Source organism: Chlorocebus sabaeus, chromosome X (genome assembly GCF_047675955.1).
Source record: "Chlorocebus sabaeus isolate Y175 chromosome X, mChlSab1.0.hap1, whole genome shotgun sequence".
Classification (NCBI taxonomy): Eukaryota; Metazoa; Chordata; class Mammalia; order Primates; family Cercopithecidae; genus Chlorocebus; species Chlorocebus sabaeus.
The window spans coordinates 46667761-46811939 of record NC_132933.1 but is presented as its reverse complement, the minus strand read 5'-3'; the positions used below and the strand labels follow the sequence as shown (position 1 = coordinate 46811939).

The 144179-nt window shown below is 35.9% G+C and overlaps 2 protein-coding genes across 3 annotated transcripts in view; both read left to right on the top strand.

Moving 5' to 3' along the window:
- The first annotated feature begins 56010 nt into the window (after positions 1 to 56010).
- RADX (RPA1 related single stranded DNA binding protein, X-linked) lies at positions 56011 to 129845 on the top strand. Of its 2 annotated transcripts, XM_007992466.3 has the most exons (14): positions 56011 to 56786; positions 66812 to 66954; positions 69678 to 69870; positions 77827 to 77935; positions 78137 to 78228; positions 78335 to 78457; positions 81728 to 81832; positions 82949 to 83113; positions 84413 to 84573; positions 85443 to 85612; positions 93434 to 93507; positions 112595 to 112885; positions 119723 to 119890; positions 128596 to 129845. In XM_007992466.3, the coding sequence occupies exons 1-14, from the start codon at positions 56144 to 56146 to the stop codon at positions 128724 to 128726; spliced, it is 2568 nt and encodes an 855-aa protein (XP_007990657.1). In that variant the 5' UTR covers positions 56011 to 56143; the 3' UTR covers positions 128727 to 129845. The 2 variants fall into 2 exon arrangements, with proteins under 2 accessions (XP_007990657.1, XP_007990658.1); XM_007992467.3 differs by lacking the exon at positions 84413 to 84573 and having other exon boundaries at positions 82949 to 82983.
- A 13280-nt stretch (positions 129846 to 143125) lies between these two features.
- Positions 143126 to 144179, top strand: part of RNF128 (ring finger protein 128) — a 97434-nt gene continuing 96380 nt past the window's right edge. The window contains exon 1 of the mRNA XM_037988989.1: positions 143126 to 143531. Coding sequence (XP_037844917.1) covers positions 143126 to 143531 — 406 coding nt within the window. The remainder of the gene's footprint in view (positions 143532 to 144179) is intronic.

The following is a 144179-nucleotide window of genomic DNA, read 5'->3' as shown; positions in this document are numbered from 1 at the left end:
ATGTTCACTCCATTGTAACACCTTTGTAACACTCATTAACATAGTCAATGAGTGACTATGTTCATTCATTGTAACATCTTTTGTCAAAGATCAACTGACTATATTCCTGTGGTATCTTCTTCACTTTTGAAGTATAATTTCATTGTGTATAACATTCTAGGTTGGTGGACTTTTCTTTCAAAACTTTGTACATTTCACTCTACTATCATAGAGCTTGCATGGCATCTGGTGAGAAGTCTGCTATGATTTGTGTACTTTTTCCTCTATAAGTAAGGTATTTTTTCCTGCTGTTTCTTTCAAGATTTTTACTTTGTCTTTTCTGCAGTTTATGTTATCATATTTATCCGGATTGGTTTTTCTCTGGGATTCCTGGGTCTCTGGTTTGATGTCTAGCACAAATTGTGTAAATTTGATCATTGTTATTTCTGTTATGTCTTCCTCTCCATTATCTCTTCTGGTATTCCAATTACATATATGTTACACCTTTTGAAATTATCCCATGGTACTTGGATACTCTGGGTTTTTTTTTTTTTTTTTTTTTTTCTCTTAAAATTTCAATTTCGGAAGTTTCTATTAATCTATCTTCAGGCTCACTGACTTTCCTTGTCCTCATAATCTATTGATGAGCCCATCAAAGGCATTCTTCATTTCTATAACACTGTTTTTTTTAAATTTCTAGCATTTTTTTTAAATTTTGCTTAGAGATTCCATCTATGCTTACATTACCCTTCTGTTTTTGCATGGAATCTACATATTTCCCCCTAACATATTAATGATATTTATTTTATTTTTCCTGACTGATTCATTAACACCATCCAAGAAAATGTAACATCACCAAATAAACTATATAAAGCACCAGGGACCAATCCTGGAGAAACAGAGATATGTGACCTTTGAGACAGAGAATTCAAAATAGCTGTGTTGAGGAAAATCAAAAAAAATCAAGATAACACAGGGAATGAAGTCAGAATTCTATTAGATAAATTTAACAAAAGACTGAACTAATTTAAAAGAATAAATCAGAAATTCTGGAGCTGAAAAAAATGCAAATGACTTATTGAAGAATGCATCAATCTTTTAATAGCAGAATGGATGAAGCAGAAGAAAGAATTAATAATCTTGAAGACAGGTTATTTGAAAATACACAATCAGAGGAGATAAAAAGAAAAAGAATAAAAAACAATGAAGCACACCTACTAGATTGAGAAAATAACCTCAAAAGGGCAAATCTATGAGCTATTGGCCTTAACGAGTAGGTAGAGAAATAGATGACGTAGAAAGTTTATTCAAAGAGATAATAACAGACAACTTTCCAAACCTAAAGGAAAGAAAGATATCAATATCCAAGTATAAGAAGGTATAGAACACCAAGCAGATTTGGCCCAAAGAAGACTACCTCAAGGCATTTAATATTCATACTCCCAAAGATCAAGGATAAAGAAAGGATCCTAAAAGCAACAAGAGAAAATAAACAAATAATATTCAATGGAGCTCCAATATCTCTGGCAACAGACCCTTCAGTGGAAAATGTGTGGGCCAGGAGAGAGTGGCATGACACCTTTAAAGTATGGAAGAAAAAAAAATTTTACCCTATAATAATATAGCTGGTGAAAATAATCTTCAAACGTGAAAGAGAAATAAAGACTTTCCCAGACAAAAACGGAGGGATTTCATCAACAAAAAACTTGTCCTATAAGAAATGTTAAAGGGAGTTCTTCAGTCACAGAAAAGAGAACATTAGTGAGCAATAAGGTCACAGAAAAGAGAACATTAGTGAGCAATAAGTGATCACCTGAAAGTATAAAACTCACCAGTAATAGTAAGTACACAGAAAAACACAAAATATCATAACAAACCACACTGTAACTGTGGTGTGTAAACTACTCTTATCCTAAGTAGAACGACTAAATGATGAACCAATCAGAAATAATAACAACAACTTTTCAAGACATAGACAGTACAATAAGATATAAATAGAAACTACAAAAAGTTGAAAAGCAGGGAGACAAAGTTAAGTTATAGAATTTTATATTTCCTTTTTGCTTGTTTGTTTTTTGTTGCTGTTGTTTATGTGAACAGTGTCAAGTTGTTATCAGTGGGCTACCCTCTTTGGGTCCTCTCCCTTTGTATAGGAGCTCTGTTTTCACTCTATTAAATCTTGCAACTGCACTCTCTTCTGGTCTGTGTTTGTTATGGATGGAGCTGAGCTTTCGCTGGCCATCCACCACTGCTGTTTGCTGCCTTCGCAGACCCTCCGCTGACTTCCATCTCTCTGGATCTGGCAGAGTGTCCGCTTTGCTCCTGAACCAGCGAGGCGCCCATTGTCGCTCCCGATCAGGCTAAAGGCTTGCCATTGTTCCTGCACGGCTAAGTGCCCAGGTTCGTCCTAATCGAGCTGAACACTAGTCGCTGCGTTGCACAGTTGTCTTCTGTGACCCACGGCTTCTAATAGAGCTATAACAATCACTGCATGGCCCAAGACTCCATTCCTTGGAATCTGTGAGGCCAAGAACCCCAGGTGAGAGAACATGAGGCTTGTCACCATCTTAGAAGTGGCCCACCACCATCTTGGGAACTCTGGGAGCAAGGACCCCCCAGTAACATTTGGTGACCACGAAGGGACCTTCAAAGTGGTGGGTAATATTGGACCACTTTCTCTTGCTTTTCTGTCCTATCCTTCCTTAGAATTGGAGGAAAATACCGGGTACCTGTCGGCCAGTTAAAAACTACTAGTGTGGCCGCCGGACTTAAGACTCAGGTGTGAGGCTGTCTGGGGAAGGGCTTTCTAAAAACCCCCAACCCTTTTGGGTTGGGAATGTTGGCCTGCCCAGAACAAGCTTCCACTTTCAATTTTCTTGGGGAAGCCAAGAGCCAACTAGAGATGGAAAGCTGTTGTCCGGAACTCTGGGCATTAGCTGGTTGAGATCATGGCACAGCCAGAAGTCTCTATTCAACAGTCGCCCATGCGTGCACCCCTACATTTCCTTCTGACCCATACCTCCTGGGTCCCGACCATGACTTCTTGAAAGTGTTGCCCCAAAATTCTCCTTACGTCTGAATCTACTTCCTCTGATCCCTGCCTTATAGGTACTAATGGTTCAGACTTTCATTTCCTCTAGCAAGCTGTATCTCCAAAGGGATCTAAGGAATGTCTACGCTGCATCCTTAGGCATCTAGGCTATAAACCCAGTGAGTCTTGTCCCTGGTGTCTCTCCCGATTTAGGTATACAGCTCTTGACATGGGCTGTTATGTGGGACCTGTTCCCCACCACCCTTGCCAGGACCCCAAGTTTGTAAATGGCTAAGAGAGGAAAGAGAGAGAGAGAGACAGAAGAGAGAGAGACAGAGACAAAGAGAGAGAGACAGAAAGAGACAGAGAGAGAGACAGAAAGAGACAGAGAGAAGAGAGACAGAGAGGAGAAAGAGACAGAAAGACAAAGAGGGAGTCAAAGAGAGAAATAAAGAGAAAGATAGAAATAGTAAAAAAAAAAAAAAAAAAAAAAAAAAAAAAAAAAAAAAAAACAGTGTGTCCTATTCCTTTAAAAGCCAGGGTAAATTAAAAACCTATAATTGATAATTGAAGGTCTTCTCTGTGACCCTATAACACTCCAATACTACCTTGTTGTCAGTCTAAACGAGGGTGTAGCCTGAAAACACTGAGACCACTGACAACCTGTAGCTTTCCTATCAAAAATCCTTAACCCAGTAACCCGTAGATGGCCCAAATGCAATCTGTAGCAGTAACTGCTTTGCTACCAGAAAAAAGTAGAAAAGTAACTTTTAGAGGAAACCTCATTGTGAGCACACTGCAATAGTTCAGAATTATTCTAAGTTACTATCAGCTTAAAATAATGGGTCATAATGATTGTATTTGCAAGCCTCATGGTAACCTCAAACCAAAAAACATACAATGCATACACACACAAAATAAATATCAAGAAACTAAACCATATCATCAGAGAAAAACACCTTCACTACAAGAAGACAGGAAGGAGAGAAAGAAGGAAAAGAAGACCACAAAACAACCAGAAAACAAATAACAAAATGGCAGGAGTAACTCCTTACTTATCAATAATAATGTTAAATATAAATGGACTAAACTCTCCAATCAAAAGACAGGCAGTGGCTGGATGGATGGAAAAAATAAGACACATTGATCTGTTGCCTACAAGAAACATACTTCATCTATAAAGACACACATAGACCGAAAATAAAGGGATGGAAAAAGATATTCCATACCAATGGAAACCAAAAAAGAGCAAGAGTAGGCCAGGCACGGTGGCTCACTCCTGTAATCCCAGCACTTTGGGAGGCTGAGGCAGGTGGATCACCTGAGGTTAGGAGTTCGAGACCAGCCTGACCAATATGGAGAAACCTCATCTTTACTAAAAATACAAAATCATCCAGGCATAGTGGTGCATGCCTATATTCCCAGCTACTCAGGAGGCTGAGGCAGGAGAATCACTTGAACCCCAGAGGCAGAGGTTGCAGTGAGCCAAGATTGCACCATTGCACTCCAGTCTGGACAACAAGGGCAAAACTCCATCTCAAAAGAAAATAAAAGAGCAAGAGTAGCTATCCATGTTTCAGAAAAAAAATAGATTTCAAGACAAAAATTGCAAGAAGAGACAAAGAAGGTCACTATATAATAATAAAGGAGTTGATGCAGCCAGAGAATAGAACATCACTGCTGTTATTCAACATAATACTAGAAGTCCCACCTAGAGCAATTAGGCAAGGAAAGAAATAAAGGGCATTCAAGTTGGAATGGAAGAAATCAAATTTTCCTTGTTGGCTGATGATATAATCTTATATTTGGAAAAACCTAAAGATTCCACCAAAAATATGATTATAATGGATAAACAAATTCATTGTGTTAAGTGAAATTAGCCAGGCACAGGAAGACAAACATTACATGTTCTCACTTGCTTGTGGGATCTAAAAATCAAAACAATTGAATTCATGGAGGTACAGAGTAGAATGATGGCTACTAGAGGCTGGGAATAGTACAGGGGAAATCAGGGGGAGGTAGGGGTGGTTAATAGGTACAGAAAATAGTTAGAAGGAATGAATGTGACCTAGTATTTGAGAACACAACAGGGTGATCATAGTCAATGATAATTTAATTGTACACTGTAAAATAACTAAAAGAGTACAATTGGGTTGTTTGTAACAAAAATGATACATGCTTGAAAGGGTTGATACCCCATTCTCCATCCTGTGATAATTAGTCATTGCATGCCTGTATCAAAACATCTCATGTACTCCATAAATACATACACCTACTATGTACACACAAAAATTAAAAATGTAAAGACAGTTCAAGTGGCCAAGAACATAGTTTGGTGTAGTTGTAGGAGAATAAAGCAACAATTTCGTTTTTACCTTCATAAACTACTTCAGGGAAATATCTCCAAATCCACCATAATAAAGTAAAGGGAATTTCAAAGAACTATGTGTGGAGAGTATTTGGCTCCAGAAAATACTCCGTTTATTTTGTATGACATAGTTCAGTCAATGATCAGTGGACCTCTGATAAGGCTGGACCTTTCAAAGATGTGATCTCTCGAAACAAGGAGCAAAGTTATGACTTACATGATCTTCCACATGGGCTTGCTGCTGTCATCAGGTCCGTAATTTCTAGTAACTTACATTTTTCTCTTCAGCAGTCTTATGAAATAGATGAACCCAAGTTGATATTAACAGGAGTATCACAGGTGCTGTTCCAGGATGACAGAAAACAAACTAGCAGCTTTATACTGTTAGACACAAAAGGTGAAAAGGGAGATCCAGTCTCTACCCTTCAAGAATACCTCCACCCTTCAAGAATACCTGCTCTCATGGAGCTCTAATCTTAAGCAGTGGTTCTTGCCCCTGGCTACACATTAGAGTCACCTGAAGTTCTTAAAAAATGCTCATGCCTGGACTCCACCTCCAGGTACTCTGATGTAGTTAAACTTTTTAATTACTTACCAGAGTACGAGTTGGTTCCTTATATAGTTTTTCATATGGAGGTAGCAACGTGAGCAAATAGATCATTCAAATAGATTGTGATTAATATTTTTCTCCCTGACATCTACAACAGTAGATGTCAGTAGAGAGAAAAAATCTGTGGGCATAGGGAGAAGAGAACTGATAAATCTGCTTGAGGGAATCAGGGAATGCTTCACCAGAGAGGTTATATTTGAACTAAGTTTTCTTTTGTAACATTTTAAAATTTCAAAACCTATAAAGGAGCTAGACACAGTGGTTCATTTCTGTAATCACAGCACTTTGGGAGGCTTAGGCAGGAGGATCGCTTGAGCCCAGGAGTTTGAGACTAGTTTGGGAAACACAGTGAAACAGCATCTCTACAAAAAAAATTTAAAAATTAGCCAGGAGTGGTGGCACACACCTGTAGTCCCAGCTACTTATGAGGCTAAGGCAAGAGGATCACTTGAGCCCAGGAGGCCAAGGCTGCAGTGAGCTGTGTTCATGCCATTGCACGCCAGCCTGGGTGACAGAGTGAAACCCTGTGTCAAAAACAACAACAACAACAACAACAACAACAACAACAACAACAAAAAACCTACAAGGAAGTGCTGAGAATAACATAACAGCACCTAGATCCAAGTTGCACAGTTCTAAAAAATGTTTATGTTTTCTTTTTGTCATATTCCCTGAGAAAGAAATAAAAATGAAACAAACAATTGTAGACATGATTGAATTATTTATTCTCCTTCTGAAGCCCATTACCACTCTTCTTCCCTCAGAAGTAAGTGTTATCATAAATATTCCCGGTCTATATTTTTATACTTTTATTTCATATATATGTGTCCATTAATTATTTAGTGTTGTTTTGTGTGGCTTACAGTGATGTAAACAGTGTCATACTTTATTTCATTCTTCAACTTGGCCTTTATCAGGTAACATTTTTTGAGATATATTCATGTTTAGGCATGTAGCTATAGTTCCTTAATTTTGGTGCTCAAACAATATTCACAAAACTTTTGGTGCTCAAAAATTCCAAAGAAGGTAGAATCTTTCCAAGATGTACTGAGGAGCTGCAATTTCTTTTTTCCATGAAGATTTTGCCAATTCTTGTAGCTCATGGGGAATGAACAAGCCAGATGAGATTTTGGTGGCCACAGAAAGACAGAGTGACAAATTTGAAAACTTGAGAGAACTCACACACATAACCAGAACCCCTCTGAAGACATTTGCTAAATTCCAAAACTGAAAAAAAGAGGGAGGCTAAAAAGCTAAGTTGAAATCCCTCTGGAAAGTAGAATGGAATTTCCAATACTTTCTCAAGACCTAGCAGACAAAAACTCCCCAAGTGGAGTGATGCTAAGAATACTTCACTATATTCAAGGGGCAGGAGTTGGAGACAGAAAAGAATTGACTTTGATGACATGCAACAGCTTTCCCTGGGGAAATCTGTCAATGTGAATGCGGAAATATCCTGACAATCAAGATTCTGGCCTAGGCAGAAGGATGTCTCTGGAAGCTGATTGTATGTACATCCTATGTCCCAGCAATTCCACTCCTCATTTTCTATACAACAGAAAGGTATATACTTACTCACCAAAAAACCTGTACGATAATGTACAGAGAGGCCCTATTCAGAATAGCTCAAAACTAAAAATTACCCAAATGTCAATCAACAGTAGAATGGATCAATAAAATGTGGTATTATCATACAACAAAATACCATACAACAATGAGACTGAACAATCTATAACTGCATACAAAAAATAAATGAATATCATAAACATAGTGCTGATTGGGGAAAAAAAGTCAGACACCAAAGAATATAAATTATATGATTCTATTTATATTTAAATAAGTTTTAAAACATCACAGATAAAGCTAATTTGTAGTGTTAGGAGTAAAGATAATGGTTTATTTGGGGGAGGCGGTTATAACAGAAAAGGGGCATAAATGTGGCTTCAAGGGTGTAGATAATATCCTCTTGGTGCTGGTTACATCAGTATGTTCACTTCATTACAATTTATTGAGCTAAATCTTTATGATTTTTGTACTTTTAATATGTGTGTTTTACTTCAATTAAAAAAATCAAAACTTTAAGATAAGAATAGCAAAAAAAAAAAAAAAAAAAAAAAAAATGTGCACAGACCCCACCTCAAGGGATCTGGTTTTTATAAAGCTGTGATAGGTCCTGGAACAGCATTTTTCATACAAAGGTTTACTGGACAATCTTTTCTCTTTATCTGAGAATTAATTTTTTTAAAATTTTGCCCCCTTTATGGATTGTATGTCATTGTTTTATAACTTTGTAGGCATTTATTATGTCATTGTGTCTGGTATACTTATTGCAAACAACTTATTCTTATCTATTATTTTGTTTTCACTTTGCTCAAGATGTACTTTTTCAATCATAAGGCTTTATTCTTGAGGTCAGATTTTCTAACATATTCCTGTATGTGTTTAACTCTGTTATTATTTCAAGAATCCTGGCCATTCGCTGTAGTATATAATATCCTATGTTTTTAATGCTTTCAAGGTTTTTACACTTTAATCTTTACTCTATCTGAAATTCATTTAGTATTGCAAAATGTAGAGTTCTTGTATTTTTTCCATATGTTAAGTGTATTGTCCCACCTCCAGTACTGATGCAATCATCATTTCTCCTTGTATTTGTTATTCCACCTGTCAAATACCAAATTCCCATTTATGGTTCGTCTGTTTCTGAGGTTTCTACTTGACTACACTGATGCATATGTATACTAACATGCCACTTCTCTAATTTCTATAACTTTATCATAAGTTCCTATCTTTTACCTTGCTTTTTTTCCCAAATTTTCTTGCTTACCCATGCATTTTTATTTTATCTATGTGGATTTTAGAATCATTTTATTTGCTCTATAAGAATTCCTACTGGGAGTTTGATTGAAATTACACTACATTTATGGATGGATTTGGAGATAAATAACACATTATAATATCAATCTTCTAATCCAAAAAACATGGTGTATCGCTATTTATTTTAGGTTTATTTTAATTATCTCAATTTTTAAATTCCCTCCATAAATGTCTTGACATCTGTTTTAGGTACTTTATATATTTACTGCTATTGTAAATTAATGTATGGTGTAAGAACAGTATTAGTTTTTGTATGTTTATTTGTATCTAACAATTTTACCAAACTCTCATTTTAATTCTATTAATGTATCTATAGATTTACTGGATTTTCAATGTAGTCAATGATTTTGAACATGGACATACCTCAGAGATATTGTGGTTCAGTTCCAGACCACCAAAATAAAGCAAATATTGTGATAAAGCAAATCACATTATTTTGGGCGGTTCCCAGTGCATATACAAGTTATGTTTATGACTGGGCGTGGTGGCTCACACCTGTAATTCCAGCACTTTGGGAGGCCGAGGCAGGTGGATCACCTGAGGTCAGGAGTTCAAGATCAGCCTGGCCAACGTGGCAAAACTTCATCTCTACTAAAAATACAAAAATTATCCTGGCATGGTGGTAGGCACCTGTAATCCCAGCTACTCGGGAGGCTGAAAGAGGAGAATCGCTTGAACCCAAGAGGTGGAGGTTACAGTGAGCCAAGACTGTGCTATTGCACTCCAGCCTGAGCAACAGAGTGAGACTCCATCTCAAAAAAAAAAAAAAAAAAAAAAAAAGAAGGTTATGTTTACACTATACTGTAGTCCATTAAGTGTACAATACCATTATATCTTTAAAAAGTATAAACCTTAATTTAAAATATTTCACTTAAAATGTTAACAATCATCTGAGCCTTCAGTCAGTTGTAATATTTTTGCCAGTAGAAGGTTTTGTCTTGATGTTGATGGCTGCTAACTGATCAGGGTGATGGTTGCTAAAGCTTGGAGTGGCTGTGGCAATTTCTTAAAATAACACAACAATGAAGTTGTTTACTGTATAGATTGTCTCTTCCTTTCATGAAAAACCTCTCTGTAGCATGAAATGCTGTTTGATATTATAGCATTTTACTCACAGCAGAACTTCTTTCAAAATTGGAGACAATCCTCTCAAACCCTGCTGCTGCTTTATTAACTAAATTTATGTAATATTCTAAATCCTTTGTTGTCATTTCAACACTGTTCACAGCATCTTTACAAGGAATAGATTCCATCTCAAGAAACCACTTTCTTTCCTCATTCATAAGAAGCAACTCCTCATTTGTTCAAGTTTTATCATGATATGGTAGCAATTTATTCACATCTTCAGGCTCCACTTCTAATTCTAGTTCTCTCACTATTCCCACTACATCTGAAATTACTTCCTCTCCTGAAGTTTTGAACCCCTTAAAGTCACCCATGATGACTGGAATCAACTTCTTCCAAACTCCTGTTACTGTTAATATTTTGGCCTCCTCCCATGAGTCACAAATGTTCTTAGTGGTATCTAGGATGGTGAATCCTTTCCAGAAAGTATTCAGTTTGCCTTGCCCAGGTGGATCAGTAGAATCACGATCTATGATAGCTATAGCCTTATGAAATGTATTTCATAAGAAATAAGACTTGAAAGTAGAAATTACTCCTTAATAAATGGGCTGCAGAATGGATGTTGTGTTAGCAGGCATGAAAAAAACATGGCACAATTCCTTGAAGAGAATAGTGATTTTTCTCTGACATGAATAGATATGTCTTTTGTCTTTTGTGCATGTAGAGCCTTATCTAGTTCTACTATCCAAAGGCTATTGGAGCATAGGAACTCACACATTACTGTGTCAAAACATGGGACCTATTTTACATCAAAAGTACTACAAAAGTGGGCCCATGACCATGAAATTCACGAATCACAAAACATATAATAGCACTTGGAAGCTACTGTCATGAAAGAGCATTAGAAAAGCCTGTTTCAGGCTTACTGAAGTGCCAGTTCAAAGGTGAAACTTTAAAAACTGTGTTGCTTCCTCCAAGACAGTATACACTTGACCCTTTATATCCATGAGTCTTGCATCCATGGCATCAACCAGCCATGGATTGAAAATATTCAGGAAAAAACTCATATTTGCTGAACATGTACAGACGTTTTTCTTGACATTATTCCCTAAACAATACAGTATAACAACTATTTACACAGAATTTTATTGTATCAGGTATTATAAGTAATCTAGAGATGATTTAAAGTATCCAACATGGTGAAACCCCATCTCTACTAAAAATAAAAATATTAGCTGGATGTGGTGGCAGGCAACTGTAATCCCAGCTACTCGGGAGGCTGAGGCAGGAGAATCACTTGAACCCAGGAGGCAGGGGTTACAGTGAGCCAGTATCACACACCTGCACTCCAGCCTCAGTGACAGTACGAGACCCTGTCTCAAAAAAAAAAAAAAAAGTATACAGAAGGATGTATATAGGTTTTATGCAAATACTATGCCATTTTATATAAAGGACTGGACCATCCACGGATTTTGGTATCTGCAGTTGGTTGTGGAATCAATCTTCCATGGATACCAAGGGAAGACTACACTAACTTGAATCAGAGACCTCTGTATAGTGGTGTATCCCTAAATAGGATGAAATAATGGGTCAAGGAAACAATGGGTGGAATTAGGAGTAGCCCCAATCATATTATTCCCAATGACCCACTGGAGGACTTTTCATTTCCTGTCTCTCTGGGAACAGTGGAGTTGTGGGTTAGGATCCCCAAAGGGCAAACACTTCTGCCATGAAAGTCAGAAAGAATCACATTCAACTATAAATTATGGAAGCTGCCTGGAAACTTCATGATCTTCGCATTCAGGGCATAAGAGGCAAGAAGAGCAGTTACCATCTGTTTTGGACTTCCTGAAGACATTGGATGGACCTCACCCAAAATTTGATTCAGACAACAAAACTAGATGACATCACATACACACTAAGATGGTTACTTACATAACGAGGCTTTCTAGAGCAGGGCTGGCCTGCCAAACTGATCCAAAAATAGCTTGAGAGAACAGGTGAAGATTGGCTTGGGGTTCTTGCAATGGCTAGGGGGTGGGGCTAGGGTGCAGCAAAAGCTGTAGTACATTCCACAAATTTTCTTTCTCTGTTCCCCCGGCCAAAGAAAGATACACCAGAACCCTGGAGGAGGTATTTCCCAGACTTATACGAAGAAGTAAATTTGATCAGCAAAAGGGTTGAACAGCGCTGGACATGGAGGTGCCCCATACAGATTCCCTCTAAGAAAGGATGTATTGTCTGAGATGTCGGGAGTCTTGTCAGCAGGCAGTCTTCAGCTTTTAGCCCATCAAAGACAGCCTCAGTCGCAGGAGATATCTCGCTGTGATACAGTGAGTGATCAAGGTGTGTGTGTGTGGAGGCCCAGACATTTTGACCCGATGCAAGACAACTCGGGCCATTTTTACTACAGATCTCTTCATACAGTCATCCAAGAGACTGTTGCTGTTTGGGCCTGCATTTCACCTTGACTTCTGCCCCTGCCCAATTCTGCTTTTTTCCTTTTTTTCCCCCACAGGTATCTATCCCGAGAGCACTCCCATATAAACATCCAGTACAATAAATACTGTTTCAGAATCTGCTTTCAGAAGAATCTAATCTGAAACATGTCTACTACTGCTACCAATTTCTGTATTACTTGGAGTAAGGTTAGGCTGCTTAGTAAATGGGCCCGGCAATAAATCAGATTCTTAAAGAAGACAGAAGTTTATGTCTGCTCACTTAATCATCTGTCATAAATACTTTTGGTCAGCGGGAAGCTCTCCTCTATGTGTGTATTTAGATATAAAGGTACTTTCCTAAGGTGGAGATTTTAACCTAGGGTCTACAAACCCTTTAAAAAGGTCTAAGAGTAAAATTCAAAGGATGCATGAATTTGAATAAGAAAAAATCTTCTTTCATTTCACCAACCTCCAAATGAAATTTACACCAGCCCCACTGTCTGATGTTGATCAACATGATTGAAACAACTTACGTTAACAGGGCTCTTATCAAGTGTCAGGCTCTATGATAAGCACATTAAATGCTTTGCTGCAGTGAGTGTTTACAAAAACCTGATGACATGAATATTATTACACTCCCATTTGACAAATGAGGAAAATAAGTTATGCAAGTTTTAAGCATCTGCCCCAATGTCACAAAACTGTGTAAGTAGCAAAGCCAAAATTGTAATATAACATCAGTGAAACCAAACTCAACGTTATCAATTAATTTTCTGAGTCACAAGTTACTTTTCCTCTCTGGGATTCCAATTTTTTATCTATACCACCAAAGTGTGAACTAGACCTAGAGTAAGCAAACCTACATGCAAGTGGGTCTGATGAGAAAAAATTTTAAATGGTTATGGGACACATATTTTTAAATAGCATATATTTATTACAAATGAAAAGTACAGTATCTGCAACAGCACTTTCACACTTCTGCTAAAAGGTTTCACCTTATGGCTAGAATTTCAGCCACTATGTCATTAATACTTATGCTCTTTTATGTACCAAATTATAACACTGGGGCTTTGAATACATATTTTCTGAGACAAAATCTAGTTTGGTGGATGGAGGGGATGGCATATACAGGCAAAATGTAGTTGTCAAAGGATATGCAGATAGGGAGGTAACAAACTTCAGTAACAGTACAGACAAAAATACAGACTAACCAGGCGATTCCTATTTGAGCAAGTGGAACACGGATACAACATTTAGAATGGAGTCTTATTAGAATACAGAAAAAATATATACAAGATATTATGTGAATAAATTACACTAACAATCTGAAAAGGAAATTAAGAAAATAATTGTATTTACAACAGCATCATAAAAAGTAAAATACTTACTATAGAACTAAGAAGGAGAAATATTTATACATTGGAAACTATGAAGTGTTGCTGAAAAATTAACATTGATCTTAACATTGATCTTAAAATTGACACTTAGGGCTTTACCTTTAAAGCAAATCGAGTTCACTAAGAAGACCATGATGAAGCTCAGCTTGAGGGTGTGGATAAGGCTTACAACTTTTCCTTTGGCTTTCCTTTCCATATTACCTTTTATCTCCTACTGGAATCCAGAAACATTGGGGAAGTAGATCTCAGAGAGGATTTTGACATGTTTTCACATCATCCAATAACTTTGAAAGTGGTTCCAACCACTTTCCAACGAAGAGAGTGTTTCCCATTTGCACTTCTAGCTTCTGCTTTGGAAAATTCAGTGAATAGATCATGTGCTGGAAGCCATGCAAGATCTCTATCATTGATGTGTCTGTGAGGTTGAATCCCAAACACCCCAGGATCTGAGTTTGAGTCCTGGAGTATGCCTCAAAGGAGGGAAAGCCATGCAAGATCTCTATCATTGAGGTGCCTGTGAGGTTGAATCACAAACACCCCAGGATCTGAGTTTGGGTTCTGGAGCAGGCCTCAAGGGAAAGCATGGCCAAAACTGCAAAAATGCTCACAAGAGAAAAGAAAGTGTTTCTATGTGGGTTATCTGCAATGAACCCCAATACAGGTTGAATGCAAAGTCAGAATTAATTAATGACATTTTATACAGAGTAGCATTTTGTTGGGACAAGTGGTAGGTGATTACTTTGCCTTCAGAGTTGTTAGGTGATGCACAGTGAGTTGTAGCATGAAGCTCAAGTACCAAGAGAACCAGATAGAGGAATGGTGACATTTTAGAAGAAAGGTACTCTATAAGAGATGAGGTAAGAGAACCATTAGGGGAACTTTGTTGAATGAAATACTCCTAGCCAGAGAAACATAATAATCTCCTACCTTGAGTTTAAAAACAATAGCAAATTTTGATGATGCATTCACCAGTGGCTGGGTGGTGGATGTCTCTTTCCCTTGAAAAACTGATGATTCATCTCACGTGGGCAGGGAGTAGGAGAAGTGGCTTGCTGGGGCACGGAAATAATGCCATGGCCTCTCATTTAGATGTAATAGCAAAATTATGAAATTGCTGAGAGTAAATTAAATTCATGGAAATTGAAGCACTTTTTATTTTAATCAGAGGCAGCCTTTTGAAGAAGGAGGAATCCTTAGGTAAAACTAGTATTCCCTTGGCATACACTATTATCTGTAGATTAGAATTTTGGATTGTGTTTTTCTTTAATTTGGCTTTTTCTTAAGATAAAATCTATAAGAGATGAGATGAGAAAAGATTCATACTTTCTTCAACTGAAAGAAAAAGGAGAACAATTTTCACAATATGTGTTTTGTTGGGAAGGAAGGGTGGGAGTTTGTGGAGCCATGTGCAAGATCACATGTTGGAATCCATGCATTTGTGCAATGCATTGAAGCCACAGAAGTAGTTTTGAACAAGAAGAAGATAAAGATGTAACTCTACATTTTAGATTTCTCTTATCATCGTTATCATCTAAAGAGTCATTTTAAGTTGCAAGGCATTTAACACTATTACTCTTAATATCCATGTGCGTTAATTCTAAATTGCTAGTGAGGAAGCCAGAAAGATACGGTGTTACATGCTCTGAACTTGGAAGAGTACAAGGCAATGGAGTAAGGGGGTCAGTTGTGAAATCACCAACAACCATGGACATGAATGGTCAGAGTGAAGAGATCCATGGAGTCAGGACAGGGCTCCTTCCTTAGACCTCTATCCTCTTACTGGGTGATATAATCCACTCCCAGAAACTCAACTTCTACTTCACAAAACTACATATCTCTAACTCAGATTGCTCTCCTGTGTTCCTAGACATTTATCCAGCTGCCTATTAGATATATCCACCAGGATGGTCCACACATATCTCAATCTCAAAGTTTCCAAAAGTAAACTCATCATACCCTCAAGCCTTCTCCTTCTCCTTTGTTCCACATTTTCAGGCAATCATATCACTGTCTGCTGAAACCCTCATGCCAAAAACCTAGGCATTGTGTTAGGGGTTTTCTTCATTCTTATTGCCCACATTTAATGAGTCATGATGCCCTGTGAATATTACTTTCTAAATACCTTAAAACTCCCTTCTTTCCATTCCTGCTGCCACTGCATCAAGTCCAAGGCCTGAACTACTGCATCAGCTCCAAACAGGCCACATTGTCTTCTATTTCCTCCTTCTCATCTTCATTTCTTTCACACTTTATCCAGTCTCCGTATTGTAACCATAGTTCTCTTTCTGTAAAAGTTGCTGAGACAGGTAGGAAGCCAATGATCAGATGGTTACACTTAAGCCTTGGATCCTGGAGCTAGCAGTTCAGACCTCATAGTGATTTGGAACTCTTGACTTGCTGATAGAGATGTTAAAAGTTCCCAAAAAGAAAAAGAAAAAAAAATGTACTTATAAAGCATGTCCAAGAAGCCATTTGCATGTCTCAGAAAGAAAAACCTTTTCATCTCTATAACATATTCTGTATTGTAAAACTAGCTACTCTTAGTTACTCATTAATCCCAGCATTAATGGCAAAATGATATTTTCAAAGCCAATACCCAAAACCAAAGCCAAAAGGAACAGAGTGAAAAGTGATAAGCATGGAAATTTGGGTGATTGCTTTGGCTGCCAGATCCCTCATGTAAAACAAGAGAGAAAGAGGATTGTCAGAGCTGGAATGCTCCCTGTCCCTGCTAGAAAAACTGTCTTTTCATCAGGAAGAATAAGGCAAAAGTACCAAAAGGCATCAGAAGAAAGTTCTCACTACTGGGCTAAACAGTGCTGGGACTGGCAGCTTTTTGAAGAAGGGTGTAGACAGGCAGAGCTGGGTGAACCTCCTAATGGTGCTGTAGAAATCATTTGCAGAGGAAATGATGTTAAAGGTAGCTTCCAACACTAGACTTCTGGTGCTGCACACATATATGTCTGCTCAGGGGGAAAAACCAGTCCTGTCTTTTGCTCACTAAAATCCCCTATGCCCTCCCCTGGCCACATGACTCCAAAAGAGGATGCAGAAGGAGGAAAAGAAAGTGGAATCAAATATTCCACTGTCCACTGTTAATTGTGTTCTTATTATATGCAAAGCAGCAATGGAAACAAAAAGAACTGAGCTCAGTCAGGAGACATGAGTTCAACCTTGCCTCCAGCAGTTTCTAGCTCTAGTAGTAGTAGTAGCAGTAGTAGTAGTAGGAGTAGCAGTAGGAGCAGCAGTAGTAGAAGTAGTAACAGCAATTCCTGCATTTGAATATTTACCATGTGCATGGCATTTTGTGAAGCATTTGATTTCAAACACTGCCAGCTTCAGTACTACATTAAGAATATATAGGGGTTTCTCACTGCAGCCAGAGCTCCAGGTCTCATCTTCACTACTCTGTGTCTTCTGCTCCTAGAGGTCTAGCCTCTGTGACCCTGTGACCTGCAGGGACTGTAGACATTCAGGGATGTGGCCATAGAATTCTCTCTGGAGGAGTGGCAATGCCTCGATGCTGCTCAACAGAATTTGTATAGGGATGCCATGTTAGAGAACTACAGAAACCTTATCTCTCTGAGTCTCTCCAAAATGGTTGACTAGACACAGCAAGGAGGAACATTGGCCACCAAGAGACTGGGACATCAGGAAAACTGGCACACTCCTAGCAGATTTTCAGAGGGAAGACATTATGAGCAAATGGTGGGAAGACACAAATGCTGGACTGAAGTGGGAGAAAGCTGGGAACTCTGCAAGGGGCTGCTGTACACAGGGCCTCATTCCTGGTCCCAAACGACTCTTGCAGAAGGGGAGAGTTGAACAGGCAAGGAGAAATCTACTCTTGCCACAGGCCTCGAGAATCCTGGCAGAACCATTGACCACCACAGACACTTGAGTTGGCAGGGAGAGATGGTTAGAGAAATGGTAGGGGCAGAACTCCAGCCAGTGCAAAAGTCCAGAGTGTTTGATGCCAGAGTGTCTGTAGTACAGCACATCCAGAGATGCCCATCTGACTAGGCTCAACTTTCTCCCATGGCAGACTTCAATCCTAGGGGAACTATTGGTCCTGAATTCTGCAGGGCATTCTTGCCCTTGAGATGGTGCCAGTCTAACCTGAGCACACCTCAGACTGCTGGCCTCTGTTGGGGCACAAGCCTGGCCATATTTGCCTACAGTAAAGCCCCCAAGATCCCGTTGGGATCCTAGATTATAGCTCTTCCACTGGAAGACTATGCCTGGCTGGCAGAGTGCTCCAGCAAAGTGGCCTCTGCAGATATGCACCAGTCCACCCCTGCCCTCCCCCTACTTCAGCCTCCCCTGTGCTACCTTACCTGAATGCGCTTACCCACAGCCACCCCCCACATCACTTTGCCAGCAAGTGTGTGCACAGTTGGACCTTGCCTTCCCTTCCCTGATAGTGCTCATGTGCATATGCACCTTGCCTTGCCACTGTAACCAGAGTGATTGCACCCTGTACCTCCTTCCTGACTACACCATCATTGTCATCTGGAGCCTGTCAGTCTCGCCCCTGCCAGAGCCCAGCCCTGTGCCAACACTGCCTCCACTGAGAAACATGACACAGAGAACAATGGATCCTCCCTCCTCCTAAGTGGCCACTGCTGCCTGCATGAATGAGCATAGAGGGTGCACACAGTCCTATGCCCACAAGCACCCTGTTCCCATGCTGACACCACCACCAATGTGAATGCATGCACAATCACCAGCGAAAGCCACCTGCCTCCCCAAGCTGTGTTACCACTGCTACTGCTACAAATGCCCACATGGAGGTCAGCAACCAAGCACCCACTAGCACCCTGCAACAGTCAAGGAGCATGCACCCCATCACGTTGCTGCTGCTGCTGACACATACAAACGAGGATGAATTCCACTGCCACTGCCCTACAGATTGCTTTGACTGGCACCACCCATTGGAGTGTTGTGACCAACAGTCTAGGAGCAACTTGGCCCCTACAGTGCAGCAGGTTCCTACTCTCGAGGAGTGAGAAAACAAAGCTGGGGTCTGGTACCAGTCTAACAGAGTTAGAACATGCAGTCTGGGAGTTCCGAGCTGAGCACTGGCCTCTTAAAATCTTCCAGAAAAGAAGTCAGTCGACTGAGTCCATGAAATACTGCAATCAAACCCCCAAGGTCTTCAAATATAATACAAGAAAAAATACACATCCAAAGGAGAGCAACTTCAATGACTGAAGCACCATTAGCTCACAAAGATGACAAAGAACCAGTGCAAGAACTCTGACAACTCAAAAAGCCAGAGTGATTTCTTTCCTCTAAACAATCACACTAATTCTCCAGCAGGGGTTCTCAACTAGGCCAAAGGTTCTTAACCAGGCTGAGATAGCTGAAATGGCAGAAGTAGAATTAAGAATATGGGTAGGAATGAAGATCATTCAGACGCAGGAGAACATTGCAACTCAATCCAAGGAAGCTAAGAATGACAATAAAATGATATAGGAACTAACACACAAAATAGCCAGTATAGAAAACAATGTAACTGACCTGATAGAGCTTAAAAACACACTACAAAAATTTGATAATGCAATTGCAAGCATTAACAGCAGAATAGACCAAACTGAGGAAAAAATCTCAGAGTTTGAAGTCTGGCTTTCTGAAGTAAAACAGTTAAACAAGAATAAAGAATAAAGATTAAAAAGGAATGAGCAAAACTGCCAAGAATTATGGGATTATGTAAAGAGACCAAACCTGTGACTCACTGAAGGCTCTGAAAGAGATGGGGAGAAAGGAAGCAACTTGGAAAACATATTTCAGGATATCATCCATGAGAACATCACCAGCCTAGCTAGCCAGGGCAACACTCAAATAAGAAAATACAGAGAACACCTACAAGATATTTCCCAAGAAGATCATCCACAAGACATATAATCATCAGATTTTCCAAGGTCAGAATAAAAAAATAAAGGCAGCTAGAGAGAAAGGACAGGTGACCTACAAAGGGAAATCAATCAGACTAACACAGATCTCTCAGCAGAAACCCTATAAGCCAGAAGAGACCGGGGGCTAATATTCAACATTCTTAACGAAAAGAAATTCCAACCAAGAATTTCATGTCTGGCCAAACAAAGCTTCATAAGTGAGGGAGAAATAAGATCCTTTTCAGACAAGTAAATGCTGAGGGAATTCATTATCATCAGACCTGCCTTACAAAAGCTCCTGCAAGAAGCACTAACTGTGGAAAGAAAAGGGTATTATCAGCCACTACAAAAACATACTTAAGTACACAGACCAGTAATACTATAAAGCAACCACACAAACAAGTCTTCAAAATAATCAACTAATGACAGGATGACAGGATCAAATCCACACATATCACTACTAACCTTGAAGGTAAACCGGCTATATGCCCCAATTTAAAAGGCACAGAGTTCCAAGTTGGGTAAACAATTGAGACCCAATGGTATACTGTCTTCAAGAGAACCATCTCACATGCAATGACACATATTGGCTCAAAATGAAAGGATGGAGAAAAATCTACCAAGCAAATGGAAAACAGAAAAAAGCAGGGATTGCAATCCTAACTTCAGACAAAACAGACTTTAAACCAACAAAGTTCAAAAAAGACAAAAAAGGTCATTACATAACAGTAAAGGGTTCAATTCAACAAGAAGACATAACTATCCTATATATATATATGCAGCCAACACAGGAGTGCCCAGATTCAAAAGACAAGTTCTTAGAGACCTTCAAAGAGACTTAGACTCCCACACAATCATAGTAGGAAACTTCATCACCCACTGAGAGTACTAGACAGATCATTGAAGCAGAAAATTGACAAAGATATTCAGTACCTGAACTCCACATTGGACCAAATGGATCTGATAGACATTTATAGAACTCTGTACCCCCAAAAGAACAGAATACACATTTTTCTCATTGCCACATGGCATATAAAATTGACTGTACAATTGGATATAAAACAATCCTCAGCAAATGCGAAAGAGCCGAAATCGTATCAACTACACTCTCAGATCACAGCACAGTAAAAATAGAATTCAGGACTAAGAAAATCATTCAAAACATGGAAATGAAACAGTCTGTTTCTGAATGACTTTTGGGTAAATAATGAAATTGAGGCAGAAATCAAGAAGTTCTTTGAAATTAATGAGAACAAAGAAAGTAACATACCAGAATGTCTGGGACACAGGTAAAGCAGTGTTAAGAGGGAAATTTAAAGCATTAAATGCCCACATCAAAAAGTTAGAAAGATCCCAAATTAACAACCTAATATTACAATTAAAAGAACTAGAGAAGCAAGAGAAGACCAACCCCAAAGCTAGCAGAAGACAAGAAATAACCCAAATCAGGGCTAAACTGAAGGAGACTGAGACACAGGGAAACATCCAAAAGATCAACAAATCCAGGAGTTTATTTTTTGAAAAGAAATTAAGATAGACCATTAGCTAGGCTGGTAAAGAAGAAAAGAGAGAAGATCCAAATAAAGATAATTGGAAACAGCAGAGGGGACATTAGCACTCACCTCACAGAAATACAAATAATCATCAGAGAATGTTATGAACCCCTCTATGCACACAAACTAGAAGATGTAGAATAAATGGATAAATTCCTGGACACATGCACCCTCTGAAGATTGAAACTTAGGAAGAAAATTAATCCCTGAACAGACCAATAATGAGCTCTGAAGCTGAATCAGTAATAAATAGCTCACCAACCAAAAAAGTTCAGGACCAGAAGGATTCACATCCGAATTCTACCAGATGTACAAAGAAGAACTTGTACCACTTCTACTGAAACTCTTCCAAGAAATTGAGGAGGAGGGACCCCTCTCCATCTCATTCTATGAGGCCAGCATCATCCTGATAACAAAATCTGGCAGAGACACAACAAAAAAAGAAAACCTCAGGCCAATATCCTTGATGAACATTGATGCACAAATCCTCAACACAAACTGAATCCAGGAGGACATCAAAAAGCTTACCCACCATAATCAAGCAGGCTTTATTCCTGGGGTGCAGGGTCAGTTCAACATATACAAATCAATAGATGTGATTCATCACATAAACAGAACTAGAGACAAAAACCAGATGATTATCTCAATAGATGCAGAAAAGGCTTTTGATAAAATTCAACATCACTTCACGTTAAAAAAAAAAAAACTCTCAATAAACTAGGTATTGAAGGAAGATACCTCAAAATAATAAGAGCTTTCTATGGCAAGCCCATAGCCAACATCATATCGAATGGGAAAAAGCTGGAAGAATTCCCCTTGAAACCTGGCACAAGGCAAGGATGCCGTCTCTCACTACTCCTGTTAAACACAGTATTGGAAGTCCTGGCCAGAGAAATCAGGCAAGAGAAAGAAATAAAGAGCATCCAAATAAAAAGAGAGGAACTCAAACTCTCCCTGTTTGTAGGTGACATGATCCTATATATAGAAAACCCCATTGTCTTGGCTCTAAAGCTCCTTAAGCTGATAAAGAACTGCAGCAAAGTTTCAGGATACAAAATAAACATACAAAAATCACTAGCATTCCTGTATATCAACAACAGTCAAGCCAAGAGCCATATCAGAAATGCAATCCCATTCACAAAAGAATCTCATGCTAAAAACAGAATAAAATACCAAGGAATTCAGCTAACCAGGGAGGTGAAAGATCTCTGCAAGGAGAACTACAAAACACCGCATGAAGAAATCAGAGGTAACACAAGAACATGGAAAAATATCCCATGCTCAGGGATAAGAAGAATCAATATTAAAATGGCCATACTGCCCAAAGCAATTTATAGATTCAGTGCTATTCCTATTTAACTACCTATGACATTCTTCACAGAACTAGAAAAGCTATTTTAAAATTCATATGGAACCAAAAAAGACCCTGAATAGCCAAGGCAATCCTAAGCAAAAAATAATAATAATAATAAAATAAATAAACAAAAGAAAACAAACAAACAAAAAAACCAACGCTGGAGGCATCACGCTACCTGACTTTGAACTATACCACAGGGATACAGTAACCAAAACAGTATGATACTGATACAAAAACAGACACGTAGACTAATGGAACAGAATAAAGAGACCAGAACCCAGAAATAAGGCCACACACCTACAACCATCTGATCTTCAACAAAAACAAGCAACAAAAACAAGCAATGGGGAATGGAAAAAAAATGTGGTACATATACACTATGGAATACTGTGTGGACATTAAAAGAACAAGATCATGTTCTTTGCAGGAACGTGAATGGAGCTGGAGGCCATTATCCTTAGCAAACTAACACAGGAACAAAAAATCAAATACTACATGTTCTCACTTATAAGTGGGAGCTAAAAGATGAGAACACGTAGACACAAAGAGGGAAACAACAGACATTGGGGCCTACCTGAGGGTAGAGGGTAGGAGAAGGGAGAGGAGCAGTAAAAATAACTATTGGGTACTAGGTTTAATACCTGGGTGATGAAATCGTCTGTATAACAAACCCCTATGACGTGTGTTTATCTATATAACAAACCTGCACATGTACCTCTGAACCTAAAATATAAGAGTTTTAAAAAGAAAGAAGTAGACCAAGAAATAAGACACTTGTAGACTGTATGTATTCTACAAGAAACTGATTTTTAATATAAAAATACATATAGATTTAAAGTACATAGATAGAGAAAGATATACCATGCCAATACTAATCAAAAGAAAACAAAAGAACCTATATTAGAGCTGACTTTACACCAAAGAAAATTATGAGGGATAAAGATGGGCATAACATAATGATAAATAGGTCAAATTTCATAACAGATGAAGTGGGTCAATTCCTTGAAAGACATAATCTGCCAAAACTCACACAAGAATAAATCGACAATATGAATAGGCTTATATCTATTAAAGAAATTGAATCAATAATAATCATCTAAAACAGAAAGCACCAGGCCCAGATGGGTTCACTAGAGAATTCTACGAAACATTTAAGGAACAATTATACCAATTCTTTACAATCTCCTTTAAAAGATAAAAGCAGGGGACATACTTCTTAACTCATTCTACAAAGCCAATATCATCCTAACACCAAGGCAGACACAGACAATCTAAGAAAATGACTTCACACCAACATCTCTCTTAGACACTGTTGCAAAATCCTCAACAAAATATTAGTCAATTAAATCCGATAATGTGTAAAAAGAAGTATACACCACCACCAAGTAGAATTTATCCCAGGTATGCAAGGCTGGTTCAACATTTGAAAATCACTTCAATATAATCTATCACATCAATAAGACAAAGAAGAAAAATCACATATCATATCAATAGACACAGTAAAAGCATTTGACAAATGTTTTTCATGATAAAAACTCTCACTAAACTAGGAACAGAGAGGAACTTTCTCAACTTGATAAAGAATATCTACAGAAACCTACAGCTAACATCATACTTAATGGTAAAAAAAAACTAGAAGGTTTCCCACTAAGTTCAGGAACAAGGCAAGGGTAGCTCCTTTCACCATTCCTTGTCAACATCATACTGGAAGCTCTGGCCAATGGAATAAGACAAGAAAAGGACATTAAGATATGCTGATTGGGAAGTAAGAAATAAAACTATATTTATTAATAGATGACATTATTGTCTACGATTAAAACCTAAAATGCTCAACAAAAAACTCCTGGAACTAACAAGTAATTATAGTGAAGTTCCAAGGCACAGGGTTAATATATAATACAAAAGTAAATCAGTTTCCTATATACCAGCAATAAGCAAGTGGAATTTGAAATTAAAAATACACTACTACTTACATTAGCAACCCCAAAATGAAATACTTAGGTATAAAACTAACAAAATATGTGTAACTTCTGTATGAGGAAAACTACTAAAATAATTTAAAGAACTAAATAAATGAAGTGATATTCTATGTTCATGGATAGGAACACTCAATATTGTTATATTGTTATGATGTCGGGTTTTCCCAACTTGATCTACAGATTTAATGCAATCACAGTCAAGATTCTAGGAAGTTATTTTGTACATTTTGACAGACTGATTCTAATATTTATAGAGAGAAGCAAAAGATCCAGGGTAGCCAACACAATATTAAAAGAGAAGAACAAAGTTGGAGAACTGACACTAACCAACTTCAAGACTCATTATAAAGCTGCAGCAATCAACAAAGTGTGGTATTGGTGGAAGAATAAACAAACAGACCAATGGAGCAGAATAGAGAGCCCAGAAATAGATAGACATAGATATATTAATAGTAAACTGATCTTTCACAAAGGAGCAAAGGCACTATAAATACAGGGGAAAAGATAGGGTTTTCAACAAATAATGCTGGAAGAACTGGATACTCAAATACTAAATAAATAAATAAATAAATAAATAAATAAATAAATTCAGACACAGACTTTAAGCCTTCACAAAAACTAACTCAAAATGGATCACAGAGCTAAATACAAAATCAAAACTATAAAATTCCTAAAAACATATAGGAAAAAATCAAGATAACCTTAGGTTTGGCAATGGCTTTTTGGATTTGGAGAGCTCTAATGCAAAGTATGGACTCTGGGCAATAATTATGCATTAATGTAAGTTTGTCAGTTTAACAAATGTACCACTCTGGTGAAAGATGTTGATAATAAGGGAGGTTATGCATGTATGGGGAAGGGAGTATTTGGGAATCTTCTGTACCTTCCACTCAGTTTTTCTGTTAATCTTTAGCTGCTCTTAAAAATAGTTTAATTTTAAAAAATTTAAACACCACTGTTCCATAACCAAAGATACAATCCATGAAAGAAAGAATTGATAAGCTAGAATGTATTAAAATTAAAAATTTCTGCTCTGTGAATGATACTGTCAAGAGAATGAAAAGCAAGCCAGATGCTGGGAAAAAATATTTGCAAAAGACATCTGGGAAAAGACTGTTCTCCAAAATATTCAAAGAACCCTTAAAACTCAACAATAAGAAAATGAACAGCCCAATTTAAAAACTGGCTAAAGACTTACACAGACACCTTACCAAAGAAGCTATACAAATAGAAATAAGTATATGAAAAGCCGCTCCCCATGACATGTCATCCCAAGTAAAAAAATCCCAATTAAAACAACAGTGCAATATTACCATATATGTAATAGTATAGCCAAAATCCAGAACACTGAAACACTAAATGCTGGTGAGGATGTGGAGCAACAGAAAGTTTCATATATATACTGCTGGCAGGAATGCAAAATGGTATAGCCACTTTTGAAAATAGTTTAGCAGTTTCTTATAAAATTCAACATACTCTTAGCATAAAATTCAACAATCATGCTCCTTGGTATTTATCCAAAGGAGTTGAAATCTTATGTCCACACAAAAACCTGCCCATGGATGTTCATAGCCAGTTTATTCATAGTTGCCAAAACTTGAAAGCAACCAAGGTGGTTTTCAATAGGTGAAAAGACAAATTGTGACACATCCAGACAAGGGATTATTAGTCAGTGTTAAAAGGAAATGAGCTATGAAGCCATGAAAAGACATGGAAGAAGCTTAAATTCATATGCAAGTGAAATAAGCCAATATGAAAAGGCTACATAGTATATGATTTCACTTATATGATGTTCTACATAAGGCAGAACTATGGAGACAGTAAAAAAATCAGTGGTTGCCAGGTTAAGCTACAGAAAGGGGTGTATAGGTGGAGTACATAAGAATTTTATGGCAGTAAAAATACTCTGTATGATATTATAATGATAAATATGTCATACATTTGTCCAAGCCCATAGAATGTATGGAGAGAGCCCTGATGTAAACTATGGGCTCTAGACAATAATGATGCATTAATGTAGATTTGTCAATTTAACAGATGTACCACTCTGGTGGAGGATATTGATAATGGGGGAGGTTAAACATGTGTGGAGAACTTCTGCAACTTCCACTAAATTTTTCTGTAAATCTTAAATTGCTCTTAAAAATAAAGTCTAGTTTTAAAATATTTAAAAATCACTATTCTATAACCCAAGCTTAATACCCAGTGATTGAGTGGAATATATGAGGCTGCCACGAACCAATTGTATCAACTGGCAGCAAAGTTGCTCCAGTTACTGCAACTGATATTTGCCTACCTAGGCAATATTTAGTTAGGCTCAACATGAACTACCACTTTTAACCACCTAGATATTTACTGATCAAAGGTGTCTACTAAGGAGTACTAGCAGTAGCAGGCACCACAGTACATAGTTGGTCATACATTTTTTAAAAAAATATGGCATTGGCTAAAACTATGATGAAGAGCACAATGGAGTAAAATGAATGCATAAAATACTGTTAGATAAATTTGAATCTCACATTAAAAAATCAAGATTCCAATTAGCAGCAATTAATTCTTCCCACAAGTCATTATTTATGGTTTCCAGAGGTTCATTTTAAAATCAACTACCTATATCTATATATCTATATATTTGTCTAGCAATATACACATATTGGCATGGGTGGCTGTCTGTAAAGTGTTCTGAAGAGTAAACTGGTTTCATAGTTATGGACAAACAATGTTCTAATGATGAAATATGAAAATAAATTAATATGACAAAATTAATAAAACAAAATAAACCACCCCATGCCTTGCACTTCAGTGGAATCTTAATGTGTGTGTATTTTTCTGTGTATGTGACAAATGTATTTGAATGATACCCATGCAGTTGAAACTAGGAGTAAAATGGGATATATGTAGAAAGCTATGGAGTGAGAAATTATGAAATGCTGTATTATAAACAATACATTGAAAGTGTTTTACTTCAAGCAATGGGAAAAGGACTCCCTATTCAATAAATTGGATGGGGATAACTGGCTAGCCATATGCAGAAGAATGAAACTGGACCCCAGCATAAATAAAAATTAACTCAAAATGGATTAAAGATTTAAATGTAAGAACTCACACTATAAAAATCCTAGTAAAAAACCTAGAAAGTACCCTTCTTAACATAGGCTTTGGCAAAGAATTTGTAGCTAAGTCCCCAGAATCAATTGCAACAAAAATAAAAATTGACAAGTGGGGCCTAATTAGACTAAAGAGCTTCTGCACAGCAAAAGAAATTACCAACAGAGTAAACAGCCCACACAATGGGAGAAAATATTTGCAAACTATGCACCTGACAGAAGTCTAAAATCCAGAATCTACTAAGAGGTTAAACAAATCAACAAGCAAAACCCCCCAAAAATGGGCAAAGGACATGAACAGATACTTCTCAAAAGAAGACATACAAGTGGTCAACAATCATATAAAAAAGCTCAACATCACTAATCATCAGAGAAATGCAAATCAAAACCACAACGAGACACCATCTCACACCAGTCAGAATTGCTATTATCAAAAATTCAAAAAACAACAGATCCTGGCAAGGCTATAGACAAAAAGGAACACTATTATGCTGTTGGTAGGAATACAAACTAGTTCAGCCATTGTGGAAAGCAGTTTGGAGATTTCTCAAAGAACTTAAAATAGAACTATCATTCAACACAGCAATCCCACTACTGGGTACATACCCAAAGGAAAATAATTCGTTCTGTCAAAAAGACACATGCACCCATATGTTCATTGCAGCACTATTCACAATAACAAAGACATGGAATCAACCCAGGTTCCCATCAACAGTGGACTGGATAAAGAAAATGTGGTACATATACACCATAGAATACTACACAGCCATAAAAAAGAATAAAATCATGTCCTCTGAAGCAACATAGATGGAACTGTAGGCCATTATCCTAAGTGAACTAACACAATAACAGAAAACCAAGTACTGTATATTTTCACTTATAAGTGGGAACTAAACATTGAATACACACGAGCGTAAAGACAGGAACAATATAGTAGCAATATATAATCGTATACCTATGTAACAACCCTGCACATTGTGCACATGTACCCTAGAATTTAAAGTATAATAAAAAATAAGAAAATGTCCATTATTACAGCTATCAAGGCAAAAGTTTAACGCCATAGTTATTTCCAAATTAGAGACTACTTATAAACACACAAGATATTAATCTTGAAAATGTTACTATCATTAGTAAAGATTAACACTATTTCATTTGGCTATGTTTAGATTCCAGGTTTCTCTCAATTTTCTGAAGGAAGTCCAAGTGGGTTACTAAGGTCCAACTGTATCAACAAGTAGCAAAGTTGCTCCAGTTACCATAAATCATCATTTTGCTATTTGACAACTTCAAGTGGAGCCTCATAAGCAGGGCTAGCTCAGTACCTAGAACAAGCTCAAAATAGTGAACTCATAAGAAACATTAGTGATAACATCCAACAAAATATTTACAATCTACAATACCATTATTAAAACTATGAGAGTTTGGCTACGGGATATTAGCAAGTTTTTCAGCTTCTAGAAACCCCGTATAATCCTATAGTGAAGGACTTAATGGAAGAATTTAGAAAGATTGTCAATGTCACCCATTTATGCTCACCATGATGCATCCCCTGAGGCTTAGAGCTTGAATTGAACATAAACAAATGCATATTTATTTTGGCATGGATGCTCATGAAGTGATCTTGAAAGTAAATATGTACATATTGATAAGCTGCATATGTTCCATATTTTTATATGAAAAAATAAACCAACCCTTACACCACAGATATTTCAGTATCACATGGATTTTGTCCTGACAAATGTTGAAAGATATCCACCAGGAATATCACTGGTTAAAAACGGAATGGTATGTGGAAGCAATATGTAGTTATGTAGTGGGAGATTATTAAATATCTAATTATAAATTATTTTCTTATTTCAATGGTTATGTTAAAATTACTATTTTCTCTGCAACACAACTTTTCTACACATTTGTTGTGACCCTTGCCTTCATTATGTAGCAGCAACCCTAATCCTAATGATAATCAGAGACAATTATCTCTACTAGCAGAGTAACTCCTTTCTTTGCCTCCTGGTCTACCAAAATCAGGAGCAGAAACTGCTCAAGAGGTCATTGTAGCTTCAGGTTTGGTAGAACTCTTAAAGTGCCCCCTGATGGAAGCATTTCTCCTTGAAAAGCAGAACCTCTAATTTAGCAGAGCCTGAGTATGTAGAAACAAAAAGCACAAATTGTATAAGTAGGTTATTGGATCAATTCCCAGACCTATGGAGTCTAGTTATTAGAAACACAGCACTGCATATCCGTTATTAGTATATGAGTACATATACCTCATCCTGGAGGACAGTATTCCAACTCTGCAAGGTGTTATCCTCTATCTGGTGCCTTAGCTGAGCCATTAACAGGCCATTCAGTTGATTTATTTGATCACCTGGTGTTAAGTTATATGTTAAATTATAGGACTAGTAGATCCTATGATTAGGTGCACATCGCCACACTTCCTTCAGTGTAAAATGGGTCCTTTCATTACAATGTTATGCAGGATCCCCTGTCACAAATCAGGCATTTTGTAAGCTTCAAATTATGATGCCAACAGAAATATTGAGGGCAGGGAAAGGAAACTAAACCCATATATGGAGAAAGTATCAATGCTGTTGAGGACAAATCATTGCATTTTTCGTGGTAGGAAGGTCTGAAGTAATCAACCTGCCATCAAGATGCTGGATGGCCATGGTTCCAGCCCATGTATAGCCTCAATTCTTACCATTGTGGCTTTTCCATTCCTAGGCCCATTGTGCAAACACTGGAGTAGCCAAAGACAGAGGCTGGCTGACATGCATAGGACAAGTCAGAGATAAGGTTGTGCAATTCTGATTTGGAGTGCTGAATGCGCCTGCCACACCCGTACTCAAAGGTGTACACCACTAAATTCCTTGATACAATGTAGAGGAAGTAAGCCAAAGAATTAGAAAGGTAAGAATGGCAAAATGGGTTTATCATGTATAACCCACTAACTTGCCAACTATGTCCCCCAAAAGGACCCAAATGACACTTTCTTCACCAAAAATTGAGAAATTATTTGGAGAGGAGAGTACTATAATATCACTATAGTGGCTGCCCTCTGGGAGACTAGGTAACTGCTGCCACAGAAATAGGCTTCTGAATTTCAATGGGTATCATAGGATCCTGAACCAGTAGAGAACAAGTGACAGAACGTTTGCTGACCTTTTGCAATGGCTAATTGATTATGGTAACCCTAAGATTAAAATAGATGGGCAGCATACTAAGGTTCTGTTTGGTCTGCATACAAAAAAAAAAAAAAAAAAAATTAACTCAAGTCTGGTGAACAGAGGCATGACTTAGGTCACCAAAATAGAAAGTCAGGCCCTTTCACAGTTCCCAAACCTAGGCCATTTTAAAACCCAGAGCCCACTGAATGAAGGGAAGGCCAAGTACCCTGGAAGTAGGATCCTGTAATACTGCCATAAATATATACAATAAATATTTCCCCTAGCCTATCAATCTGTAACCATTTAATGGGCCAAGTGTACACAGGAGAAGGGAAATAGCCAAACATTAAGAGTATCACTGGACACTGATTCTGAGCTGATGCAAATCTCTGCAGTTCAAGAACACATACTACCAAATCAAAGTAGAAATAGAGGTCACTCTACATACTTCAAGAAGAAAGAAACTTAATAAAGGAATTTAGGTGCTTATAAAATTATTGTAATAGCTAGAGGGTGGAAATCAGAGCGCTGCCACTGCATCATTAAATTCAAGCCACTACTGTTGCCACCCACAACTACTTCCAATGCCCATGAAGCTAGGAACTAAACAATAGGATGCTAAACTGGCCTCTGTAATTGCCTTTACATACTCATAAAACTGGTGACCAGACTCTGGAATACTGGGTCCAGCCACAGCTGTCATTCTCTATCCATGACCTTGCCAGCAGCAATAGTTGCAGAAAGATGTCTTCCATCTCACTTCCACCTCACAAATATAAGACAAGTCTATCTAATTGACAGAAACTAATTTGCTATCAGAGCCCTAACTATAATTAGAAGGGTAGAATGGAGGGTTAGGTTGGTCAATTCACAATATTTGCTACATTTATTAAGGGTTTATGTACCTCTATTCATAAATGCAATTAGTCTGTTTTTCTGAGTTATCTTTGTCAGGTTTGTGTTAAGGTTATACTACTTTATAAGAATAATTGAATATCTGTATACATTTCTGTGTGCCTGGGTTAGTTTGTAGAGCATAGGAGATACCTATTCTTAGAAATTGTTTAGGAAATATTTAACAATCTTTTCCATTTGTTTTTATACTTAATTTTTTATTTTTTAAAGAAACAATTGTTTCATATCTGTTGAGAAAAATAATAAAACAAATCGTGGTAACAAACAACCCAATATTCTCAGCATGTTCAATTGGCTCTGTAGGGCAGTTCTCCTCCAAATGGTGACTCACAAGCTAAGCTGCTTCGGGTTTTGGCACTGCTATCTCAATCCAAGACCTCATCTTTTTGCCACAAAAAAGGAAGAGAGAACACAAAAGCAATTAAATCCTCCTGCCAAGTAGTGAATGTCACACTGGTCACATGGCTCTTAAAAGAGATGGTAAATGTGATGTTCTATATACTCAGGAAGTAAAGGAGAAATAGATATTGGTAAACACAGTTATCTCTATCATAGTCCACAAAATATTTGCTTCATTCTTCCCACAGGGAAAACTCACTCACCTTTTCTACAAGGAAGATACCACAAACTCCATTCAGTCACAATTTAAAAGTCCAGAATCCCCAGGTGATTAACGGTACTCTCCATCAGGTCAAATTGTGATTCCCGTTGGTCCTGAGACCTATAAACTAAAAAGATAGGTCATCTGTCCCCCACTCACCCAATATGCAATGGTGAAACAAGGATGGAGTAACCACAATGAACACTCTCATTCACAGAGGCAAATTGTAGCAGGCATTGTGAATATCTCTTATCCAGGGAGGTTAGAGATATTCATTTATTAGGTCTTGATTCTTTTCTCTGTAATAGTTCTCTTGTTCATCGTTCTCTGTGGACCCATGATTCACCCTCTCGGTAAGTTCTTCCTTTTCCATTATCTTCCTCAGCTGTAACTAAATTGAGCATTATGGAATATATGTCCTCTTCTGGGATATCTATTTCTCTCAGCCTGCTTCTTGCCTACAGAATTTTGATGGACTAAGGATTGTTTTAAGTCTGATGGCCTACTTTGTGTCTGATGGCCTAAATTGTTTTAATCCTGGTAACCCAAAGATTATTTTAAGTCTTTGTCACAGGCTTTCTTAGTTTAGGCTCATGATTTAACAGTTCAATTGTCTCAAAAACTTAATAGGCTTGGTTTCAGTCAGCTCCATGTGCGAATAACCACACCAAGAATTCTTTTGCAGGCAAAACTCTCAGATTTGTAGCCCGTTTTTTCATTTGTTTGCTTTCTTGCCCCTCCATATCTTCCTGTAACTTCAATGTGGATTAACCTGAGACTGTTAGTCTTCTATGGGAAGACTATACCCTTAAGATAATCTTTGCCTGGAGTAATTTTATTTAACTAAAAGGTTTTACAGGGTGTCACACCATTAGTCTAATTTTTTCCTGAAAGCGCTCTAAATCTTTTTTTTTTTTTTTTTTTTTTTTTTTTGCAGTCTGAAGTTGAAATTCAGTTGGTTTTCTCAAACACACAAGGTCTGAAATTTCTGTATTCTCTATTCCCCTTTATTTATGTATGCAAATCAGCTAATTCTTTCTGATCTCACCTCATTCTTGTACTGTCTTGCCAATCAAAGCCAGCAACAATCAACAAGAACTACTATCACTCCTATTAACACTACTAACATTTTGTTTTCCAGGCTCTTTTCTACTAACACTTTTTTCACAATTTTTTCTTCTAGAGTTAGAAGTTCTTAATTTTATGTGTTGAGTTCATTGCAGGTGACTGTTATACCAAATTTTTGCCACTGCAAAATCCTGCCACAAAACCACTTAGCCAATGTCACATTTCAGGGTTTTGTTAAAATACTCCACTTTCAGTATCAATTTCTGAATTCATCAGAATAGGCTAAGCTACCCTATGGTAACAAACAGTCCTGTAATCTCAGTGGTTTAACACAACAAAAGCATGTTTCTGACTCATACGAATTACACTGTGGATTCAGGCAACTCTCCTGAGTGTCTGCCCCCTAGATGGTGACTAAGTAATAAGGCTACTTCAAATTTAAAGCTCCAGCATCTCAACACAGGGCCTCCTCGGCAGCTGCAACTAGGAAAGAGAGATGCTAAGAGAGTTTCACATTATCAATTAAATGTTGCAACCTGGAAACTAAATACATCATTTCTGTTCACAGACCTTTGGCCAGAACCAGTTATATGACTCTGACTAATTACAAAAGGCCTAGGAATTATAGCTTTCCAGTACCCGTTAAATGGAGGAGAACCAGATACTTGTTGAACTCCAGTGTTTATACCTCAGATACTACTGGATGTAGTATAGCTTGTAGTTAAAGAGTACACCTGGAGTCACAAACTAAATTTTAGCCCTAGCTCTTCCATTTGCTACCTGACAAATGGTTTAAACCCTGAGCATGGTTTAAAGTGTGAGTAATAATATGTTTGTAAAATGCTTAACACAGTTCCTGGCACACAAGAAGCACTTAATTATTTGAAATGATGTGTGGTACAGAAAAACATTGCGACTCGCTAAGCTGTGATCATGACCAGTGAGAAAGCTACTTCAGACAATCTTATGGACATCATGGCAGCACCACTTGTAACATATACATTATGACAGTTCTCAATCATTTACTAAGTCTTTAACAGACTGGAAAAATATTGACACTGTTATAGTCTCCATGGTAAATTAAAGTGAAGACTGTGATGATAGCAATGTGTTGACAGGAAGAAAATTACTGTGACAGAGGCTATTTTATTTGCTAAAATGTCATAAATTTTGTGGAACAATGACCATTTTCTATAATCAGGACTTACTTCAAAATTACATGCTGAAATAGAAATCTGAAAAGGAAACACACAGGAAGAACAAGTAAATGACCCTGAAGAGCCACTCAAAAGAGCTCTGTGTAACATCCTTTTGTTTGGTTTCTGCAAATGCTATTACAAAATCTCCTGATAAGTAATTGTACCCTAAGCTATTACAAAACCTCCTGATAAGTAATTTTACCCTATCTTTATCTGTCTTCAATGAGGATTTTTGAATAAATAAAATTTTATAATTTATGTTATTGAATGATGATTAGGCCCTTTTGATGAAGGAAGAGTGTGTTAGAAGTAAGTTTTTGTAAGAGAACTCCTAAATTAAATGTATTTATTATGTTTATGACCCTAAATACCAAGGGCTTATGCAATGTGTTATTTTTTCTACTTTTATGTAATGTGTTTAAGTGTAAAACGTAACAAATGATAATGTTTGAAATGTATTCTTCAACTGATATATCCGTATTAAACAAAAAGTTTTCAAATTTGTACATTTTTTCATTCTGTAATCGAATGTTCTTACAGAATTATAAAATTAATATGCATTCACTGCAAGCAATGGAATGGAATAATATAATGATCTTCTCAAAAAAGAAATAAAATTTCACATACACATAAACCTTGTCCTTCCTCAGCTCCAAACTCCAGATAACCTACTCTGTGTTATCGTACACTTTTCTCAATATTCATTGAGTGTGTGTACATTTCACTTACCAATACATCATGAATATCCTTCTAGTAATTAATATAGCTGTAACTCATTCTTTCTCTAATTGCTGAATAAAATAGTATATTATGAATGTAGCACAAGTTATTCAAGCATCCAGCTATTGGTGTACATACCATTAGTTTCCAGTATTTTGCCATTATAGACAATTCTTCAGATAAGCATTCTTATGCTAATAGAGTACATCAATAAAACATATGCAGTTCTCATTGAGAGAGTAAGGGAAAGTAAAAGACAGTTCCATTTCTCTTGGTACCAAATCTGGAATAACGTAATTTAGAAACCTGCTTATAGAGAATATCTTGGAAAGGAGCCTAGGTATGAGGTCATAGGGCAATTAAATCTTACTTTACAGATTTTCCCTACCATTTGTTTATCTGAAACATATGCTATCCTTGTAGTCAGAAAAGTAAAAGTAGTAAACGATTTTGAAGCTATGAAGAAATTATTCCTTCTGCAAGTGATTCACAAAGTAATGATGTAGATAGTATGGACAATGAAGGTTGTCAAACATGCTGTTGTTTTTTGTTAAATGATTTTCAAATAGTTATTTAAATTGTATGAATAGGGGACCCTTAGGAATCAGTTTCCTAGGGGTGCCATAACAAAATAACACAAACTAAGTAGCTTAAAACAAGATAAATTTATTTTCTCACAATTATGAAAGCTAGAAGTCAAAAATCAAGGTTTTGGCACGTCCATGCTCTCTCTGAAGGCTCTAGGGAGAGAATTCTTGCCTCTTCTGGCTTCTAGTGGTTGCTGGTCCTTGGCTGGCAGATACATGACTCCAAATCCTGCCTCAGTCTTCACATGGCCATCTCCTCATACATCTGTGTCTTCCCATGGCATTCTTCTGTTTCTCTCTGTCTCTTCTTCCAGTATTGGATTAGGGCCCACCCTAATTCAGTGTGATCTCATCTTAAGTTTGATTACATCTGCACATAAGAATGTGCAGATCTTTTCACATAAGATCACATTCATAGGTAACAGAGATTAGGATTTCAACATATCATTTGTGGGGACACATTCAACTCACAACAAGCAGGATAAAAGTCTGAAAGTTTACAGACCTAAATGTTAATAATAAATATTTCTGGGTGAAGAAATTACTGATAATATATAGGTCCTCCTTTATAATTTTCAGCATCTTATTCGATTTTTAAAGGACATTTATAAAATCAGAATAAAAATTGAAGTGGAAACTGACCTATCCTATTTTGTTAAATACGCACACGTGACTTATCTTTCAGTGAGAATGGAATTCTCCATGGAGCTGGAGAGTAGAGTCCTGCATATGTACTTGATGTAGAGAGTTGCCTGACTTGCTTAGAGTGTGTTTCTCTTTTCATCTCACTCTTTGAGTAACAGTATTATAATCAGAGAAAAAATAAGCTTAAAATGACATATCTCATTGTGTTACACATCACAACCTGTCACATATGAACACATACACATACATCCTTATCTTTAGTTAAGAATGGAATTTTCCCTGGCTAAACAGTGCAACTCATAAATCCACTATCTCTACTTGCCCAAATACCCTGGGTGTATTTTCCTTGTCATCTACCTGTATAGATGACTAACTAGTCAGCAGCTGATACTGGTATGTCTATGCTTTCCAACGAGAGAGCTATGGATATAGACAGTCCTGCGTTCTGATTTAAGCTTTCTCACTTCCCAGATGTGTGACTTGGGGCCCAAAAATGCCCTTTTCCTTTCCCTACTGTCAACATGGTGTTTGGTCTTTTTCTAATTTTTATATGCAAATGGGCAAAAAATCAATTCTCAGTACTATTTATATTTGAATTTACTTAATTGTTTTGTTTATTGTTTGTTTACCTAGTCATTGGTCATTTCTATTTTGTTTGTGGATATGTCACTTCCACTCAAATTTTATTGGCCAAAGCTAGTCCATGGCAATACCCAAATCCAAGGGAGCTGGGAAGAGCTAGCCTACCACACACCTAGAGTAGAAACCAGAAATATTATGCAAACAATATTGACTACCACAGATAGATTCCCAGAAGTGGAATTGTTTGGTAAATGACAAGTATATTTTAATTTTTCATAAGTACAATTTTCAATATTCCAAAGGAATATAGTCAAATTTTAGTAAAAAATGTGCAAGAGTATCTATTTCCAACAGCTTGATGGCATTTTTTTTCCTACAAAATGAGCACACCTATGGAACCAACATCCAGATCTAGATCTATAACATCATCCCCATCCCAGAAGCCTCCTCCATACTGCTCAGTCATCGGCATCATGATATAAACCACTATTCTGACTTTTATTACCATAGATGAGTTTTGACTATTTTTAAATGTTGTATAAATGGAATAATATGTGCATATTCTTTGTATCTAGCATCTTTTGCTCAATATTGTTTTTGTGAAATGTATCCTTGTTATTTGTAATTGTGATTTACTCTTTTCCATTGTTGCTAAAATCCCATTGTATGAATATAACACAATTTATTCATTCTGTTGTTGATGGACATTTGGGTTATTTACTGTTTTTTTTCTATTACAATAATGTTGCTATCAATATTCTCATGCATTTCTCTTGGTACACATGTATAGGCATTTCTATTGTACTTATATGCTTAGAATTGCTGGGTAACACCATAAGCTCTAAGATATACAGCCCACAATTTTCCAAAGTAGTTGTAACAATTAACATGCCCTCCAACAATGTATTAGAATTCTTACATTCCACATCATTGATGACACCTGTCTGCTTGCTTTTTTTAAAATTAGCATTTGTGATGAATATATAGTATTACCAGATACTGATTTTAATTTATATTTACTCAACTAATAAAATTGAGCACCTTTTTATTGTTGCATTGACCATTTGGATATCCTGTTTTTGATCTGGCTATTCAAGACTTGTCATTTTAAAACAACAATTGGGTTTTTATTTATTGATTTATAGTTCTTCGTGTATTCTGAATACAAGTCATTTCTCAGATATAGGTATTGCAAATATTTTCTCCCACTCTGTGACTTGTCTTTTAACTCCCTTAGTAGTGTATTAATTTTAATGAAGTCGAATTTATTTTATTTTTGTTTAGAGTTAGTGCTTTTTGTGTCTTTTTAAAAGAATGCTTGACTACATCAAGACCATTAAGGCATTTTCCTATGTTATCTCCAGTAACTTTTATTTGTTTCACCTTTGACATTTACTCTACAATTCATTTGGAATTAAATGTCGTATGCAGTTTTAAATAGGTGCAAAGGTTCATTTGGATCCATTTGGATACCCACTTGATCAAGATCTACTTATTAAAATGACCGTTCTTTTCCCCACTGCATTGTTACAAATTCTTTGTCATAAAGAGAATATGTATAGTTCTCTTTTTAGACTATTCTAGTCCATCCTGTCATTTTTCTATATTCATAACAACAATATATTGGTTTAACTATTGTGGCTTTGTAAAATATCTTGATTTCTGTAAATCATTAAACTTTGTTTTTCTTCAATATTTTCAATGCTACTCTTGACATTTGCAATTCTATTTAAGATTTAGAATTCATTTGCCAATTTCCTTGAAAAATAAGCCTACTGGAATTATTATTTTGAGTCAGAGATCAAATTAGGAAAAAATAATATCTTTAAAATATGAAGTCTTCCAATTCACAATCAATGTATAATTCTCTATTTAAGTCTGTGTTAATTACTTTTGATGTTTTGAAGTTTTCTGTGTAAAGATCTTGGACATATTTTGCTAATTTTAATCATCAATATTTGATTATTCTGAAACTAATGCAAATGGTATTGCTTTTTATTGTACTTTCTGCTTTCTACTAATATATAGAAATACAATTAATTTTTGTATACTGACCTTATATCTGGCAAACTTGAAAAATTTACTTATTATTTCTAAGTTATTTGTAAATACTTTTGAAATTTCTAAACGTAATTATGTCATCTGTGAATAATGAAAGATTTACTTCTTTTCCAGTCTTTGTAAAGTTGATTCATCTTTCTTACCTTATTTTACCGGCTAAAATATGCAGTGATTAGAAATGGTGATGCAGACAAAGCAGGTCTATTTCTGATCTCAGGAGGAAAGCTTTCAGTATTTCACCATTAATATGCCATGTATTGATGTATTGTAGTTTTTGAAGATTCTCTTTATCAAATTAAGAAACTTTCCTTCTATTCCTAGTTTTCTAAAATTGTTTCATATGAATGAGTGTTGAGTTTTATCAAAGGCTTTTTTGCCTCTATTGTAATAATGATATATTCTTTTTTCTGTTAATGTGATGAATTATATTATTGCTTTATAAATGTTAAACCGTTCTTTCATTCCTGGAATAAATTCAACATGGTTGTGATGTATTAACCTTATAAATCCCTGGATTAAATTTGTTAATATTTTATGTAAGATTTTTGCATCTATATTCACAAGAGATATTGGTCTACGGTTTTCCTTTCTTATAAGGTGCTTCATAGATTTTTAGTATCAAAGTTATAATAGCATCACAAAACAAGTATGGAAATGTGTCGCTCCCTCTTTTTCTAGTTTCTGGAAGAGTTCATGTAAGATTGGTATTATTTTTTTTCCTGTAAATATTAGGGAGATTCACTATGAAAGCACTTGGATTCAGTATTTTCTTTGCAGAATGATATTTACTATGGAATCTATTTCATTAATGTTTATGAGATTATTTGGATTTTGTATATCTTCTTGAAATCAGTTTTGGTAAAATGTATTTCAAGTAATGTGTGCATTTTATGCAAACTATCAGATTTGTTGTTCATTATATCTTCTCATCTTTTCAATATTTATAGATTCTGTACTGATGTCCCTTTTCCATTATTGATACTTACAATTTATGCCTTCGGTTTTTCTTCATTGATATTAATACAGATTTATCAATTTAATTATTCTTCTCCAAAAAACAACTTTTGGCTTTGTTGATCTTCTTTATTGTCTCTGTTGTACTTCTTTGGTTTCAGCTCTTACTATTTCTCTTCTTTCTTGGAATTTAACTGGTTGTCTGTTTAACCCTTTTGGTGTGAGTGTTTACATAATTTTGCATTTCTTCTTTTCTAATGTATGCATATAAGGTTTAAAGCTCTAAACACAAGTTGTGATGTCATACTTTTATTGTAATTCAGCACAAAATATTTTATAATTTCCATTTTGAGTCCTTCTTTGACTTGGTTTATTTAGAAATATATTGCTTAATTTTCCAATATTTGGGGATTTCTATCTTTTTGGTATTATTTCTGACTTAATTCCATTGTAGTCAAAGAACATATTCTGTGAATTCAGCCAATCAAAATTTATTGAGACTTGCTTTGTGGCCCAACACATGGTCAGTTTTGATAAATAACTTGCGTACACTTGAATGTGCATTCTACATTTATTGCATGCAGTGTTCTAAATATGTTAGCTAGGACCTACCTGTTAGTCTTCTTATTCATTCTTCCACATTCACACTTTTCTTTATCTGATTCTTTTACCAGTTACTGGAGGAGATGTGCCAAAATTTTCTACCATACTTGTAGGTTTATCTATTTATATTTAGAGTTCTGTTAGTTTTCACTTATTGTATTTTTGATCTACTTCATATATGCATACCAATTAAGTTTTTTTTAAAAAAAAACTTGTTAAATTGATCCTTTAATCATTGTGAAATGTCTCGCTAATATGTCTCACAATGCTTCCTGTCTTGAAGTCTGATTTGTCTGATATCACTATAACTACAGCAGCTTTACTTTGGTTCATGTTTGTATGGTATATCTTTTTTTATTATGTTTACTTTCAAATATTCTGTTTTATTTAAAGTATGTCTCTTATAAGCAACACATAGTTGTAATTAGTGTTTTTATCTAGTCTGACAATCTTCATTTTTTAGTTAGAGTACTTAATCTATTCATATTTAATGTGATTCCTTGAATTGCTTTGCTTCCATCTACAATTTTACTATTTGCTTTCTATTTGCTCTCTCTTCTTTATTCCTTTTTTAACTTTACTGCCTTCTTTTTAATTAATCAAGTTGTTTTTCATTTCATTTTAACACTCCTATACCTTGTCTGTGATATATTGTTTATTAATAGTTTAGTTACCACGATTACACCATTCCTTCTTGGCTTATGAAAATCTATGTTGAGGCTACAGAGAAAAGGGAACACTTATGTACCATTAGTAGGAATGTAAATTAGTTTAGTCACTGCGGACAGCAGTCTGGCGATTTCTCAAAGAACCTAAAACAGAACTACCATTCGACTCAGCAGTCCTACTTGGTATATACCCAAAGGAAAATAAATAATTCTATCAAAAATACATACGCACTCATATGTTCATCATTGCAGTATTCACAAGAGCAAAGACATAGAAACAACCCAGGTCCCCATCAATGGTAGACTGGATAAAGAAAATGTGGTACATATACACCATGGAATACTACACAGCCATAAAAGAATGAAAGCATGTCCTTGGCAGCAACATGGTTGGAGCTGGAAGCCATAATCCTAAGTGAATTAATGCAGGAACAGAAAACAAAAATGGGAGTTAAATATCAAACACACATGGACATAAATATGGGAACAACAGACACCGGATTATTAGGGGGCAGAGTGGGGATGGGCTGAAAAACTACCTACCAGTTACTATGCTCACTATCTGGGTGATGGGATCCATACCTCAAACCTCAGCATCACACAGTATTCCCATGTAACAAACTATGTACCCCATGTATCTAAACTAAAAGTTAAAATTTTTAAAAATCAAAAATAAATGTTCACATTTCAACTAAAAAATAAATAAAAATAAAACCTACCTTAAGATAGTGCTTTTACTACTTCCCATATTGGGTAAGAACCTTAAAACACTTCAACTCCATTTATAGTCTCCTACCTTTTGTGCCGTAATCATGTATTTTAATTGCACATATATTTTAAATCCCAAAAGATATTATTGCTGTTGTTTTAAATAGCTAATATTAATATAGATTTACTCATATTAATCCTTTCTAGTGTTCTTTATTCCTTCTTGAATTGCTTTGCTTCCATCTACAATCACTTCCCTTTTGCCTAAATAACTCCCTTTAGTATTTCTTTTAGTGCACATCTTATAAATTCTCTTAATTTTTGTTTATCTTAAAATTGATTCACTTTCATTTTGAAAGAATGCTTACCAGGTTGGCATTAATTTTTTTCCAGCACTTGAAGATGTCACAACTTTGACTTCTTTCACTATTTCTGTTGAAAAATTTATTTGTCAAGCTTACTGTTGCCCCTTTAAGGATAATAGACCTATGTTGTCTACTTACTCTTAAGATTTTATCTTTGTTTCTGATATGCATCATCTTCACTTTGATGTACCCAAGTCTGGTTTTCTTTCTCACTACATTAGTTTTCTATTGTCATAACAAGTTTCTACAAATTTAGTGACTTAAAACAATGCAAATGTGTTGTCTTACTATTTCATAGGCCAGAAGTCCAGAAAATGTCCTACTGGGCTAAAATTAAGGTATCAGCAGGGATAAGTTCCTTTCCGTAGGCTCTAAGGGAAAATTCATTTCCTTGCTTTTTCAGATTGCTAACAGAACTCAGTTCTTTGCACTTGTATGACTGAATTCCCAGTTTTCTTGCTGAGTATAAGTATCAGCATTTCCTTCTTCCAGAGGTCACCTGCATTCCCTGACTCATGGCCCCCTTCTTCCTTCTTTAAAGCCAGCAATGGTTGATCAAATTCTTCTCATGCGATGTCTTTCCCTAACCAATACTTCTACCTTCCTTGTCCATGTTTAAGGGCACATCTTAACTAATCCAGGATAATCTCCTTATCTGAAAGTCATCTAATTAACAACCTTAATTCCATCTGAAACCTTAAATCCCCTTTGCTATGTAACATAACATATTCACAAATTCGTCGAATTAGGGTCATTACGCTCCTTCATAGTTACATAGCCTTTTGAACATGTAGCTTGATACCTTTCTTCAATTTGTGGAAAATCCTCAGCAAGTATTTGTTTAAATATTGCTTTTGCCATTATCCTCAGCAAACTAATGCAAGAACAGAAAACCAAACACCGCATGTTTTCACTTATGAGTGTGATCTGAACAATGAGAACACATGGACACAGGGAGGGGAACAACACTCATTGGAGCCTGTCGGGGGAGGACAGTAGGGGGAGAGCATTAGGGAAAAGAGCTAATGCATGCTGGGCTTAATACCTAAGTGAAGAGTTTACCTGTGTAACAAACCTGCACATCCTGCACATGTACCCCGGAACTTACAAAACAAATAAAAATAAAAAATAAAATAATGTTTTAAAAAATTCAAAAATATATATATATATATATATATTGCTTTTGCCCTCTTTTCTCTCTGTTCTCTTACCAGATTCCAATTCCACATATGTCATACCTTTTTATCATGTTGTCTATGTTTCTTATTCTCTTTTCTTTATCATTTTCATCATGTTATCTATGTTTCTTATTCTCTTTTCTGTATCCTTCCATTTTTTTCTCTACTGATCTAGTCAAGAAGAAATTTCATGCAGAATGTTGATCACACTTCTCTGTAGCTGTGTCTTAATCTGCTCAGACTGCTATGACAAATTATTATAGGCTGGATGACTTTAAAAAGAAATTTATTTCTCAAAGAGCTAGAGGCTGGGAAGTAGAAAATCAAGGTGCCAGTATGGTCAGGTCCTAGTGGAGGCCCTCTTTCTGGTTTACAGGCAGCCATCTTCTTAGATCTCCACATAGTGGAGAGAGAGAGTATCTCTCTTATGTCTCTTACAAATCCACTATTTCCATTCGTGAGGGTTCCACCTTCATGAACTAATGACCTGCCAAACACTCTGTCTTCTAATATTATCTTTTTAGGGGTTAGGATTTCAATATATGAATTTTGGAGCAACATAAACATTCAGTCCATAACAGCCTCTCTTTTTCCCCTGGGGACCTTGGACATTCAAGTCCCAGCCACTTGGTAGGTGTGACCTTCGGTTTTGGTCTTCCTGGCCCAATAAGAGTGCTATAATCTCTAATTGCTGCTTTCTGTTTGGCCTTTATATCAAACACTCTGTGAATTGGACAATTCTTTCAGGGGAGAAAGCAGCAGCAAATACAAAACTCATCTCAATGTTTTTCCCTTCACTATAACCTATCCTGTCATGTCCTATCTGCCTTGGTTGGTCTCTAGTGTCTTCAAACAGCTTTGTAAAATATTTGTCAAGCATCTGTAATTATTGTCAATAGTTGAGCTAGTTTGATATTAGCTGCTCCATCCTAGCTGAAAGTAAAAGCCCAATGCATAATTTTCAAGCTATAATTTTTATATTCTAAAATATATCTCTGCCTTAGAGGCACCTCTAAGAGGCAGGGAAGAAAAGAGATGGCTTCTGGCCTTAACGTGATGTCTAGAGTTTGGATCAGTCCATAGTATGAAAGGAGAAAAAGCATGAAAGATCCATAAGCAGCCCAAGTGCCTTTCCTACAGTTTGGTTAACAAGTCCTTCTTCTCCTTGTTACTCCCACCTCACTAAGGTCCAACCACTTGGAGATGGCTACTTCACAATGACCCATTATCACTCTTCTAAAATTTTCTGGCAATTTGGTATATAATTTTGTTTTTATTATTTTATTTTAATTTATTTTATTTTATTTTTGAGACGGAGTCTCATTCTGTCGCCCAGGCTGGAGTGCAGTGGCGCGATCTCAGCTCACTGCAAGCTCTACCTCCCAGGTTCACGGGTTCACGCCATTCTCCTGCCTCAGCCTTCCAAGTAGCTGGAACTACAGGTGCCCACCACCACGCCCGCCTAATTTTTTGTTTTCGTATTTTTAGTAGAGACAGGGTTCACCATGTTAGCCAGGATGGTCTCGATCTCCTGACCTCGAGATCTGCCCACCTTGGCCTCCCAAAATGCTGGGATTACAGGCGTGAGCCACCGCACCTGGCCAATTTGGTATACAATTTTAAATGGCATTTACCTGACTACTAAAAAGGTTAGGATACTTTTCCTATGTTTATTGGCCATTTGGATTTCATACACACACAAAATTCAAAGTCATGTATTTCTTACCACGTCTCTGACTTATATACTATACCTTACATTATGAAACATCTTTTTACTGACTGCTGCTCTTTAGGAATTGCTATTTTAACCCTGTAAATAGTGTTAACTTTCAAACAGGCCAGGTTCTAGACCTTCTAGTTACAGCATAATTCAAATCTCATAACAACCTTGTGAGGTAGGTGATCCACTCCACTTTTAAAAGGAGGAAACAGGCCTAGAGAGTTTAGGTAACTTACACAAGGTCAAACAACTAGTACGTGGAATAATAAGAATTCATATTTGTACTAGTTGAATTAAAAGTTAGGCTATCCAGTTCTCGTAGTGAAAATAGAAGCAAACTGTGGATAAAACACGCAAATATGTTGTTGCCAATGCCTGTCTCCTGTGATCCAGTGAGGAATAAAGTGGAAGATTCTCAACTAAAGAGAAATTATGAGTTAAAATGTCTCAACATTCTTCAGAGTATAAAGTACATTGATAGAGGAGAAGTATGGAAAAAATTATTTCAAGAGCCTAAGGGTACCCCCAAAGAAACCTAGCCATCCAGAAAATTGTGTCTAGTCAAAGAAGGAATAGTACATTTTAAAGTATGTGTCAGAGGTTATAATAACACCAACACAAACTAGTGATATGAATTGTTTCCAGGCTGTTTAAAAAATTAAAACCTTAGGCCTTCTATCTTATGAAGCCATCTAAGTACTGACTTTTATGAAAATTAGCGAACATTCAAGATTTAAGCTATCCAATCACATGGAGGACCACCAGATATCCAGAGTCTGATGAACCTTAATTACATCAAAGGTGGTCAGACATTCAGAGACTGGGTTGCTTAGGCATAGTAGTCGGCCTTAAAAATCATATAGCTAAAAGCCAACCACATGCTTTCATTTCAAAACTATCGGTGCCTCAATTCAGAATGTTGTATCATAATCAACTTGCATCAACCAGCATTATATCTAAGCCCTATGGGCTTCACACATTTTAGGGGATAATCTGGTGTGGTGATTAAAGGGGCAAAATCTCATTACAATACCACATTTTTTTTTGGCAGGGTCCCTACTAAAGGACAGAGCTCATTTCCAAATCACAGTAATTTTAAAACTAGTATTTTTTTTTTTTTTTACAGGCTGGAAAAGTAGCTAAATAAGACAGATTATTTTGCTCTTACATTATAAAGACTGACCATAGGCAAGTGAGGGCTGGTATGCTGATACCATGAAGGCATCAAGTTATTCCATTGTGTGACTACATCACAGTTTACTTATTCAGTCTTCCATTATGGATATTTGGGCTATTTCCACTTAAGAGCTATTGTGAACATTCTTTTACACATCTATTAGTGCAGCTATTTGGATTTCTTTAGGCCAATAGGTCTCACCTGGGAAGGGTTGATTTTTCACAGTGATTGGGGAGTAAAACTGCCATTCAAAGGGTTAGGACCACGGATGTTAAACACCCTAAAATGTCTGGTACTTTCCAGCACAAGGAAAAATCATTTCCCCATGAAATGTTAGTATCACCCTCCATTTTGAAAAACACTATTCTTGGAGATACACACACACATGCACACACAAAATTTGTGGATCATAGTGTATGCATGTGTTCCATTTAACAATTAGTTGAAACAATTTACATTCCCACTAGCTGTTTATTGGTTCATGCCCTTTTTATTGCCAATCTAACAGGTATATAATGATTCTTTATTCAATTGCTTTTGTCCCCTTGAAGTTCTTGGGGGATGATCTCTAGATGATGCTGCTGAAACAATCCTTGCTGCAGATAAAGTGGAATACTTTTTCCATGACTCCCAGGATCAATATGACATCACCCAAGAGGTGTCACAGAAGATAATGATGCCTCTGATGAAGAGGTTCAAGATCCTAATGAAGATGGCAAAGAACCAGATGAGTCAAATTAAGAAGTAAGAAGAGGAGAAGTAGGAGGAGGATAACCAAACAGGATCCAAACCAAGAGAATGCAATCCACAGTAATCAGAGTGTATGCATCCTTAAGGCTAATCTATATTGAAAATAGTCTAAATACCTCTACTATTTTACTTAGAACATTTTTTTCTTGCTAGAGTTATGGTTTTTTAATTTTAAAAATGGACTTAAAATAATTTTGTTTTTTAAAGAAATGTAATAATATCCTTTTCTGTTACATGTCGGTTGCAGAAAATTCTCTAAAGTATGTTCACTCATTGTAAGACATTTTGGTTCTGACATCTTGATATCATGTAGCTATTTGGGGAGTATCTCATCTTTCTCTTAAATTAATATTTTCGACTGAAGACCCCCCCCCCCCCCGCATTAGATTAACACTCCCGACCTCTCCTCCCATCCCTTAATTGCTCCTCCCCACAGGAGGAATAATGAAACGGATGACTTTGGGGTAATGATCTCAGAACATACAGCTTAGCCTCATCCTCTGGTTTCTGTGATCTCTGCCTGCTGCCAATGGTACATTCTGCTCTATTCTTTCAACTACATGCTGAAACTGGTGGGACAAACTCTGCTCTTGTGAGGTAAAATGTAAGTTAGGAGGTACATTGGGCTCAATTCATGTATACCAACTACACTATTTGCCTATTAAATCTACTGAGAAAGTTGAATTTCTAATTTTTAAAAGGTCCTGAAAGAGAAATCTCCAGGCTCCAACAGTTTCACTGGAGACCTCTACCAATTTTTTTTTTAGATAACAATTCTACACAATCTCTTCCAGAAAATAAAAGAGTGAGATTGCTTAATTCGGTTCATGAAGGCACTGTCACTCTAATGCCAACACCAGACAGACAGTACAAAAAAAGAAAATTGGCCAGGCATGGTGGCTCAAGCCTGTAATCCCAGCTTACAATGAGGCCGAGGCGGGCGGATCACCTGTGGTCAGGAGTTTAAGACCAGTCTGGCCAACATGGTGAAACCCTGTCTCTACCAAAACTACAAAAAATTAGCTGGACGTTGTGGCAGGCACCTGTAATCCCAGCTACTTGGGAGGCTGAAGCAGGAGAATCCCTTGAACCTGAGAGGTGGAGGTTGCAGTGAGCTGAGATCGCGCCATTGCACTCCAGCCTGAGCAACAAGAGCGAAACTCTGTCAAAAAAAAAAAAAAAAAAAAAAAAAAAAAAGGAAAGAAAGAAAAAGAAAAGAAAGAAAGAAAGAAAATTACAGACCAATTTTCTTCATAAATGTAGACATAAATCTTCTCAACAAAGTATTAGCCAAGCAAGTTCAGCAATGTATAAAAATAATTATACATCATGACCAAGCAAAATTTGTTCTAGGTATGCAAGACTTGTTCAATATTCAGAAGTCACCCAATGTTATCCACCATATCAATGAGCTAAATAAGAAAAATCACATGACCATACCAATTGATGCAGAAAATGCATTTGGTGAAATCTAAAATCCATTCATGATGCTTTATAAAATTACAGCAAAATAAAAATAGAAGGTAACTATCTCGATTCGATAATGGGTATCTACAAAAACCGTAAAGTTAACATCATGCTTAATGGTGAAAGACTGAATGCTTTCTTCCCAAGATTGGGAACAAGGTAAATATGTCCACTCTCAGTACTGCTATTCAACATTATATTGGAGATCCTAACTATCACAACAAGAAAATAAATAAGAGTTATACAACTCAGAAAGGAATAAATAAAATTTTTCCTATTTGCATATTACATGGTGGTCTACGTAAAATATGCCAAAGAAGGTACCAAAAATTCTAGAACTAATACATGAGTTCAGCAAGTTTGCAAGATACAATTTCGACATACAAAAATCAATTTATTTCTACATATTAACAATGAAGACACGGACACTGAAATTTAAAACACAGTATCATTTACAATTGCTCAAAAACTGAAATAGGTGTAAATCTCACAATACACGCACAAAACTTACATGTTAAAAACTATGAAATGCTGATAAGAAAATCAAAGTAAGCAGAGTTCATACATTGAAAGGCTCAATGTAGTAAAATTGTCAATCTCCCCAAATTTATATACAGGTTTAAAGCCATTACTATCAAAATCCTACCAACATTTTTGTGGATATGGACAAAATATGTCTATAATTTCTACGGAAAGGTAAATAAATTTGAATAGATAAAATAAATCTGATAAAAGGAGGAAGGAGAAATCTAATTTCAAGACTTGACCACCTACAATAATAAAGACTGTGTGGTATTTCTGGAGGAATATACACATACATCAATGGAATAAAATTGAGAACCTGGAAATACCCTCACACAAGAACTGGCCACTGATTTTTTGACCAAGGTGCAATTCAATGGTGGAAGGTTGGTCTTCAACAAATGGTGCTGGAATAATTGGATATCCATGGGTAAGAAAATGAATCTTGACATAAGTCTCCCATCTTATACAAAAACAAACTCAAAATGGACCATGGACTTAAATATAAAATGTAAAAGGATACAACTTCTAGGGAAAAAAAAAAAAAAAAAGATTATTTTTGAAATCTAGTGCAAGGCAAAGGGTTCCCAGACTTGATACTAAAAGGAAATATTAGATCCCCTAATAACGGGTTAGGAGGAATTGGTGATGATTAATGCATACCAAAAATATAGTTAGAAAGAATGGGCCAGGCACGGTGGCTCACGCCTGTAATCCTAGCTCTTTGGGAGGCCAAGGTGGGCAGATCACTTGAGCCCAGGAGTTCAAGACCAGCCTGGGCAACATGGCAAAACCCAGGTTCTACTAAAAATACAAAATTAGCTAGGCACAGCAGCATGAACCTTTAATCCCAGCTACTCAGGAGGCTGAGGCAGGCGGAGAGATTGAGCCTCGGAGGTGGAGGTTGCAGTGAGCCCAGATCACTCCACTGCATTCCAGACTAGGCGACACAGTGAGAACTTGTCCCAAAAAAAGAAAAAAATAAATAATAATAATAATAAGAGCTAGTATTTGATAGCACAACAGAGTGAATATAGTCAATAATAATTTAATTGTATATCTTAAAACAACTAAAAGAGCATAATTGGATTATTTGTAATACAAAGGAAAAATGATTGAGGTGATGGACACCACATTTACCCTGATGTGATTATTATGTATTCCATACCTGTATCAAAACATCTTATGTACCGCATAAATATATACACCTACTATGTACCCACAAAAATTAAAAATTAAGAAATATATATTAATAAATTGGACTTCATCAAAATTAAAAACTGAAAAACTTTTGCTCTGTGAAAGACACTGTTAAGAGGATAAAAAGACAAGCTACAGACTAGGAGAATATATTTGCAATATTTTACAAACTATTCCACTTCACACACATAATAATAAAAAATAATAAAAAAGGAAAAATAACAAGTGTTGGCAAGAATGTGGGAAAGTAGAAATTATACATTGCCAGTAGGAATGTAAAATGATGCAACCCTTTGTCATACAGTTTGGCAGTCCCTCAAAAAGTTAAACATAGGCTTGTCGTATGAGCCAGCAATTTCACTCTTAGGTAACTATCAAAGAGATTAGAAAACATATGTTCACACAAAATCTTATACACTAATATTCATAGCAGCTTTATTCATAATAGTCAAAAGTGGAAACAACCCAAATGTCCATCAGCTGACGAATGGATAAACATAATGTGGTGTATCCATACAATGAAATATTATTCAATCATAAAAAGGAATGAAGTATACTACAACACAGATGAACCTTAAAATTATTACGCTAAGTGAAAGAAGTCAAGTACAATGTATGTTTCCATTGATATGAAATGTCTGAAATAGGCAGATCCATAGTGACAGAAATTGGATTAGCAATTGCCAGTGGCCAGTTGGAGTTGGAAATGGCTGCTAATGTGTATAGGGTTCTTTTATAGGATAATAAAATATTCTAAAATTAGATCGTGGTGATAGTTGCACAAGTCTTTATACTACAAACAACTGAATTTTCCACTTCAAATGGGTAAATTGTATGGTCTGTGAATTGTATTTTAATAAGGCTGTTGTATAAAAACAAAACAAAACAAAAAACTAACAAAGACATCTTCAGAGAAATAGCCTATTTTGAACCAACTACCAGTCCAGTTCTATTTCAAGTACAGCAACCCAGGGTAGACACTGGAGTTCAGATTTCCAAAATGTTATCAAATTTTAGCCACACATTTTAACAAACAAAATCTTGAAAGCAACAATATAAGCACTGAAGGGTGTTAGACACATCATGACAAAGGAAAATGATAAGTGAGTATAAGAAGGACTAAGTTAATCTGTAGAATCCCAGGAGTTCACTGGCAATCCCACTTTCTGTAATAGTCAGAGAAAAGAAAGACTTAATAAATTGAAAACAGCAAATCTACACTCTAAAATCCAAGTCTCTTACGGAGATATAATATTAAGACTCAGAAGAAAATCTAACATGCTTAGGTCTTTACTAAAAATAGAAACAGAATTTGGATGGAAGAAAGGAAGGGGGAACAACATCAATCACCATTCATAGTATGTTTAATATGTGCTCAGGTTGAGCAACGGCAGGGAAAACATATGAACATTTGCTTGAGATACTGAAGGGCAAAAGAGTCCAGAACCACTTTAATGGTAAATCTGTGTTAAAGACTTCTGTTTACGTGCTTCAAATATATCAATCAAACCTCATTCAACATCTGATAGAAAGATAACATAGGAGCAACCCTGATTCCGATGAGCTATGGGGTATTACAGGCTATACAGATCTATCCTTGTATATAGCGGCAATTTAGTTAATAAAATCATCAAGAGCAGCCTTAAAAGGGAAAGATGTTGGAAAAGGGCAGCACTGCGCTGGAGGTTGTAGTGCTCTGGTTGCCAGGCAGCCACCCTCAGGCCCTCTCTTGTTACCGTGGTGATGTTTGGAGAGCTTACCTACTCTTTGAGATAGCAGCCGAACTCTCCACATCCTTTTAGCACCAACTAGTCATGCCACTTCTTTTTCTTCCTCCCCCACAACTCCACCCACACTCTCATAATCTTATGAATTTGATGAACCTATATGTGCACCTCCAATGTCCAAGGCTGGAGAATGATGCTAATTTGCCTATCCAGGCAAATGAATGAAAGGATTGTTAAATGAATGTGAGGATAGAAAAAAACAAGGTTCTTCACACAAAAAAAATTGATTATGTTTGGAAGATAATGCAGGATCTGTCCTACCTAGCATCATGGAAAGCCTTTTTTTAAGGGTTGGTGATCAGAAGTCTTGGCTAGCAGTTCTTATGCTCTGCCACTTATCACACTGTTATCTTGTTCATGTTTGTCCCCCTTTCTAGGCCTGAGTTCTTCATTTATAATAAAATATAGTTGAACTATAGAAGTTGTTTTTAAACATTTTGGCCAAAACTATAGTAAGAAATACATTTTACATCACAACCCAGTATACACATATACATACATCAAATCTAACACAAAAATTTTACAAAGCAATTCTTACCCTTACTATGTGTGATGTACCCTGATATTTTCTGTGCCGTTATTTTCATATATTTTTAATTGCTGTTTGCGACCCAATAAATTGACTTCATAGCCTCATTAATGTTTCACAATCCACAGTCTGAAGAACACTGAACTGTGGGCATCTAATGGCTCACTATAGTTCTAGAATTCTATGATTTTATGTTATGCCTTTATCTTCCTTTTAGAATAATAGTAAAAATATATAGCAATTATTGAGCTCTTACTATGTGCCAGGCATTGTTTTAAGCACTTTGCCCATATGAACTAACTTAATTTTTCAACAACTATGACTACTTTTATTGGTTCAATTTTAAAGATGAAGAAAATCAATGTGGCTTTTAGCTGCACCAAATTTAGTGGACAACCAAAATAAATTTCATAACATATTTAAGGTGTTTTGAATACCTTAGAACATTCCATTTTATAAAATTTTGTCTTGCCTATTTTTACCATTTTAAACCCTGGAAGGTACTGTAATAAACCTTCCAGATCTGGGAGGAGAAAAAGATCAATAACCTTAATAATACTCATTACTGGCTTTGAAGGTCATATCCTTTACTTTTTCTATTATTGTGAAATCGATCCTAAAACAGGTACTTAGTAATGCCAAATCAGAGAGCATTCATGCTTTCATAGGTGTGACTACTACTCAAGTAGGCACGTTAATTATTGGGGAGATGCACACTATCAGCAGATTGTCAGTAGAGCAATATAAGTCTCCAAATGTGTGCCCACAGTCACCATACATCTTTGTTAGTAGTAGTGTAAAATTAAACATTAGTGCTATTTCTTCCCAATTCCAGTGATTATCCAAATACTAAGCACCACTGCCAATATCCATCTTTCATGAATTAGCTGGAAGGACCCAGAATGTGATGAGACAATACTATTATTCATAAATTTCACTGAGGATATATAGTTTAGGGGCTGCTGATGGAATAGATTTGAAATATTTCAAACACATTCTCCTTTGATAAACAACAGAGATAGTTGACATTTAATGACCCCTACAGTAAATGCAATACAAATCCACAATTTCATTTATTCATTCAACAATACTATTGAGTACCTACTATATGCTAGATACTGATTTTGCCACTGGAGATTCTGCAGTTAACATAACAAAGTACCTACACTCAGGCAACTTATTTTATGTTTGGTAAGTTTGGATTTTTGTATATTGTATTTGTTTGTTTATGGAAAGCCACACTTGTATATTCCCTTCGGTAGAGAGGCACTGGGAATTATATGTTTTACTTATTTAAAATATTTGAGTGTCTTTTATGCATAACAGTAGTGAAAGAACTACAGGAAGCAGAAAAGAACAAATCAGTTTCTGTTTTCGAAAAGTTTAAGATCTAGTTAATGCAGACTACAATCGGATGTTCCAACTTGGAGCGACTCTGCCACCCCAGGGGACATTTGGCAATGTCTGGAGATATTTCTGATTCTCACAACTGGAGAGGGAGGTGCTACAGGCATCTAACGGGTAGAGGCCAGAGTTGCTGCTAAGCATCCTACAGTGCACAAGACAGCCCGCAACAAAAAACTTTCTGGCCCAAAGAATCAAGAGTGCCCATGCTGAGAAACTCAGTTATGCATACATTAAGTTTCTTTTTTAACTGCAAGTATTAGATGATAAATATCAAATGAGTGATACAAGATGATACAGAGAAGAGAAAGGTTATCCTAGACTGAATTGGTTAGGGGAGGCATCATGAAGGAAGTGAGATTCAAGACTAAGTAACAGAAGAAATTCTGCTACCTCTCCGATCTCACCTCCTACCACTCTCCCCCTCGCCCTTCCCCTGCAGCTGACTGGCTTAGGCATTTCCTTGAAAATATCAAGTATACTTCTGTCTCATGGAATTTAGTCTTCTTGTTTTCTCTGATTCAAGTGCCATTCCCCTAGATATCCACATAGCTCACTTCCTCACTTCCTGTACATCTCTGTTTTGTTCAGTCTCTTACTAGCGAGTCTTTCTGTAATCATACTTTTTATAAAATATTAACTCCTGTTCCCTCCACTTCTTTCCCCTTACTATATTTTCTGGTCTCCCTAGCAAGGCTATAACTGGCCGAGACCAGACACTCAAGAAATCTGTATAGAATGAGTAAATTAGTTAAGTATTAATAACGGCAGGGTTCTTTAGCCCAAGCAACGAGAAGAAACCTGAGGGAAGGACCCTGACTACAGTTATCCCCAGTGGCCTAAAACAGTGCCTACCTCATATAGAGACTTCAAAAATAGTGAATAAAGAATGATAAAATAGAGAGTCAAAGGAAATTAATATAAACAAAATTAGCTCATAACCATCTTAAAAAGTATTCTTAGAACAATTACTACCTCTGTGTATACTGGTACATCTAAGTACATCTGATAAATATTTTATCCTTAATTTTTACTATTCTTATCAGCTTTTTCACTTGACATTCATTCCTGATATATGCCTTGCATTAAACAAACGAAGTTTCTGAAATCTCTACCCTAGATGTATATTCGGTCACGTATTATATTAAAACTACGTGCATTTTAAGAAGTCTAATCTAAAGGCAGCCCTTTACAAGCCAGTTCTAGTTTTCTATTTTCATTTGCACTTAAACTAATTCACCCACCCTACACTCAGGGAGCCACTACAGATAATTATGCTAATGCTAATCGCAATAGCTGCTAATGTTTATTGAGGACTTTTTGTGCTACGGTCTGTCCTGGAGGCTGTGCATAAATTATCTGGTTTTGTTCATACTACAGGAAACCCATGTTATTACATTAATGTATATTAACCAACTCTAAATTACTTTCTGTTCCTGGCCCAAAGCCCAAACCCCTAAAACCCTGAGCTTTGACTCTGCACCCTGATTCTTGCCACTTTCTCTTTTCCCTTGCCTCTAGGCATCCTCCTTTCCAGGGTAGCCACAAGCGCTCCTCCCCTTCCCTCTTTAAGCACCATGACAACCACCGATTCCCCCTCCCCGTCCCCTGTCATCCCTCCCCCAGACGGCAACCCGGCGGGCACAAGGTCCGACGACCTGCTACGTAACTCGCGCGTGTGACTGCCTAGTAACAGTGTCGGAAGCGCACTGAGCGAGGGGCGGGGTGGGAGAGCTGGCGCGCGCAAGCGTAAAGTCTTTGCAGCCTCGCTACGGGGCGGAGCCTTGCCTGTCAGCAGGGGCAGAGTAGCGATCGTCGCCAAAGCGCGCGGTTTTATTTCTCTCCGCTTTGGAAGGGGCAAACTAGCTTTTGGGAGTGAAGCGGGTACGCAGTTATCCAACAATGTCTGGTGAGTCAGGACAGCCTGAGGCTGGTCCCTCACATGCAGGGCTAGATTGGCCGAACCCTGAGAGGAATCGGGCTGGGGTCCCTGGAGGGGTGATCCGAAGAGCTGGTGCCCAAGGGCCCAGGTCCTGGATCCAAAAGGTTCTTGAGCAGATTATGGACTCACCTCGCCAGTGTGTCACCCCCTCGGAGGTGGTGCCTGTAACTGTGTTGGCCGTCCAAAGGTACCTGTTAGAGGATGAGCCACGGGACACGGTGCCCAAGCCTCCCCTTTATTGCTATGATGTGACGATCTCAGACGGGGTGTACCAGGAGAAGTGCTACCTGGACCCCAGCTTGAACTCTCTCGTATATCAAAATATTCTTAAAGTTGGCATACAAATGAGAATTTCCAGAGTCTCATGTCTTTACAATGAGAAAAGGATAGGCCAGGGGATCCTGTGCATAGATAACGTCCACTGTGGGGAGACTTCAGACAGTATTTCTTTAGAAACTCCCTTCAGAAATAGAGCGCACCAGGAGAAACCAGAGAGGCCTTTAAGAGGCGGGAAGAGTCATTACCTGGCGCTGTGGAATAACGAAGATCCCTATGGTGATATCTGGTTAACAGACAAGCAACCTGAGGAACACAACTTTAGCGGTAAGTGTGTGGAAAGAATGGCAGAGGGTTTTAAAAAATAGTTTTCAGGAGCTTGCGTGAACGGGAAAGGAAATGAAAATGCTTTTGTGTTGTTAATTGCAAGCCAGGAGTGGTAGGTAGACAAATTTTCTTAAATGACCAAGGGATGCTCAATGAAATTTGCACAGCCCGTGGTTTTTGTTGGTGTTTTTTGTTTGTTTGTTTGATTGATTGCAAAAGTGGCCAATTCAGGAAGTGTGTCTGACTACATCTTAAAATTCAGTCTGGCAAATGTACTGATGTGGGAGTCAGTATTCCTCATACGTTCGTTACATGTTTGATTGTGGTGGAATTAATCTTAGTTTTACCCCCAATCCAGTTGTGGAAATAGTACGTTGTGGTTGAAGAGCTTATAGATTTGAAGTTAGCGTAAAGGTTGTAAAAATTTGCGGGTTTGCATGTTTTAATCTTCATTCAAAAAGGATGTTTCGTGATGTATGCCTTAATACTTTACATTGATTGAAACGCCGTGTAACAGTTATGTAAATACCACCTTTTAACTGTGTGATTTTTATGGAAGGCTTGACATTCTCATTTTCTTGTTTCTTATTACTCACCACAAAGAGTACTGATCTGGGAACTTCAATTTTTCTGTATCAGAATTAGGAAGTTAGCTTGAAAACACTAGCTTGCCATCAGCAACCGCTCTAAAATACGTTTTTTTTCTGTAACAGATGAAATTAAGGGGAATGATAGTACGTAGGCATGAACACGCTTGAAATGGAGAAAGAAATAAAATGCAAAAAACAAAATAAGAGAAAGTACTGGAAGGAGAAAGACTATAATTTTCTACATTACTGCTTTTCAGTCCCTTTTGCAATGTTGTTGTCACAATGCTAAATCACGGATAATCTTACTGTGACGTGTAAGAGCAACAAACTTGAAAGTAAAAGGATAACTAGCTCAAAAACCATGCAATTATAGTCACATCCAGTTGTAAGGAAAAAATATGTTATAGAAATGTGTAGGCAAGGAAGTTTTAAATAACTAAATTTTAAAAAGCAAGATAGCTATTTATTTCTGGTATGAAAAAATTGAGTTATTTTATCTCAAGCGTGAAATAAGGCAGTAGTGCATTACTACTCTAAATGTTGATCACTTTGATTTTTAGAATTGAATATGTAAATGAAAAACTGGTGCCCTACAAGAAAAGTTGAGGGGATTAATATTTTGTAAAATGTATTTTGTCATAATATCTATTCATTCATTAAAACCATATTTATAATACAAAAGGCAATGTATGTGTGCCAAAATAAAACCCAATCTGTATATTTAAAAGTATATTGTGTTAGAAATATACCACCCAAGTATAGTAAAATGTTAGTGATAAAATCTAGGAAGTGGGCATATTGATGTTCATTGTAAAATTTGTTCAGTTTTGCTGTATGTTTCAAATTGTTAATGATAAAATATTAGGGAGAAGTGAAAGACCTCTTTCACCTTCCCTGGTGCCTTCACCTTTCTTCTAAAAATCCCAAACTACTGTCAGCAGTTTGTTGTGTATCTCTCTCTCTTTTTTTTTTTTAAGAAATCAATGTCACATTGTGTGATTTGCTATTTCCACTAAACATATTTCAGGCATCTTTCATGTACATCTGTACATACAATATACCATAGCATGAGTGTGCTGTAATTTCTATAATCATGCCCATGTGAATAGGTAATTTGTAGTTTTAGGCACTTATTACTGTTTTAGTATTAAATACAATGCTAAGCATCATTAGAATGCACACATATTTTTGTTTACTATGTTCAAGTATTGCTGTTGAACGGCTTCCTCTGGCGAAACTGCTGGCTTAAAAGGTATTTAATTTTTTAAAAAATTTTGTGGATATAGACAGATCATCTTCTGAAAAGGCTGTACTAATTTACATTCACCAACATACATATGAGAATGCCCATTTCCCCATATCTTACTATTTTCAAATATATCTTTTGATATTTTTCTAATTAATTTATAAGATTCCTTTGCTAATGGGTATTACAATTTTGTCTGCTATATACTGCAAATTATTTTTTTGCATTCTGTTCTTTTTCTCTTAACTTTGTTTGTGGCACACGTTTGTGCTTTTGAAACTTTTCATTACAGTTTACCTTGTACACAGTAAAAAAAAAAAAAGTTTTAAAAATACAGCTTGATAAATTTTCATATATATGTACCTGTGTAACCATCACCTCCCTTCCTTCAAGATATAGAACATTTCTGTATCTTGTTACCCCAAAAGTCTCCCTCATGCCTCCTCCTGGTCAGTAGCCTATCTGAAAGGTAGCACATATTGTGACCTCAAAGATAGCTTTTAAAAATAGAAGTTAGCCTGTGCCACACCCTCCTGCCTAAATCTCTCAGATGGCTCCCCACTGCATTTAGGCAGCAACCCAAACTCTACCAGGGTCTGGAAGGCAGGCCGTACTCCAGAGGATGGCGAACTTTCCGTAAAGAGCCAAACAGTAAACCTTTTTGTCTTTCCGAGACATGATCTCTGTCACAACCATTCACTTTTGCCATTGTATATGGAAAGCAGTCACAAGCAGTATGTAAATAAATGGGTCTGGCCGTGTTGCAATAGAACTTCATTTACAAAAACAAGCAACAGGCAGGATTTGGCTTGTGGGCTGTATAGTTTGCTGACTCCTGCCCTACAGAATCCCTTACTCACCTCTCTAATCTCTAACCCCTCTCCTCCACCATTTTGTTCTAGCAACCAGCCTTCTTTTTGATCCTCAAACCTCCAGTCTTTTTCCTGCACCTGCTTTTTCCTCTTTCTGGAAAGTTTCTTCCCACCTTCCAGTTTCAACTCAAATAAAAACATATTAAAAGAGCTTTTTAAATAAATATTTCCTTCTCCATTTATTCTTATTATACCACCCTGCAAATGATCTTCCTAGAATCATAGCATTCTGAAATTATTTTCTTTAGCTGTTTTTCTTTCCCCCCTTACATTTTTATAAGATCCACGACTCCTTTTTTTTTTTTTTTTTTCCATTTCTGTGGGCCGTATCTTATAGCTAGAACAATGTCTGGCACATAGTAGGCATTTCAGTATTTGTTGAATAAAGGAATGAATGAAATAAATTGATGGTTTTACTAATGTTGAGCCACTTTTGATTTCCCACTTGGTCATGATTATTTTTACATCTGCTTATTTAAGTGAATTTGGTCTATAGGTTTGGTTTTTTGTTTTTTTTGTTTTTTTTTTTGTTTTTTTTTTGTTTTTTTTTGCAGGGAGAGTACTTTTTCAATGCAATTTTTATATGGAGTTAATATTAGCCTAGTAGAATGAGCTGGAAAGCTTGTCCGTCTTTCTGTACTTACAGAAATTATATGTTCCTTAAAGGTTTAGTAAAATTCCTCTCTAAAACTATCTGAACCTGTTGTCTTGGGCCAGGATTGGGGGTTGTGGGGGGGATGCCTCTTTTTCCATTTCTTTTAGATAAAATGATTAAACCAATAATGGTTTTTCAAGAGCCCATTTTTTAGAGTTGATAATTCACTAGGAAATCTCATTTCACCTAGATCTGAAAGTTGTACGTAGTAATCTATGTTTTTTGACCTATCTTGTCAATTACGACTCTTTTCACAATCCTCATGTTTGTGTGTTCACCTTTTCTTATGGTGAGTCTTGCCAGAAGTTTATCAGTCTTATTGTTGGTCTTTCTTTTAAGACACTTGGTTTTACTAATAACAAAATCTATAGTGAGGAGGTATTTTCTACTTAATTTCTGCTATCATCTTTAATTTCTTTTACATACTTCCTTTGTTCATATTTTTCTTGTACTACTTTCTTGAGTTAAATGCTTGGTTCATATATTTGCTTGTTTATTTCTTCCAAAAGCATTTAAAATTCTGAAATTTCCCATGGATATTGCTTAGGCTGCATCCCCCAGATTTGGAAGTATAGAGATTTTATTGTTACTCGTTATTTATATTTTCTTATTTTATCTTGTTTTATTTTTGTATTTTTGAATTATTGAATTATTGTAGTCATTTCTGAAATAATTACACTCCAGCCCAATGGTTTTTCTTTAGTGTTTTCCATCTTTCAAATCCATTAAAAAAATGACAAAACTGATTTAAACAATGTTGGAAACTAGATGCTGTGATAACTTAATGTGCATCAATTCATTTTGATTATATACTTTCATTACCTTCCTGTATTCTGTTTAGCCTTTTGGAGTCTAAATTTCACTGATATTTTCCAATTTTGGGGGTCTTCTCTGCAATTTCAAGTGATAATTTTACAGAGACAGTAATATCTTTAAACCCCTCTCTTTTATTTTCTTGGCATGCAATTGGCATTTCTGGTTTTCTTTTTTCTTTTCTTTCTTTCTTTTTTTTTTTGTTGTTATTGTTTGTTTTTTGGTTTTTTTTTTTTTTTTTTTTTTGACAGTCTCATTGTGTTGCCCAGGCTGGATCACTGGCGTGATCTCGGCTCACTGCAACCTTCGCCTCCCGGGTTCTCCAGCAGCGATTCTCCTGCTTCAGCCACCTGAGTAGCTGGGACTACAGGCACACACCACCACACCCGGCTAATTTTTGTATTTTCAGTGGAGACGGGGGTTTCACCATGTTGACCAGGCTGGTCTCGAACTCCTGACCTCAGTTGATCCACCCACCTCAGCTTTCCAAAGTGCTGGGATTACAGCCGTGAGCAACTGTGCCCGGCTCTTTTTTGCTTCTTTAATCTCTGAAAGTTCAGAAAAAGCTTGTTTATTAGGTTTAAAGTTTATTATTATACCAGGTTTTTAAAAACGTAATTCACATATTCCATATCCTTATTTTTAATCTACTTTATTTGCCCGTTTCTCAGAGGAATATTGGCTTCTCTCTATGAGGATAGTTGCATTTATTTCTCCTTATATTTCTAAAAGGTTTTGCTTTAGATGTTACTATAACGTGTGCAATTTCGTAACTGATTAATATATTATTGTTGAGTTTTACACTTTATCAATGTGGAATTTGCCTCTTTTTCCCTTTTGCCTTGAGTTCTATTTTTCCTAATAGTAATGTTTGCCACTTCCACAGTCTTTTTGGTAGCATATTAGGACATTGATACCCAAATGTGAGTAGGCATGCATATCACCTCAAGAGTGCCAGTCAGAAAAATAACTTAAGTGATTCTTAACTCTACAAATTCACAAATAATATCAAGAAACACTGCAAAAAGTGGATGGGGCAAAAATGCAAAAATTAGCAATGGGAATTGGAGACAAATAAGCATCCAGGTACTGACAAGTTCAAATTACACTTACAAAAATCAGAGAAAAAACATTTAAGCAGAAAAAAAGATTTGGAAAAGGTTGCAAAGATAAAGAATACACCAAAACTTAAAGAAATTATTAAGGCAGTATGTTTCAAATGTCGAAGCAAAAAAGAAATGCCAAGTGCATGCCATGAAAATAAAAGAGAAGGGTTTAAAGATATTACCGTTCAGCAAAATTCTCACTTGAAATGGCAGAGAAGACCCCAAAAAGCTAAACAGAATACATGAAATTATATAATCAAAATGAATTTATGCACAATAAGTTATCACAACATCTAGTTTCCAACATGATTTTTTAAATCAGTTTTGTTGTATTTTTAATGGATTTGAAAGATGGAAAACACTAAAGAAAGACCGTTATGCTGAAGTGTAATTATTTCAAAAATGACTACAGTAATTCAGTAATGTAAAAATACAAAAATAAAACAAGATAAAATACAGATTGCTGACCACCGTTCCCAGTGTATGATTCATTAGGTCTGGGGTAGGGCCCTAGAATTTACATTTCTAACATGTTCACTGCTGGTAACAATGCTGTTGGTACAGAGACCACACTTTGAGAACCACTGGCAAGCGGGTCACGGTGGCTCATGCCTGTAATCCTAGCATTTTGGGAGATCCAGGCGAGTGGACTGCTTGAGTTCAGAGTCCATGCTGAGACCAGCCTAGGTCCAGACCAGCCTAGACCAGCCGAGGCAACACGGCGAAACCCGTCTTTAATAAAAATACCTTAGCCCGGGCGTGGTGGTTTGTGTCTGTAATCCCATCTACTTGGTGCGGGGGTGTCGTGGGGGGAGCCTGAGTCCAGGAAGTTGAGACTGCAGTGAGCCTTGATTGTGCCACTGCACTCCAGCCTGGACCAAAAGAGTGAGACACTGTCTCAAAAAATAAAGAAAGAGACCCACTGGCCTTAGTGTATGCTTCTCCATCCCTTTATTTCCATTTCGTTTTAGGGTTGTCTTTTTTAAAAAGTATATAGCTAAGACTGCCTTTTGACCCAAACCAATTATTTTTCTTTTAAGAGATCAATTTAATTTATCTAAATTTAATGTGAATAATGATGTTTGTACCTGTTCTTGAAATTCTACTTTATGTTTACCATATGCCACCTTATTTTTTTTTACTTTTGCAGGATTAAAATTTTCTTCTGGTAGTTTGGAAATTATACATTATATTTGTATTCTCCTAGTCTCCTAGCTGTTACTCAATGTTTTTAAAAAAATTTTATGGGTACATAGTAGGTATGTGTGTGTATAAATATATATATATATTACATGTATTAATGTTTTAACAAAATTATTTAAACTTACATCTCTGTTTCAGTCTCCAGAATTATTCAAAATATATAATATACCCCTACTGAATAAGAGAAGATATTTAGAACTCCACTTGATCATGGCACAGTTGTCTTTGTGCATGCTTCTAAATAAGTATTGTATTTAGGATTTTTGCCATCATAACTGATTTTTGATTTATAATTTTCTTTCTTGTACTATTTCTGTTGGAATTTTTCAGGATTATTCTAAGTTTATAACGTGAAGTGGTACAATTTCTATATTTTATTAGGCTCTGGGACAATTTATAGCTCAAGGAAAGAGCTGTTCTTTGAAATTTGTTAGAATTTTCTTGTAAAACCATGTGAACCTGCTGCCGGTTTTGGAAGCCATCATTCATAAACTTTTTTCATTTTATTCCATGGGTAAAGACCTAATTTGGTTTTCTTTTACTTCTTATGGCAATAGTGGTAATTCATATTTTTCTAAGAAATTACCCACTTCACTGATCTTTTCAAATTTATTGATATAAAATCATACATAATAATCTTTTAACAATTTTTCTTTGTGTGTATAGTTGTTTACATTCTGAGTATTACATTTTTGTTTTCTTTTTCATGATTAGACTTGCCAAAGATTTACATTTTCATTAATTTTTCTAGAGAATTGAATTTATCAATTCTATTTTTTATTGTGGTATAGTGTTTTCCGATTCATTATTTTTAGCTTTAATTTTTATTTCTTCTACATTCCTTAGATTTATTCTTCTGCTATGATTTTTACAGTATGGTCCAGGGACCTCTAGTGGTGCCCCAAGACATTTTCAGAGGATTCATGAGGTCAAAGCTATTTTCACAATACTAAGGCTTTACTTACCTTTTTTCACTCTGATGCTCTCGCAAGTGTACAGTGTAGTTTTCCAGAGGCTAAATGACATGTGACATAAAAGCAAACTGAATATCAAAGAAGATATGAATATCCACCTGTCATTTATTAAGCTAGATTCTAACAAGATTTGCAGAAATGCAAAACAATGCCACACTTCTCACTACATTGTTTTTTGGTTTTGGAAAATACAGTCATTTTTCAAAAAAAATATGTTATTTGTAATTATACATATTAGCTTATTATTTTTAATAAATTGATCATTTAAAAATTCTTAGTCTACTTTATAGTACAGTAAAAATCTCTTCAGGATGGGCACAGTGGCTCACGCCTATAATCTCAGCACTTTGGGAGGCTGAGGTGGGCAAATCATTTGAGGTCGGGAGTTGGAGACCAGCCTGGCCAATATGGTAAAATCTCGTCTCTACTAAAAAATGCAAAAGTTAGCTGGGCATTGTGGTGCACACTTGTAGTCCCAGCTACTCAGGAGGCTGAGGCAGGAGAATCGCTTGAACCCGGGAGGTGGAGTTTGCAGTGAGCCAAGATCACACTACAGCACTCCAGCCTGGGCAACAGAGTGAGACTGCATCTCAACAAAAGAAAAAAGATAGCTATTCAAGATCTTCAATATTTTTTAAGAATGTATAGGGATCCTGAGACCAAAACCTTTTGAGAATCACTGTTCTATTTCATATTGAATAACCAGTTTATTTTCATCATTTTTTGATAATGAACACATTTATTGCTATGAATTTACACAAATTCTTCATTGTCTGTAAACAACCTCTAATTCTTTTTTAGATTTGAGAGATAAAATGTGTATTCTATGAAGTTTGTGAGTTAAAAACCCAAACTGGGAAAAATGTTAACCAGAAAGATGTCTGATTACAGCTAACTCTCTGGACCTAATTATAACAGAAACAGAGGCTCTTAAAACTCTGGTTTTATGCAACTAGGTGGCTCTTGAATTTATTCCAGACAGTAAAGGAGCTATATGTGCCTTCATTGATCAAGAGTATTCCACGTACATCCCAGAGAATTCAAAACTGATCCGAGATTCATCTGACGTTAAAATGAAATCACTTAATTATATCAGATCAAATGTTAGGACCTGTGATCCTAGGATAGTAATCTATTGGGAGAATCTGGACGGAAAATTACAGAGTATCCTAATACTAAAAATTGTGTGTGTATTTTATAGTATAGGCGTAATTATATAATACCACTTAATCCCTTATTAAAAAGAAATTACAAGTGTGATTTTTGTGTCAAAAACGTTGACTAGGTAAAACATTATGTAAACAAAGCTAGAAATGAAGGGAGCCTTAGCAAAAGAAATACTGGTACTAATGCAAATTCAGGTCTTAATAGTTGGGACTGTGGGCTGTGAGAGAGAAAAATGTGGAGACAATTGCAGATGGAACCTCTCTTAATCCAAGGAAGAATACATCAGTATGACAAATTAATTCTTTAAGATGATGAATAGCTTTTAAGCAGTTTTTGAACTTGCCAGCAAGCTTGCAGATAAAAACGTTTCTAAGTAAATTGTATGGCATATGAGAAGATAGTAAGTGCAATGTAGAAAAATAAAGTGGAATGAAGGATAAGTAAAACAGTCAGTTTTTAATAGGATGGTTAGGGATAATATCACTGAGAAGGTGATATTTGAGCAAAGCTTGAAGAGAGGAGGGAGAAAGACACTTGGATATCTAAAGGAAAGACAGCAATTGCTAAGGTTCTGATACAGGGCCACGTCTGTCATGTTTGGGGGAGATAGAATTTATACATATGAAACTGAGATGAAGGCAATACAAAAATATGTAATAAAACTTTTTTTTTTTTTTTTTTTTGAGATGGGCTCTCAATTGCTCAGGCTGGAATGCAGTGGTATGATCATGGTTCACTGCAGCCTGGCTGCAGTGAGCTCAGCTGCCTGGGCTCAGGTGATCCTCCCACTTCAGCCTCTTGAGTAGCTAGAGCTTTAGGCATGCCACCATGCCCAGCAAATTTTTCTCTTTTTGGAGAGACATGGGGGATTTCGTCATGTTGCTCAGGCTGGTCTCGAACTCCTGGGCTCAAGCAAGCTGCTGGTCTCAGCCTCCCAAAGTGCTGAGATTATAGGCATTAGCCACTGCACCTGGCCCATTTCTATATATTAAATATATAAGTGCTTACTAATGGGAAACATATTCCATGACATTGAGTTTTTTTTTTTTTTCCCCACAAAATATCTTCAGAGAGGTGAATTTAGATCCAGGTTTTCCAGGAAGTTATTAAATGGTTTGGTAACATGGAGGGCATTCTAGGTGGAACAATGTGTTGGTTAATATAGGTGTTTACCTATGTTCTAGGCACATAGTAAGCCCTATATATATTTCAACTGTTAATATTAGGGATCAAATTTAGTTTATGTGGGAGAGGTATATAGACTTAGCTGGCAAGGTTTAGCTGGCAAGAAGGAGTCACTTTAGGTATGATCAACCTATTATTTTTAACCATTAAAATAGATCTTTGAAGTTACCATTACATGTTAAACAGGATTTCTTTCCTCTTTTTTATATTCTAGATACCAAAATAATTTCCCTTTCTCACCTTGAAATGACCTGGACTAACAGAAGAAATTTTCCTGCATTGCTTGTGAGGATCTTACATAAATCAAAACTGCGATACTATGGAAAACCTGATAAAAAGATGATTGAACCATATCAGGTACAAGTAATAAGATATCATATGCTAATTTAAAGTTATAAATTATAACTTACACACCTAACTCCATAGTATGATAACCTGCTCATTTAAATAACATTTCATAAGTTCAACATAATAATTTTTAATTATACATAAATGTATATTATAAAGTGTTTTTCTGCGTAGTTTATTGTGCAAAAAGAAATTATTTCTGTAATGGTGCCCTTTATTTCCCTGATCCAGGTGGTCTCCTTCCCACCTTTTTATTTTCCTTCAACTTTTTCTTCTCACCTATAATTTCTGCACCAACATATAAACATACTCTAGTCTCCCATTTAAAAAAGAAAAGAAAATAGTCTCCCTTGGCCTTATGACTCTTCTATTCCCTATCTTTCTCTTCAGGTAAGCTTCTTGAAGAAGTAGTCTACGCTAGATGTTTTTACTGTCTTGCCTCCCATTTCTCAACACAATTATCTTGGCTTTTTTCCTTAGCTTATCATTCACTAGTAACTCTAATTGTCAAATCTGTGTGATACTTCTTTATCGTCTTTACTCTCTGTGCCGTATAATGCTCATGAGCTCTACTTTCTTGATATGTTCGTGTTCTATATTTGTCTTACTTAATATTATATTGTATTTTCCTATGATATCAAGAACTATTTTAGATGTTTCATTTAACTTTTATTATAAAAGTTATACATGCTTATTGTAGGGAATTTGGAAAATGTAGAAAGTTGTTTGAAGATCTTACCACTCAGAGAGAGCCACTGTTAACATGATGTGTTTTATTCTCTTTCTTGTGTGTGTGTAAATCACATATATACACATATATAAGCATATCATATATATACATACACGTATCTATTATATTCTATTTAATCATATATATCACATATATGTGCATATGTGTATATATTATATATTTCATGTGACTGTCATATATCACATTAAATTATCTTACAAAATGAGTACGATATTGTGCATACAATTTTGTATTATTTAACATTTTCTTAAATATTTTCTCATATCACTAAAAATTCTTCATTCATATTTTACAGTTATATATTTTTAGCACATTATATCATAAATTATTCAGTAATTCCCTGATAGTTTTTTGCCTTCTCATTGTTGCAATACTTTCCTCCTTTATTTGTTGCCTTCCTACCTCCTTGTGTCTCCATCATTTCGTCCTTGCTTGCCTCTCCAGTCTCATCTCTTCCTGAGCTCTCTATGCCTCATACTAACCAAATTGCCCTACCTGGAATTTTCTAACGGTAGCCAATTGTTTTCTACCTTTCATACCTCTGCTCATGTTGTTTCTTCTGCCTAGAATCCTCTTCCTCTCAATTCTCGTCAGATTGGCAAAGCCATCTTTAAGATTCAGTTCAGTGCTTACCTCTGATTTAAGTCTTTCCATGTATACCCATATGCCTAGTCACTGGGAGAATCAACTACATGCTACTCAAGACCCCACTATATGCCCTTACATAGGTCTATCAGAGCATGCATAACCCAGTTACACATACCTGTTTGCTAATCTTACTCTACTGTGACCTCCCTGACTGTAGGGAAGAAGTATCTAATAGTGCTTAAGAGTGCATGCCCTGTAGTCATATGAACTGAATTCAAGTTTCAGCCCTGTTTACCACTTCTTACCTTTATAATGTAGGGGAAATTATTTATCCTTTTAAAGCCTCAGTTTACTCATCTGTAAAATAGGGATACTAATTGTACTTACCTTACAGGGTTGATGTGAGGATTGAATTAGTTAATATAAGTAAAGGATTTACCTATGCTCCAGGCACATAGAAAGTCCTATATATATATTTTAGCTATTATTATTAGGGGCAGTGTTTGATTCATCTCTTCATTCCAGGGTCTAACATAATGTCTGGAATATGGATTCAGTAAATGTTTAATGAATAAAGGAATGAATTACCCAAAATGTATATTCATCATTTAGAGAAAGGGTCTGAGAATATAACATCATTATTTAAGAAGAAATTAAGAATTAGAAAACACTTTACAGACTGCCGTTTAGGCAGAACTGAAGTTGTCTGTCACTGTATTTTAATACTGAGAAATACTCCATCAAATACTTCCTACCTCAATAGATTTCTCTATTTTAACTATACTCAGAGTCAGCAAGAATGCATACTTGTTTTAACATTCCCCTTTCTGCTAGCATAATTTCTCAAGTAGTATCTCAGAAATGATTTCCATGTCTTATGTTCCAGTCTCAGATATTGCTATAAATAAATTAATGTAACCAGGGCATTGATGGCATCGTGCCCACTCAATTATATGTCTATCTAAAGTTCTCAAATATAAATATCAAGGCCGTCCAACAGTTCAGATAACCAAGAATGATGTCAAAATTTTCATGTAAAACTTCTAATATGTGATTTGTCTCATTCATTTGTCAAATGTATTGTGGGATCACTCTGTATAAGGCACCATGCTAAATATTATGGAAGAATCAAATATAAATAAGGTTTGGCCTGTGCCCTCAGAGTTTACAGTCTCACAGTAAGTTAGTAGTATATTTAGTACTTCCATTGGTCTGGTGGCACTCTCTTTAGATTATCAATATTAACAGAATTGACAACTGAATCATTATTAATAAACAATTAAAATTTAAATGTTTTTTGCATCACTCTAAATGATCACAAATAATATGTTATGTAGTATCTGTATAGATAAAAGTGACAAATATGTATGTGCTTTAATCATTTTCTTTCTAGACCTTTTTGGAAGTTGCTGACAGTTCAGGCACAGTGTCAGTGATTATGTGGAATGCCCTGTGTCCTGAGTGGTATAAAAGTTTGCGGGTTGGTTTAGTTCTTCTGCTTCAAGACTATTCTGTTAAAAAGAGTTATCCATTCAGAATACAGCCTGTCCCCGTGGATCCACAGATCAAACTAATTTCTACAATGGGTTAAGTATTCAATGAATTTGTTGTCTTATCACTGTTTTGTTTATATAAATTGGCAACGTACCGTATTAGGAAAAAAGATCATAAAAATTACTGAAGCTGTTAGAACCTATGAAACCTTTACATTTCTTTGTCCATAAAATTTTCAAGCAATCACATAACCTAATAAATATACCTATTTATTATTTCATTTATTAAGAGAAATTATCTGAGATATTTATTGTTGATTGAAGAATGAACTCCACTTGGGTTGTACTTATTTTGTTTTATTTTAATTTTGGTCATAAAATATTAAGTTAATGTTGAATATATTTTGCAGTTACTAGTAGGTGCTATCTAAAAAGGACTTCTGTTAACTTTTTGAAATAATTTCAGACTTACGTAACAGTTGAAAGAATGGTATAGAGAACTCCCATATACCCTTTATCCATATTCAACAATTACCAACATTTACCTTTGCCTTATCATTATATATCTCTTTTCATACATATACATATCTTTACACACACACACACACACACACGTATGTATGTATACATATTCCTTGTGATCCAGTAAGACAAAGTGGCAGTCATCATATATATCCCTTTAAGCCTAAACACTTCACTAGTATTTCAGCATGTATTTTCTAATAACAAGTGCATTCTATTACATAATCTGAGTATAATTACCAAAATCAGGAAATTTAAAATTGATACAATACTAATATCTAACCTATAGTCAGTATTCAAATTTTGCCAATTGCTGCAATCTTGAAAGGGCTTTTCCTAACTAGTATTGATATATTGACATCACAAATATTTTTGGACCATTAAAATTAATGTATTAAATAATTGTTTTTAGATATGACTGTGATTTTTTTCACTTTCATTTGTAAGAATTGTAGATTAACTATTGTTTTTGGTTTATAATACCTTTATTCTGAACCTGAGTTTCTGTGTATTCTAAATTCCCCAACTAATCCATTAAGCTTAATTACTTAGAGAATATTCAGGTAAAGGTAGCAGTTGTTAATTGTTTTCTTAAACTTGTGTTTATTTGCAAAAACCTTATATGATTATTTATTAAAATCTTAAGCATCTTGCAGACATTGGTCAGATCTTGCTAGATGAAGAAGTTATTACCTAGGTAGTCTGGTACACATAGTCTATTACCTCATTAATTTTTGCTATAGAAAGGTGAGGAACTAAACTGAGAGAGATATTGTGACTTACTAAGAAAACACAATAAAAGTTGGCAAGAGGACGCTGATTTACAGCATGCTACCTCTGCTATATAGAATTATAGGACCAGATTTTCATAATGGAAACTCTCTAAGGTATGAGAAACTATGCTTTCAAGTAAGTGATTGCAGATACAGAAATTATTTTTTAAATGATAGCCTTGGTGATAATATATTTAAAATGTACCTTTTGGTCTTTAAAACAGTTTTACTTCTAATTAATGTTAGCCTTGGTGATAATATATTTAAAATGTACCTTTTGGTCTTTAAAACAGTTTTACTTCTTATTAATGTTAGCAGCAGTCTCTATTTTCTCCCTTATATTTTTGATAAGTAACAGGACTTTTGCCCTCTTTTTTTAGGAAGCAATAGACTATTTCTGTAAAGCGCCAAGTAGTAAATATTTTAGGCTTTGCAGGCCATATGGTCTCTGTTTCAGCTTCTCAGCTCTGCCTTTGTAGACTGAAGGCAGCCATATGTATGTAAAGGAATGGATATGGCAATATTCCAATAAATATTTATTTACAAAAGCTTGCAGCCATCTGCAGCCTGTAGTTTGCCTAGCCTACATGTATAAGTAGATTACAACTCTGGCTGTATATTGGAATCACTTGGTGAGCTTTAAAGAGCCACTGGTCCCCATCCTCAGAGATTCTGATTTAATTACTCTGAGAATGGGACCATGGCATTGCTCTGGGTTTAAATCTCCTCAGCTGATCCCAAAGGTACAGTCAAGGTTGGGAACTACGGCTTTACAATCTTTAAAAATTACCTGCATGAAACTAACTAATGATCTTTTTATCCTAGCATTTTCTTTATTTTTAATTGACAAATAATAATTAAATATATTTAGGGGGTATAGTGTGATGTTTTGATCTGTGTATATACATTGTAGAAAGACTCAATCAACATATCCGTCACCTTACCAAATTATCACTGTTTTGTGGTGAGAACATTAAAAATCTATTAGCAATTTTGAAATATATAATACATTATTATTAACTGTAGTCACTATCCAATGCGATAGATCCCTAAGACATTCCTGCAGTCTGACTGAAATTTTGTACCCTGTGATCAACATCTCGCTTTTCCCTATCCCTCCCCACTTGCTCCCCAGCGTCTGGTAGCCATCTTTCTACTCTCTGTTTCTACGAGATTGACTTTTTTAGATTCTTGGAGAACATTATGCTAATTGAAATAAGCCAGGCATAGGCTGGGCGCAGTGGCTCACGCCTATAATCCCAGAACTTTGGGAGGTCGAGGCGGGCAGATCACAAGGTCAGGAGATCGAGACCATCCTGGCTAACATGGTGAAACCCCGTCTCTACAAAAAATACAAAAAATAAGCCAGGCATGGTGGCGGGCGCCTGTAGTCCCAGCTACTCAGGAGGCTGAGGCAGGAGAATGGCGTGAACCCGGGAGGCGGAGTTTGCAGTGAGCCAAGATCGCGCCACTGCACTCTAGCCTGGGCGACAGAGCGAGACTGTCGTCTCAAAAAAAAAAAAAAAAAAACCAGGCACAGAAAGACAAATACTATAAGATCTAACTCATAAGTGGAATCTGCAAAGCTGATCCCATAGAAACAGAGTAGAAAGGTGACTATCTTTTTTATTGTTTTTTGTTTGTTTGTTTGTTTGTTTGTTTGTTTTGAAACAGAGTCTCACTTTGTCACCCAGGCTGGAGTGCAGTGGCACAATCTCGGCTCACTGCAACCTCCACCTCCTGAGTTCCAGCGATTCTCCTGTCTCAGCCTCTCAGGTAGCTGGGATTACAGGCACACGCCATCAAGCCCAGCTAGTTTTTGTATTTTTGGTAGAGATGGGGTTTCACCATGTTGGCCAGACTGGACTTGAACTCCTGACCTCAAGTGATCTACCTACCTCGGCCTCTCAAAATGCTAGGATTACACGTGTGAGCCACCACGCCTGGTCGGGAGGTGGTTAATTATCTTTTAAAGAGAAAAAAAAAGCAGTTCTGTAAATCATGTTAGGCACAGGAGAAGCAAAAGTAAGTAATATACAGTTATACCCTTAAAAATTAGTCTAATGGGGTGATAGCTATGTAAGATAAACAAATTATAGTAAAACGAAAGACTAATGATATAAACGACATTAAAAATGTAATAGACAAAAAGGATAAGGAAATGAATAAAAATGTAATTGAAGAAAGAATGGACAGTAAAGTAGGAGAATGTGTTGCATGGGAAAAGTGTTAAGCAGAGGTTAGGAAAAATACCCGTGTAGTTTAAATGTTCTGAGCATTATAAATGAGAAACAGTATATAGTGGGAGGAGAGTTGGTCAGTAAAGGTGGTACCGTCACTGTCTTCTAGGTGTTCATGTTGGAAGAAAACTACTAGGATCATTTATCTTGGTTTATTTTTCATATTTCCCACACATAGTTCCAAGTTAGAAGAACTAAGATGTGGTTTTTTTGTTTGTTTGTTTGTTTTTGTTTTTTGAGACAGAGTCTCACTATGTCACCCAGGCTGGAGTGCCATGGCACAATCTCGGCTCACTGCAACCTCCACCTCCTGGGTTCAAGTGATTCTCGTGCCCAAGTAGCTGGGATTACAGGCGCCCACCACCATGCCAGGCTAATTTTTGTATTTTTAGTAAAGACAGGGTTTTGCCATATTGGCCAGACAGGTCTTGAACTCCTGACCTCAAGTGATGCACCTGCCTCGGTCTCCCAAAGTGCTGGTAATATAGGCATAAGCCACTGCACCTGGCCAATGTAATTTTTTTAAAAGACTGAATAAATGGAAATCTATAAAGATGGAAATTCTATTGCAAAACAAAGAATATATTATTTGCTGGATATGTATGGCTTTGTATATTGATATTTTGTGTATTATTCTGTATACCGTTTACCAAATAGTATGTAGCTGGCATACACAAATAATACACTCTTTAAAATCTTGAAATTTTCAGACTCTATTACACAATGCATATTGATTGGATGATAGCAACAAGCATTTTTTATTTTGGCGGGCAGGGGCTATTTCTTTAATTAGGAACCCTAGCATTTTAGAGCTGGAAGGGACCTTGAATATAATTAAGTGATACTATGACAATGAAAGTACTTTGGAATATGCAAACTATGATGCAAGGTAATATTACATAATACAAACTTTGCTTGCTTATATATGAATAGACTGAAACTCATAAAGGTAAAGTGAATATTTCCTTTCACATGACTAGTAATAGGCAGAAATAGAAATCAAATATCTTTATCCTGGTTTAAGCTTTGTTTGCTACACAGAAAGTTCTTAGAAAAATGTAACTAACCAAGAAGAGAAAAGCCCAAATAGCTTTATAACTATTAAAGGAATTGAATCAGAGGTTTAAAATTTTCCCACAAAGAAAATATCAGGCACACATCATATTATAGAGAAATTCTACCAAACATTTAGGGAATATATCATTCTAAACATATTCCAGAGACTAGACTAGAAAGTATATTCTCAAACTCATTTTTTGCTGCCAATATAACCGTGATAATCAAAACCAAACAAAAATAGTATGAAGGAGAAAAATTATATGTCAGCTTCAGCCACTAACATATAAACATATATAGAGATATTCTGAATGGAATATTGGCAAACTGCATCATGTGTTAAAAAAATTAAGTTCACATACTGTGACTAGGTTGCATTTTTCCTCAGCAATGCAAAATTGGTTTTACATATAAAAATCTGTGTCACCCACTACTTTTACAAATTAGATAATGAGCATTGTAATAGATACACAAAAAACTTTTATTAAAATTTTACAACCATTCATTAATTTAAAAAAGAAAATAGCAAGAGAAGCAACCTTCCTTAAACTAAGTAAGGGCGCTGAGCATGGTGGCTCATGCCTGTAATTCCAGCACTTTGGGAGGCCAAGGCAGGAAGATCACTTGAAGCCAGGAGTTTGAGACCAGCCTGTGCAACATAGTGAGACCCTGTCTCTACAAATAAAAATAAAAAATTAGCCGGGTGTGCTGGCATGCACCTGTAGTCCTGGCTACTCAGGAGGCTGAGGAGAGAGGATTGCTTGAGCCCAGGATTGAGGCTTCAATGAGCCATGATTATACCACTGCATTCCAGCCTGGGCGACAGAGCAATACTATCTAAAAAAAAAAAAAAAAATCTAATAATGGGTATTTACAAAATCAAAAACCAAACGGCAAACACAATTCTTAATGGGGAAAAGTTAGATACATTCCTTTATAAAATGGGGAAAATGGATGTCTCCTATTATTACTATTTCTATTTATTGTTGTACTGGCTGTTCTAGCCAGTGTGAGAAGACAAAATGAATTAAAAGTATAAAGGTTTTAAAGAAAAACACAAGATTCTTATTACTCGCAAATTAAATTTTCTACAGAGAAAACTAAAGTAACACAAAGTATTAAAAATAATAGAATTTATTATCCTTACCAAACTAATGCAGGAACAGAAAACCAAATACCACATGTTCTCACTTACAAGTGGGAGCTAAATGATAACACAAAGAGGGGAACAGCACACACTGTGGCCTACTTGAAAGTGGAGGGTGGGAGGAGGGAGAGGATCAGAAAAAATAACTATCAAGTACTAGGCTTAGTACCTGGGTGACAAAATAATCTGTACACCAAACCCCTGCGACATGAGTTTAACTATATAATAAACCTGCACATATGCCCCTGAACCTAAAATAATAGTTTTTAAAAATAATGAAATATTGGCAAAGCTACAAAAGAAGTCAACTGATTTTGTATACTCCAATAATAAAGAGTTAGAAATTGTAATTTGAAAATACAATTGACATTGTCAACAATAACTATAAGATGTCTAGAAATAAATATAAGAGAAGATGTGTAAGACCTGTGTGAAGATGATTATGACACATTATTGGAAGACATTAAGAAAGCCTTAAATAAATAAGTAGAGATAAATAAACTGGGTAAAGATTGTATTTGCCACTACATAATCAATGAAGAATTAATATCCAACATATAAACAACTCTTGCAAATAAATTTTTAAAAGACAATTCAACAATTCAGTAGAACAATGGGCAAAAGACCAAGGCATTTCACAGAAGAGAATGCATATATGAACCGTAAGTACATGAAATGTTGTTCAATATGATTAGTAATAAGGGAAGTACAAAATAAGATCACAACAAATTGTCATATCACTAGATTGACCAAAAGTACTAAATTTGACCATGTGCAGTGGCTCACACCTGAGACCCAAGTGCTCTGGGAGACTGATTCTGGAGGATGCCTTGAGGCCAGGAGTTCAAGATCAGCCTGGGCAACACAATGAGACCCCCCCATCTCTACCAAAAATTTAAAAAAAAATTAGCTGGACATGATGATTCTAGCTACTCAGGAGGCTAAGGCAGGAGGATTGCTTGAGCCCAGGAGTTCAAGGCTGCAGTGAGCCATGATTGTATGATTGTGCCACTACACTCCAGCCTGGGCAACAGAGTAAGACCCTGTCAAAAAAGAAAAAAAAGAAAAAGAAAGAAGGAAAGAAAGGAAAGCAAGAAAGCAAGAAGGCAAGAAAGCAAGCAAGCAAGCAAGAAAGACAGACAGACAGACAGACAGACAGACAGACAGACAGAAAGAAAGAAAGAAAGAAAGAAAGAAAGAAAGAAAGAAAGAAAGAAAGAAAGAAAGAAAAGGGGAGGGGAAGGGAGGAGAGGGGAGGGGAGGAGGGATGGAGTAAAGGAGGGAGGGAGGGAAGGAAGGAGAGAGAAAGAAAGAGAGAGATGGAAGGAAGGAAGGTAGGAAGGGAAGGAAGGAGAGAGAAAGAAAGAGAGAGATGGAAGGAAGGAAGGAAAAGAAAGAAAGAAAGAGAAAGAGAGAGAAGGAAGGAAGGAAGGAGTGAGAGAAAGAAAGAAAAAGAAAGAAAGAAAGAAAGAAAGAAAGAAAGAAAGAAAGAAAGAAAGAAAGAAAGAAAGAGAGAGAGAGAGAGAAAGACAAGAAAGAAAGAAAAAAGAAAGAAAAAAGAAAGAGAAAGAAAGCTGACAATACCAAGGTTTGGAGAGGATGTGTATCAATAGGAATTTTTACACATTGCTGGTAGAAACACAAATAGGCTCATTACTTAAAATGATTAGGGATTATGCTATAAAGCTGAACATTTACATATCATATAATCCAGCATTTCTACACCTACATATAATACCTTAGAAAAATACTTGCCTGTGTGCACAGGGAGGCATATACAAAAATTTTTTAACAACCCTATGTATAATAGTAAAAACCTGGAAATAATCCAGATGTCCATTAACACAATAATGGATAAATAAATTTTAGTTAATAGATTGTAGTATATTAACACACTGGAACATTATTCAGCTGTGGAAATGACAAGAAAACTGCTATGAATTTTATTAATATAATGCTGAGTGAAAAAAGTAGTCATAAAATACCAAATATAATTTCACTCATATAAAGTTCAAAAACAAAGCCAAATAGCATTTTGTCTGGGCAAAAACACGTAAGTGATAAAACCCTTTTTAAGTTAAAGAAATGATAGAACACAAAGTTCTCAAAGTGTGATTCAACTTTTTAAACTGTGGTGGAGAGATAAGTGGATGTGATAATGGAAGTAGAAGAACATTGATAATAATCTAGTTCTTGAGTTTAGTGGTCAGTTCAAAATGTTCAGTCTACTATTTTGCTGTTTAATATATATACATGTATATTCTTTGGTGTGTATTAAATAGCATATTAAAGTAATATATTTGTTTTTCAGAAATCTGCCTGAATCTTCGAGATCCCCCAACAAATATAATTATCATTCCAGAAAAGCAGGTGAAACCAGAATGGAGACTGCCAAAGTTAAATCACCGATTCACCACAAGGTAAAATAGTTTCTTGCAAAATGTCTTAAATATTAATCTTCAGTCTTGGTTACTGAAAAACAATGCATTATAATGTGCTCAAAATGGACCCAGAATTAGGCTATAGCAATTATGTAGATATACATTTTCAAAATAATAATTGTAGAATGCTTTTTCACTGTTTAAAAATAAAATATTAATTTAGTGATTTTACTTTTTTAGGTCAGAACTGGATGATATGCCAGAAAATTGCATCTGTGATGTTATTGGCCTTTTAGTTTTTGTAGGAAGGGTCCAGCGGTCAAAAAAGAAAGGTAAGCTTTTAAAATTGAAAATCATAAAAAGTATTTCAGTGAATAATTTTGTGTTCATATGTATATAACAGTTACCTTCATTTATTTTAATATTCTATCCATATAGAAAACCGTGAAGATTTTTGGTCATATCGCTGGATTCACATTGCTGATGGTACTTCAGAGCAACCATTTATAGTGGAACTGTTTTCAACATCACAACCAGAAATCTTTGAAAATATTTACCCAAGTAAGCAATTTTTAATATTTTTATTCTATGTTTGGAAGTAGGAGAATTAACTTTAAAAAAAATAGAGTAAACTGACTTACAGAAGTAGCGTGACATTCGGTTGGCAAATTCAAGCAGTCTGACAGCATGTTTAAATCTTTTCTATATTAATATCGTATTTGGTATTAGAGACATTAACCACCCGTTGGTTGTCTATTCAGAATTAACTTGGGATTGAAACCAGTTTTTCAGAAAACAGGTCCTCTTATCAATTCTCATTGTAAAAATTCCACACATTAAAAAATCCTTAAATTTCAGTGAGACTAAAACACAGGCAGTCAATTCCCTTTGTATACATTTGGAAATTGATTATGTAGACCCCGTTAAAGACATTGAAGACTTATATAGCATTAATTGGTAGATGATTGGTGGACTATGTAATTACATAATGACAATTGTAAGTATGATTCCAGTTGAATATTAAGTTAATATTAAGTTGGTGGTGTTATTTATACTGGCTGGTCAATATTTTACTTTGGCTTACTTTGGCATTGACTTTCTTCCCTGGATTCATTCAGATATAAAAGTATTTTTTCCACTAGTTTTATTTATTTGAAATTATTTTAAGTTTGTCCTATTACATATTACATATAACAGTCTAGTCTTCCTATTATGATAAGGAAAAAAGTATAATACTTTTCAATAGTTTCAGTGAATATTTCCTTATTTAAATTTAGAATATAAAGCTATTTTAGATAGGGTATGACATTTTATTATTTTCCAAATGATTACATGAATAAACACTAATTGCTACCTGTGTTAAATGCTTGGCCAACATTTAAGAAACTCCCAGTATTTACTACATATATATATACACACATATATATATATATTTTTTAATTTTTTGAGATGGAATCTCACTCTGTCGCCCAGGCTAGAGTGCAGTGGCACGATCTTGGCTCACTGCAACCTCCACCTCCCAGGTTCAAATGATTCTCTTGCCTCAGCCTCCTGAGTTCCTGGGACTGCTAGAGCACACCACCATGCCTGGCTAATTTTTACATTTTCAGTAGAGACGGGATTTCACCACTTTGGGCTGGTCTCAAACTCTACCTCAGATGATCTGCCCACCTCGGCCTCCCAAAGTGCTGGGATTACAGGCATGAGCCACCGCACCTGGCCTACATCTATTATTATTACTACTTTTTTTAACCAGCAATAAGATAGACATTGTGGAACACCAAGAGACCTAGACATTGTATATAGGGCTGTTCTGTTGCCCCTTTACTCTCTATACAAAACAGTATTATACACCTCTGCTTTGTTAGATTCCACCCTAGGCTTGTGAGATTAAATTTTAAAAATATATCTGAATAGAACCAAACCTCACCCCAATTTATGGGGGATGAAACAGAAAGAGAGCTTTGGCCAAACCAAGGCATGGACTTCCAAAGTGAGTGGGCTATAAACTCTGATATAACTTCTTTTAGGGCATAAGTAATTGGCAGTGATGACTTCTGGTGATAATCCTATTGCCTCAATTTAGGTGGGTTTTATTGCCAGCTTCCTTTTTGTTTGTTTGTGACTTTAAACAACAAGCTAACAAGAATTTTGGATATAGATTTCTCACAGAAACTTTGCCAAGCACACATATTCTATTTCTTGTGATAATGTGAAATGTATCCTTCTAAGAAACATATATACGGATCTTGGTGAGATTTATTCTAGTATAATAGTTGACAAGAGTCACAATTTATTTTTATCTTTTGACCAAGAGTGAAAGAAAAAATCATTAAATTAATGGTGAGTATTAGGGGGGCTTCAGGCCTATGAAGAAGAGCATGGCTAAGAGTCTTCTGGAATAATACCAAAATTCTTTGGTAGTATGACTGTTTTGTTTTTTTTTTTTTCCATAAGAAAAGTGAAGAACTAAGGGGAAGTAATATTGTGTGTTTACCGTGTACCAGATGCTTATAGATATTATCTCATTTTGTGCTCTCAGTTACCTTTTGAAGAGTTGTTGTTATAAATTTTCAGGTGAGAAAGCAAACATCCCGAGGGGTTAAGTAATTTCCTGGATTTCGTATAGCTAGAAAGCATTAGATCTGACTCTCAGATTTTCAGTGGCCATGAATTTAGAATTAGAGGTTTCTTTATTTTTTTCTAAATTTATTTTATTGCTGTAAGAACACGTAACATGAGATCTACTGGCTTGACATATTTTAGAGGTTTCTTTAATATTTCTATATCAACACCTTTAGCCATTAATATTCATATGTTTGTAGTTTTTGAAATAAAGGAAAAATTAAGATAATTCTTAATATAAATTAAGATACTTCTTAGCATTTGAACAGATTTTCTTCCTTTTCATTGCTACAGAATAAAGAACTTAGTAAATATGAGATGTAGCAAATGAATTTACAGTTGTGTTCTGGAGAAATTTTTATTCTCACATGAGAACTTACTTTTGTGTGATTATAAGAATTTACGTTTATTTCTTCATTTCCTAGTTTGTAAAACCATAAGTGTTTCGACATATAATGAGTTAAAATGAAAAATAATGTTGGATTAATGAAACTATAATAATTAAATAGCCTGTTAGATAAAAACAATTGATAACTGTTGAAAGTAGTTGAAATCTGAAGATATTATACTCTCATTTTTAGATATTCTTTTTAGCCTATAATCATAGCAAGGTGATAGGAAAATAAACAGATGATGTAAGCCCTGCCATTGGCCTTAAAATCTAATTAAGATAAATACGTAAAAGATAAAAAACACTTGCATAAGCAAATATGAATCAATAATATGTAAACCCTATCTGGTGGAAGGAGTTAGAGTAATTCAGAGTTTAGTGTTAGATAGGGTTAATCATGGAGAGACTAAGCTTTTTTTTTTCTCTGTTGGAAATCGCTGTTCACACTCAGTTGTGTGCCCAGTTAAAATGACTTGCACTCTTTATCTGTGCAACAAACAAATGACTTTAGTTACTTGCAGCTGTTGTACTTTCCGAAAAAAAGGGGCTTCTCACAAAAAGCAGACTAGTGTTAAATCCTTGTTGTTCCTAGTGTGGTCCCAGGACTGGGAGCACTAATAATTGCCTAGGAGATGATTAGAAATACAGAATCTCAGGCCCCACCCTAGACCTACTGAATCTGAATTTGCATTTTAACAATGGTACCATGTGATTTCTTTGTGCATTAAAGTTTGAGAAGCATTGTGTTAGATCCTGATCTTGTTATGTCCTATTTGAAATGGAAAAGTAATTTCATAAATATTTTTGTTTTCTAGTGGCATATTTTGTGTGTACACAGTTGAAAGTTGTCAGAAATGACAATCAAGTACCTAAACTGCTTTACCTCACCACGACAAATGAGAGTGGAGTGTTTATTACTGGTGAGTAATTTCTTTGTGTATATTATTAGAAATATATTTTCTCTTCCCTAGAATTCTTCAGTACATATTAACTTTTACATAATAACATTCAACTACAAGATAGTTTTATTTTGACTTCCTTTATTACTATAAGAGTGTTTTAGCAAAGAATTTTTGGCCTGTGAAATACATTGCTTATGGATTACTTACGAATGAGGCAATGATTTTGTGACTCAGTGGAAAATTGCATTTATATCCTTCAGTCAACTTTAATTACCGCTTGGCATAGAATGTAGATAATCATAAATTGCTTGATAGATTGAAGACCTGGTTAGGCCTGGTTTCATAATATGGATTCTGTTAACAATATTTTAAAATTCTAAATGAAAACAAAAATGAGTGTCGATTTTCAGCCCCAAGATCTTGTTTTATTTGTATAACAAGAGAGGTCTCATTACTTGTCTGCAAGTATATTATTTTTTCCCTATTTCCTCCAATAATAGGATCAAAACATTAAAGAAAAACGTTTCCAAATGAGAGAGTGAGGAAATAGTGTGGAATGGGGTATTTACCAGATTGTTACCATGTTGGTAATTAAGAAATGTGTTAAAAGAAGAATCCTAGGAAAGGTGTAGCATACATCTTTGTCAATGCATATCTTATTTTATAAATACTATCAGATGTGAATATGGCACTTTTAAGTATGCTCTAAGAACATAAATTTAAATGCTGAGCCGTATTCATAGGACGTTTGATTCATACATGATGCCATAATTTCAGGTTAATTCGTAGTTTAAAAATTGATTATTTCAGAAGATGTCAACGATTTGGATAGTTAGAAAAATTCAAATTGTTAGTTTTTCTTCTTCCTGTGATTTTTAGCATCCTATAGCTAGCTGCAGTTTAGTCCACTTAAACTCGAATGCACAGTGTGTCTGATTTTCTTCCTAGGATTTATTTACTGTCTTTGGATAATTATCTGCTACATAGCGAATAAGTGAACTTGACTGTTTTTTCTTGGTAATAAAAGAGGAATTGTTTTAATAGTAAACTGTTTTTATACAAAAATATTCATGCAGATTGTTACAGTGACATTTTTATTTCTCATTTTTTATGATTTACCCTTCCCGCGAGGAGGTCATAGAGGCCAGCCGTATACGTATGATGCCAAGGTAAAAAACTTTATTCAATGGATTAGAACAAAGTCCGATTCCGGGGAACAGAAGAATATGGTTATTGGTGGATATTACCCCTATCCACCAGTGCCAGAGACATTTTCCAAGTATAGTAGTTCTATTAAAGGTACTAATGTAATTGCCAGTCCTTCTAAATGTGTTTACATTTTATACATATGGCTTATGCTATTTCAATTAGTCATCTTTATTCTTTTCTTTTATGGGAGTGAACTAAAGTTTAACAACATTCACCGATAATAGCTTTGTCTTAATGCAGATCTAAAAATACATGTCACGTATTTTCTATATAGTTTTCCCTATATCTTGCATAGTAGTTTAAAGATTAATATTTTGATTTTATCAGACTGGAAGAAAAGAGAAAACATAGAAGATAACCAACTGGAGATATAGGTTGAGTATTCCTAATCCAAAAGTCCGAAATCTGAAATGTTCTGAAACCTGAACCTTTTTGAGTACTGAAGTGACACTCAAAGAACTACTCATTGGAGCAGTTCAGATTTTGGAATTTTGCATTAGGGAAGCTGAATTGATAAGTATAATACAAATATTCCAAAATTTAAAAAAATCAAAATCTGAAGTATTCTGGTCCTGTATATCAGAATATAGGGATGATCAGCCTATAAATATCTTGATTTAATGTCATTGAGAACACATCTGACCTTGGTGTAGATCTCAATTACTATGATGTTCTACAGAAAGACTAAACATATCTAAAGGAGACACTGGGTAATTTGATATTCAGATACTGACAACTGTATTGTGCTACTGTGGAATGATATATATTGTGTTTAACAAAATTGAGTGCTACCTTTAAATATAAAATGATGCCAAAATAAATGAGATGCTGAATTTGGAATTGAAGTACTGATGAGAAGCCTACTATTAATATACTTTTTAGTCGAATTAATATATGACAGTTGAAAAGTTTAACACAAGCATGTTCTTTTTAAAAAAGCTATGAGATAATTGCACGATTTTGGAAAAAAAGAGAAACTTTAAAATGCCGACCTATCATCATCTAAATATTGGCATCCTCTTATACATCATAATGCTAACAATATGTAATAGTGTTTGAAATAATTAAGATGTGTTTTTCTATGCAGTGACTAGGCAACACTTTATAGTTTGAAATATAATATGTAAATTGCATTTAATATGCAAAATTTATTTTGCAAATGAAGGGTACAGAGAGGAAGCCTGTATTCAAATTTAACTGATAAAAGTATTTTGCCTATTTCACAAAATTATATAAAAGGATGCCAGATATAAACACAGTGTCTCACAGTTAAGTTAATGTAGTAAGTTTATAATTTTGTGTTGTGAAATTACATTGCAAATCTAATTCTTATTTTTATCATTTCAGTTCTTTAAAACTTACAATTTTCTTGGACTTACTCTTTTGCAGTTGAGTCGCTCTTGACAGCTATAAGTGAAGTCAGGAAGGAGATTGAAGACTTGCAGTATAGGGAACAAAAGCGCATTGCAATTCAGGGGATAATTACTGCTATAAAGTATATCCCCCATAGCAGTGCGACTGAAAGTGCCTCAGCATCAGAAACACTTCGGGTATGGTGCCAGAGAATTAATAGTATTTCTCTGAAAGCACTGTGATCATGATTGCAATTGGTACCTTTTACATTTTATTCAGAACTCACGTGTATTGACTCTTAATAATGTAAGCCTAAGAGAAAACATTAGGTTGGTGCAAAAGGATTTGTGGTTTTTGCCTGTAAAAGTAATGGCAAAAACCGCAATTCCTTTTGCACCAACCTAATATTTTTAGTTTTTTGTTTGTTTCCTTTTTGTGTCATTTATTTGGGGGCAGACTAGGCCAATAATGATTACAGACTCTGACATTTCCCAAGGCCCTCAAAACTTGGTATCCTGTTTTTGCATTCAGTGTAATTTGAGGCTATCATGGGTGTTTTAAATTTCTAGGTGGTATCTATGACTATATTAATTTCCTACCTTTTGTCCAGGCCAGTACTACAGGAAAGCTTTCATGGGAAGTTTTCTCTATATCTGGCATAGTAGTCTTACCCAGGTTCTATAACTCTTCTAGAATAAATAGTTGAGTATTATAGAAGACGCCAGTTCTGGAATCTCGGCGCAATCAAGACAAACAAGTTAACTTTTCCCATGAGTTTATCTTTTTAAAAACTATGTCTAGAACTATTCCTATTTATATAGAAATAAGTATTTAATCCAGCTTTTCAGATAGTAGTATAAGAAGGACTTATGTTTGTCTTCCTTTTAAAAAATATTTTATTAGCAGATGGATTAGATTTAATCATTTTTATAAAAGCACTGTTATGATTGAAAAGTTTTGCCAGAACTCTTGATTATGAAAAATGAATAAACTAAAATTGTAGTCTTTTATGAGATTAATGCTTGTGAATTAGCATAAAATGTTTTCTTTAAATTATTGGTTTTAGAATGCTAACAGACCCTCGACATCTCAAGCAGCTAGAGTAGAAATTCAAGAAAGAAATGGTAAACGGCATCAAGATGATGAGCCTGTGAATTCTCAGTATTTCCAAACTACATCTACAAATTTGAGTCTCAGCAATAAAATAAGAATTCTTCAAGGCCCACATGCTAATCCGTAAGTCATTTGTATTAATTATATGTAAAGTATATTTTTTCTTTTGGTTTATCTCTACCCTGTAAAATAAGCAATTATCGTAGAAGCTGTATTAATTTGTTAGGGCCCCCATAACAAAATACCACAACTGAGTGGCTTAAACACAGAAATTTGTTGTCTCAAAGTTCTGGAGGCGCCGGGCGCGGTGGCTCACGCCTGTAATCCCAGCACTTTGGAAGGCCAAGGCGGGCGGATCACGAGGTCAGAAGATCAAGACCATCCTGGCTAACACGGTGAAACCCCATCCCTACTAAAAATACAAAAAATTAGCCGGGCGTGGTGGCAGGCGCCTGTAGTCCCAGCTACTCGGAAGGCTGAGGCAGGAGAATGGCGTGAACCCGGGAGGCGGAGCTTGCGGTGAGCCGAGATCGCGCCACTGCACTCCAGCGTGGGCGACAGAGAGAGACACCGTCTCAAAGAAAAAAAAAAAAAATTTCTGGAGGATAGAGTTCAAGATCAAGATGTCAACAGCATTGCTGCTCTCACGGATGCGAGAGAGAATCTGTTCAATGCCTCTCTCCTAGCCTCTTAGTGTGCTGACAATCTTTGACATTCCTTGACTTGTAGAAGCATCACCCCAATCTCTGCCTTCATATTCACATGGAGTTCTCTCTGTGTAGTGTCTGTGTCCAAATTTCGCCTTTTTCTTAAGGATACCAGTCATATTGGATTAGGGGACCACCCTAATCCAGTATGACCTCATCTTTATCAGTAACATCTGCTATGACCCTATTTCCAAATAAGGTCATATTCAGAAGACCTGAGGGTTAGGACTTCATCATATGAATTTTGTGGGGACGCGACTCAACCCATAATTCTGCCCTCTGGTCCCACAAAATTCCTGTCCTTCTCATATGCAAAATAGGTTCACCCCATCACGACATTCCCAAAAGTCTTATCCCATAGCAGCATCAATTCTAATCCAAAATCTCATTTAAATCTCATATGGATGTAATTCATCCATCCATGATCAGGCTGATTTATCCTGGGGCAAAAATTCTTCCTCATCTGTATACCTATAAAATCAAACAAGTTATCTGTCCAGAATACAATGATGAGATAGGTATAGGATAGACACTCCCATTCTGAAAGGGAGAAATTGGAAGGAAAAGGGGGATCATGGGTCACAAGCAACTCCAAAATCTAACAAGGCAAATAAATTGCATTCGTTTTTAAGGCTTCAGAATTATTCTCTTTGTCACAGTCTTATGTCCTCTGGGCCCACTTGGGTAACATCCCCACTCCTACAACCCTGGGTGATGGCCCTACACTCTAGAACCAAGGAAATGAACCCACCATTTGGAATTGAAAAGGGAGCCCTTGTCCTCTGAAACCAAGGAGGTAGTGTCACTCTCAAGGTCATTCTTCCATTTTCTTGAACAACAAGAACATTATAGCTTATATTTGCTCACCAGTTTTTTAAGCATGGGTCTTTACTACAAAACATCCATACATTATGAATTGTACATGATTGGAAGTTTTTGTTTCTTTAAAGTGTCAGGAAAGCCCAAACACTCCTAAAGCAGAGTGCAGAATCACTTTGGATTTTAAGATTTTAAAAATTCCAATCTTTTAGTGTGTGCCCAGGTGCACAGCAGTTTTTGGTTGTGAATAAGTAATAGGTAAATTTTTTAATTTATTTTTTAAAATTTTTTAACTTTTAATTTTTGTGGGTACATAGTAAGTATATATATATTTATGGGGTACATGAGATGTTTTGATACGGGCATACAATGTGAAATAAGAATGTCATGGACAATGGGGTATCCATCCCATCAAGCATTTATCCTTTGTATTACAATCAAACTACACTCTTTTAGTTACATTTAAATGTACAATTAAGTTATTATGGACTATAGTCACTCTGATGTGCTATCAAGTAGTAGGTTTTATTCATTCTTTCTAACTGTTTATTTGTACCTATTAAACATCTTCATTTCCCCGCACCCCCCTACTACCCTTCCCAGACTCTGGTAACAGTCCTTCTAAACTCTACCTTTATGAGTTCAATTGTTTGATTTTTAGATCCCATAAATAGGTGAGAACATGGAATGTTCATATTTCTATGCTTGGCTTATTTCACTTAACATAATGATCTCCAGTTCCATCCATGTTGTTGCAAATCACTGGATCTCATTTGTTATGGCTAAATAGTACTCCATTGGGTATATGTATCACATTTTCTTTATCCATTCATCTGTTGATGGACATGTATGTTGCTTCCAAATCTTAGCTATTATAAACAGTGCTGCAACAACATAGGAGTGCAAATATCTCTTTGGTATACTGATTTCCTTTCTCCTGGGTATATACCCAACAGTGGGATTGCTGGATCACATTGTATTTCAATTTTCAGTTTCTTTGAGGAACCTCCAAACTGTTCTCCATAGTGGTTGTACTAATTTACATTCCCACCAACAGTGTACAGAGTTCCTTTTCTCCACGTCATCACCAGCATTTGTTATTCCCTGTATTTTGGATTTAAACCATTTTAACTGAGGTAAAATGGTATCTATCTACAGCTTTTTGAGGGTTTTTGTCATGAAGGAATGTTGAATTTTATCAAACGTCTTTTTCAGCATCAAATGAAATGCTTGTGTGATTTTCATTTGCATTTCTCTGGTGATCTGTGATGTTGAGCACCTTTTCATGTGCCTGTTTGCCATTTGTATATCTTCTTTTGAGAAACGTCTATTCAAATCTTTTGTCCATTTTTGATTGGATTATTCGATTTATTCCTATAAAGTTGTTTGAGCTCCTTATATATTCTGGTTACTAATAATCCCTTGTCAGATGGGTAGTTTGCAAGTATTTCCACCCATTCTGTGGGTTGTCTCTTCACTTTGTTGATTGTTTCCTTTGCTGTGCAGAAGCTTTTTACCTTGATATCATTCTATTTGTCCATTTTTGCTTTGGTTGCCCGTTCTTGTGGGGTATTACTCAAGAAATATTTGCCCAGACCAATGTCCTGTAGATTTTCCCCAATGTTTTCTTGTAGCAGTTTCATATCTTGATGTATTAGATTTAGGTCTTTAATCCATTTTGAGTCGATTTTTGTAGATGGCGAGAGATAGGGGTATAGTTTCATTCTTCTGAATATGGATATCCAGTTTTCCCAGCACCATTTATTGGAAAGACTGTCTTTACCCCAGTGTATGTTCTTGACACCTTTGTTAAAAATTAGTTCACTTTAGGTGTGTGGATTTGTGTGTTGATCAATTGAAATGATTGTATGGTTTTGATCCTTTATTCTGTTGATATGATATATCACATTGATTTGCATATGTTGATTAGGACAGCTTTGGCTATTCTGGGTCTTTTGTGGTTCCATCTAAATTTTAGGATGGTATTTTCTATTTCTGTGAAGAATGTCATTGGTATTTTGACAGGGATTGCATTGAATATGTAGATTGCTTTCAGCAGTATAGACATTGTAATAAATTGATTCTTCTAATACATGATCATACAGTATTTTTCCATTTTTGAATGTCCTCTTCAATTTCTTTCATCAGTGTTTTATAGTTTTCATTATAGACATCTTTCACTTGTTTGGTTATGTTCATTCCTAGGTATTTAATTTTATGTGTGGCTGTTGTAAATGGGATTACTTTTTTATTTCTTTTTCACATTTTTCACTTTTGGCATAGAGAAATGCTACTGATTTTTGTATGTTGATTTTGTATCCTGCAACTTTAGTTAGTTTACGAGTTCTAATAGTTTTCTTGTGGAGTCTTTAAGTTTTTCCAAATATAAAATCATATCTTCTGCAAACAAGGATTATTTGACTTCTTCCTTTCCAAGTTGGATGCCCTTTATTTCTTTCTCTTGTCTGATTGCTTTAGCTAGGACTTCCAGTACTGTGTTTAATAACATGGGTGAAAGTGTGCATCCTTGTTGTCTTCCAGATCTGAGGAAAGGCTATCAGTTTTTCCCCATTCAGTATGATGCTAGTTGTGGGTCTTTCATATATGGTTTTTATTATGTTGAAGTACATTCCTTCTATCCACAGCTTTTTGAGGGTTTTTATCATGAAAGGATATTGAATTTTATCAAATGTTTTTTCAGCATCAATTGAAATGATTGTATGGTTTTGATCCTTTATTCTGTTGATATGTTGAACCATCTTGGCATCCCAGGGATAAATCTCACTTGGTCATGATGAGAGATCATTCTAATATATTGTTGAATTTGGTTTGCTAGTATTTTGTTGAGAATTTTTGCATCAAAATTCATCAGAGATATTGACCTGTAGTTTTCTTTTATGGATGTGTCTTTGTCTGGTTTTGTTATAAGGGTAATATTGGCCTTGCAGAATGAGTTTGGAAGTATTCCTTCCTCCTCCATTTTTTTGAATAGTTTGAGTAGGATTGATATTAGCTCTTCCTTAAATGTTTGGTAGAATTCATCAGTGTAGCCATTGGATCCCAGGCTTTTCTTTACTGGGAGACTTTTTATTACAACTTCCATCTCATTACTTGTTATTGGTCTGTTCATGTTTTGGATTTCTTCCTGGTTCAATCTTGGTAGGTTGTATGTGTCTAGGAATTTGTCCATTTCTTCTAAATTTTCCATTTCATTGGCATATAGTTGTACATAGTAGCCACTAATGAACCTCTGAATTTCTGCAGTATCAGTTGTAAAAGCTCCTTTTGCATTTCTAATTTTATTTATTTGGATCTTCTCTCTTTTTTTCATAGTCTGGTGAAATGTAAGTTTTGTTTAACTTTTCAAGAAAGCAACTTTTTGCTTCATTGATCTTTTGTATTGATTTTCTCATTTCAATTTTATTTATTTATGCTCTGATCTTGTTTTCTTCCACTAATTTGGGTTTGTTTTGCTCTTGCCTTTCTAATTCTTTAAGATGCATCATTAGGTTGCTTATTTGACTTTTTTCTTCTTTTTTGTTAGAGGCACTTATAGCTGTAAACGTCCCTCTTACCCCTGCTTTTTGCTGTATCCCTTAGGTTTTGTTATGTTTTGTTTCTATTTTGATTTGCTTTGAGAAATTTTTCAATTTTCTTCTTAATTTCTTCATTGACACATTGGTAATTGAAGAACATGCTGTTTAATTTCTATGTATTTGTATAGTTTCCAAAAATCATTCTTGTTATTAATTTCTAGTTTTCTTCCATTGTGAACACAAAAGATGCTGGATATTATTTGTTTATTTGAATGTTTTAAGACTTGTTTTGTGACCTAACGTATGATCTATCCTTGAGAATGATCCACGTGCTGAGGAAAAGAATGTGTATTCTGCAGCTGTTGGATTACATGTTCTGTAAATATCTATTAGATCCATTTGATCTACAGTGCAGATTAAGTCCAATATTTCTTTGTTGATTTTCTATCTAGATTTGTCCAGTGCTGAAAGTGGGGTGTTGAAGTCTCTAGCTATTATTGTACTGCAGCCTATCTGTCCCTTTAGCTCTAATAATATTTGGTTTATATATCTGGGTGCTCTAGTGTTGAGTGCATACGTATTTAAAATTGTTATATTGTCTTGCTGGATTGACTGTTTTATCATTATATAGTGACCTTCTTTGTCTCTTCTTATTGTTTTTGTCTCGAAATTGATTTTGTCTGATATAAAGATAGCTACTCCTATGGTTTTTTTGGTTTCCCTTGACATGGAATATCTTTTCCCATCCTTTTATTTTCAGTTTACATATATCTTTATAGGTAAAGTATGTTTCTTATAAACAACAGATCAATGGATTTTGCTGCTATGGGATAAGACTTTTGGGGATGTTGTGATGGGGTGAACCTATTTTGCATATGAGAAGGACAGGAATTTTGTGGGACCAGAGGGCAGACTTATGGGTGTAATTGTGTCCCCACAAAATTCATATGATGAAGTCCTAACCCTCAGGTCTTCTGAATATGACCTTATTTGGAAATAGGGTCATAGCAGATGTAACTGATAAGGATGAATTCATACTTTCATAGAGAGCTAAGTCTGGTGAAAGAAACAGACTTTTAAACCTGTAATTTCAGTATGATATGGTGAATGCCATGATAGAAGCTTATTCACAGTACTATAATAGCATATACAAGGGGCAGTTAGCCTTGGCAAGAGATCAGGGGAAGCTTCTTGTAGGAAATTATGCTGGAGCTAAATCATGAAGGATGAGTAAGAGTTAACCAGGTAAATGAAAGGGACATAGGATTGTTCCAGGCAGAAAGAAAAGCAGGAAGGTTTAAAGCACCATGGGGCTAATAAAAAACTATTGAACCGAAATTGGAAAGGCAGGCCAGATTGTTTTCCATAATTTTTGAACAAAGAAAACAAAAAACTAGGCCGTTGCATTTATTTTATTTTTACTTATTTATTTTTAATTTTTGTAAGTATATGTTAGGTACACATACTCATGAAGTACATGAGATGTTTTGATACAGGCATACAATGCATAATAATCACATCATGGAGAATGGGGTATCCGTCCCCTCAAGCATTTATCCTTTGTGTTACAAACAAATTACACAGTCTTTTAGTTATTTTAAAATGTACAGTGAAGTTATTATGGACTATAGTCACCCAGTTGTGCTATCAAATAGTAGGACTTATTCAATCTTTCTATATTTTTGTACCTATTAACCATCCATACCTCTCCCAAACTCCCCCACTCCCTTTCCCAGCCTCTGGTAACCATTCTTCTTCTACTCTCTATCTCCATGAGTTGGGCTGTTTTAATTTTTAGCTCTCACAAATAAGTGAGAACATGCAATGTTTATGTTTCTGTGCCTATCTTATTTCCACTTAACACAATGATCTCCAGTTCCATCCATGTCATTGCAAATGACAGGATCTTATTCATTTTATGCCTAATAGTACTCCGTTGTGTATATGTGCCACATTTTCTTTGTCCATTCATCTGTTGATGGACTCTTAGGTTGCTTCCAAACCTTAGCTATTGTAAAAGCTGCTGCAACAAATATGGAAGTACAGCTATCTCTTTGATATACTGATTTTCTTTATTTTGGGTATCTATGCTCAATTATATGGTAGCTCAATTTTTAATTTTTGTAGGAATCTCCAAACTTTTCTCCATAGTGGATATACTAACTTACATTCCTACCAACATTATACAGGGTTTTCCCTTTCTCCACATTCTTGTCAGCATTTGTTATTTGCCTGTCTTTTGGATTTAAGCCATTTTTACTGGGATGAGATGATATCTCATTATAGTTTTGATTTGGATTTCTCTGATGATCAGTGATGTTGAGCACCTTTTCATATACCTGTTTGCCATTTGTTTGTCTTTTTTGAGAAATGTCTATTAGAGAAATTTCATTTCTCATAAAAATGTCAAATCTTTTCCCCATTTTTCATCAAATTATTAGCTTTTTTCCTTTACAGTTTTGTTTGAGCTCCTTATATATTCTGGTTATTAATCCCTTGTCAGATGAGTAGTTTGCAAATATTTTCTCCCATTCTGTGGGTTGTCTCTTCACTTTGATTATTTCATTTGCCGTGCATGCAGTAAATTTTAAATTTCTGTCATAAAGAATAAAAATATTATCTTCAGTTAATATTTAATAAAATTAATGCTCCATTTTATGGAATAATCCTTAAAATTTCAATCTATTGCGGTATTTGAGTTGTTTTATATATGGATATTTTTCATAATTATTAGTGTATTTAAATGTATTATTCAACAAACTTTACCTGTGTATTTTCTAAATTTATTGAATTAGAATAAATTCTGAATAGAGCCAATTGATTTGTTTTTCATTTGAGGCTCTTTTTATAACGATTGGTTACACTCTTCTTATCCTTCATAGAGTTGCTGTACCTCAACCAGGAGCTTCTGTACAAACAAAGGGAATTAAACCAGGCATGCCAAGCATCTTCAACCGTATGTTACTGTTTGTTATCATTATTTATGAAAACTTTATGAAACATTATTCTATGAAGATTACTATTTAATTACTAAGCACAAGTAATACGAGCTTAGAATGTATGCTTTGCATATAGTAATATCAGCTTAGGTCACTGTCAAAAATGTACTGATCAATTTGGTATCATCCCAAAAGTGAAAGTAATTATAAACAAACTTATCAGTTTGTTTCATTAGTAATAGCATATCTCTTCAAATGTACTATTTTTAACAGAAGAATAAGTAGGAAGTTTAATTTTTAATTGACAACAAATATGGATATCTCTTAAAAAGTAAATTGTATCTTCTTTCTTTGCTATTGGGTTGACTGGTTTGAACTTCGGCCTCATTTCCGAGGTGATTTCGTAATACAATTTTTTTCTGGTGGGGTGTCCATAGGGTGGTTTGGTTTAAGTCAGATCTTAGGTATCATCTCTCTGGATTAGACTTTTTAGCACCTTATTTCCTTGCTTTGCTTTTGGTGTTATTTTGTTTTCATCCTCCACCTACACAAAAGTGATACTGTCGTTTTATTGAATACTACCTTGTTAAATTTGATGTCTCAATGAACTTTTCCAAAGTATTTAAATATGACTTTTGTTGATTGTTACATGATATAAAATTGGGGCATTGTGAATAAGTCCATTCTAAATATTTTAAGTCTTTTTAGAAACATAATACCCATCTGTGCTTACCTATTAGATTTATGTGGGTTAGTTAATAATAGATTTTTATTCATTTCTCATGTCATATTCTAGATTGATTATTCTCTATAAGGCTGAATACTTTGTCCAAAAGTTTCAATGAGCACTTTAGATGATTTCAGTAAAAAATGTAATTTGGGGACTTAGGGAGAAAAATATTATTTTTTCCCAGCTAAGCATAATTTGAAATAAAAAAATGTTCCTCAGACAATGGATCTTGCCTGGACTCTAAATTGTAAAAATGAAGGAGAAAACCATAATTGTTCCCAGGTTTTGTGATTCTCTGTTTAATATTCAAGAAAGCAATTAAATTCTATTCTTCCGCTTGTCAACTTGGTGATTAAACTTCATAAAGATTTCTATATTAGCATCTGCTAAGATTATCCCCTCTCTTTTACCTGTAGAAGATAATATGGTACTTCTCACAATTATATAATAATAGTACCAGCCATTTATTGAGCATTTATGTGTCAGGCACTGTGCTAGGCTTTATGGACACATTTTGTTTATCCCACAGGGAGTGGTTATTTGAAATTAATCTCATGTTTTCCTTCCTATTCCATGCTGTTTTGGAGAAAGCTCTTGTTTAGATGTAGTTAATCATTCACTTGCTAACTAAAATGGAAAGATATAATTGACTGAGTCTTAGGCTAGAGAAAGAAATAAATCCAAGACTAGCCTGACAGACCAGTAGCAAAAAGAGGGGTTGCCTTGTGGTAAATCTGGCCAATTGAAAACCCAAAACAAAAGAAAAACATTATAATATAAGTGTATAATCAAGCTCTAAACAAGAATGAAAAATCATCAGGTGCCAGAAACAAAAAAGGAATTTAAATTTAATAGTGAGTAGGATCCAAAACTAAAAATGTTCAAGGACATCTCAGAACTAGATAGAGGCCTTAATTTTCATGGGCTGGGGTATAATAACCACATGGGAAGGAGAGTCCAGACCACAGACCTCCTACTTGTGAAGAAGTAAAACTAATGTAAAGTTGGAAGTTTGCAGAAGGGCAGAAAAATTGTGACCATCAATGTGGAGAGGTATCAAAGAGCTTTCTGTATCTCCTGGGCAATGGGTGAGAAAAAGTCATCTGAGAGAAAGTGGAATCCCAGACCTGTGCAGCATGGAAGTGTGGTTGCAGTTCACATGATTAAAATGGTGAGGCTACTGAACTAAGGAGTTAACACTAATATCTGGTCCAAAATCAGTGAAATCAAGACCCTAAGGTCTAGACAAAGGCAGTTGTGAAACTTCCTAAAAGAGAGATTTCTTGTAACCTAGGGTGCTTGGGATTCCCTTGGAAAACAATGTCTACAGAAAATGGATTCATGGTTAAAAATTACAAACTTCCAAAGGAAATGAGCTACTACTGAAAGGCAATGTGATCAGATGTAACACATGGAAGAATTTATACCCCAGGAAGTAGAAATACTAGCCCAATCAGAAAGAGGCTTTTAAACCTATTTTTATTATTTTTATAATTTTTTTTTTATAGAGATAGTGTCTCACTATGTTTCCCAGGTTGATCTCAAACTCCTGGCCTCAAGTGATCCTCCAGCCTCAGCTTCCCAAAGTGCTAGGATTACAGGTTTGAGCCACTATATCCAGCTCTAAAATAAACACATTTAAAAAGTTAAAGGATTAAATAAAAATCGGTAAGTCGGAAACAGATCAATATGAAGAAAAAACTGACATATATGAAAAAGGTATCCATGCACACACTTATCAGTAGACGATGAGTAGAATAATAGATAAATGCAGATGAAGAAATAATTTAGTGTGTTTGGAGATACTTAGGAAATCATACCAGAGAGTGGTAAAGAGTTTAGAAAGGTAAAATATAAGTTGAGAGACATGGTGGATAGGATGAGAAAGTTCCATTTTTATCAATAAAGATTCAGGAGGACAGAACAGAGATAGAAAGAAGCAGTATTTGAAGAGGGTATTTTTTTCAAAATTATATATATAATATATATATATATTTATATATATGCACATACATGAATTTTTTAAATTGAAAGATCACAGTGAATTCTGAGTAGAATAAAAATAATCTGTATCTAGACATATAATATGTGATAAATGATACAGACCATGATAATGAACCGTAGAGCATCAAAGATAAACATCCTTAAAACTAGCAGAGATAAAAGACAGATTCATTAACAAAGAAAACAAAATTAGATGGAAAAATTTCCCAAAAACAATAATGCTTTAGACAGTGAAATGTCTTCAAAGTGTTAAGATAATTCCTAACCTGGAATTTTATGTCTACCTAAACAATCAAGCAAGAGTGAGGGTGAAATACAGATATTTTCAGATAGTCAGAGACTAAAAGAGTTATTACTTGTAGAGTCTCAATGAATGAATTACTAAAGAATTCTGAGAGATGGAAAAGCAAACCAAAAGGAAATATCAGAATGTAAGAAGCAATGGTAAGCAAAGGAGTTAGTAAAATATTGGTAAATATAAATAAATATGTTCAGTAGAAATTAATAACGATGATAATGCATTATTTCATGGGATTTGAAACAAAGTAGAATGAAAATACTATTTAAGGTCAAATGGATGGAAAGATGAGAATTAAAGCATTCTAAGATCATTGTATCTTTATGGAAAATAGTAGAGATTATATACTGCAGACTTTGTAAATTTAAACATGTGAGTTAAAACATTTAAGATCGAACCGAAAGAATAGGATAGAATGTATAACTTCTGCAGCAGCACAGAAAAAAAGAGGAGGAATTATGAAAAATTTTTCAGGGCAGTAAAATAGAAAAAAGGAGAAAAAGCAAAAAAAAAAGGCTTGATTGAGATAAAACATGGGCTGGGAATGGTGGCTTATGTCTGTGATTCCTGCACTTGGGGAGTCTGAGACAGGAAGATTACTTGAGGTCAGGAGTTCAAGACCAGTCTGAGAAACATAATGGGACTCCATCTCTCTCTTCTTTTTAAGATAATACACAAAATAATATAGCTGAGATAATTCTGAATTATCAATAATTTCAATAAATGTAAATGTATTAAACTTTCATATTTCAATCTTAAAAATTAATCCAGTTACATCCTACATATAAGAGACACACTTCAGCCTGGTGCAGTGGCATGCACCTATAGTCCTAGCTACTCAGGAAGCTGAGGCAGAAGGATCACTTGAGCCCAGGAGTTTGAGACTGTAGTGTGCCATGATCATGTCTGTGAATAGCCACTGCACTTCAGCCTGGGCAACAGAGTGAGAACCCATCTCAAAAAAAGTTTTTTAAGAAAGAGACATACTTAAGCAAAATTATATGAAAGGTTAAAAATAAAGGAATGGCAAAATATATACCTGATATATACTAACCAAGAGAAAAGTGGTATAGCAATATTCATATGAAGTAAATAGAATTTAAGGTAAAAACTATAAGTAAAGGTAAATAGGGACAATATAGAATATATAGGATGATAAGTGGACATTCCACTAAGAATACAGTAACAATCATGAATGTATATAACATATAATATAATATAATATTAAAAAGGTAAATAACCTGGTAGATTTTAAAAGAGCAGTTGATGCACATAACAGTCATGGTGCACTCCTCTTAAAATAATAGAACAAGAAGACAAAAACATCATTAAATGCACACACACACGCACACATACACCACTGATAACCAGGATAAACGAAATCTTAAAAGAAGCGGAAGAGAAAAGAAAAAAATACACATAAGTCACAAAGGAGCAAAGACAAGCATTACAGCAGATGTCTCTTAAGAAATTATATAATCATGGAGCATGCCTGTATTACCAGTGACTTGGGAGGCTGAGACAGGAGAATTGCTTGAACTCAGGAGGTGGAGGTTGCAGTGGTCCAAAATTACACCACTGCACTCCAGCCTGGGTGAGAGTGAGATTCTGTCAAAAAAAAAAAAAAACCTGTAAACTTAGAATTCTATACACAGTGAATATAACTTTTAAAAATAAAGGCGAAATAAAGACAAAAGCTGAGCGATTTCATCACCACCAGACCTACACAATGAAAAATACTAAAGGAAGTTCTTCAGGCAGAAAACGTATAACACCTGATAGAAATTTTGATCTAAATAAAGGAAGATAAAGCACTAGAAATAGTAAATAGGTGGGTAAAATAAAATATATTTTCTCATTTTTCTTTTAGATCAGAAATAGTGAAAATATATTGTGGAGTTTATAGTTTATATAGAAGTAAAGTGTTATGAAAAAATAGCATGATGACTGAAGGGGATATGGAAATACACTGTTCTAAAATTCTTACACTACATACATGAAGATGCATAGCATTATTTGAAGGTAGATTGTAGTAAGTTAATGTTGTATATTATAGACCTTAGAGAAAACACTAAAAAAAAAAAAGTGTAGCTAATCAATAGCAGGGCTTAATGGGATTATTTTTTATTTTATTTTATTTCATTATATTATACGTTTAAGTTCTGGGATACATTTGCAGAACGTGCAGGTTTGTTACATAGGTATATACGTGCCATGGTGGTTTACTGCACCCATCAACCCATCATCTACATTAGGTATTTCTCCTAATGCTATCCCTCTCCTAGCCCCCAACTTGCTGACAGGCACCCAGTGTGTGATGTTCCCCTCCCTGTGTCCATGTGTGCTCATTATTCAGCTCCCACTTATTAGTGAGAACATGCGGTGTTTGGTTTTCTGTTGTTGTGTTAATTTGTTGAGAATGATGGTTTCCACCTTCATCCATATCCCTGCAAAGGACATGAACTCATCCGTTTTTATGGCTGCATAGTATTCCATGGTGTATATGTGCCACATTTTCTTTATTCAGTGTATCATTGTTGGGCATTTGGGATGGTTCCAAGTCTTTGCTATTGTGAACAGTGCCTCAATAAATATACATGTGCATGTGTCTTTATAGCAGAATAATTTACAATCCTTTAGTATATACCCAGTAATGGGATTCTGGGTCAAATGGTATTTCTGGTTCTAGATCCTTGAGGAATCACCACACTGTCTTCCACAATGGTTGAACTAATTTACACTCCCACCAACAGTGTAAATGCATTCCTCTTTCTCCACATCCTCTCCCGCATCTGTTGTTTCCTGACTTTATAATGATCACCATTCTAACTGGCGTGATACGGTATCTCATTGTGGTTTTGATTTGCATTTCTCTAATGACCAGTGATGATGAGCTTTTTTTCATATGTTTGTTGGATGCATAAATGTCTTCTTTAGAGAAGTGTCTGTTCATATCCTTCACCCACTTCTTGATGGGGTTGTTTATTTTTTTTCTTGTAAATTTGTTTAAGTGACCAATGGAACAGAACAGAAGCCTCAGAAATAATACCACACATCAACAACAATCTGATCTTTGACAAACCTGACAAAAACAAGCAATAGGGAAAGGATTCCCCATTTAATAAATGGTGTTGGGAAAACTGACTAGCCACATGCAGAAAACTGACACTGGACCCCTACCTTATACAAAAATTAATTCAAGATGGATTAAAGACTTAAATGTAAGACCTAAATCCATAACAACCCTAGAAAAAAACCTAGGCAATATCACTCAGGACATAGGCATGGGCAAAGACTTTATGACTAAAACACCAGAAGCAATGACAACAAAAGCCAAAATTGACAAACGGGATCTAATTAAACTAAAGAGCTTCTGCACAGCAAAAGAAACTATCACCAGAATGAACAGGCAACCTACAGAATGGGAGAAAATTTTTGCAATCTGTCCATCTGACGAAAGGCTAGTGTCCAGAATCTACAAAGGGATATTTTTTAAAACATTCAATCCAAGAGAAGGCAGGAAAAGAGAAAATCGATCTAAGGAATAGATGACTCAAGGAGAAACAATAGAAAAGTAGCAAATTTAAGCCCTTCCATGGTTAATTGCATGCATACCTCAGAGATACTGTGGGTTTAGTGCCAAACCAATAGAATAAAGTGAAAATTGCAGTAGAGCGAATCACACAAATTTTTAGGTTTTTCAGGACATGTAAAATTATGTTTACATTCTAATAAGTATGCAATATCATTAAATCCAAAAACGTACATATCTTAATTTAAAAATACTGTATTGCTAATAAATGTTAACCATCATCTGAGCCTTCAGTGAGTCATAGTCTTTCTGCTGGTGGAGGGTCTTGCCTTATGTTAACGGCTGTGGCAGTTTCTTTTTTTTTTTTTTTAAGTTGTTACTAGTTTCATTTTTTTCAGATTTTCTTTTTTTTTATTATTATACTTTAAGATCTAGGATACATGTGCACAATGTGCAGGTTTGTTACAAATGTATAGATGTGCCATGTTGGTGTGCTGCACCTGTTAACTCATCATTTACATTAGGTATATCTCCTAATGCTATCCCTCCCCCACTCCCCAGCCTATGACAGGCCCCGGTGTGTGATGTTCCCCACCCTGTGTCCAAGTGTTCTCATTGTTCAATTCCCAGCTATGAGTGAGAACATGCGGTGTTTGATTTTCTGTCCTTGAGTTAGTTTGCTCAGAATGATGGTTTCCAGCTTCATCCATGTCCCTATAAAGGACATGAGCTCATCCTTTTTTTTTATTATTATTATACTTTAAGTTCTATGGTACATGTGCACAACATGCAGGTTTGTTACATATATATACATGTGTCATGTTGGTGTGCTGCACCCATTAACTCATCATTTACATTAGGTATTTCTCCTAGTGCTATCCCTCCCCTCTACCCTCTCCCCACAATAGGACCTGGTCTGTAATGTTCCCCTGCCTGTGTCCAAGTGATCTCATTGTTCAATTCCCACCTATGAGTGAGAACATGTGGTATTTGGTTTTCTGTTCTTGCGATAGTTTGCTGAGAATGATGGTTTCCAGCTGCATCCATGTCCCTACAAAGGACACGAACTCATCCTTTCTTATGGCTGCATAGTATTCCATGGTGTATATGTGCCACATTTTCTTAATCCAGTCTGTCGCTGATGGACATTTGGGTTGATTCCAAATCTTTGCTATTGCAAATAGTGCTGCAATAAACATACGTGTGCATGTGTCTTTATAGCTGCATAATTTATAATCCTTTGGGTACATGCCCAGTAATTGGATGGCTGGGTCAAATGGTATTTCCAGTTCTAGATCCTTGAGGAATTGCCTCACTGTTTTCCACAATGGTTGAACTAGTTTACAGTCCCACCAACAGTGTAAAAGTGTTCCTATTTCTCCACATCCTCTCCAGCACCTGTTGTTTCCTGATTTTTTAATGATTGCCATTCTAACTGGTGTGAGATGGTATCTCATTGTGGTTGTGACTTGCATTTCTCTAATGGCGAGTGATGATGAGCATTTTTTCATGTGTCTGTTGTCTGTATGCATGTCTTCTTTTGAGAAATGCCTATTCATATCCTTTGCCCACTTTTTGATGGGGTTGTTTGTTTTTTTCTTGTAAATTTGATTGAGTTCCTTGTAGGTTCTGAATATTAGCCCTTTGTCAGATGAGTAGATTGCAAAAATGTTCTCCCATTCTGTAGGTTGCCTGTTCACTCTGATGGTAGTTTCTTTTGCTGTGCAGAAGCTCTTTAGTTTAATTAGATCCCATTTGTCAATTTTGGCTTTTGTTGCCATTGCTTTTGGTGTTTTAGACATGAAGTCCTTGCCAATGTCTATGTCCTGAATGGTATTACCTAGGTTTTCTTCTAGGGTTTTTATGATTTTAGGTCTAACATTTAAGTCTCTAATCCATCTTGAATTAATTTTCGTATGAGGAAGGAAAGAATCCAGTTTCAGCTTTCTACTTATGGCTAGCCAATTTTCCCAGCACCATTTATTAAATAGGGAATCCTTTCCCCATTTCTTGTTTTTCTCATGTTTGTCAAAGATCAGATGGCTGTAGATGTGTGGTATTATTTCTGAGGACTCTGTTCTGTTCCATTGGTCTATATCTCTGTTTTGGTACCAGTACCATGCTGTTTTGGTTACTGTAGCCTTGTAGTATAGTTTGAAGTCAGGTAGTGTGATGCCTCCAGCTTTGTTCTTTTGGCTTAGGATTGTCTTGGGAATGTGGGCTCTTTTTTGGTTCCATATGAACTTTAAAGCAGTTTTTTCCAATTGTGTGAAGAAAGTCATTGGTAGCTTGATGGAGATGGCATTGAATCTATAAATTACCTTGGGCAGTATGGCCATTTTCACAATATTGATTCTTCCTATCCATGAGCATGGAATGTTCTTCCATTTGTTTGTGTCCTCTTTTATTTCACTGAGCAGTGGTTTGTAGTTCTCCTTGAAGAGGTCTTTTACATCCCTTGTAAGTTGGATTCCTAGGTATTTTATTCTCTTTGAAGCTATTGTGAATGGGAGTTCATTCATGATTTGGCTCTCTGTTTGTCTGTTACTGGTGTATAAGAATGCTTGTGATTTTTGCACATTGATTTTGTATCCTGAGACTTTGCTGAAGTTGCTTATCAGCTTAAGGAGATTTTGGGCTGAGACAGTGGGATTTTCTAAACATACAATCATGTCATCTGCAAACAGGGACAATTTGACTTCTTCTTTTCCTAACTGAATCCCCTTGATTTCTTTCTCTTGCCTGATTGCCCTAGCCAGAACTTCCAACACTATGTTGAATAGGAGTGGTGATAGAGGGCATCCCTGTCTTGTGCCAGTTTTCAAAGGGAATGCTTCCAGTTTTTGCACATTCAGTATGATATTGGTTGTGGGTTTCTCATAAATAGCTCTTATTATTTTGAGATACGTTCCATCAATACTGAATTTATTGAGAGTTTTTAGCATGAAGGGCTGTTGAATTTTATCGAAGGCCTTTTCTGCATCTACTGAGATAATCATGTGGTTTTTGTATTTGGTTCTGTTTATATGCTGGATTACGTTTATTGATTTGCATATGTTGAACCAGTCTTGCCTCCCAGGGATGAAGCCCACTTGATCATGGTGGATAAGCTTTTCGATGTGCTGCTGGATTCAGTTTGCCAGTATTTTATTGAGGATTTTTGCATCGATGTTCATCAGGGATATTGGTGTAAAATTCTCATTTTTTTGTTGTTGTATCTCTGCCAGGCTTTAGTATTAGGATGATGTTGGCCTTGTAAAATGAGTTAGGGAAGATTCCCTCTTTTTCTGTTGATTGGAATACTTTCAGAAGGAATGGTACCAACTCCTCCTTGTACCTCTGGTAGAATTCGTCTGTGAATCCATCTGGTCCTGGACTTTTTTGGGTTGGTAGGCTATTAATTATTGCCTCAATTTCAGAGCCTACTATTGGTCTATTCGGGGATTCAGCTTCTTCCTGGTTTAGTCTTGAGAGAGTGTAAGTGTCCAGGAAATTATTCATTTTTTCTAGATTTTCTAGTTTATTTGCGTAGAGGTGTTTATAGTATTCTCTGATGGTAATTTGTATTTCTGTGAGGTCGGTGGTGATATCCCCTTTATCATTTTTTATTGCATCTATTTGATTCTTCTCTCTTTTCTTCTTTATTAGTCTTGCTAGCGGTCTATCAATTTTGTTGATCTTTTCAGAAAACCAGCTCCTGGATTCATTGATGTTTTGGAGGGTTTTCTGTGTCTCTATCTCCTTCAGTTCTGCTCTGATCTTAGTTATTTCTTGCCTTCTGCTAGCTTTTGAATGTGTTTGCTCTTGCTTTCTAGTTTTTTAATTGTGATGTTAGGGTGTCAATTTTAGATCTTTCCAGCTTTCTCTTGTGGGCATTTAGTGCTATAAATTTTCCTCTACACACTGCTTTAAATGTGTCCCAGAGATTCTGGTATGTTGTGTCTTTGTTCTCATTGGTTTCAAAGAACATCTTTATTTCTGCCTTCATTTCATTACATACCCAGTAGTCATTCAGGAGCAGGTTGTTCAGTTTCCATGTAGTTGAGCGGTTTTGATTGAGTTTCTTAGTCCTGAGTTCTAGTTTGATTGCACTGTGGTCTTAGAGACAGTTTGTTATAATTTCTGTTCTTGTACATTTGCTGAGGAGTGCTTTACTTCCAACTATGTGGTCAATTTTGGAATAAGTGCAATGTGATGCTGAGAAGAATTTATATTCTGTTGCTTTGGGGTGGAGAGTTCTGTAGATGTCTATTAGGTCCGCTTGGTGCAGAGTTGAGTTCAATTCCTGGTTATCCTTGTTAACTTTCTGTCTCGTTGATCTGTCTAATGTTGACAGTGGGGTGTTAAAGTCTCCCATTATTATTGTGTGGGAGTCTAAGTCCCTTTGTAAGTCTCTAAGGACATGCTTTATGAGTCTGGGTGCTCCTGTATTGGGCGCATATATATTTAGGATAGTTAGCTCTTTCTGATGAATTGATCCCTTTACCATTATGTAATAGCTTTCTTTGTCTCTTTTGATCTTTGATGGTTTAAAGTCTGTTTTGTCAGAAACTAGGATTGCAACCCCTGCTTTTTTTTGTTTTCCATTTGCTTGGTAGATCTTCCTCTATCCCTTTATTTTGAGCCTATGTGTGTCTCTGCATGTGAAATGGGTCTCCTGAATACAGCAAACTGATGAGTCTTGATTCTTTATCCAATTTGCCTGTTTGTGTCTTTTAATTGGACCATTTAGTCCATTTACATTTAAGGTTAATATTGTTATGTATGAACTTGATCCTGTCATTGTGCTATTAGCTGGTTATTTTGCTCGTTAGTTGATGCAGTTTCTTCCTAGCATCGATGGACTTTATATTTTGGCATGTTTTTGCAATGGCTGGTACCTGTTTTTCCTTTCCATGTGCTTCCTTCAGGATCTCTTGTAGGGCAGGCCTGGTGGTGACGAAATCTCTCAGCATTTGCTTGTCTGTAAAGGATTTTATTTCTCCTTCACTTATGAAACTTAGTTTGGCTGAATATGAAATTCTGGGTTGAAAATTCTTTTCTTTAAGAATGTTGAATATTGGCCCCCACCCTCTTCTGGCTTGTAGAGTTTCTGCCAAGAGATCTGCTGTTAGTCTGATGGGCTTCCCTTTGTGGGTAACCCGACCTTTCTCTCTGGCTGCCCTTAACATTTTTTCCTTCATTTCAACTTTGGTGAATCTGACAATTATGTGTCTTGGAGTTGCTCTTCTCGAGGATGATCTTTGTGGCGTTCTCTGTATTTCCTGAATTTGAATGTTGGCCTGCCTTACTAGATTGGGGAAGTTCTCCTGGATGATATCCCACAGAGTGTTTTCCAATTTGGTTCCATTTTCCCCCTCACTTTCAGGCACACCAATGAGACGTAGATTTGGTCTTTTCACATAATCCCATATTTCTTGGAGGCTTTGTTCATTTCTTTTTATTCTTTTTCTCTACACTTCTCTTCTCGCTTCATTTCATTCATTTGATCTTCAGTCACTGGTACTCTTTCTTCCAGTTGATCGAGTTGGTTACTGAAGCTTGTGCATTTGTCATGTAGTTCTCGTGTTATGGTTTTCATCTCTATCAGTTCTTTTAAGGACTTCTCTACATTGGTTATTCTAGTTAGCCATTCGTCAAATCTTTTTTCAAGGTTTTTAGTTTCTTTGCGCTGGTTACATAGTTCCTCCTTTAGCTCTGAGAAGTTTGATGGACTGAAGCCTTCTTCTCTCAACTCATCAAAGTCATTCTCCGTCCAGCTTTGTTCCATTGCAGGTGATGAGCTGCATTCTTTTGGAGGGGGAGATGCGCTCTGATTTTTTGAATGTCCAGCTTTTCTGCACTGCCTGCTTTTTCCCCATCTCTGTGGTTTTATCTGCCTTTGGTCTTTGATGATGGTGACGTACTGATGGGGTTTTGGTGTTTGTGTCTTTTCTGTTTGTTACTTTTCCTTCTAACAGTCAGGACCCTCAGCACCAACTGTCTGACACGCCCCAGTGAGATGAACCCAGTACCTCAGTTGAAAATGCAGAAATCACCCATCTTCTGTGTCACTCACGCTGGGAACTTCAGGCTGGAGCTGTTCCTATTTGGCCATCTTGGGTGCACCTGCCTATCCCAACTATGTGTTTTTAATTCGAGCTCATCCTTTTTTATGGCTGCATAGTATTCCATGGTGTATATGTGCCACATTTTCTTAATCCAGTCTATCATTGATGTACATTTGGGTTGGTTCCAAGTCTTTGCTATTGTGAATAGTGCCACAATAAACATACATGTGCATGTGTCTTTATAGCAGCCTGATTTATAATCCTTTGGGTATATACCCAGTAATGGGATGGCTGGGTCAAATGGTATTTCTAGTTCTAGAGCCTTGAGGAATCGGCTGTGGCAGTTTCTTAAAATAAGACAGCAATAAATTTTGCCACATCAGTGGACTTTTCCTTTCAGGAAAGATTTCTCTTTAGCATGTGATGCTGTTTGACAGCATTTTACCCACAGTAGAACTTCTTTCAAAATTGGAGTCACTGCTTTCAAACCTTCCCACTACTTTATCTATTATGCTAAGCGTATATAATATTCTAAATTCTTTATTTTCATTTTAACAATATTCACAACATCTTCACCAGGAATAGATTCAATCTCAAAAAAAAAAAAAAAAAAAAAAAAAAAAAAAAAAAAAAAAAACCTTTGTTCATTTGTAAGAAGCAACTCTTCATCCATTCAAGTTTTATAAAGAGATTGCAGCAATTTAGTAACATCTTCAGACTCCACTTCTAATGCTAGTTCTCCTGCCATTTCCACCACTTCCACAGTTACTTCCTACCCTAAAATGTTGAACCCCTCAAAGTCATCTATGGGGGTTGGAATCAATTTCTTCTAAACTCCTGTTAATGTTGATATTTTGACCTCCTTCCATAAATCACAAATAACTTTAAATGGCATCTAGAATGGTGAATCCTTTCCACAAGGTGTTCAAATTTCCAGGAGGTTTTCAGTTTTCACTTTGCCTAGATACATCAAAGGAATCACTATGGTAGCTATAGCCTTATGAAATGCATTTCTTAAGAATTAAGACTTGAAAGTCAGAATTACTCCTTGATCCATGGGCTTCTGAATGGTTGTTGTGTTTGCAGGCACAAAAACAACATTGAACTCTTTGTACATCTCCATCAGAGCTCCTGAGTGACCAGGTGCATTGTCAGTGAGCAGTAATATTTTGAGGGGAATCTTTTTATCTGAGCAGTAGGTCTCAATAGTGGACTTAAAATATTCAGTAAACTATACCATAGACAGATGTGCTGTCATTGAGGCTTTGTTCCATTTCTAGAGCACAGGCAGAGTAGATTTAGCATAATTCTTAAGGGCCCTAGGATTTTTGGTAAATGAGCATTGGTTTCAACTTAAAGTTGCATTAGCCCCTAAGAAGAGAGTCAGCCTGTCCTTTGAAGATTTAAAGCCAGGCATTAACTTTTCCTCTCTAACTATGAAAGTCTCAGATGGCATCTTCTTCCAATACAAAGCTATTTTATCTCCATTGAAAATCTGTTGTTCAGTGTAGCCACCTTCATCAGTTATCTTAGCTGGATTTTCTGGATAACTTGCAGCTTCTACATCAGAACTTGTTGCTTCACCTTGCACTTTTATGTTATGGAGATAGCTTCTTTCTTAAACCTCATGAACCAATCTCTGCTAGCTTCCAACTTTTCTTCTCCAGCTTTGTCACTTCTCTTAGCCTTCATAGAATTGAAGAGAGTTAGGGCCTTGCTAGTAATTAGGCTTTGGCCTTAGGGAATATTGTGGCTAGCATGATCTTCTATTCAGACCACCAACACTTTGTCCAGATCAGCAATAAGGCTGTTTCACCTTGTTATCATGCATGTGTTCACTAGAATAGCATTACTTTCCTTCAAGAACTTTTCCTTTGCATTCTCAACTTGGCTAATTGTTTGGCTCAGAAGGCCTTAGTTTTCAGCCTATCTTGGTTTTTGGCATGTCTTCCTCACTAAACTAAATTGTTTCTAGTTTTTGATTTAAAATGAGAGATGTGTGACTCTACTTTCATTTGAACACTTAGAAAACATTATAAGGTTATTAATTGGCCTAATTTCAATATTATTTTGTCTTAGGGAGTAGGGAGACTTGAGGAAAAGAGGATAGACGGAAATGGCCAGTAGTTGGGGCAGTTAGAACACACACAGTATTTTTCAATTAAGTTTGCCATCATATATGGGTGTGGTTTGTGGGGCCTCAAAACAATTACAATAGTAGCATCAAAGATCAGTAATCACAGGTCACCATAATAGATATAATAATTTAAAAGTTTGAAATATCGTGATAATTACCAAAACGTGACACAGAGACTCAAAATGAACATATGCTGTTAAAAAAATGTCACCAATAGACTTGCTCAACACAGAGTTCCCACAGACCTTCAATTTGCAAAAAATGCAATATCTGTGAAGCACAATAAAGTGCATTAAAACAAGATATGCCTGTATATTAAAATAAATAGTATAAATACCCCAAGTAAAAAGTGGAGATTATCATATTGGATACAAAAATAAGACCCAACCATATACCATCTAAAAGAAAACCAATTTAAATGTAAAGATATGATATAAAAAGATGGAAAAGTACATACTTACAAGAGAAAGCTTGAGTGTCTATACTTACATCAGAAAAGTAGATTTCTGATACAATCAACTATAACTGGATATTGATAAAAATTTAAAGTAGAGAAATGAGAAGAGTCAAGGATCCCTCAATTACCTACTCCTTGTCTCTTTTTAACAAACTCAGTATTCCAGCTGGAGTAGGCATTTGTATTAGGGAGAGACTCATGCACCTCCCCCCTTTCTTAGAATAAATATGCTGCAACTACCATTTGAGAATAATTTAACAATACCTAATTTGTTAGGAATGTGTTATACTTTGTGACCTAGAAATTCCATTTATGCCTTTGGCCATATAGGGAGACATATTCCAAGATGTTTTTTGGAACATTATTTGTAATAGGGAATATTGAAAGCTAAATTTTAATTAACAGAGGATTATAAATATAACATATTAGTATACTGTAATACTATATTGCAGTTTTAATGAATGAATTAGATCTATATGTGTCAACATGGTCACTAATGTATTCCCAGGTAGTTTCATGATAGCTTTGGCTTTTTCTGTGCTTGTAAATTCAAAAGTCATTCATTTTGTGAATATACAATTAATATGTTTGTGTGGTTTGTGCTTATATCTAGTAACTCAGACATACATTTGAAAAGTTAACAGTAGCACAAGGCATTACAGGTAGCCTCTGGCTTTCACTAGTCTTTAAAAATCTGTTATATACTTGCTACTAAACATACTGACTGGAATCCCCTGTTATTTTTCAGCTTTGTAGATCTTGCATCAGGGTGGGATCAGTGGAGGCAAGAAGGAGAGGCAGAGAAAATAGCTCCTTTTCCTCCCCCATGTCTCCATATGCCCCATCACATTTTTTTTTTTTCTTTTTTTGGGACAGAGTCTTGCTCTGTCACCCAGGCAGGAGTGCAATGGCACGATCATGGCTCACTGCAGCCTCAGCGTTCCTCCCACCTCAGCTACTCCAGTAGATGGGGCCATAGGTGTGTGCCACAATGTCTGCTTATTATTATTATTATTATTATTATTATCATCATTATTATTATTATTATTATTATTTTGTACAGACAGGGTCTTCCTATGTTGCCTAAGCTGGTCTTGAACTCTGGGCCTCAAGCAGTCCTCCTGCCTCAGGCTCCTAAAGTGCTGGAATTACAGGTGTGAGCCTGCCTCTATCAACCTACCACTCTTATCCACATAATGAAATGCTTGGAGTAGATTTTTTTAAAAAAATTCACCATGCCTACGTACATACATTTGAATTGCATCCTTTTTTTAACCTTATGACTTAAATGTAAATGTTCCTCATTAAAACATTGAACCAATCTCACCAGAAATGAGTAAAACAGATAATTGAAATAATAGAATGAAAATTATAATTGTAAAATATAAAAATATAATTTCGCTAAGTAATTAACCTATATTTTAGCTATGCATTAAGTTTAAAATATAACATGTTTCATATAGTAATTTTATTAATATTCAAAAAAACTAGTTCATGATTTTCCATCTTATTTTTAGAAAAACCTGACCTCTAGATATATTTTGTCTCTTTCCTGTTTATTGCCTTTGATTTGTTACTATTCACAACCAATACCTGCCAGTGTCTCCTGTATTGATTTCATACCTATTTGTATTAGTTAATTATGAAGATATAATTGAGGTAGGTAATTGTAGTCCCCAGTTACTAAAATAAAAAAATAAAACATGTTTCTTTACAGGAATTTTTCATATAAACATTTGTACCTTGGCAGTCCTTAATATTAACACTCAAATAAGAAAATATGCATAGAAAATATTCTGACTTCTTCCGAACAGGTCAATCATATAATTGTTTTCTATAAGGTAGATGTAAGTACTTAATTTTTAAAAATTATAATAGCATATCACTTTTTCTTTTGCATGCTGTATTCTAAAATAAGTCAAGCAGGAATGTTTCATATGGGTTAGATCACTGTAATACCTACTAATCATTGTTCTGATTATGTACTTTTATTTGTTTGAGAAGAGATTTACTTCTAGAAGATACAAAAGATGAAGTCATTTCCCAATCATCAATTTAGTCCTACTAACTCTTTTTCTCAGCTTTGATTTATTCCTTTTGATCTTTTCATGTGTGACTAAGTTTTTTTAGCCCTTTTGTTATCAATCATTATTATAGGAATTTGTGTGTTCATCAACTGAATTTTTAGTTTAAAAAACTCTTTTGTAGTATTGCAATATTTTAAATTCCTGATGAGTAAGAAGTATGTGTTCAACTTCTTCCTTTTCCCTTACAACTCAAACTAATACTTTACCTTGTAATAAGTTTTCAATAAGTCTCCAGCTAGGCTTAAGAAACCAAGCAAGTACTCTGAGAACATGTAATAAAGTCTGATAATCAGAAGTAGTATATCAACACTGAAACCTTGCTATTGCAGCCACCTTCTGCCTCAGCAAAGTTTTTTATGCTAGGATAAGAATACCAGGACATAAGCAAGAAAGCAAGTCAGCAACTTTGGTAAACTCTGAAGCTGTCAGCCTGTTTCAGCTAGCAGAAATGTTGTTCCAAAATTAATTTTTTTTCTGATTTTACTGTGTTTCTGATTCTACCGTGGTACATTATTTATTCAAAATATTACTTGTACCAAATTCCTTAACACAATGTCTGGCACATAATAGGTGCTTTGTAATTGTTTGCTGAACGAATGTCATAATTTATATGTGTATTGTCTGTTCTCACACTGCTATAAATGACTGCCTGAGACTGGGTAATTTATAAAGAAAAGAGATTTAATTGGCTCACAGTTCCACATGGCTGGGAAACCTACAGTCATGCCAGGCACGTCTTATATGGCAGCAGGCAAGAGAGAGAGTGTGTGCAGGAGGAAATGTCAAACACTTATAAAACCGTCAGATCTTGTGAGAACTATCTCATCATGAGAACAGCATGGGAGAACCACCCCCCATGATCCAATCACCTCTCACTAGATCTCTCCCTCAACACCTGGGGATTACAACTCAAGATGAGATTTGGGTAGGAATACAAAGCCTAACTATATCAATAAGGGATAAATTATATTCTGCATTAGAAACTTAATTTGTTAGATTTTAATCATACATAAATGATAATTTGATTTCATAATAGAGAACAACAAAAATTGAGGGGGTCTTTCATCTCAATTTCATTCCCTTTTTGTTTTCCATATTTTATTTATATCTGAAAGGAGTGTCATATATAATAAATAAATGGCCCCTTTGTTTTTTGGTTTTTGTTTTGCTTTATTTTTTTTTTTAGAGACAGGTCTCTCTATGTTAACTAGGCTGATCTTGAACTCCTGGCTTCAAGTGATCCTCCAGCCTCAGCTTCCAAAAATGCTGAGATTACAGGCATAAGCCACCATACCCAACCCCTAAATGGCCCCTCTGAAGGAGAGAAGTATTGAAGAAGGAGACTGTATTTGTTCAGGTTACTCTTAGCAGAGATTAACAAAATTTTATTTTAGGCTCAAATTTCCACCAAGAGTGAGTGATCTCTAATCATGAATTTGATTTAATTTGAATTTGTCACTGAATATAAAAAGAACATATGTTTAAGAGCATTTAGAACATTTGGAAAAAGTAGAAAGAAGGTAACTACAAATTATATAATTCCAACAACAGAGAAAACAACGTCACTTTAGTATTTTACTGTAAAAATTTATTTTGAAAGTGAATTTAGTTCCTCACTTTAATAAGAATTTTCTTTTGTATATTCATTTTATATTTTGTAGGTGGTTGTTTGATTTTTAATGTTACTTAAACTCTTCCTCATTAATCTGTATGTGTGTTTTTTTTTTTTTTTCTTTTTTTTTTGCAGTGAATGACTTTATTTGATTAGTTTATAGATCAATTGTGTCTATCTCATTGTGTCTTTAACAGGTCGAGCAAATACAAATGCTAGTCTGCAAGGGAAAGCCAGAAAAACCATAAATGATAGGTGGGAGAGTCAGCTGTGGAGGGAGAAAAAGTTTGGCTTAATAGATCACCTACACTACAGCCATGTTTATCCTGAAAGTATTCCACGGAAATTTATGTTTGAACACAGAAAGTTTCTTAGTGAGCAGTATAATTCTCAGCCTGCGAAATATGTACCACCAGAAGGAAGGCCCCCAAAACTTGATGATTTTAAGAGTGCCCGAAGCCTTGGACATTTTGAAGTAACCATACTAGGTAAGTCCCCTGTTCTTTTTGAATATCATTAATTTAACATATTTTAAATATACCTACTATTTTGCTTTAAAAATTTAAGCCCTTCCCACAAAAACATTAAGCCCAAGGGAAGTTCTTGTTTGGCTCAAACAAAAGGAATGGAGCACTAATTATGGAATAAATGAAGCTCTAATTGTGTGCTTCTAAACATTGGCAGTCCTTGGAAAGTATCTGGGGAGAGAAGAATGGGAGAACTATGGGAATTTTCCTCATTCCTGACTATCTGACTACTTCTAAGGCAGCTTCTGTTCTCCCTTAGCCACCACTTTCTTGCCTATGTTCTCTGCTTCTTCATTCATTGGAACCACTGAAGGGTAAAATGTAAGTTAAAGAGAAGAAAGAATACTAATCAAAAGAAGCCCTACCAAAAAAAGGTCTGTTTAGACCCTCAAGATAATAAAATAATCAAGTAACTAAAGTTGACTGGAAAAAAGTTATTGAAAAAACTTCCCTTGTCTGGTAAGAGGAAATAAGCTGATTTACCCAGGTTTTTCAAAATTGAGAGGTAGCTATGGAACTTACAGAAATTTAAAGAAGTCAAAACATTTTAAAACTTAGATTTTTGTTTGTTTGTTTCTGAAAGATGAAAAATTACACACAAAAAATTTCTAAAACAAAATCTTAGCTAAAATGACTCGGAGTCAAGGAAGACAATGCATTTGTGTTTCACAGGAAGATCTTAGTACCAGGTCTTATTACCTTAAAATGAAGGAATGAGGAAAAAATTATAAGCAAATTAACTTAATGATAGAATAATGTAGTTCATGGATTTTTACATTTGTAGTACTGGACATCTTGGCCGGTTAGTTCAGTTGGTGAGAGCGTGGTGCTAACATTTGCAGTCCTTGGATGAATTGCCTTGACCTTTATCAAGATTCTCTTTTCGCTTTTATTCTCTCCCAACCCCTCTTCCCTACCTCCTCACATATAAATATGTACAGACATGTGAGTATGTATGTAATCTATGAAAAGTCTGAATTCTCACTGACTCCATTAGAAAATCACAGACCTAAGTTTCAAATGCTTTTTCACTAGACTGCATTACTTGGTCTCTTCAGGTAGTTCATTAACTTTAGTTTTGTATCTAGGAAACAAAAATTATAGCAAAATTTCCCATCCATCAAAAATAATCATGGTTAATGGACACAAAAAAATAGAAAGAATGCATAAGACCTACAATTTGGTAGAACAGTAAGGTGACTATGGTCAATAATAATTTAATTGTACATTTAAAAATAACTAAAAGAGTATAATTGCATCAATTGTAACTCAAAGGATAAATGTTTGAGGGGATGGATACCCCATTTACCCTGATGTGATTTTCACATATTGCATGCCTATATCAAAATATCTCATGTACCCCATAAATATATACACCTATATACCCACAAAAATTAAAAATTAAAAAAGGTAACCATGGAAATGATGAGTTCATCTAGAAACTAGAACTTGAATTTTTTCTCACTTTTAAAATGTTACTGCTCTATTAAAACAGTTTGACTAAGACTTCTCAGCTGTACTACATGTAATTATAAACTTGTGTAGCTTTGGCTATGAGTCAGCTAAAAGCAGGAATCAAATGTGAAGAAGGAAATTTCATCATTCCTCCCACTAGCTTTAATCCATATTAGAAGTATGCTGTTTCTATATAAATTTTATATCCTACATTTTTCCAAGGATGGTTTACATAGTTAAAAGACAGTGGAAAATAAACCATTTATGAATGAAACAAAACAGAACATTTTAAAGGAAGCACAAAAAGTAGGTATTACTAGGTACTTGCAAATAACCAAATTTCTACCGTTGGCAATAATTTTCTGTGCTTTCTGGCAGGAAGGGAGAAGGGTTTGTTTTTAGTAGTTATTTCTTTTTTCTGATGAGATATTTAATTTTAAAGCCAAAATAAACCTTGGATATCTTCTAGTCTTACCCTTGGCTAGGTAAAAGCCAGACCATGATTAGAAATCAGATCTCCTGAGTCTCTAAACGTATCATCTGTTGCAGAGAAAACAATTTATATAGGAACCCTGCTATTTTTTTTTTCTCAAACAAAATTCAAGTCTGAATTAACTATGAAATTATTGTATAAGTAGCACAGGATAACAAGTGGGTTATCTTCAACTGTAGTTTATTTTTTAAAAAAAGGTATGTAAATGATCTTCAGATAGTTGCTTCGTGCATCAACATTTTAATATACCTAATCAGTATAATCATTAGTCATATCTTAATAAAGCATTTCTCTAAAGGAATATATTTTCACTTTATTATTATATAATCAAAGTACTTCACGCTCTAATGGTTTAACTTAATAAAGGGATAAACTTAGAAAGCTGGGATAAAAGGTACTGGATCCAGTGATTCTCATATAGTCTTGTTGGGAGGGGGTATCTTATCAAAGTTATCTGCAAGAGGCCTACTCATACTTCTTAGAATTCTGATACACACTAGAGAAGCAGCCCATTCAGTCTACTCCATTCATAAGAGAGACTTATTGCTACAGAGAGAATGCCACTGCCAAGAACACATCCTGTCCATCAGGTATAAAGGAGTAGATTAAAGGTTGAAAACTACTATGCTTTAAGTAGTACTTGAAGTATAGACAATATCTATATTCTAGTACTATCTAGTACTATCTAGTACTATCTATATTCATATCTTCATTCATTCAAGTACTATCTACATCTATACTTCAAGCACTACTTAGAATGAGAGCCGAATATCGGATGTGAAAGTGCTGAATTTGTCATATCTTTTAGGAAAGTATGAACCCAAGTTGTATTATAAGACCAGACAAATGGTTTGTATATATTTTAGCATGGACATGAGCAATAAACTCAGAAGAGAGGAATAAATCTGTTATTACCGTGCTATTTGTTAAAAGGTAGAATCCTAAAACTGAAAGATGACTTTAAACGTATCTTATACAAGGCGGCACGCTTGGTCAGTAAAGGGCCAAGTAGTAAATGTTTGAGGTTTTACAGGCCATACAATTTCTTTTGCAACTACTCAGCTCTGCTGTATTAATGTGAAAGCAACCATTTACAATATGTAAATGAATGCACATGGTTGTTTGAAAAAAACTGTATGTACACTAAAATTTGAATTTCATATTTTCATGTATCATAAAATATTGTTCTTTTGATTTTTTTTAAGTATTTAAAAATGTGAAAGCTATTCTTAGCTCATGGAATGTACAAAACCAGGGGCAGGCTGAATTTGCGCCCCCCCAGTCATAATTTACCCTGTTCTAGACTCCTTAGTTAAGTCTCAGTTAAGACTGCCTAAATCAATCCAGGCAGATAAATCTGTATGATGTTTAAGGTTCTCTAAACACGAAGATTGTCTCATTCAGTGATACTATATTCTAGTGGTTTATTATACCTCTGCAATATCTTACAAGTCTATAGAAGACCTCATAATTTTGAAGCATCTTATTCTTGGAGCCAAAAATGTTATTTGGACCACAACCCTGTTACTTGGTCATTACCTCTGACTGGAAGGGTGAATTGTTATTGAAAACATTGAATAGAATTATTAGTCTTCCTTCTTTCCCACAGTTCTGATGGCTCTCAGCAACCATCAGCTTGGTACCATGGCAATGTCAGAAACCTATCCTAGAAGCACTGGTTCTTGTCTTTAAATTCTTGCTGGGCCGTCTCACCTGTCTCAAATCAATAGATTATAACCATTAAAACCTCAGCCCATTGCCTACCATGTAAGATCACACACTTTAAATAGAATATACTGAGATGAAGTAACGAACTAGATTTTTAGTGCCCTTAGCCCAAGTACAAAATGTAAAATATGTTGGTCAGTCTTTCTCAATTTTCAGAATTATTTCTCACCTTAAATATAAGAACACAGCTTTCAAAAGTTTTAATTGAACTTACAGGTGTTATAGTGTATCATTGGCTCTACTAACACTAATTTGTTTACCCATGAAATCTGATGAGTCAAAGTTTAAAAGTCATCTCCTCAATTTTCATTTGACTTAGATAATTAGGAACATAATCCAGCCAGCCTTTCCAAGTTGGTGAAGGCTGCCTATTTGTCTTTTAAATGTCAAAAGATACAAACCCTAATAATAGTATTAATTGGTGAGGGAATCAACACTGAGGGAACCCAGTGCTACTCAGCTAATCTTTCAAATAGGCTTTCAGCAAGGAAGGTGGCATACCCCAGAGGTACAAATAATTGATCCTGAGCCCACAGGCTAATACCAAGGAGGGAAAAAATTATATTGGTCTGTTTGACTGCTTTAATAAAAAAAAATATAAAGATGAGTAAAGCCTTATTATTTCAGTGTAACTATAGTATATTAAATTACCTTGATGTCACAATTAATGTTATTAAAATTTGAAATTATCTTTTAAATGCATTTTACAGTAAAGGAAAAGAACAAACCACGTGACAAATTTTTCCAAAAAGTACTTTGACAAAAAAATCTAGAAAAGATTATTTTAACAGCTCTCCTTACATCATAGCCATTTTTCTTGGGGTTTGTACAGGATATTTGTGTTCATTTATTGGTAATGGGAATATGGATGAATTTATATTTGAATACTCTTGCACAAATGTCTTAAATTCTATTATTGAAAAATTGTAGGTAAAATGCACACATGTATATTTATTTACTCAATTTAAGAAATATTTATTGGGCATCTACTGTGTGCCTAGCACTCTTCTAAGTGCTAAAGTCACATTAGTGAACACAACAGATAAAAACCTTGCCCTATGAGAGCTTGTAGTAGAGTGAGATGGTGATAAGTGCTAAGAAAAAACAGTTGCTGGAGAGTGTTGTAGTAGGAAAGGGTTAAATTTTAAATAGCAGAGGTCTCCTGGAGAAAGGAACATTTCAGAAACCTGGTGGAGATGTAGTTATCTGGGGAAAAAACATTCTAGGCACATAGGCAGCAAGCACAAAAGCCCTGAGGCCTATTGACTTAAACGTCTGTACTTTGAACTCTGGTAGTTTGTTTGTTTTTGAAACAGGGTATCACTCTGTTGCCCAGGCTAGAGTACAGTGGTACAATCTTGGCTCACTGCAACCTCTGCCCAAGTAGCTGGGACCACAGGCGCACACCACCACACCCAGTTTATTATTATTATTATTATTATTATTATTATTATTATTGTATTTTTGGTAGAGACGGGGTATTACCATGTTGCCCAGGCTGGTCTCGAACTCCTGGACTCAAGCAATCCACCCACCTCGGCCTCCCAAAGTGCTGGAATTACAGGCATGAGCCACCACGCCCGACCAGAACTCTAGTTTTAATCAAACAGCTCAGTAAAAAATTCACTGATAATGCTGAAGCTCTACTCCCACTATTTTATAATTTAGAAAGCAACTCAAAATAATATCAATAACACACTAATATGTCTGCTTTCTTGAAAATATCAAGATTTCCAAATTCTGATAGTTTCTCAGTTTTAAGGCATCCTTCCTTTTCTGTTTGCAAGTTGAAATGGTCAACGGTACATTTAATGCAGTGTTTTCTTTTTATTAAAAAATAAAATTAATGATATATATATGAGTTAAATTTAGTCTTAGAATCAAGGATATAAGATACCAGCATGTGCACATTCATATGAGTCTTGCAGCATTGCTAGGAGTTGTAACATGGCTATGCTCCTTATAATACTGAATTAGAATTCTTGGAAAATTCTAGATGACGTGATTATTTCAGTTTATGGCTACCAAATTTTAGTAATCCCTAGAAAGCTCTAAGTGGCCTTTAGCTGTATGTTAAGTTAAATATATGAGATTTAATGTCATCTCCCCATCAAAAGCAAAGAACTTGCATTTCTGGATTTGTTTGCAGCTTAACGAGAAGGATTTGGTTACCCGTCATTGCCTGTACTCAGTACTTAAGAATCACTATAAGGGATGAATCAGAGAAATATTAAGGTCATATAATCTAGCTGACTAAATATCTGGGAAAGACTGAAAAGGAGGAGTTAAGGATAACTCTCAGGTTTCTGATTTGTGTCACTAAATGGAATTCACAGTTTCAAAGCTGTGCTCTGTGTGATTGTTTACCCTTACTCTAGCCAAGATGGTCTTTTACTCTGGTCTACACCTTTGGCTTGTGCTATTCCCTGCCATGCTTAAAATGCCCTCTTCTCTGTTTATTTAAATGCTATCCATCCTTTAGTACGTAGCTAGAATTCTTTTCTTCTTCTAGGAAGTCTTTTTTATCTACCCCAACTGACATTGACCCACATAAAAAGATGACAGTCAAAGGTCAGAATTCACTTTAGTTGTTCCCCCTTAGCCCTTTTTCTAGCACAACCTTTTATGGCCCTAATGGTGAGTGTGTGAACCATGTCTTGTATATTTGAGGACAGATGAGATGTAGCTACTACGTCATCCCTGACCTTGCATTAGTCAGATATCCTTGAGTCCAAATGGCAGTAAGGGAACCAATAGTCATCTCCAAATTCCCCTGCCCCGGAATAGCACCTGTCCTAAATGACCAAGGAAACACTCTACATGTCATTTATGTGACCATGCTGTCCTCTGGATAGTAGATTCCAATCTTCCATCTGTAGGGGAAACCTTTTGAACTGTTATTTCCAGCAGTGGTGAAAGGTTGCACTGGAGTGTCTACTCTTTCAACAAATACCATGTATTCATAAATTGCAATACTAAGAGTTTAGTCTCCAGTTTTCAAACACATTTTTTTTCAGATCTAAAGCTCTCTGGAACATGTTGGGATCAAACCAGCAAACTTGGCATCAGTACCACATGCTAACCCACTGAACTTTTAATAACATATGAATTTTCTTTAACAGGTCTGAACCATGAGATAGCAATCGATGTTGCATTCCTACCCATGTATTGTCCAGAAGATATTCGAACATCTCAAATAGACACACTGTTGACCTCCATGAATTACAGCTGTGCATATCCACAGGACACAACTGGAAATGACCGATTGCCAGGTCCAAGAGCGGTTGCAGGTAAAACAATCTCAGTGTTCTTTTCATTCAGAAAAAAAAAATTATAAACAGCCCTAACCTTAAGATTTTATTATGTAAACAGTTCTAGCCTTAAAATTTAATGTAGTTTTAATTAAAGGGTTATTTGGTAAATGTTCCCCAAGACTTATAAATGAGAATATGTCTTTTAAATAAATTGAATAGCTGTTTCGACTCTAGGCAAGCATTAAGAATATTATCTTATAATACAATTCCAAGTATAATTATTTCATCAGACATAAGTGGTATGCACATGGAACAGCACAAATTCTACTCTTTTCTTCCTTTTTCTCAGGTGACACAATTTGTCCTTTCACCTTGTAATTGCCTGAAATTACAATACCTCTATAGTATAATACAGTAAAATTGTTCTCTCTTATAAATGTGTAGTTATTCCAATGCTATGCAATAAATTTCTTGAGAACTGCTAGGAGCATATGTATTCCCAATAGTGAAACTCTTTAACCAGCTAATTGTTTAGGTTGCTGCATAATATACTGAACTCTAAATTGTTTCTACGTACCTATAAAATTATCTGTCCAGTTATAATTACCCCATTCATGTTTTTCTGTTATTTCTAATTCCTAAGCATGTGGTAAAGTTTCTAGCAGTTTTCATTGAGCTTATCGGGATATTACATTTAAAATGGCTTTTAAGAAAGGCCTTATTATCTTGGGATTTTCTGGCGGGTCTTTCTAAGCTGATGAAACTCTTGAGTGTATGTTGTTTTTGAACAAGTGTTATGAGCTATGCCTGATGACAAAGTAATTTGAGGCAGTAACAGTTGCTACAAATTGAACTTGGGTACCTAATTTTATAAGAGCTGATTTTTTTTTTATTTTTCCCACAGTCCATTTTAGAGATGATGTACACTTGCAGTATTACTTTCTACATTGGAGCTCCTTAGACTTTCAGTAACTTCACATTTCTTAATTAGTGCCCTAACATGCAGCTTAAATATTTGTGCACTCATGTATGCTCATGTTTCATGTAATATCCACTTATGTCACATGTCTTCTGCTATATGTCTACACTATTATTGATATAAAATGCCAGTTCAGCATTCTCAGCTAACTGCTTGGTGCTAGTGCCGGTATTCTTCGAGTAGTCACTAACATGGTCATATGAAAAATACCTGGTACCCTTCTGCTAACGCAGGTAATATTTGAGATATGAAGGACAAGAATCACTAGGGAAGAAAAATTAATTTGTAATCACAAACAAAGTGGTTCATTTTGAGAGGAATACCATGGTTTTCATGACATAGCATTAATAATATGTATAATAATAGTAATAGTGTCCATTAAATTCTGTACCAAGCACTGTGCCTGGGCATTTTATATGGTACAACTAATCCTAATAAGAATCTCACAAGGTGAACCTTATTATCTCCTATTTATAGATAACTGGACTGAAAGTCAGAGAGATTCACTAGCATGAGTAAGCTAGATTTTGAAACCTGATCCGATTCCAAACTTTTTCTTTCCTTTCATTATTCTAAACTTAAAGATAAAAATGGTTACAAAATGATATAATGCAGTGTCTCATGGTATAATACTAGTGTCATCTTTCAAACATTCTTTATAAAGTAGTTTCTTTTTTATTACAAAAGCTATACACATTAATAATTTAAAAATTCAAATACTACAGAAAGGTACCAGGTAAGAATGAAAGCTCCCCTCCTTGCCTTCCCAGGTCCAGCCCTTTCCACCAACTCACTCACCTATTCTCAGGAGATAACCAGTATTATTTGAACTCTTTAAGAAATGATTTTTGCATGTGAAAGTATATATTCTATTGCTCTCTTTCTCAAATAAATATGCAAAAATGGAATTAGTAAACATATGGCTCTATAGCCAGCTTTTTCCCTTTGACAGTATATCTTTGATATATTTCATATTAGTATGTAGAAAGCTACCTCGTTCTTTTTAATAACTACAAAGTATTCCACTGTGTGGATGTGCCAAAATTTATTTGACCAGTCTCCTACTGGTAGACATTTAGATTGTTTCCAAATGTTTTTGCTATTAACAAACAGTACTGCATGAATATCCATTATGTGTATGTGTGTGTGTCAATAAAATCTTTACACTTGTTTCACTTAAGGTAATGTTCCACCCATGTTCCTAAAAAAGACATAATTTCATTCTTTTTATGGCTAAATAGTATTCCACAGGGCATACTTATACAAGAGATATGTAATTTTGGTAGATACTGTCAAATGATTCTCTAAAGCGGTTATACTAATTTACTAGAACCAAAAGCAAGAGTGCCACTTTATTAATGCCCTTGTAAAAACTAGATATTGGTCTTACTAATCTATGGCGGATAGATAGGCAAAAATATATATTATTATTTTGATTTGCATTTATCAATCATTTCTGAGCTTTAAAATCTTAATACATTTGTTGGCCATTTATATTTTTTTCTTTCTATATACTTTCTATGCTAGTTTTACCTTTCATTTGTCTCTATTTTTCCTTAATAATTTGTAACTTCTCTTTGCATATTAAAGAAATTAACCTTTTATCATGTGTTACAAAGACTTTTACCCAGTTTGACATTGTTTCAATGGGATGTTTTGGTTGTTTAAGTAATTTTACTCATATGCACTCAAATACACTAGATTTTTTATCTTGTGGCTGCTGGTTTTATGTCATACTCAGGCATCACTCTGGTCAAGACTACGTTTTTTAAATTCACTGTCTTCTTCCAGCACTTTTAGAGCTTCACCCATTATCTGATACATTTTTATTGTGATAAAACATACAGATCAAAATTTACTATTTTAACCATTTTATAGTTACTATTCAATGACACTAAGTACATTTACAATGTTGTGCAACCATCACCACTATTCATTTCCAAAACGTTTTAATCATCCCAAACAGAAACTCTGCACCCATTAAACAGTAACTCCTCATTCTCCCCTCTCCTGATCCCTGGGTAACAGCTATTCCACTTTCTGTCTCCAGAAATTTGCCTGTTTTTCATTCCTTTTTATGGCTATGGCTGAGTGATGGTCTTGGACAAGATCCAGGAGAATTATCTGAACTGCCATGCAGAAACTCTTTTCTTCCTGACTTTCTCCCAAAGATAGTCTCTCTCTTTTCTGAGCCACTTGAAACTGGGGCTGGAGTGACACAAGCTGCCCTGTAGCCACCACCACTATGACTGCGCTGGGTCAGACCTGAAACCAGGACCACTCTGGGTCTGGCCCAAGGCCCGCTGTAACCACTCCCTGGCTACCACCTATGTTTGCCTTATGCCCTAGGGCTCTATAGTCAGGTGGTGGCAAAGCCAGATAGGCCTGTGACAATCCCTTCAGTGCAGCTAGTTCCTCTAGTTCACAAGCAGGTCCAGAGGTGACATCCAGGAGCCAGTGACTAGAGTCAAAAATCTTAGACATCTACATGGTATTGTGTTGTACTGTAGCTGAGCTGACTTTCAAACAAGACACAGTCCTTCCCACTCTTCGCTTCCCTTTCCAAAGGCAGGAGGTACCTCGTCCATGGCTATCACCACCACAGGCCTATGGGGAGCACTGCCAGACCTCCACCAATGTTTGCTTAAGACCTACAGGCTCTTCAGTCAGCTTGCGGTGAATGCTGCCTGGCGTGGGACTCACCCTTCAGGACAGTGGGCTCCCCTCTGGCCCAGGGCAGGTCCAGAAGTACCATCTAAGAGCCAAGTCCTGGAATAAGGAACCCCAAGTGCCCACTTGTTGCTCTACCTCCCTGTGTCCACGCTGGTATCTAACATGCAAGACAAAGTCCCCTTTACTTTTCCCTCTGCTTTTCGCGAGTAAATGGAGTCTCACCCGAAAGCCACCACAACTGAGAATGTGCTGAGTCTCACCTGAAGCCAGCCAGTCTCAGAGTCTCACCCAATATCCTTGACATAATACCTGAGGTATCACTGCAGGTATTCGGGGCCCAAGGGCTCTTCAGTTAGCAGGTGATGAATACTGCCAGGTTTGGATCCTTTCTTTCAAGGCACTGGGTTCCCTCCTGGCCTGGAGTGTGTCTAGAAATAACATCTGGGAGCTAAGGACTGAAACGAGGTCTTCATGACTCTTACTACTCTTACTGGTGCCCTATCCTGCTGTGCCCTACTTGCTGTGTCTTCTTTGGATAAATATCTGTCAAATGCTTTGCCCATTTCTTCCCTCTCATCTCCTCAAGCAGAAGGAAGGGGCCTCTTTTGGAGCCATGAGCTATGCAGCCTGGGGCTAAGGGAGAGGTGATGCCAGCACTTCCTTAGCCACCCTGACTGATGTCTCAGTAGGTTGTGTCTCCCCTCTCCGCCCCCCCGGCGCGCACACACACACACACACACCCCACCCCTGGTACACTGTCTCTGAGCCCAGTTCAGCACCAGGACTCTCCTAGGAGCTGCAGTCCTTGTAGCCTAAACTGCCTTCCCGGTTTATTTATGACCTCAGAATACTTTAGCCTGTGGTGCTGAGGCTTGTGGACCACTGGGATTAGTGATTCCCGTCTGGCTAGAGCTGGTTTCAATGCTCCATCCATGGGCAGGCATCAGCTGATTTTGGTCCAGTTTTGCTTTCTGCTGTAGGTATTGGTGATTCAGGAGTGTTTTTTCTACCTCTTAAGTGCCTCTTTCAGTGATATGAAGTTAAAACCAGGTACTGTGAGTGCTCACCTGATTTTTGATTCACATGAAGGTGCTTTTTTGTGTGTGTAGATAATTGTTAAATTAATGTCCTTGCCAGGGGAGGGGTGGGGGACAATTGGTGGAGTCTTCTATTCCACCCTCCTTCTCTGCCTCCAATCCTTCAACTTGATTTCATTTCCTTTGGATACATACCCAGTAGAGGAATTGCTGGATTAAATGGTTATTCTATGTTTAACTTTTTGAGGAACTGCCAAGCTTTCCCATGGCAGCTGCACTATTTTACATTCCCACCAGCAATGCATGAGGATTCCAATTTCTCCACATCTTCACCAGCACTTGTTTTTTGTTGTTGTTGTTGTTGTTTTGACAACAGTGATCCTAATGGATGTGAAATGGTATCTCATTGTGGTTTTGATTTGTTTTTCCCTAATTACTAATGATGTGTTAAGCATCTTTTCATGTGCTTATTGGTCATTCGTTTGTCTTCTTTGGAGAAATATCTATTCAAATGCTTTGCCCATTTCTGAATTCAATTTGGGGTGTGTTGATATGGCTTCACCTTTACAACTTAAACTTTTAATCCATTTGGAATTTATTTTTGTGTAAAGAATGAGATAGGGATCCTTGGCCAGGTGCGGTGGCTCATGCCTGTAGTCCCAGCACTTTCGGAGGCCGAGTTGGGCGGATCACAAGGTCAAGAGATCGAGACCATCCTGGCCAACATGGTGAAACCCTATCTCTACTAAAAATACAAAAATTAGCCAGGCGTGGGGGTGCATGCCTGTAGTCCCAGCTACTCGGGAGGCTGAGGCAGGAGAATCGCTTGAACCCAGAAGGTGGAGGTTGCAGTGAGCCGAGATCTCACCACTGCACTCCAGCCTGGCAACAGAGCGTGACTCCATCTCAAATAAATAAATAAATAAATAAATAAATAAATAAATAAAGTGAGATAGGGATCCAGCTTCATATTTTTTTTTCCAAATAGCCATTTATCCCAAGTCATTTATTGAATACCGATTACTGATATGATATCCTACTTGGTGTCATCTTTAACTTTGAAGTCCAAGGATATCATTTTAGAAGTACAGCATAATATGGAAGTGTTTTAACACATCAAAGAAAACAATTTTATTATTCTCTAGGTAATCAAGGTTTCCCTTATTAGTTTCAGAGACAGGAATACCACACTGTATTACAATATCTATTGGACTATGCTCAATTACAAAACAACTCTAAAGTCACAGAGACTTTCCAAGAAGTTTATTTCTTGCTCAAGTCTGATGCAATCTGTCATCAGCTCTCTTCCCAGCAGCAATTCAGGAATCCAGTCTGCTTCCATCTTGTTGCTGCCTAAGCAGGAAGAAATGGTTTCTAGGGTTGTCAGGGCAGAAGAAGAAAAAGATGAAGGCTTTTAATTACACTGGACCAGAATTGACACATTACTTCTACTTGCATTCTCATTTGCAAGAACTAGGTTACATGATCCCAGCCTAGCTACAAGGGAAGCCAGGACATTTTGTTTTTTCCTGTGACCAAAGAGAGGAAATGGAGTGGAGAACACATAGTGTTGCCTTTGTCACACTTACCTTATGCATTTGTAAGTTCCTAAAATGTACAGTTTTTGTAATTCTAGCAATTTAAAATGAACTGAAGAGAAGCTCGTTTTATAGGTAAAATCTATAGCCCTTTTTAAAGAATTTTTATGATACAAATACTATCCTAATTTCATAATAGGTTTCCTTAAGTAAAAATAATCACTGCTAATATTTAATTGAATGCTTGCTATGTGTCAACTACCTTTCTAAATGCTTTTTGTGTATTTAATCCTCAAAACACCCTATGATGTAGGTACTAGATAAGCAAATTGAGGCATAGAGAAGTTGTCATTCACAGCTAGAAGTTGTCATACACAACTAGGCAGAATTACCTGAACAGAAGACTTATTTATATTTCATGTTGTGGATAGGAGTAAGTCATTGTTCATAAAAGTCAAAATATGGTAACAGTTAGAATGATCAAGGTTTAGGTTGTTACTGTTAGCATCAGATCTCAAGATCTTGAAATCTTTCCAAAGCATCTGGATTAAAGTCCACCCCATTCAAGGCAAAAGAAAATTATATAGTACTATCAGTTGTAATCATTATGATTAAGTGAACTTACACAATTTTAAATCATTAATTAGATCTTTTGATAAGTCTAGCAGAGATGAATTTACTGTGATGCTAATGTAGCCTAAATTTGCACAAATCCCTTCTATAACCCATTTGGCATTCTTACATATCTTGTATTTTTTCATTAAAAAGCGCCCCCAAATAGTATACCCTTGGGTTCTCACAAAACCTGGATCTACTACTATATTTTAGCACAGTTTTTTAGAGATGTAGCTCTAGCATAAAAGGTTAAAAGCATATACCTTCATACCAGCTTGTCTGGATAAGAATCACCATGTGACTTTGCTTGTTACTTAACCTCCAAATGTTTTCATTTTCTTACATTGAAAATAAAGTATTTTTATGTGTAGCCACTAAAGTCTGTGATGCATTATCTTAGTAGTAGTCAGCTAGTGTTTTGACAGTTTCCTTAAACACCTGGAGCCAAGAAATGAAAAAGAAAAAATATGTTCTCCCAGTTTTTGCAGATTGACCCGGAGTGGTGGCACTCCTTCGACACTTAGCCAGGCCATTTACAATTCTGCCTTAGCCTTCACTTCCTGCTCGCTCAGAGCATGAAGGTCAGCCACAGATGAATGATGAGTATTCTCAGCCTTTTTTAGACCATATGTCTACCCTGGGTATGCATGTGGCCTTCTTGATTTTCCGTTGTACACAGGAGCTTTTAAAGCCCACATTCTACCATATATATCATTTCTCAGCTTCTTCCTGCCCAGAATTTTTTGGTTTGCTTATTGCTTGTCCCAACTTTATAACCTGCCCAACTGCACCGGCTAGTATTTTTGTGTTCAGCACAATAATAAATGTGTTCAGCAATGTCACCACCAGAAAAGCCATCCCAGCTGTGGGAACGCTCCAAACTGGGTAAAACAAAAGTAAACCCTTGCATCTGTCCTTGAGGGAGCTACTGTAAAGATGAGAACACATGACCACATCTTGGAGAATAAGGTCTTCATTGCCCCCTTTGGTACTAGCAACCTGCAGCAGAAGTGCAAGCAGCCATCTTCATGGCTGCCCCTTATCTGCGGAGTGAGGAGTGGTAGGCAGGCAATTTAAAACACCACAGCACCCTCTACCCACCATGTAGCAGTTTCTTTCTTTATTAATTTTTCCCTAGTTGCTCTAAATTTTTGTGTAGATTCTAGAGTTCTGCAAAAATTGATTCTAAGAGTTTTTGTCAGCTTATAAGATGCCTTACAGAAGGACAGAACCCTGGAACTCGTTACTCTGCCATGTCACTCACCTGATCCATTTTTTTTTTTTTTTCTGAGAAGCATATTGTCTTACTGGAGACCTGATCCATTTTTCATAGAGTTTCTCAAGAGTATCCAAAGCTAAGTTTTAATTAATAAAGCCATTTTAAAGGAAATACACTTTAAAAGATGCATCAGTTACACATATACACATATGTATACATATATTTATGCAATTAAAATATATAATGTAAATACAGTTTTGCTTTATGGCTTATAGATTTACAAAAATATTGATAATTGAATTTCAAAATAGAAAACTTTATCTTTGCATTTATTTGAAGTATACCAATAAGCTATTTATTTGGAACCTTATAAATGACCTTGAAGATATGTGGATTTATTTTGCTTCACCAAGAACAAAACAAAAACCCAAAAACTAAATATGGCTTTTGAATACCAGTTCATGCCTTGACATGGTTGGTATATCTGTTTGATGTGTTCACCTTTATCTGCAGAAGTTGCCATATAATTTTGGTAAATGCATGTAATAAATTGGAGGGAAGAGGGAAAGGATGAGGCATGGTGTTAATATTATAAGAAAAAATTAACAGCTTATGTGATACTAAAGTCAAGTAAATATTTAACTACTTTACAGTACTTACCATCTGCTTTTTACTTTTAGGTGACATTATAAAAGCGGCAACTGAACTGGATAGAGTGCATATTGTCGGTATCTTGGATATCTGCAATTTGGGTAATAATAAAGTGGAAGTCTATTTGCACAAAATTTATAGTCCAGAGAATACTTCTTAAAAGTTAACGAATGGAATTATTACAGATTATAGGAGTGTACTGCTTTAAAGATATTCTGTCATTTTGCTGGTAATTTCAGTAACTGTTTTCAGCAAGAATATTACATGAGCTCTAAAGTTATTAAGCAGTTTTATGTTCGTCTTGTGTTTAGGGGGCTAAAACACTTCATTTTAGATTCATTATTGAAAAAGGTCATCAAAATAATTTTTGTGTATAAGGAAATTTACCTTGCTTACCTTACTAATATGACTATTATCTTGACTTGTAATAATTTATGTTTACTATTCCATCTGTGAAGTGTACTTTCATTCTAAAGCCTCAGTATTAAGGCATCCTAACTTACAAGAGTAACTTTCCATGGAGATTTAACATCTTTCCAATTTTATTCACATGTAATGGGAAATTTTGAATTGTCAGTTTGAAGACTATTCTCCTAAAGTGGTCAACCTGCACTTCTCACAACCAAGGTAGTTTGTATCATTTTCAAAAGTACACATTATTAGGGTCTAGTTGCCCCTAGTCCTTAGCTTGCTCAGCTGCAAAATAAGCGTGCTAAATTAAATGGTCTTAAGGTTTTTCCACTTCATTTTGTGACTTTGTGTGGTTCGAATTTCTCAGTATTTTAACCAGCGTGTTGATGTCAAAGTCAAAGGCTGCAGTATGTCTATATTTTTGCTGTATTCATTTGTAGTTTCAGTATATGTAATGCGAGTTTAAATAGTGAAATTCCAAATGCTCATATTGAAAATGGAAAATAGTAAATATGGGAATTGATTTTATTCTGGTTGTCTATAATACTTCATTTTAAAGGTAAATGGCCACTCTGCATTTGCAAGGCCCTGTGGTTGACATCTGTGTGATTTGTTAGATGAGACAAAATGACCACTAAATGAGTTTATAGATTATTCTGTATCAAGATAAATCTGATTCCAGTTAAGCTATAAACTTGTGGAATTTCCTTGTAGCCCTATAGTTCTGTGACTTTATTTGCTATACGCTTTAAATGTGTTGGGCAGCCTATGAACCTAAAGACATACTGCAGTTTGTTCATAAATGTGTTCAGTCTTTTATTCTTTATAATTCTGTGTAAATGTTAATTAAAATAGTGGATTCCTCTCGTGTTACCGTTTTGAGTGAATTATTAAAGAAGTTAAAATGCAATAACTTTTTGGTCTTCTGTCTCATTTTGAATGAATTTGATGTGTTTCCTTCATATTTTTGGCCAAAATATATACTTAGTAAATGAGCCAAGATGATTCTTCCATATGGATTTAAAGACTGTTGTCAAACAAATATGAACTGTATTAGTTTTTCGAAAAAATATATGCATATTTTTGAAAATCAAGCAATATCCCTAAAAGAACTCAAGTACCTCTGATGTTATTCTAAGGTTATTGTACCTGACTTCTAGTAGCTTCAGATCTAGAAGTTGCCCCTAACGAGGTTTTAATATCTGTTTTGTAGATGGGGAACTGAAAGAGAAAGAGAATAAATGACTTAATGTAAATTAGTAAAGACAATTTAATGGTAAGGTCAAGCTTATATTCCAAAGTCTATTTCTTTAAATTCTAATTCGAGCAAAAAGTGAAATGTTTGAGGCTGGGCATGGTGGCTTACGCCTGTAATCCCAGCACTTTGGGAGGCCAAGATGAGTGGATTGCTTGAGCTTAGAAGTTCGAGACCAGCCTGGGCAACATGGTAAGACCCCTGCATCTGGAAAATAGAAAAAGTAAAATGTTTAAATAATAATACAATTTCTATTAGTATATTAGATCACTACACGATAAATTCTATGCCATGGTTATTATAACCTTGCTTATTGTGCAAATGAAGAAAACAACCTAGAGAGATTTTTATTTTCCCAAGGATATGATACTAGTTATTGCACAGTTGGCACTTGTGGAAAGTTTTGGGTTGTGAGATGCTCCATAAATGTTCAGAGTACCACCTAAAGTAAAAGTAAACATCAAACATTTATAGATTGGGAGTTGAGGCGCAAGGATGAGTTCATGTCCTTTGTAGGGACATGGATGCAGCTGGAAACCATCATTCTCAGTAAACTATCGCAAGAACAGAAAACCAAACACTGCATGTTCTCACTCATAGCTGGGAATTGAACAATGAGAACACTTGGACACAGGAAGGGGAACATCACACACCAGGGCCTGCTGTGGGGTGGGAGAAGCGGGGAGGGATAGCATTAGGAGATATACCTAATGTAAATGATGAGTTGACAGGTGCAGCACACCAACATGGCACATGTATACATATGTAACAAACCTGCACATTGTGCACATGTACCCTAGAACATAAAGTATAATAAAACATAAATAAATAAATAAATAAAATGAAATGACAGCAACTCATTTGTCAAAACCAGAACTAGATCCAGTTACTATACATCATGTAGAAGTTGTATGATCTATAGTTCTTAAAGTGCATAGAAATTACCTGGAGAGCTTATTTAAAAAGCAAGTTCCTAGGTTTCCCCTCAGATTTTGATTCAAGATGATGGATGGTGGGACCCAAGAACTTTCATTTTAATAAGCTTCCAAGGGATCCTAATGTAAGTGTTCCACAGACAAACCAAAAACACTGAATAAGAACTTAGACCATTCTCCTTCCAGCAAATTACCGTAAGAGTTAAAAAAAGAAAGAAAATTGTGTTGATGGGTGTTTATTATTTTAGGACTAATTCTACTCAACCACAATTTTTTAAAAACAATTTAAAATTATATTTGCAAGTTATGACTCTCTCTGAAAACCATAAAAGGAAAATGTAAAAGCACTTGTGTGCACCATATATGATGATGGTTACCATAACATCATGTACTTCAGGGGGAAGCATAGGAAGATGGTCAAAAAGAAGACTCCACCAGTTATACGCACAACAGTACACAAAATTGAACAACTATCCACACAAAAACACCTTTATTGGAACCAAAAATCAGGCAAGTGATCCCAGTACCTGATTCTAACACATTAAGGAAGGAGGCACTGAAGAGGGTAGAAAAGACAGTCTTGAATTGCCTACACCACCCATCCACCAGCAGCAACCACGTGGTGTGGACAGAGAATCTGTGTGAATGGGGGAGAGAGAGTGCAGTGATTGTGGGACTTTGCATCGGAACTCAGTGCTGCCCTGTCACAGAAGAAAGCAACACAGGGCAGAATTCAGCCAGTGCTCACAGAGGGAGCATTTAGAACAGCCCTAGCCAGGGGGAATCCTCCATCCCAGTGATAAGAACCTGAGTTCCAGCAGGCTCCACCACCACAGGCTGAAGTTCTCTGGAGTCCTAAATAAACGAAAGGTGGTCTATGCCACAAGGACTGCAATTCCTGGGCAAGCAACAGTGCTGTGCAGGGCTCACAGGCAGTGAGACACTGGCAAAGGCAGCCAAGGGAGTGCTTGCATCACCCCATCCCCGACCTTAGGCAGTGCTGCTTACAGCTCCAGGAGAGACCCCTTCCTTCTGCTTAAGGAGAGGAGAGGGGAGAGTAAAGAGGACTTTGCCTTGCAACTTTGATACTAGTTCAGTCAAAGTAGGATAAGGCACCGGGCAGAGTGTTGAGGCTTCCATTCCAGGTCTCAGCTACCAGATGACATCTCTAGACACACTCTGGGCCGGAAGGTAACCTGCTGCCTAGAAGGGAAAGACACTGTGCTAGCAGGATTTATCACCTGCTGACTAAAGGGGCCTTGGGTCCTGAATAATCAGCAGTGGTAGCCAGGCAGTACTCACTGTGTGCCATGGGTGAGACTCAGAGACATGCTGGCTTCAGGTGTGACCCAGCACATTCCCAGCTGTGGTGGCTACAGGGAGAGACTCTGCTTGAGGAAAGGAGAGGGAAGAGTAAAGGGACTTTGTCTTGCAGCTTGGGCACCAGCTCAGTCACATTGGGGTAGAGCACCAAGCAGGCTCCTAGAGTTCCTGATACCAGGCCTTTGCTCCTGGACGGTATTTCTGTACCTTCCCTGGACCAGAGGGAAGCCAGTGCCCTTAAGGGAGAGACCCAGACCTGGAAGCATTTACTACAGGCTGACAGAAGAGTCCTTGGCTGTTAAACATCAACGGTAGCCAGGCAGTACTTGCCACAGCCTGGGGTGGTGATGGCCACAGGAAAAGACTCCTCGGTTTAAGAAAAGTGGAGGAAAGGGTAAAAAATATTTGGTCTTGCAACTTGGGTACCACATCAGCTTCAGTAGAATAGAGCACCAGGTAGACTCCTAAGGTCCCAACCCCAGCCCTTGGTTCCTGGATAGCATCTCTGGACCCTCCCAGGATTGGGTGAAGAACTTGCCACCCGGAAGGGAAGGACATAAGCCTGGCTGCATTTGCCACTTGTTAATTGCAAAGCCCTAGGGTCTTGAGTAAACATAGGTGGTTGCCAGGAATGGTCACCATGGGTCTTGGGCAAAACCCAGCGCTGTGTTTGCTTCAGATCTGACCCAACACAGTTGCAATGGTGGTGGGAACAGGGGTACTTGTATCAACCCTCACTCAGCTCCAGGAAGTTCAGCACAGAGAGAGAGATCCTGTTTGTTTGGGGGAAAGTAAGGGAAGACAACAAGAGTCTCTGCCTGGTAATCCAGGGAATTCTTTTAGATCTTACCCAAGACCACCAAGGCAGTTACTCTGTGTGTCTACAAGTGACACAGAATTACTGGGTTTGGAGTGTCCCCTAATGGAGATATGACTGTAGCGACCAAAGGCTTAGACCACAATACCTAAGTCCCTTCGAAGACTTGGAAAGCTTCCTTAAGCAGCATGGGTACAAACAAGCCCAGACAGTGAAGACTACAATAAGTACCTATCCCTTCAATGTCCGAAGTCCACAAGCATCAAGGCCATCCAAGCAAACATGACCTCACCAAATGAACTAAACAAGGCACCAGTGATCAATCCTGAAGAGGCAGAGATATGTAATATTTCAAGCAAAGAACTCAAATGAACTGTTTTGAGGAAGCTCAACGAAATTCAAAGTAACATGGAGAAGGATTTCAGAATCCTATAAGATAAATTTAACAAAGAGATTGAAATAATTTTAAAAGAAGCTGAAATTCTGGAGCTGAGAAATCCAACTGACATACTGAAGGATGCATCAGAGTCTCTCAACAACAACAAAAAAATACCAAGCAAAAGAAAGAATTAGTGAGCTTGAAGACAGCCTATTTGAAAATACAAAGAGAATATAAAAGAAAGAAAGAATAAAAAAGAGTGAGAAACACCTACAAGATCTAGAAAATAGCATCAGAAGGGCAAATCTAAGAGTTATAGGTCTTAAAAAGAAAGTAGAGAGATCAGGGTAGAAAGTTTATTCAAAGGAATAGTAACAGAGAACTTCCCATACCTAGAGAAAGATATGAATATTCAAGTACAAGAAAGTTATAGAACACCAACCAGATTTAACTCAAAGAAGACTTCAAGGCATTAAGTAATAAATTTCCAAAGGCCAAGGATAAAGAAAGGATCCTACAAGCAGCAAGAGAAAATAAACAACTAACTTACCAAGGAGCTCCAATATGCCTGGCAGCAGCCTTTTCAGTGGAAACCTTACAGGCCAGGAGAGAGTAGCATGACATATTTAAAGTATTGAAGGAAAGAAGCTTTCATCCTAGAATAGACTATCCAGATAAAATATTCTTAAAACATGAAGGAGAAATAAAGACTTTCCCAGACAAACAGAAGCTGAGGGACTTCATCGACACCAGACCTGTCCTATGAAAAATGCTACAGGGAGTTCTTCAATCCAAAAGAAAAGGATGTTAATGAGTCATAAGAAATCATCTGAAGACACAAAACTCACTGGTAATAGTAAGTACACAGAAAAACACAAAATATTGTAACACTGTATTTGTGGTATCTAAACTACATATCTCTTAAGTAGAAAGACTAAGAGATGAACCTATCAAAAATAAAAACTACAACTTTTCAAGAAATAGATAGTATAATAAAATATAAATAGAAAAAACAAAAAGTTAAAACATGGGAGGATGAAGTTAAAGTACAGAGTTTTATTAGTTTTCTCTTTGCTTGTTTGCTGGTTTATTTATGCAATCAGTGTTAAGTAGTTATCAGTTTAAAATAATCAGTTATAAAATATTATTTGCAAGCCTCGTGGGAATCTCAAATCAAAAAACCTACAACAAATACACACACACAAAAATAAAAATCAAGAAACCATAACACCAGAGAAAATCACCTTTACTAAAGGGAAGACAGCAATGAAGGAAATAAGGAAGAGAAAATCACAAAACAATCAGAAAACAAATAACTAAGTGTCAAGAGTAAGCCCTTACTTATCAATAATAAGACTGAATATAAACGAACTGAACTTTCCAATCAAGAGATAGACAATGGCTGAATGGCTGAAACAAAAAATGAGACCCAACTACCTGCTGTCTATGAAAAACACACTTTACCTATAAAGACACATATATACTGAAAATAAAGGGATAGAAAAAGATATTCCATGCCAAAGGAAACCAAAAAAGAGCAGGAGTAGCTGTCCTCACATTAGACAAAATATATTTCAAGACAAAAGTTATAAGAAGAGACAGAGATCGTTACATAATGACAAAGGGGTCAACTCAGCAAGAGGATATAACAATTGTAAACATATATGCACCCAACACTGGAGTATCTAAATATATAAAGTAAATATTATTAGAGCTAAAGACGGACAGAGAGACCTCAAAAAATAATAGCTAGAGGCTTCAACACCCTACATTCAGCATTAGACAGACCTTCCAGACAGAAAATCAACAAAAAACCATTGAACTGAATCTGCACTATAGACCAAATGGACCTAATAGATACTTACAGGACATTTCATCCAATGGCTGCAGAATACACATTCTTCTCCTCACCACATGGATCGTTCTCAATGATAGACCATATATTAGTCCACAAAGCAAGTTTTTAAAATTCAAAAAATAATGAAATTATATCAAATATCTTTTCTGCCCACAATGGAATAAAACTAGATATCAATAACAAGAGGAATTTTTGAAACTATACAATCATATAGAAATTAAATAATATGTCTCTGAATGACCCGTGGGTCAATGAAGAAACTAAGAACAAAACTACAAAATTTATTGAAACAAATGATAATGGAAATACAACACATCAAAATGTGTCAGATACAGCAAAAGCAGTGCTAAAATGAAAGTTTATAGCAATAAGCACCTACATTTTAAAAGTAGAAAAACTTCAAATAAACAACCTAACAACACATCTTAAAGAACTAGAAAAGCAAGAGCAAACAAAATCTGAAATTGGTACAAGAAAAGTAATAAAGATCAGAGCAGAAATAAATGAAATTGAAATTTTTAAATACTACAAAACATCAATGAAACAAAAACTCGTTTTTTTCAAAAGATAAATAAAATTGACAAACCTTTAGCTAAACTAGCTAAGAACAAAGAAGAGGGAAGATACAAATAAATAAAATCAGAGGTGAAAAAGGAGATGTTTCAACTGATACTACAGAAATCTGAAGGATCATTTAAGGCTGCTATGAGCAACTATATGTCAATAAATTGAAAAACTTAGAAGAAATGGATGAATTCCTAGACTCATACAACCTTCCAAGATTGAACCATGAAGAAATCCAAAACCTGAACAGGCCAATAACAAGTAACAAGATCTAATTCATAATAAAAAGTTTCCCAGTAAAGGAAAACAGGAGACCAAATGGTTTCACTGCTGAGTTCTACCAAATATTTAAGAAGAACTAATACCAATTCTACTCAAACTATTCCATAAAACAGAGAAGGAGGGAAGACTTCCAAACTCCTATGAGGCCAGTATTACCTTGATACCAAAACCAGAAAAAGATAAATCAACAAAAAGAAAACTACAGGCCAAAATCCCTGATATACATTGATGCAAAAATCCTCAACAAAATACTAGCAAACCAAATTCAACAACACATTTAAAAGTGCACTCATCATAAGTAAGTGGGATTTATCCCAAGGATGCAAGGATGACTCAACATACAAAAGTCAATCAATATGCTACATCATATCAACAGAATAAAGGACAAAAACCAAACGATCATTTCAACTGATGCTGAAAAAGCATTATGATAGAGTTCAACATCCCTTCATGATAAAAACCCTCAAACTGAGTATAGAAAGAACATACCTCAACACAATAAAAGCTGTATGTAACAGACTCATTGCAAGTATCATGTTGAATGGGAAAAAACTGAGAGTATTTCCTCTAAGATCTGGAACATGACAAGGATGCCCACTTCCACCACTATTATTCAACATTGTACTGAGAATCCTACCTAGAACAATCAGACAAGAGAAAGAAATAAAGGGCATTTAAATTGTCAAGGAAAAAGTCAAATTATCCTTCTTTGCTGATGATATGATCTTGTAGTAGGAAAATCTAAAGATTCCACCGAAAACTATTAGAACAGATAAATAAATTCAGTAAAGTTGCAGGATACAAAATCAACATAAAAAAAGTTAGTAGCATTTCTATATGCTGATAGCAAACAATCTGAAAAGGAGATCAAAAACTTAATTCCACTTACCAAAGCTAAAAACAAAATAAAATACAGAGGAGTAAACTTAATCAAAGAAATAAAATACCTCTAAAATGAAAACTATAAAACATTGACTTAAGAAATTGAAGAAGCCCAAAAAAAAAAAAAAAAAAAAAAAAAACAAAAAGAAAAGATAATCCATGTTTATGGATTGGAAGACCCAATATTGTTAAAATGTCCACAATACCCAAAATGACCTATGGGATTCAACACAATCCCTACTAAAATACCAATGACATTCTTCACAAAGAGAAAATGAAAATTCCTAATATCTATGTAAAAACCCCAAAAGATTCAGAATAGCCAAAGTGATCCTAAACAAAAAGAACAAAACTGGCGGAATCACATTACCTGACTTCAAATTGTACTACACATCTATAGTAACCAGAAGAGCATGCGGAACTGGATGAAAACAGACACAGAGACCAATGGAACAGAATAGAGAAACCAGAAATAAGTCCATACATCTAAAGTGAACTCATTTTCAACTAATATGCCAAAAACATATATTGGGGAATGGACAGCATCTTTAATAAACGGTGATGGGAAAACTGTATATCCATATGCAGAGGAATAAAACTAGACCCTATCTCTCATCATATACAAAAATCAAATCAAAATCAATTGAAGACTTAAATCTAAGACTTCTAAACTCTGAAACTACTACAAGAAAGCATTGGGGAAACTCTCCAGGTCATTGGACGGGGCAAAGATTTCTTGAGTAATACTCTACAAGCACAGACAATCAAATCAAAAATGGACAAATGAGTTCACATCAAGTTAAAAATCTTCCACACAACAAAGGAAACAGTCAGCAAAGTGAAGAGACAGTTCACAAAATGGGAGAAAATATTTGCAACTATTCATCTGACAAGGGATTAATAACCAAAATATATAAGGAACACAAGCAACTTATAGGACAAAATCTAATAATCCAATCAAAATGGGCAAAAGATCTGATAAAAGATTTCTCAAAAGAAGACATATGAATGGCAGATTCACGATAAATGTAATCAACATCACTGATCATCAGAGAAATGCAAATCAAAACTACAATGAGATATCATCTTACCCCAGTTAAAATGGCTTTTACCCAAAAGACAGGCAATAATTAATACTGGTGAGGATGTGGAGAAAAGAGAACCCTCATATAATGTTGTTGGAAATGTAAACTAGTACAGCTACTATGGAGAACAGTTTGGAGGTTCCTTAAAAAACTAAAATAGAACTGCCGTATGATCCAGCAATCCCACTGTTAGGTCTATACACAAAAGAAAGGAACTCAATATATCGAAGATATATCTTCACCCCTATGTTTATTGCATCACTATTCACAATAACTATGATTTGGAAGCAACTTAAGCGTCCATCAACAGACAAATGAAAAAAGAAAATGTGGTACATATACATAATAGAGCACTATTTGGCCATAAAAAAGAATAAGATTCTGTCATTTGCAACAACATAGGTAGAACTGGAGATCATCACGTTAAGTGAAATAAGCCAGGCACAAAAAGATAAATTTTGCATGTCCTCACTTATTTGTGGAAGATAAAAATTAAAACAATTGAATTCATGGATATAGAAAGAAAAAGGATGGTTACAAGGCCTGGAAGAGTAGTGTGGAGGGGAGAAGCAGGGATGGTTGTTGGGTACAAAAATATAGTTAGATAGAATGAACAAGATCTAGTATTTGATAGCACAACAGAGGAACAGTTTGTTGTACATTTACAAATAACCAGAAGAGTATAATTGGGTTGTTTATAACACAAAGTGAAGATAAATGCTTGAGGTGATGGATATCCCATTTGCCCTGATGTGATTACTATACATTGCATGCCTGTATTCAAATATCTCAAGCTCCCCATAATTATATACACCTACCCACACACACAAAGAAAATTTTTTAAGTTATGTACTTCAACCTCCAGTGCAATTTAACAAAATAGTTTAGGAATGTTCTCTTATTACATCAACACTGGCACAACATGTTATGGGAAAGTTGTCACTGTTTAAAATTTATTTTATTTGTATTTATTTTTTTAATATATATAGAGAGAGACGGGGTTTTGTCATGTTGCCCAGGCTGATCTCGAACTCCTGAGCTCAAGCAATCCACCAGCCTCAGCTTCCCAAAGTGCTGGGATTACAGGCATGAGCCACTGCACCCAACCAAGTTGTCCTGTTTTCAGAACTTAATGATTTAACTTGTGCAAAAATATGTCAACATTTGAAACTAGTATGTTCAGATTATTTAACAGGGAGTCAGTGGTAAAGGCCTGGTTGTGCATTCCTACCTTTCTCCTTGTTTGTGCATACAATTGCACTTCTTTTTAAAGATACAAGGAAGGCTTGGTTTTAGTACCAAAAGAAAGTCATAGCATGCATATTATTCTTTAATTTGCTTTACTTTCCATGGGTATAAGATCTTTAATAACATGTAATAAAATACCTTTGGGGCATTTGCTACAAATATTTCCCCAATGTATTACTGCCCATTTAAAATAGTTTTAACATTGTTGAGTGGGCAGATGTTCCACTTTAATTTTTTCCACTGATATAATGGTCTTTTCCCTTTCACAAGGTTTAATAAATACCCAGGTCTTTGTATGCTGGTTTTAAAAAATTCTTAATTTTTCAAAAAACATTATTACTTAATCCAACTGTAATTTATTTGGGTGTTTCGTGAGGAGGAAATGAGGAGCAAACTGATGACTTTCCTTCTTTAACTGACTAGCCAATTGTCCCATCACCCTTTATTGAATGGTGCCTTTTTGAGTTGTTTTGTTTTGTCTTGTTTTGTTTTTTGAGACAGTCACTCTGTCACCCAGGCTGAAGTGCGGTGGCGCAATCTCAGCTTACTGCAGCCTCGACTGCCCAGGCTCAAGCGATCCTCCTGCCTCAGCCTCCCAAGTAGCTGGGACCACAGATGCACACTACCACACTGGCTTTTTTTTTTTTTTTTTTGGTAGAGATGGGGTTTCACCATGTTGCCCAGGGTGGTCTCAAACTCCAGAGCTCAAGCAATCTGCCCGCTTCTGCCTCCCAAAATGCTGAGATTACAGGCATGAGCCACCGCGCCTGGCCTTTTTGTATTTTGTATTGATAGATTATACTTGTGCATATTTATGGGGTACATGTGATATATTGATGCATACAATGTATATTGATAAAATCAGGGTAATTGGGATATCCATCACCCCAAACATTTATCTTTTCTTTATGTTGGGATCATTACAATTCTCTTCTAGCTGTTTTTACATATACCATACACTGCTGCTAACTATATTCACTCTTCTGTACTATCGAATACTAGAACTTCTTCCTCTAGCTAACTGTATTCTTGTACCCATTAACCAACTTCTCTTCATCCCTCCCTCCTCCTTCCCTTCCCAGCCTCTGGTAACTACTTTGGAGACACGGGAGGAGGAATGAGGCAGGAGAGCTTTTCCTTAGTGTATTTTTATCCTGAATTGTTTCCTGAATATGTAAAATGTGTTAAGACTTTTTAAATGTTCAAAACTTCAACCTATTAAATCCACTGAGAATCAATCCGTTAGGATATAATCTTAAATAGAGAAAAAGCTATTATAACAAAATGATAATAGCAAAAATATTATTTAAAATTTTGACCAAACAAACAAAAATGGGATGACTATGTAAACTGAGGTATTTCCATTAATGGAGTATCATCTATCCAACAAAGCATAATCTACAAAGATTATAGGATAAAATATATAGTGACCGAGATATTAAATGAAAAACTAAATTAAAATATATAAATATGATTATGTAACTAAGAAAAAATCCCTACACAAAATAATGAAAATAAATGTAAAGATAAACAAAGAAATTTTCTAAAAAAATTAACTTCTAATGGATTTAGGTAACTTCTCACTAATCCGCTTTTAAATTTTTTCGTGAGAAGTTTTTTTAAGGAGTAATTTAATAACTGGCAGAAAAGGATAAATCAAATTTGTGGGATTTTACTAATTATTTAAATGTTGAATGTTGATGTTGAATTTATCACAAAAGGCTGTCCATCAGCAATCTCTAAGCTAATGGTTTTGACATTTATAATAACAATAATAGCATTTCTGTTTTTAGTCTGATAATTTTCTCTGGTGAATACAGGCTTTATTGTGATCTTAAAAACACACAAAAATGATAGGGCTAGTAGCAAAATAATGAACTATTTGTATTTACTCTTAAATTGACCATAAGCTAATACACAAAACCTTTCATCTTTTCAGTTCAATTATATGAATTACCAGGTTATTAATATGTATATGATGCTAGTAATACCAAGTACTATGGGAGGGTACGCTAATGAGTAATTGGCAGGTATGACATGATAGCAGGGTTCATATTTGTATTATACATCTGCTGGGATTTATTCAGCAGGTTCTGCTGCTGATTCCCTGAACTCCTTCCCTCTGCTGGGTGGTGTGAACTGTTAATTCTCACCTGCAGGGTCCACTCCAACACTGGTATTTCAGATGTTTAAAAGCGGACAAGCAATAGGGAGAAGAAACAACTGCATTGACCACCTCCATCAACAACGTCTCCTATTTTTTTTATTTTCGGTTGTCCTGTCCCCTTGACTCTAGTAAACCTTCCTGATTCCAGATTACCTGACTTGTACCTTGGACTACCATTGTGCCTACCTTCCTTTTGACCTGGTAGCTTTTTGCTTCCCTGGCAGCCTGATGCCTGTTTGTCTAGTTTGCTGACTCTTGGCCCAGTCAGACTCCTGATATCTCTGTTTGCCTTGTTCGTTCATCTATTCCTTCACCAGTCCTTGGCGCACACTGCAATCTCCCCATCCCAGCAATTTTCACAGACCAGTTGACCCCGTAGTGTGTGTGTCCTAATGCTGTTAGTGTCCAGTGTGCTCCTGAACAAAAACAGAGCTTGAACTAAAGGAAGCAATGAAATAAATAAAGTTGTCTATACATCTGGGAGAACTAAAAATTTAAAACTATAAATGTTAAAAATTAAACCTTAAACAATCTTTTTTAGAGTATAACACATGGGGCACAAAAATTAATGGAATGCAGCAACTCACAGGTATCAATCAACAAATATTTGAGTGCCTGCCATGGGCAAGGCACTATACTTGAAAGGAAAGGATTTCTAGCCACTGAAATATGTTTGCTTTCCAAAGAATAAACAAGGTAACAGAGGATATCCCTTGGGGAGCCTGCTAAGAAAACACACACACACACACACACACACACACACACACACACACACAGAAATTAGAAGAGAAAAAAGCAGTAAAATTCATTCTAGTAATGCCATAGCAATTAAACTTATGGATCTTAACTTACTCGCTGCTGAACTAGTTGATAGCATATTTCAGCAGGGCTTGGAAAACCAGTTTAGTGTTTTAGATATTCTGAGAGAGGTAACTTTCAGCCTTCTCACGTGGGATTCCCCAGAGGCCAGTTCCTCATTCCAATCCACTCCATGTTTATGAAAGTGCATTAGCTGGAACAGTAAGAAGAAAAAATATGTACTGCAGGAAGTCATCCAATCCTAATAAGTTGACATGTAGAATAAAGTTGATGGTGTTATTTATTACTAAGGTAGTCCTGGTTAAGGGTTACATGTGTGTACAGTTGGAGGAGGGGCAGGCAAAGGGGAATGTAGATAACTAAAGTGAAATAGAGCTGATGTATTCAGAGGTTATGTTGCTAGAGGTGAGATCAGTTACCTACGTGCAACTGAAATTTCAAACTTCTGTTTAGCAGGGACGTGAGTGGACAATGGTGACTGACAGTTGGAAATATCAGCAAACATCTTAAATTTTATGCTCAAGTGAATGAACAATGAACCAGGAGAATAGGTCTAGTTTTTTTTGGCTCCTTGTAATTTTTACCTTTTTACTTAAAATTACAGCATCTTTTTCAATGAACGCCTATGTGACTGTGACTTATTACAATGAAACCAGCAACTACACTGCAATAGAGACATGTGAATGTGGTGTTTATGGATTAGCTTCACCAGTGGCTAATGCTATGGGGGTGGTAGGCATCCCTAAGAATAATGACTACCAAGCTTGTGACCACAACACTGAGTTTAGTAATACTAAGAAGCCCTGGATTGCGCTGATAGAAAGAGGTAATTGTACATTTTCAGAAAAAATTCAAACAGCGGGCAGAAGAAATGCTGATGCTGTTGTGATTTACAATGCTCCAGATACTGGCAATCAGACGATACAGATGGCAAATTTTGGTAAGTAATAATTGATTCACAAAGAGCATTAGTGTCTGTTTATCTTAGAATGGTATTTCCATCTAGAACTGCTCTAGGATCTGGCAACAAGGTTGTAAAATAATTTTACTTTAAATTTTCTTGCCTGGCATGACTTGCAATTACTTTATTATTATTTAATATTTTAATTAATTTGTTCCAAAGACAGTAGCAATTCATGAAGTGATTCCTATTTTCTTTCATGTTTTCTTAGCAATATAAGTTTCCTCAGTGGGCATTATATCATGAATTGCTTTTTAATAAACTGTACCTTTGCCTCTAAACATTAAAAAATTTAATTTCATTATTAATTTGTACTTTTCAGTTTATTTTCTCCTGCAAAAGGGATTGTATGTTTTCAAGTATGTTAAACTGCAAAACACTTTCATTATGATTAAACAATAGCGTATTGTAAGTGTGTAAAATGTTATAGAAATGAGAACTTGACTCTACTGCATGCTTGTAAGATTTGAATCTTTTTGCAGGACTAACACATATGAAACTACTCTGCAAGAAATGTTATCCATTGAAAATTGTATGGCAGGAATAGGATAACACTGTAATTCACAAAGAAAATAAAGATTTCCCTTAGAAATATTTACTAATGGCTTCTTAAGTAAAAAGAATCTT

Coding starts and splice junctions, on each gene's coding strand:
- RADX (XM_007992466.3), top strand. CDS start 56,144: ATGTCTGGTGAGTCAGGACAGCCTGAGGCTGGTCCCTCACATGCAGGG. Junction 78,458..81,727: donor CTTTGAAAATATTTACCCAA/GTAAGCAATTTT, acceptor TTTGTTTTCTAG/TGGCATATTTTGTGTGTACA. Junction 85,613..93,433: donor CAAGGCCCACATGCTAATCC/GTAAGTCATTTG, acceptor TATCCTTCATAG/AGTTGCTGTACCTCAACCAG.